Source organism: Hydractinia symbiolongicarpus, chromosome 15 (genome assembly GCF_029227915.1).
Source record: "Hydractinia symbiolongicarpus strain clone_291-10 chromosome 15, HSymV2.1, whole genome shotgun sequence".
NCBI lineage: Eukaryota > Metazoa > Cnidaria > Hydrozoa > Anthoathecata > Hydractiniidae > Hydractinia > Hydractinia symbiolongicarpus.
The window spans coordinates 8449013-8556411 of NC_079889.1; the positions used below are offsets into that span (position 1 = coordinate 8449013).

General features: G+C 33.4%; 8 protein-coding genes across 11 annotated transcripts; 4 read left to right on the forward strand and 4 right to left on the reverse strand.

Annotated features, from left to right (window-relative positions):
* The first annotated feature begins 1601 nt into the window (after positions 1–1601).
* On the forward strand, positions 1602–14434 carry LOC130629154 (uncharacterized). Of its 2 annotated transcripts, none has more exons than XM_057442271.1 (2): positions 1602–1880; positions 9995–14434. In XM_057442271.1, the coding sequence occupies exon 2, from the start codon at positions 10007–10009 to the stop codon at positions 12899–12901; it is 2895 nt and encodes a 964-aa protein (XP_057298254.1). In that variant the 5' UTR covers positions 1602–1880; positions 9995–10006; the 3' UTR covers positions 12902–14434. The 2 variants fall into 2 exon arrangements, with proteins under 2 accessions (XP_057298254.1, XP_057298255.1); XM_057442272.1 differs by lacking the exon at positions 1602–1880 and adding an exon at positions 9084–9333.
* On the forward strand, positions 2515–51268 carry LOC130629156 (phosphatidate cytidylyltransferase 2-like). Its single transcript, XM_057442275.1, has 17 exons — positions 2515–2518; positions 40488–40577; positions 40706–40788; positions 42136–42232; positions 42617–42714; positions 43154–43232; positions 43815–43875; positions 44097–44155; positions 44618–44700; positions 45055–45110; positions 45657–45688; positions 46248–46316; positions 46844–46891; positions 47215–47367; positions 48749–48895; positions 49265–49368; positions 49978–51268. Exons 2-17 carry the CDS (start codon positions 40506–40508, stop codon positions 50087–50089), a joined length of 1353 nt encoding a protein of 450 aa, XP_057298258.1. The 5' UTR covers positions 2515–2518; positions 40488–40505; the 3' UTR covers positions 50090–51268.
* LOC130629158 (uncharacterized) lies at positions 17229–19288 on the forward strand. Of its 2 annotated transcripts, none has more exons than XM_057442278.1 (2): positions 17229–17557; positions 18975–19288. In XM_057442278.1, the coding sequence occupies exons 1-2, from the start codon at positions 17509–17511 to the stop codon at positions 19175–19177; spliced, it is 252 nt and encodes an 83-aa protein (XP_057298261.1). In that variant the 5' UTR covers positions 17229–17508; the 3' UTR covers positions 19178–19288. The 2 variants fall into 2 exon arrangements, with proteins under 2 accessions (XP_057298261.1, XP_057298260.1); XM_057442277.1 differs by having other exon boundaries at positions 17314–17553.
* Positions 20679–32508, reverse strand: LOC130629152 (uncharacterized). The gene is made up of 11 exons (XM_057442268.1): positions 32294–32508; positions 30104–31738; positions 29334–29384; positions 28152–29030; positions 27595–27729; positions 27000–27163; positions 26034–26181; positions 22793–25734; positions 22469–22676; positions 21691–21846; positions 20679–21144 (listed from the first exon to the last, which is right to left on the reverse strand). Exons 1-11 carry the CDS (start codon positions 32349–32351, stop codon positions 21041–21043), a joined length of 6480 nt encoding a protein of 2159 aa, XP_057298251.1. The 5' UTR covers positions 32352–32508; the 3' UTR covers positions 20679–21040.
* Positions 51269–52141: 873 nt separating the features above from the next.
* On the reverse strand, positions 52142–53519 carry LOC130629157 (uncharacterized). Its single transcript, XM_057442276.1, has 2 exons — positions 53125–53519; positions 52142–52708 (listed from the first exon to the last, which is right to left on the reverse strand). The coding sequence occupies exons 1-2, from the start codon at positions 53282–53284 to the stop codon at positions 52386–52388; spliced, it is 483 nt and encodes a 160-aa protein (XP_057298259.1). The 5' UTR covers positions 53285–53519; the 3' UTR covers positions 52142–52385.
* Positions 53520–56602: 3083 nt separating this feature from the next.
* Positions 56603–64217, forward strand: LOC130628699 (uncharacterized). Its single transcript, XM_057441681.1, has 9 exons — positions 56603–56725; positions 56994–57089; positions 57595–57637; positions 57899–58016; positions 58086–58095; positions 58248–58274; positions 58636–58674; positions 58958–59834; positions 60236–64217. Exons 1-9 carry the CDS (start codon positions 56603–56605, stop codon positions 62527–62529), a joined length of 3627 nt encoding a protein of 1208 aa, XP_057297664.1. The 3' UTR covers positions 62530–64217.
* A 2103-nt stretch (positions 64218–66320) lies between these two features.
* LOC130629153 (uncharacterized) lies at positions 66321–84109 on the reverse strand. Its single transcript, XM_057442269.1, has 16 exons — positions 83823–84109; positions 81808–82707; positions 81436–81575; positions 80892–81020; positions 80242–80380; positions 79579–79746; positions 78869–79084; positions 77376–77912; positions 76716–77023; positions 71650–71872; positions 71091–71195; positions 70293–70448; positions 69595–69992; positions 69296–69452; positions 68594–68950; positions 66321–67456 (listed from the first exon to the last, which is right to left on the reverse strand). The coding sequence occupies exons 1-16, from the start codon at positions 83881–83883 to the stop codon at positions 67305–67307; spliced, it is 4146 nt and encodes a 1381-aa protein (XP_057298252.1). The 5' UTR covers positions 83884–84109; the 3' UTR covers positions 66321–67304.
* Positions 84110–85366: 1257 nt separating this feature from the next.
* Positions 85367–90106, reverse strand: LOC130629155 (uncharacterized). Of its 2 annotated transcripts, XM_057442273.1 has the most exons (3): positions 89907–90106; positions 87680–87802; positions 85367–87298 (listed from the first exon to the last, which is right to left on the reverse strand). In XM_057442273.1, the coding sequence occupies exons 1-3, from the start codon at positions 89983–89985 to the stop codon at positions 86049–86051; spliced, it is 1452 nt and encodes a 483-aa protein (XP_057298256.1). In that variant the 5' UTR covers positions 89986–90106; the 3' UTR covers positions 85367–86048. The 2 variants fall into 2 exon arrangements, with proteins under 2 accessions (XP_057298256.1, XP_057298257.1); XM_057442274.1 differs by lacking the exon at positions 87680–87802 and having other exon boundaries at positions 89907–90105.
* Positions 90107–107399: the final 17293 nt, after the last annotated feature.

Sequence of the window (107399 nt, forward strand, 5' to 3'; positions counted from 1 at the left end):
TTTTCATTACATAAAGTTTTGAATTAGGGACGAAATAAATATTTCATTTCGTCCTTTTGTTTAGTCTTTTTAAATGTTATATGGTTTCAGTAAAAATGAAACTCATTGTTGATTTTATTTCGCCTTGGAAATTTATCATGAACACAATTTACCCGAAGTAAAACTGCTTAAAAAACTATTGCGCATGTGCAATTAGTTACTGCGCATGTAAACTAAATTATTTTGAATGTGCACTGAACAACCCTGATATAAAAAAACGCGATGTAAACACAACGAAATTTCATTGTGGTTTAATAATCATATGACTTATGTATTTTGGTTTGACAACCAAAATACGTAAGTCATTGTGTAGAGCAATCATGAATTATCAAACAATGTTGCTTGTCTGTTAGGATTGCGTTTAAAGATGGCTTCAGATATATAGTTTCCCGCCAGGTTTGAGAGTGTCAAAAAAGTCAAAAGTTTTTAAAATATGGTCAAAATTTCTGTCATATCACTAATCCTTCTGATATGTACATAAAATGCAGAAAAATAAGAAGTTAATATGGAGTGGACACAATTGTAAGCAAAGTTTGCCCTATAAAACCGTGGTTAACATTCGAAGTTTCAACAAGACGTATGATATACGCAAACAACCTCGCGAATAAAGTTTACAAAAAGCTGTCCATCAAATTGGGATTTTTGTTACGAAGTTAGACACGACACATTTTACTATTCGGATACGCAATAATATTTGTTACACACTTATTTTTCAAAATTGATTTGTGAGACCTTCCTGAACGGAAAATTCCTCGAACTTTTAATTTTCGATGGGTCCGTCTTGGGTGAACCGACTGACAGGAAGAAGAAATACCACAAACCCCAAAATTTGCGAAATTCATTAATTCAGTTAATTCTGCCTACATTCACTTTTAAAAAGTTTGGTGGAAACACCTTTATTTACTAGTTAGTTAAACAAGTGTTTTAAACACTTGTCTTATCTTTTTAAAAAAGAAAAAAGAAAAAAAAAGTAAAAATAGTTACCAAGATGAGATTCGAACACAAGACGACTCCCGTGTCGGTGCTCAGAGAGGCAAAAATTTCCATTCTTGTAGGACACATTTGCGTTTTAATACAAGCTCACGAGCTTGTAATAATGTACAAGTGGTTTATTACTGGTCCAATTTTAAGACCGTAAAACCAAGATCAAACTGCGTATAAATTTTATTCTTGAGATCAAGGAGGTGTTAAAAACTGAGGACACGTGTGTTCAACATAATCTATTCTCAAAAATAATAATATTTACAGTTCTTCTTTCGTACTTGTTTTCGACATGCTCTCCATCGTATAGCGTATACTCCATTGTAGTGTGATTCGCTATAACAGGAGGTTAAACCTGCTTGTTGAGATTGGGGCAAGATTAAAAATTGCGGATATTGTAGCAAAGAACATTTAATATGACTATTATTTATTCGCTTAACTCTTATTTGTTCAAAATATAAACGAGAAAAGGAGAAAATAGGTTTAGAAGGAATTTTTTTAAATTGATAATAATACATTAGTGCGGGTTATTATATGTCCATTAACAATTACAAAGTGTGTTTTTGACATATTCTATTCCTTAACAAGCTTTCGACTGTATACTACAGCCATGATCACGTGTATCAGCTTTTAGTTTGACCTTATAAGGGTTTTTTTACATTATGACCGGCGATAAAAAGTTAGGGGACGAGGTTATCCTCAGTTTCATCGTAGGTGTCAAATTTTCACAAGGGTACCAACGATGGAGAGAAAATAATAAAGGGGTTTTCCCATCTCAGTGAAAAAAATACTTGAAAGAAACAGAAAGTTGTTTGTGTGTATTAAGTAAATTTGTGTGGTATAGCTAGCAGAGATGTAGAGTAAGAATTTTATTTTACTTTTTTTAGTTGTAATTTCATTTATTATTTAATTTGTTTTTATTAATTTCATTGCATGTATATATATTTGCCGTATTTTGCTAGAGAAGCATGGCCTAAAACTTTAGTCCTGTAAAATTTGCTAAAACAATTTTTTATCGACATCCTAGTCTTGTTCTAGTTCTTTAACACTGTTTGTAAGAAATCTTGTAACAAAAGTACACGTTTTATAAGATCCTAACTTTTTAGGTTCAGCCAAGATATTTCTTAACTTGATAAAGAGATTTACTAAAAATTTTATACCACAAACGTTTTGCGGTAGCATCTATATAGCATCTAGTAGCATTTCAGGTAAAGGACATATAAAACCCAACCTCATCCCCAGGGCTCTTTTTCTACTTCTTGACAATTGTATGGCATTAGGTTGATATAAAATCCAAATAAGCAACAGGGTCAATCAAATTAGGGAGGCCAGGATCCCCAGGTAACTTGTTTCACTAGATCGAATCACGCATATTTAGCACTGGGTTGTTACAGTAAAGTTAAAGGTCAACATATCACTGAGATTTCTCTTGTTATTGTGCGCCCAGAAAGTGTGGACACTTACCAATAAGAAATTTAGTTTCACAACTCTGAGTTTAAGAGTGTAACGTGACAATGACGATGGAGAGAACACCTACGATGGAGTGTTGTATATATACAAGGGTCATATGTTGAATAGTTAGTTGTTTTATGATACACAGATGTGTTGTTTATGAGTTTCTCCCCTACAATATAAAAGGCAAGTTCTTGAATTCTTATTTAGTTAGCTATAAACTTTGTTAAGAATTTTATCAGTACTTATTTTTTTTGTGTGAGATAATTGTATATTTTACATTAAATAAATACCTACAGGGAGACCATCAGATAGTATAAATACTAATGTAGGTGATGACCACCTATATAAGATCAAACGATTGCAATAAGCAGTATGACACTACAAAAAAAAAAAAAAAAAAAATAGTAAAATCTTTTATGCAGTGGAGAGATTAGTGTTATAGCAATCCGGAAGATAAGTTTTGCAGATTTTTTTAGTTGTTTTAGAGTGAGAGAGGCTAGGTCTTATTAGTGAAAGTGTTGTTGGATATTGCTTGATTGATGTCCAGAAAAACCATTGATGTCTACAAAAACAAAACTGATGTCCAGAAAAACCAAATTATTGATCTACAGATTAACCAAAATAAAATAGACCAATATGGTCGTCGTAATAATTTGGAGATCTCGGGATTCCTGATGAAATTTCTCAGGATAATCTTCAAGAATCTGTTGCGGGTATTCTCACCGATATTGGCATCAAGGTCACCAGTGACGAGATTGGTGTATGTCATGGGCTTCCCAAAGGTAAAAAATCAAAAGGCTCGAAAAAAACTATTATTCGTTTTAATTGAAGGAAATGTGAAGATTGTTTGGTTAATAGATCCAGTCTTGTCAAGATTGACAAAAAGTAACATAATCTTGGAAATGAACATATTTTACATTAACGAAAACTTATGTCCAGCATACAAATCAATATGGAGGTACTGCTGTAATCATCATCATCATTCTCGGCTTAACGTCCGTTTTCCATGCTAGCATGGGTTGGACGGGGTATATTAATGACCCTCTTCCAATCTGATCTGGACTGTGTTAGATCTAAACTCAACTTCCTCTGTATCAAGTCTGCCCTTATAACCTCCTGCCAAGTCTTTCTCGGTCTGCCTCTGGGCTTTGCCCCAGTAACTATCAAGTCTCTACACTTTCTTACCCAATTATCCTCCTCCATTCTTTCCAAGTGCCCCAGCCAGTTCAATCTGTGAACATTTCAGCCATTTCAGCCACTTGGGGGTAATAAAATAAACAAATACGAAAATGGTTTTTCTTCTATATAAAATCAACAAACACGTGTTTCTTCTTTTACACTTTTAACTCTACCATCTTTAGTCCTAATGCCGTTCTAGTTAAACGGCACCGAGAGTCTAGCAAACAAAAACAAATATGGCGGCAATCTAACACAATCTTCTTATCTGGATAACATCTTTAATTCTAGGGAGACTTAGCCTGCTTCTTAGCTCATTTGAACTCTTTCTGTCTCTCAGACTAGCGTTACACATCCACCTAACCATTCTCATATCATTCCTTTCTAAACGGTCAAGATCTTCCTGCTTTACTGCCCATGTCTCACCCGTACAACATAACACTTCTTACACAGGCGTCATACAACCTACCTTTTACCTCAATTGACAGGACTCTGCTAGTCAACAAAGGAAGTAACTCTCTGAACTTTTTCCAAGCAGAACCTATCCTGCAAGTAACACTTCTTCCAACACCCCATTCACTGCCCAACATATCACCTAAGTAACAGAAGTTCTCAACTATCTCTAACGAGCCACTGTTGTATATCATTGAAGCTGGAAATACTTCATTCTCTATAATCTCACCTTTGCAACGCTTGCATACAAACTGTATGTCAGCTCTTAACCTTTCACTAATACTACTGCACTTCTTATGTACCCAATGCTTGCAAGTCTGACAAAAAATTGAGTTACTACCAACCCCTTTCCTGCAAACTCCACAAGGCCACTTTCCAACTACAAGGTCACACTTGGCTGCAATGCTACTAATCATGACTTTAGACTTTGCTGTGTTTACCTTTAGCCCTTTCTCTTCTAGTCCTTTCTTCCACTTCTCAAACTTTTAACTAATTCTTCCATCGACTCTGCTATGATAACCAAATCATCTGCATACAATAACTCCCATGGACAACCTGTTCTGAACTCCATCGACAGCGCTTCTAAGACTAGAATAAACAACAAAGGACTAAGTACAGAACCCTGATGTACACCAACATTTACACTAAATTCATCACTAAGTGAATCGTTAATCCTGACACGACTTCTAAACTGTACAAAAATAAAAAAAATTCAAATTTGGACTTTTAATGGTATGATAAAAGTCTGTGTTAACAAATATGAAAATCCAATTACTTTATTTCATAAAAACAGGTTAAGATCTTTATTCAAAATCTTCGATTTCGATAAATATCTTTATGATGAAAATAATAAGTATTATGAGCTGATTTGGTTCATTTTTTGTTATGAGTTTTAAATATGGCTGGTGAGTGTTCCACGCTTGGTGTTTTGTTGGGAGCAAGAGAGGTATATATTCTCTCTTTTTTAAGGAAAAGAATTATAATGGCTAGCCCTTATAATTTTTGGTAAACTTTTGTGTTCTTTACTAGTTGCTCTGTTTTAAACCTATTCGGTCGGGGGGGGGGGGGGATGGATTCCGCCCCCGCCCTGACGTTTTTTTTTTAAATAACTCCTTATTGCTTTGTTATATGGCTATGATACTTACTCAGTTTCAATATTTATCTATTAGACACCTGCATGCTAAATTTTTAGGTCCCATACCTTTTAGAGTCTTTGATATTGGCCATTACTCGAAACTACCCCTAACAATCTCTATGAAATCCTTATAATGGGGAAAATATAATAACTCCTGTTAGGATTATCCTTAGAACTTGAAACTTCCAACACAACTTTGTTTCATCAAGAAGAATCATTGTGAATAATTTGGACACATGACTAATCCGATTTACCGATTTTGTCGGATTTTACCCACAAATCGAGAAAGAACGGATTTTCGGGCAATTTTTGGCAATTTTTTATCCGAGCCATGTAAAAACCGGAAGATATATATGTTAAATAACTTTTATTTAGCTTTCAGAAACTTCAAACAGAATGTAAAAATTCGCTCTAGAACAAAAGTAATTATATTTTAAGCAGATAGTGGCATTTTTAACAATTTTCAAGCTTTTGATGACGTCACAGAAAATGTACTGACGCAAGCAAAAAGTTATTGCCGCCATTTTGTTCATTTTATGACGTACTATACGTGTGTCAAGTTTGATTCAACTTGAACAATCCTATGAAAAGTTATTGAGGGGGGGGGGGAATCCGCCCCCCAGTCATAGTATGTTCGAAAAACCACGGACCGAATAGGGTTAAGTGTTTTTTTTGTGTAATGATTCGCTTTTTTCTCTCCTTTTATCAGACGTACTGAACTCCGATCCGTGACATTTTAGAGATCCATCACTCTTATACTAGATAACTAGCTAAAAATAATAGCTAGCTATCACCTTTCAACTAGGTAGCTCTTTTTATTTCTTATATTGTGTGTTGTTTGTTTTTTATAGCTGTGCTATCAAAATCTGTATACAGTTTTATGTGTAATATATGTTGTAATTGGTGGCTAACCACCATCGTTTCCTGTGTTGTGACATATGTGACCAGTGGGTACATATTAATGCAATCAAGCTTTCCCTACTGTATATGAGTCTCTTAAACATTCTTCTGATCCATGGTTTTTGTTATAAATGTACTGGTTCTATATTTCCTCATAACATAGATCAGACTCATTGACACTTCAGGACATCCAATTTCAAACTCTAGTATATAGTGAAGATATTGGCATCCCAGGTAATGCCCAATTCTTAAATTCTCTTTTTGCAAACTCCATAGTTCTCATGATTCTAACTCTCTCAATTGTAGGTATTATGATATAACTGACTTTAATTCAACCTCTTTTAATTTTACAAAATCTTCTTTTTCTTTCTTTCACCTACATAAATACAGCTTCATTACCATGTCATTTTGATGAGTTTAATGTTCTCCTTAATGACCTTGGGCATAATTTTGACATTATTGCACTGACTAAAACAAAAATTCCCTCTAGTATCATCTCTGGTGATTTTTGTCTTAAATCCTATAATTACTGCCACACTCCATTAGAATCTAGCTGTGGGGAGCCTCTTCTTTCTATTGTAGATAACATCCCTTTCGTTAAAAGGCTTGATGCAAATAAAATATGTTACCTTTAAGAAAACTTGAATCATGTTTTATCGAAATTCCAACAGTCAAAGGCAAAGCTCTTATCTTTTAAACCACTATAAGCAGTATCGTAACCTAATTACACTTCTCTGCAGACAAAGTAAAGACAGTTATTATAAATCTTATTTTTCCATTAATTTAAATAACTCTAAGCTTATTTGGAAAGGTATCAATAATATTCTGGGTGTTAATCAGTCATCAAAAAATTCAATTAAATTCCTTAACATTAATACTTCTTTTCATGCTAATCCACTTTTCTCCAAACTTAAAATCTTTAAAATTTCCTGATTATGTCCACCTTCATAATGTCCTATTTCTTAAAAAAAAATTACTTTAAACACACTTCCATTCTCTGTCATTAAAACTTGGTATTGATTTTTTCTGTTAACTACGTTACTTGTGGATATAGTAATGGTCTTATAAGTGTTGTTGATATGACAAAAGGGTCAATCTGAAAATCAGCATTTCGGGAAATAGCAAAACAAGTTTTTTTTAAAAGTTTTTTTTTAATTTCTTTTGTCTCGCAAATGCACCAGTTACCATTTAAATGAATTATGAGGGTGACAGTTTAAACTTTCTTTTGCCTATTGTCTAGTTGTATTCTTCATGATGGATATGGAGGAATGGGTCCTAGTTAAGAGATTGGCCCTTTTTTCATGTTTCACTATAGAAAATTCTTTGAGGTTTGCCTTTTTGCATAGAAGTATGTTTGCCTAAAAGTTGTCAAAATATATACTTAAAAAGGTCCAATAAAGGAACTATAAATCAAAAAGCAGTTCTTAATACTTTAAACGAGATAATTAACCAAAAAAACGAAAATTACAAGGTCTTTGATAAACTAAACTGGAAAAGTAAATGTCCTAATGAATGTCACTCGTTTTCTTCTTCTTCTTCTTCCTCTACCTCACTCTCAGAAGAGAAACTCTCCTCGACCTCTTGGTCTGGACTTAGCATATCTTTATAAAATTGATGGTGGGGGGTTGGGATGGTTAGGTCATTGCAAAGTTTCAAAAGATCTTCATGCTTGGCTTTAGATATTAGAAGTTTGCTAGTGTGAGCTTTTGATTAAGTGTAACCTGAGTCCTCTGAACCTACATTCTGGCGCATACTTCAAATAACCTTCATTTTTTTGAACGGTGTGGCTTGATCATATGTGACTTTGTATAGAATGGTGACTTCTTTAAATCTGAAAAAGATAGAACATCAATGTCAGGCCAATCTCAGCATTAGGGTTATAACCTGGTGACAAAGTAAAGAAAGCATTTTGACAAAAAGGCCAAAGTAGAGATTGGCCATTATGTGAAACATTAACAAATTTTGAAAAAAGGGCCAATGTTGGATTTGGCCTTTTTGTGATAATTCAACATTATGATTATTGAGATTGGACCACATCAACTACAGAAGACCAGTGAGATTAGCTCTTTAAGTCCCGATGCAGATGAAAGAGCTGGATCTTCTTGTTCAGATTTATTTATTTATTTGTTTGTTTGTTTGTTTGTTTGTTTGTTTTTTTGTTTGTTTATTTGTTTGTTTGTTTATTTGTTTATTTATTTATTTATTTATTTATTTATTTATTTATTTATTTATTTATTTATTTATTTATTTATTTATTTATTTATTTATTTATTTATTTATTTATTTATTTATTTATTTATTTATTTATTTATTCCTCGTTATTTAATTGATATATACCCCATTTCATATACCCCTAAATTGTCACTGATCATAGTTCTTTAATGAAAGGTGGCCTCACATTTTTCTAGCTTTGCTATAGTGTGGTCTCCTGGATATTTTTTATAGTTGTGTGAATTTCATTATTTTTATATTTATATTGTATTTTATTTTTGCTGTTATCCTTATAAATGAAGTCTTGTAAATTTCTTATTCCGAATAAATGACTACTTACTACTTATTGTTCCAAATAATAGATTGGTAATGTATAGATTTGAGACTAAATGAGGTAGTCCTAACAGAAAGTCTAGCTAGAAGTTTATTGTATTTACTTCTTGTTGAATGATTAGATGAATGGCAGACCAATTTAAAAATATCACAAATATTACCTGGAGAGTGCAGATTTATAAATTTAAAAGTTAAAATAATGTTGAGAAATTTTATAAGATACTACTCTTTTGTGCTTAATTGGAGGGGGGGGGGGGTCGAATCAGAAGGGGCTGGGTCGAATCAGAAGGGGCTGGGTCGAATAAGAAGGGGGTGGGTACTCCGGGGAAAAGTGGGGGGGGGCATAATATAATGACCTGAGGAGGTATTATGAAATTTTGCTGTAAAATAGGGGGAAGGTGGATAAAACGACTAACTATAAATAAAATAAGACTAGTGAAACAACTAAAAATAAAGATAACAATGATTTTGACATGTTTAAGGAATAAACTGTGCTGACATTTTGTTGATATTTGTTATTTTTAAACTGTAAATAGTATTTGTTCTTGAGATTTGTTCCAAAAGAGAGTTGTGTTTAGATTATAAGAAAAGATGCTGCTTTGTGATATCCAAAAAACTTATTATGGTGGGGGTGATAATAAAATGAGCAGGTGGGTCTTATTTTCAAATTTCGTTAAAATAGGGGGGGGGTCATTTTTTTAGGGGTGAAAAATTCGAAAAAGTGCAATATGACCCCCCCCCACAATTAAGCACAAAAGAATACTGATTGTCTAAAACTTTGTGTTGTCACGTTATCAAATCAAAATCACTTGCACTACTTCAGTTCTTCAAGCAGTCACCATATATAAAAAAGCAGGTACTAGGAACGAGGTCGATCTCCCATAGGAATTTGCCCATCTTAATGAAGTCGATAAAATTATATCGCATTTGCTATTTTATTTGGTTTGCAAACACAAATAAAGTAAAGTAAAGGAGAATTACTTGCACCCCTATAATTTCTTAATTAAATCAGTCCGGACTGAGTATCTCTCCGGCATCCGGCATATAAGTTATCCAGCCCGGGCGGAAAAGGGATTTCAAGTTTGTTTTTATCATTATTGAAATATCATTTCATAAATAATACATTTTTGTTTTATTAAAATTATTCGAGGCAAACTTTATTTTCAGTAATTTTTCGACACTACCTGTTTTATCGAGAATAGAACATCCTTGTTAGTGTTAACTAGGAATTTAAGTTTGTTGTAGGGAATTTCCATAAAGTCATATTCTTTTTTTCATTCTTTTTTATTCTTTTTATTTTTATTTTCATAGGAAATCACCTAAATGAGTAGCATCCCCACCGATGACGTTGTCTCAGAAGAACAAGAAAACTTTTTACGGTTTTTTCTTCTCCTCGATTTAAGCACAAAAACTTTGCACGACTATTTGGGGCGATATTTTAAAGTAAACAATCCAACTGAGTTTTACAAGGAACTTCAATCAGTTAAAAATGAACTCAAATTACATCCAGCCCAAAGACAAAAGCTTTTCCCAAAGAATAAGAAGACAGTAATCGATCAGATTGATATAACCTTGACTTCTCTTTTACTTCGAACTTCGAAGTGTACTCCAAATCCTTGCCAGGCTGATTTGGATGTCATTGATTGTGTTCGTATAAATCGAAATAAAAAAGCGCACGCAGGCATTTATTCAATTAGCACACCGGACTTCTGCCAGCAATGGGGAGACCTGACTAAAGCGTTGGTAAAACTAGGGGCTGATATCAATGTAATTCAAAGGCTTTACCGTCAAACATTAGATGCTTTTGCGCATAAACAATTAGCAAATTTGAAGGATAAACATAAAGGAGTTTGGCATGATATCCAGCCAACTCTTAAAGAGTTTCATGGCAGGGATCGTGAAATAAATGATATCCATGTTGCAATGGTAAATGATGCATCAAGAGGGTGTGTCATTGTAGGGCATGGTGGAGTTGGCAAAACACAATTGGTCATTAAGTATAGTAACCAGTTTGTCACTCACTATACTGGTAATGTTATTTGGATTAATAGTGATACACGTAGCAATCTTGAAAAGTCATTTAATTCTGTAGCCAACTTCTTAAATTTGACTAATTCAAAGGGTACAGAAGAAGAACTTGATGCTAAAAGTAAAGTCTTAAAAGTCTACAGATTTTTCGCTGGTACATCTTGCTTGTTTGTTTTTGACGATGCAAACGATATAAAACTGGTGACTGAATATTTGCCCAAACTGCCACCGGGCGTGCAGCAACCAAAGTTGTTGATAACCAGTCAAAGCATTGAGTGGGGTAGTCAGTTTGTTGTGATTCCTTTAGATGTGTTCACAGACAACGAAGCGAAAGGATTTGTTGAAAACTCCTTAGGTTTGGATGTATCAAGCAGAGATGAGGTTCAGCTTCTCTGCAAGGAACTTGGGAATCTACCATTAGCTTTACAGCAAGCTGTATCTTTCATTAAAAAACATGTTTCAGTTGAAGAGTATAACAAAATGTTGCAAACTTGCAAAGTTAAACTACTTAACAGAGAAATAAATTTGGAAAATTACTCAAAGAATTGCATCAGAACATTCGATCTTGCTAAAAACAAACTTTTTGAAAGTGGTGATGAAGACGCAATTGAACTTTTAAATCTCATGTCATACATGGATGGCAAAAATATTACAAGAAAGTTTCTGCAAAATTTCTTATCAGACGAATTTGCCTTCACTAGCGCATTGGATGTTTTAGCTGAATATTCGTTGATTCGTTTTCAAGGGAATGACATCTACGTCCACAGTTTAATTCAATGTGTAATAAGATATGAAATAACTTCTCGAGTTTTGAGCTGGCAAGAAAAGATATCACATGCGATTTTTCCGTCAAAAACTTATCCTGGAATTTTACTTGGTGTCATTAAAGGGTATGTGGATCGTGTTGACGTCAATACAGAGGACGATAAAGAAATTGATTCGTTATGGGTGACACATCTAGTTAGCCTGTTTAAACATTGTAAAGAAGAAAACTTTGTAGCGGATTATATACTAGATAAAAACCTAGTCACACCCATGTGCGATTATTACGAAGATATGTGCCAATATAACACTGGTTATAATGTCTTTCTGAACATGTTCGAAGAGTATAGCAAAAAATACGGACCCGAAAATCGAAAATTATTAAACCTTCAAAATTGCAGAGCGATGTTACTGGAAAAGTTTGGAAGAAAAAGAGATGCATTGGAGATCTTTTATACAGTGGAGAAGGGATACAAAAAAGCTATAGGGAAGAACCATGTGTTTACTTTAGGAGCGAAAATCAATAAGCTTTCTTGTTTACTTAATTGCGGACTATACAAGCATGCCGAAATCGAGGTTGCAACTATAAGAAAATTATTTAAAAAACTAGACCGGAAACTACAGATAATCTTTAACGATCTGCAAGGAAGTTTGTTGTTTATACAAGGTAATTTTACAGAAGCTTTAAAGCTAATAGAGAAATGCAAAGGGGATGTTTTATCTAGATGTCCCAGAGATAACTCTAGACGACTTTGCTCAAGTCAATACAGTATAGCTAATTGCTATTTTCGACTGGGAAAATACGAGGAAGCTAAAGAAATATTTGAAGAAGTAAAGCATCGTTATTTGAATTTTTACAACGACGAAAGTCATGAAAAAGTTTACATTGCAAAACGAAGTATTGCGAAGTGTTTGTTGTACCTAAACAAAACCGATGAAGCTTTGGAAATGCTAGATGATGTTTTGACGGGACTTCTCGAGCAATTTGATGAGTACAATGCAGAATATTTATCCGCCGAATATTTCAAAGTGATTGGTTTGATCGACAAAAAAGACATTGATGCTGCAAAGGCGCTTATCGTGAAGAATATTGACAAAAGAAGCGACCTGATTGGTGAAGTTCATGAATATGTTTTGCTATCCAAATTTCAATTTGCACGTTGCCTTATGGAAGAAATGCAAATCGAGAGAGCAAAAAACGAGTTATTAGTTATCGAGGCAAGTCAGAAGGCAGCACTAGACGAGCTACATCCGGACGTTTTGGAAACACAGTTCTATGTTGGACTTTGTTATTCCAAGTTAGGCGACGCAGAAAATGCCTTGATGACACTAAGTAATGTTTTTAAAGGACAAGAAAAGACTTTAGGGTCACATCACCCAAGTACGAAGAAGACCAGAGAATTTTTAAATTGGTTAGAGCAACAATAATTAGACAACAATACGATAATTGTTTTAACTTTAGGCTAAATGTTTTTTGATCTTAAAATGCACTACTTCGGCTTTGTTTTGTGTGTGATTTATAAGTAATTTTAGTCCACAACACTGTGAATATTTTGTCGAAGTATATTTATTGATAAAACCTTAGATTATTATTTATATTTTTATGTAAGAAAAATAAGCTTATAGTGTTATCTCGTTTAAACATCGCAACAAAATTTGTGCCAACACAAGTTGGAGGGAGCGTTTCCTTTATTTTCTTTATTTTGACGGAGTGAAGCAAATACGATTAGTACAAAGTTGGAAGTTTACTTCAAGTCAAGAAAATTTTGCGAAATTTTGAGCCTTGAAATCACGAATTTATTTCTCTGTTTTGTAAAAATTTTGTAGTAATTTTTTTTTACTGAAACGATGTTTTTGACTGATTTCTAATCTGTTATTTTACGGTGGAAATAGGAAACTTTATTTTCACATCAACGCGAAAATGATTTTTCTTGTTTTTCTGCATTTTTTTCACAAAAAAATTCTGATCTTATTAAAAAATAGGAAATAAAAAATAAAAAATGTAATTCTTAACTTCTTTGAAATATTTATATGCACATAAAGTATTAAACTTATGTGTTCAGTTTAGAGAACATTGTATTTATTATTGAAAATATTCGGTAGCTATCCGTTAGTTTGTACCGAGAAAAAACTGTATAAATTGGTTTAAAATAAAAAAAAATAAACGCCGAACACTATAGATATAAACAAATATAACTAAACGTTTTTTACAAGCGTCCGACGTTGAAATGCTCATACTGGTGTCCAGCAATGTAAGGGACTGCTTTAGACAATTAATAGTTAAAATTGGACATCAAACCTTCTGTAGTAATAGTAATAGTAGAAACAATGCAAACAAACACGTGTTATAAAAACATGCATAGCTACAGCTGGGATGACAGTGATGTAGCTGTGAGAGGTTTAAGCCTTTCATCGGGTGGTTGCTTGTAATATCCTTACCGTACTGCGCTTTAAATGTGATGTTGCAGCTCCTCTTAGTGCTGCAACGACTTGCTTCTATGACAGATCTGTTAGAGCGCTATTATATCTTTTTCTTGCATAGAATGTGATTTGCAGTCGAGGCAATGGAATGGAATCCTTTTTTTACTTTGTGCTCAGTTTGTTTTGTTTCGTGTATAGATATTTGGATGGTTAACGTTTTACCTAATATGGTAAAAAAATCCCGCAAAGAAAACTTTTAATTTGCTATTACTGTTGCTTCGAACCAAAGTTTATGTTTAAAACAAAAGTTGGAACAAGCTTCTTCCTAAACGCTTACTTTGAGTTTTGTGTGGACGTTAAAACTTCAACTGATTGTCGTTCATTTTTTCTTTAATTGGATACCTTGGAAAAAACACGCTGTAGTTGGACTGCACCAGTATTTACTGTTTTAAAGTGTTTTAAATTATGATGTGGGTGATATTTCAATTTAAGGCTAAGGAGAAGACATTTTCGCGGATAAAATCTAGGTTTATTTGCCGCGAAAATTTTTGCCAAAAACACCTGAGTTAGAAAATGATGTTACGAAAACACGAATATTAAATGCGATACATTTTTATCCACTTTGTTGCGGCGAGTTAATATAAAGGACGGGCGATCCCGTGGATTTTTCCACGGGCAACGACTAGTCTCTATAATAATAGCCGTATTCTCTGCACAGTCTCTGCGTAGTCTCTGCGCAAAGTGATACCTCAAGTAGCAGGCACACAAAATGCAGCACAAAAAAAACAAAAACGGCCGAATCCATGGATTAGCCACGGCCCACGGACTAGTATTACTATAATACTTAACATGGGTTGACTATAAGTCATGCAGGATACAATAGTATCGTTGAATGTCGTGACTAAAAAGATTGGTTAACATTGTATATTTTAAATATATTCATATGTCTAACATTTCCAGGCATTAAGATTTCCAGGCTATAAGAAAATTAAAAAGATAGCGCAACCATGTTTCAAGGTTTATTTTCTGTTGTTATTTTTTATTGATATTATTATGATATATAAATAGCAACTGTGTATGCTGCTTACCTTGCTAGATATACATCTGAGTGCGAACTAGAACACAACTTTTAAAAATAGAAGAAGTTTCCTAAAAAATCAATATTCCTTCTCGTTAAAAAATGACGTTATCGTTCACGACATCAATAAGAAATGGTTACCTCCGTAACATTATACTTACATTATTTATGTTGATAGTTATCATGATCTCCGCGTTTTTGTTTTGGCAGACGTTCTTTTGTTTTCATGTATTTTGAATTACGTGTGCTTGTAAAAAGATTTGTAGGTAAAATTTTTGGTGAAACGTTGTGTAGGTGAAAATTATTGGTGGAAAGATGGAAATTTAGCAGCTACATATATATGTTTGGTATAATATCATTTCATTGATAAGTTAAAGAAGTATTTTTTCTTTGCATACGGCGATGTTTCTAATGGTGTTATATTATTTGATTTAGCGTGCTTCCTAAGCCAGACGCAGCGCCTTAGAAGCAATTATGAGAAGGTGCGCAAAAGCGATAATTCCATATTTTTGTTATTCTTATTAACCGTTACCCTGTTCGGTCCGGGTGGGAACATATTATTCAATTACTTTGTAGAGCGATTTATACATTCTGTCTAAAGAAATCCGCCCCTCCCACCCTGGACTGAATAGGGTTAAAGGACAATTCCCGAAAATATCCGGGCAAAAAAAAAACCCCACCGCTGGACAGCTATAATTACGGGACTAGATTATCTTGAAATGACCAGGTTTTAGGAAGAGGGTGGATTAAACTACCTAACAGTACCAAGCATGAACCATCTAGGTGTTGTGTTAGGCCTCCAATCGCGGGTCAAATTTGGAGAAGTTGATTTTTTGTTAACTGAAAAAGGGGCCGTTTTAAAAATAGGGTTAATATTCGTGACAGTAAAACCTCTACTTTGGGTAGATAATTTTATTTTTGAAAAATAAATTTATCATCATTGTTTCGGACGCGTTTTATCTCTGTTGTCTTATCTTCGATACAACAAACTTACAAAATGGCGCCTGGTATATATTGATATTAGAAAATCACACCTACAGGAAGAGCAAAGCTCCCAATTGGAGACAATTATTAAAGATATTATCTAATATTTGTGTTTCTTTCAACGTCTATAACCTCTATCAAAATAAACTTAAAGAGATCGCGGATTAGATTAATGATGGGAACAAAAGAAAGCTTATAAAGAGATTGTGAGTAATGTAAAGAAGGAGAAGAAGACAAGAAGATGGTAAATATACATGCGTTAGATTTTATTTTTATTTAAGAAAAGACGTTATCCATCGCGTACTGGTTGTATATTTATTGTTATTTCGTATTTTCTTCAATTTGGGTGTAATATTGTTTTGTGCATCCTATATTGTAGTATATTATATATTCTTCTTCTTCTTCTTCTTCTTCTTCTTCTTCTTCTTCTTCTTCTTCTTCTTCTTCTTCTACTTCTTCTTCTTCTTCTTCTTCTTCTTCTTCTTCTTCTTCTTCTTCTTCTTCTTCTTCTTCTTCTTCTTCTTCTTCTTCTTCTTCTTCTTTTTTTAACTTGTCAAATATTAAGACAGATTTTTAAAATAATGGTGTAAGGCTTAAGAATTATCTTTGTTAAACTCAATGCTTTCCATATACAAGACGTATATATTATGGGTAGAGAATCTCTTCGCAGATTTTAAAACGAAAGCTCCCTTCGAGTTAAAATACTCTATCTCAGAGTGTAAGGTTTAGAAGTAGTTCATACTTCTGTCGCATGCTAGGGGCAATTGTTCTATGGATAGAGAAAAAAAAGAAAACAAGAACGATTTTACCAAGACTCCGAAATATTGAAAAAGGAGGAGAAAGTGGACACAATAACCAAGAATAGCCATTGATATAAGAGATAAAATTTCATACAGCAAAGGGTTTATATTAATATATTGTTTTATATATTGTTGGTCTACTCCTGAGTAAAAATAGGTGCTAAAATCTCGATTATGGATTCCACTACGGATTCCTTTGACGAAAGATGGAAGGATTTCTATTATTTAAAAGGCTTTGAAACTAACCCTTGATGATTTTTTATGTCATTCTAAAGGCTTCTTTAGAATTAAATTTATCCAATGTAGAAAAATAAGTTGTTTGTACTCATTTCTTGTCTAACTTAAAGAAGTAGTCGTTAGCCCGTGGAAAAATCCACGGGTTCGCCCGTTCTTTTTATACCGCATTCCGTGCGTGTCGCTACTTGCGCAGCTAAGCTACCATTTTGCGTGACGGACAGACGTATACGGGTATTTTAATATAGAAGTTGTATTTATAAGAAATATTAAACCGCTCAAAAATTTTGTAATTATTGTATTTGGCCATGGAACTTTCCGAAATTTTCTTCATTTTTTTAATTACTAATAATTATTTTTATCTTTTTTTCATTTTTTTTTCATCAAAGACACAAAAGAAATGTATAAAATACTTCTAGTCGCAATATCAATTTTCGTGCATGTGGGATTGACCAATCAACAGCGAGTGGTTAATGTATATAATTTATGCAAGCCTCGATCATTCATGTACATGTTAAATGATATATGTAAATATGTATCACCAAGATGGAAACGAGACAAGAGTGGGTAGCTATAAATTAATGCTTATTTTCTTATTTATTTATTTACTTTTGTTACAGAATCAATAACTTTATAAAGAACAATACAGCGTGGGAGTACACGTTTTTTATAAGTAATCCGCTTGCCAGGAATGTTGACTTCAAATTTCCCCCTAAAATTAAAAACTTTACATCCGTCCCCAAAACACATTTGCCTCACTCATCAACATATCTTTTCCAATTGGATTGTGTCAAATGTCTTTTCCGAAACAACATATAGCAGTGCGATGTTTTGGATCATTCTCGCCGATAAGCGATAGAACTATTGTATTGTATAACTATTGTATAAAAAACAAGAAACGACCTTTGCGTAAAAACATTACATCTCTCCAGAGGGTGTATACAGTCCTATAAGGTCGTACCTAACAGTCATTTTACATTGATGTTAACCAATTAAGACAGGAGACAAAGAAAGTAGCAATATGCCAAAATTTATATCGACCACGTTAAGGGCGGAAAGTTTCGCGAGGTCAAAAAATCACGAAATCTTGCCACATAAACTTTTACGAATTGTAATTTTAAAGGCGAATGTCGCGTAAAAAATCATTCACAAAAGTCAAAAATCAACGGAAAATCTTTCCTTTTGAGATTTCCTCGTTTTTTGATTTTTTGTGGTAAAAAAACTTTAGAAAATACATATGAATTTGACCGTGACATAATATTAGCCACCGAGCCCAATTTGTTGAATTTTATCGCCTTTTTTTCGATAAGGAATATGACTACCTACCACGAAAAACAACTAAATTGATGATGGTGATTTCGTTGTAGATGGACTTTTGTGCTGCAAGAAGAGAGCAAACTATAGCGATTTGTGTCTTTCTTTGATAAATATGCAAAAGTTTCTTTGTCTTCAAAGGCACTGGCCATTACCACTGTTATTGTTTTTGTCTACATTATAAAGTTTAATTCCAACTATTCCCGCCTTTTTGATGAAATTAACAACAAACCGTGTTGTGATAAAAACAACAGTAAATTTCGGTGTGTTTTTGCATAGGTCTGAAAATGAACTTTTAAATTCACGAAAATGAGCATCCTATACTAGACCGTTAAAACTGCTTATATTATTGGCTAATTGCTATCAGATTCTCTGGTTATAGATGAAGATTTTAAAAATTTAATGATCATTACCCTACATAATGTCCTTGAAAATGTGCTTAACTGTTGTCACGTGGTGTAGACTTTGAAATTCTGATCGTAGAAATTATATACAATTATGTGCTTTCAACGAATAGTTAAGGAGATATCCAGTTTTACTTTGTTTAACAGGGTTTTTTGATAACGTCATTAACACTTTGAGTTCAAAACATTTGATTTAGAAGGTTTTACTATATGTTTTAAAGCATTCTTTTTTTAATTTTTAATAAAATTTGTACTTTCTCTTTTAGTTCCACGAGACAAGCCCAATCATACACATTTTATCACTAAAAGATACGCCAACACATTCTTGAGGACGACAAAACATTCGCAAAAAAGAGATTTGAATATCATGGATGAATGCTGTGTCACGAAGGCTTGTACGTTACACGAACTAACAGAATATTGTCCTTATATACCAGTGTTTCCTTTCAATGACCCTGAGAAAGTTTAATATTGAAATATTAGATTGAATTGAACTTTTTTTGGTGTATCTTTATCTAATATATATTATTTTTTTATATTAACTTATTATCGAAAGATGCTGCCTGCTGTGACATTACAATAGGTGTGAATTTCTAGCATAAAAGATTTTCCTGTTGTTCTTTTAGTTATTGCAATGGGGATTGGGAAAACAATATTTAGAAAAAAATTACATACATACTTGAGAAACATACTTGAGCTGTTTGTACTACATTTTGCCAAATTTCCAGTGTCGAGAACGACAAGCCAGGATGCTGTATCAGCTCGCACTACGATTTCGTTCAATGCCATTGCTTAAAAATATGATATCGGCGCTTTTAATAAACATAAGCTTCATCTCATTTGGAAATGCAGCATCTATTGGTTGTTATTAATGAGGATCCTGCGATTGTGATCCTAGTGCATTTAACACTGTCGTTTAAACCACGAAAGTTCAACAAGCATATACGGCCGTCTAATATATCAATCATACTCGCTGTAAACGATAAGCAATACTTTTATAGTCTCTACCATGGCTTGATGTTACTAATACTTGCCGATACTACTAAGAATGAAATTTATAGTAGCGTCACTTCTCTGTGAAATTTCAATCCATATGTGCAAAAGCAGAGTCTGGACTTATTTTACTAAGGCCTTTTTGGGGGTCATCTATGTGCTACCGATATATTGACGCCATAAGGTCATGATGAGAAATGATTTTAACAACCTATTTCTCATCATTATTTTAACAATCATTGCGTTCTTGAGTTAAAATTCCAGTTTAAAAAACAGAACCTGCTGGATAATAATTAGTTGTCTTTATCAAACTTACCTTGACGTGCGGTAAAATGCTTCCTATAAAGTACTTCTTTTAAATTATCGCCATAAGGCAAGCAGATTGTTAGATCCGCCTATGTTTCCACATGATTTTGTTTGTTTCTTTTTGTTTCAAGAAATTGTAATTACGTCATCGTATTTCTGATTTGAGATAGATAAGCACCTTGTTAAAATTAGAGTTATTTATACATGTTCATGGAGAGCATAATTCAATATTATTTATTTTTTTAAAAAAAGCTTTATTTAGTCTGATCCTGTGTTGCTGAAAATACCTTAAAAATTCAAAGATAAGTTTATTAAAGTTTGCCCAGCAGAAAGTGAAGCAGTTTCAAATATTATCAAAATATTCGCCAAATATATTTCTTGTTGACCCAAATGTGTTTCATTCGATGTCAAACTTTACATAGTACCGACACCAAATATTTTATTTAGCTCAAATTTATGTAAAAAGACGCTGTTCCAGATATGAGTATGAACAGACAGAAGGTAAACAACTTACAAATCAAAGCCGCATCTCACAAAATAAATTGTTTATTTTGTTTTAATTAAGTTTCTTAATTTTTTTTGCAAGTTCTTGTACAGTTAATTATAAACTGGTTGCTTTAGAATTATATATTAAGATTACAAATGTTACAGGGACTCGACGAAAACAAAAGTTTAAGTGGCTGTTATATTAATACAACTGTAAACACGGTTTATTTATATACAAATTGAAATTAAAATAATTAAAAGTTAAATTAAAATATTAATATTTCTCTAAACCAAGAATACAGTTCTTTCTTCTAATTCTTTATTACTACCGGCTAGTAAATAGGCTTCTACCACTCGTTGCACACACCACTTTGAAATGTCATCACTTCGTCCTTATTTTGTCGTCACTTAGCGCGAAATGTCATCTGGCATTGACAGAACTATGCAGACTTCTTTCTCTGGAAGAAATGAACCGTTTTTTTTCATTATTTTACGATTCAAGTCTCGACTGGCACACCAACTAAATTTACTTCGACGTAATATTTTTCTACCATTGAAATGGAATTTCACTAAGTGCGGCGTCTAATTTCGTTTCTGATGTTCTTTTCGCTAGTTTGGTTCTTTTCGTCTTTTTGTCGTGTGGATATCTCACTAAAGCAAAGGAGATACTTAGTATTACTATCAATATTAAAGAAAAGGATTTTTATTATCGTTGTTTATGGAAACGAGTGAGAAACGTTTCGTGCAAAAAAGTTGGGAAAAATGACCAAATTTTAAAATATTTAGAGAAAATGTAAAATAGTGCTTGACTTCAACTCGTATGAGGTTTATTACAATCTTTTTTGTATTTGTCTTAAAGATTTTCATTATCCGTTTTAGAAATACATCATTCAGATCTATACGTTGAAATGTCTAACAGTATAGGAAAAAAATTTATTTCCAGATATTTTTGGTAAATACGTGTAGATGGCAACACTGTTTTAACTTGTTTTAACTTGTTTTAAGGCTAATGAATGTTTGCCATTCCAGGCTAATTTTTCTTGTTTTTGTGATTGCATAACAGGTTAACAAATTAGAGAGGGCAACAAAATATAAACTTTACTCCGACAAAGCATTCCACAATGTAAAGAAAATATCAAGATATCACATCTGTCATACCAAGACTAATTTCCATAGTTCAAAAATACAGTCACTTACATCTTCTGCTTCGTTTGTATAACGTTTTCTTTTTTCGTATCGATTTCGATCTATCTATAGCTTCTTCAGCGTTGATAATATCATTCGCTGTATTGTAAGCGTCGCTAACGTCCTTCTGTAGAATACTTTCAGCCGTGTTGACATAATCTCCTTGATCTAAACAAAAATAAAATAAGGAGTGATAATCTACCTCGATTGGCCTCTCTAACTGATGTTAGATTGTATGTTGCGACGCTGAAACATCTGCGCGTTAAAAGTATCTAAAAGTTTGCCGATGTGAATCAGGCCGGCATTGGTTTACGGCTAATGTAACTCAGGCCTGCATTTAATGTATCAATACACAAATGAAAGGAGTTTCATTATTTTTTGTGCCTTCCTTGGGTATACGTTTAACTCATCCGAAGAAAATGCTGCTGTGCCAAAAACAACTTTTTTACTAAATCAAACAACAGTCCATTACGTATCCCTATCGTAGCCTTCAGGTCTAGCTGTGAATAAAGTATTAGGCATATAACCTTAATCACAGGACCTGCTTTATTATTTCTCATCGGAACTCGCTTTCCGTTAAGCTAACGTGAAGAGGCCACGGAACAAGGATGACTCAAAAGTCATAATAAAATCACTAAGAATGATATAAAAATTATTTTTTAGTCGACCTGCGCATACAACTTCGTGTTCGAAGACTTTTATCTCTTCCAGCGCAGGATGTCAGATATAAAGAAAAGCCAACATACTCAGTGATCAAGGTTGCTGTACATTGTCTAAATAACGAGCTTACCGTATATATTACTGTTATCTGCGTAGACATTGTCTTTAAATGATGGCACGCTTGCTTTATCCTTATTGTCAAAGTAATATGAAACCTCGCGATTTGAAAGTCGTGTTTCGGCCCCTGGTAGCGTCGAATATCCAGGGTTCATTGATAGGGCTGTGACGGCCTCAGTAGTGTCTGGTAGGGGTTGTACTTTTGGTTTTTTAACTGTAGTCTAAATTTAAAAATCATACATATCTTGATATAATAATATTATATTTTTGGTAGTAAAAGCAAAAGCTAAAAAGCGCATTTGTAAAAATTTGCAGACCGTTGATACTTGTCACTCACCTTTTCTATGCATCCCTTCTTTACATTCAATTTTATCTTTTTCCCATTTTTCAACACTCGGTATCTTTTACAAGAATCTACACTACTTTTGTCTGTTCCAGCATGCTCGGCCGCTATTGGACTACTATTTCGGTTGGTCGTAGCAGTGTTACCAAGCATTTCCGACACATCGGATAAACCCTCCACTGATTTTAGATTACTTTTTTGTTTTGGCTTAGTTTCTGTTTTTTCTGTATCATCTGGGAATTCCTCCTGTGTGTCCACCATATAATTCTTGCGAGGCTCGCCATTATGTAGTCCTGGACCATTTTTGATACCACCATCACTATCTTTGACCAGATTTTTTTCTGGTCCTTTAAATTGCTTACTAGATTTTAGTTTATTGTTTGCATCCAACGTGGAGTTTCTTGATTTATCAATTTTTACAGGTTTGGGACGTTCTGAGTTTTCTTCCTCTTTTGGATAACTGTCAAATTTTCCATTATCAAATTTAGTTGAATCGGTTGACGATGTTGTTACGTTTGAGTCTTCTAATTCTTTTTCAGATTGCTTCTTTTTTTCTGAATTTTCCTCAGCACTTTCCTTCGATGAATCTTCATGCTCTTTTGAATTTGACTTTGCCATGTCCTTTGCATATTTAGAGATTTCAGCGGTTAGTTTTTTTAATTTAGCAGTTTTGGTTTTGTCTGATTTTTCCTTTTCTTCCTTCATTGTCGCATACTTGTCGGTCTCCACAGAGTCTTTAGACTCTTCAGAATCCTTTAATTTGTCAGAACTTTGTCCATGCTCCAGCTCTTTCTCCCCAGAACTTTCTGCTTTTTCTTCTTCTTCCTTGATTGTACCATATTCTCTAGATTCTTCAGGTTCCTTTTCTCTCTCAGATGATTTTCCGTTTTTATTAGCATATTTGGTAGCCTTCTTATTCTTCAACTCCTGAGTATCTGCAAAGTCGCCATCTTGACCTTGTACAAAATGTTCCATCTTTTCTAAAGCAACATTGTTATGTGAATCGTCTGAACTGCTTTCTCCCAATTGGTGGTTCTCTCTAGTTTCACCTATTGCTGTTTCAGAATCCTTGTTTTCTTCTTTAATCGTTATAAAGGAGTTTGTGGAACTTTTGGACGTATCTGAGTCTTTACGTTCTTGTTTAACAGTCGTTTCAGCTGCAGCATTATTTTCTAATTTTTCATTTGTCCCTTTTAATGCAGCGTCAGGAGAAATTTTAAGTTCTTTCAGTTTCTTTGACAGCTCTTCCGCGAGCAACTCTTTTAATTTAGCCTGTATATCAGGCGTTAGGGGAGCAGGTGTCTTTCTCTCGTTCTTTTCCTCGCTTTCTGTTTCATTATCAGGTTTCATTGGCTTCTCATGAGCTTCGTGATGATTTTCTTCGTGTGTTTCATGTTCTTCGTGTGGTGGGTGATGTATTTCTGGTTCTGGCATATGATGTTCAGGTTCATGTGCTAGTTCATGACCGTCCTCATGATGTGGTTCAATTGGTGTGTTTGACTGTATAACGTATGGGTGTGGAATGTTTAGGATTGGTATGTGGTGGTTGTCGTGATGATTTTCTTCGTTATGATTGTTCATATAGCCAGAGTGATGGCTTCCCCCCAGCCCATCATATCCATCTATATTATGAACAGATACGGGAGAGTCATGCATGTTGTTCACCATTGGGAGAGTTGTAACAGCAATGACGGAGCCGTGTTCGTTATTATTTACGGCAACCGGATGAACTTCCACGACATGGTCGTCAGAATGAACCTCTGATGTCATTGGGCGATGGTAGCTTACATGATCTTCTACAGGTGTGTGAATAGAGGGTCCAAGCATGTGGTCCATACCATTAGGTGGATGATGCGGTGCGATGCCAGGATGTGTTGGTAAATACAATTGTGCTCCGGAATGACCATCCAATTCCGGTGAATGTGGACGATATATTTGATTAGGCATCATCGGTCTCGGATTTATTTGACCGGTGTTTATGACACGACCAACAAAAGGCTGGTTAGGACTATGATGTTCCATTAAGTGTTCCGGTGGATGTTCCATTGAGTGTTCCGGTGGATGTTCCATTGAGTGTTCCGGTGGATGTTCCATTGAGTGTTCCGGAGCATGTTCCGGTGAATGTTCCGGTGATACTTCTGGATGATGATCTGTAGTATTATGTACAGATTCAGTATGATCTTCATGCTCTTTTACTTTTTCATCTTCTGTTGTATTCTTTGGCATTTTTATATTTACCTTTTGTCTGTCCTCCCCATTATAGCTTGCACCTTTGCTACCCTCTTCTTCACCATTTTGAAGTTTGACCCCATCTTGGTGCTTACCAAGTATTTTCACTTCTTTTGGCTCTTCTACTGTTTTATTTCCGGACCCTTCCGAGTCCGAATCAGACAAACCGGCTTCAAAAGATCGATCAGTTGGGGAACTATTGCTTTCAAGAATTTCATATGTTTGGACAGTTTCAGTTTTATTTTGATCTCCTTCGGCAGCAACAGGAATGGATACGATGCTTTCTGATGTTTTTGTGCTTGCAGATTCAGTCCCCATTGATTTTAACTCGATTGCAGGTGTAGCAAAGTTATGAATTTTTGCTGTTGGTTGTGTGCTACTGAGATCTGTCCCACTCTTCGAATAAACTTTGTTGTAGTTAGAGCTTTCGTGTTTGCTAAGCGAATCTTCAGTAGGGCTGGCTGGCTCATTTTCTGCCTCTGCTTCTAATGGAACCTTCACAAAATTATTAGAAATATCCGAATGGAATTTTGTTATTCCTTTGTTTTTAAGTGCTTGCTTTTCGGGCGCGTTTTGTTCGTTCAACTGCGTCTTATTTGAGTGTTGTCTTGCGTCAGCATTGATAGCTTCGTCGGATAGTATTTCTTTAACATGCGCTGTTAGCGTTTGACCTGATCCACCAAAAGTTATGTATTCATTGTCAGATCCTACAAAATATAATTATGAACGTATTTTAAACTCATACGCAGATTCCTATAGTTCGTAAACACTAATTTTAGGGTTTGCTCTGTCCGAATAGACCAATGAAAGTTTATTTTAGCAGAAATAAAATCCTCAATTGATAAGGGAAGAAAAGAAAACATAGTTTTAATCATTTTAAATTTAGCTAGAGACCTTAATGATACCATGTTTTAAATGAGCTACCCGAATTATCGACTTGTTTTGGTAAGCTAATAAACACAAAACAGAAAAAGAAAATTTAAGAAAATCATCAAGTTAGTCCTACCAAGAATTGCAAAGATTGCGCTCGTTCCATCTCCAGCAATTCGTTGATTAACTTGAGTCCATGGTAGAACATCGATACCTTTATATCCAACGAAAGCTAGAGAAGCACCGGCGGATTTTATGAAACTTCCTCGAGAGCCTAAATCAGCCTAAAATCAAAGAAAAAGACTTCACATTAACTGTCCTTAAATCATTCCCATGTTTTAATTATCCGAGATTATAACGTCTGCATGGAAAAATTTGATATTGTTGTGATGTATCTTATTAGTTTGGTGATAATTTTTAGCAGGATTGCCTAAGAGTTGCTTTAAATTGCCGTCTTTAAAAATCAAAGCCTATTAAGAAATCTGTAACTTAAGAACATTGTGGCAGTAGTATTATTTGGTAATAAGTGAGCAGCAATTTTTAGTAGTAACGATATATTTCGACTATTAAAGTCATCATCAGGTAAAAATCTTAAATAACAGTAAATTCAGTTAATACAGATTAAAATAAAATTATCTACAACATACCTTACGTATTTAAAAATCAATCTATTTTCTTGTAAGCTGCATATTTATTAATTTTCTTGCCCTATGTAATATTTCTTTTCATCGTTGCAAGAGACATTTTTTGCTATACTTTCGCGTTAAATAAGTAGTCCAGCTGCGTCAAAAATCCATACTTTCAAAAAAGTCTACCATCACTGGGAATATTTCTTATGAATTTTTTTGGGTTTTTTACCCACATTTTAAGGAGAAGGTTTACTATTTTGCTCCTAAACTTGCTATAAAACACTCGTAGTGTGGCTCCCAAGAGGGTAAACAATTTTCTTCATACCTGATTTCTCAAAAGAACTTAGGTTCCAATGTAGTGCATAGTACTACCTGTTTGGTATTATCAGGTATTAACGCAGAAGTATATGAGCATTATATCTATTTTAAGAAAAAAGGAGACGAATAAGCGAGTAACGTAAATATGGTCCTACCAGCATATTCCATGCTCCATCTGTCATGGCAGAAGTAGCATCTCCTTGCGCCACAATCAATATCACACATGGAGCTTTTAAACCTGATAAGAACTTTAACATCTTTGCAGCTTCCATAGGATCCTTTCCGGTTCCGTAGGTTTTGGAGAAAAGAAACTCGTAACCTAGATTAATAAAAAGAGTTCAGTCCGTTGAAAGAAATGACTCCCACCGAAATTTGTTGCATGGACCAAAACTTGGTAAGTATGTTTTGAAGAAAATAAAGAAAACAATTAGGAAAAACAAAGAGGACTAAGAAAAAGTGATTTTTTGTTTAAAATGTTGATATAAAGTTTTACTCTGGTTAAGGGAAAATTATAGCGAGTAAACAAAAATGGTAAAACTATGAACCGGTTCCAAAAGTTCAAAATAAAGTATTACTCTGATAAGGAAAATTAGACGTTGAAAGAGGCAGGCAAGGATAATTTGTTAACTAGAATTCGACTGTTCCATATCTTGACATAGCTTAAACCCTTACTTTAGCGAAGTAGTAGTGCATTAAAACAAAACGTTACCTCTCACATAGGAAGAAATCTATCAGAAACAAATTTCTTACCAGGGTATCCTAGAACGACAATATTCATTCCTTCCATACCACCACCTATTAGCATACCATCGAATTTGATTTTGCCAACAGCACGTGAGCAATCTTTTCCTTTACAACCAGTGGAATAGATTTCTACAGCGTGATCTAGCAGTAAGAAAGTTTCATTAGTTGTATTTCAATACTTGATATTTGTGCGTGCGTAAAAAACAATAATTTTTGCATTTTACAATGAGGTTACCTTAGAGCTAGTGAACAAGATGGAGGCTGAGAGGTGAGAGGTGTACTTAACATCTCAAGTTTCGTTAAAGCAGTACTAATGGTATCAATTAACAGTAATGAAAAATAGAATTTTATATTGCTGGATTAACATACAATTTCTACTCAAAAATGTATGAAATCCCTCTTGTTAAGGCATTGCATTGGTCGTCATTTTGGAATCACTAAATTTTAATTTTTTTTTCATATCGGCTCGTCATTGGATAGGCTAGAAATCAGCTCCTAGATATGCGAGCTGGCTGCTAGAATGTTAAAGTTTGAGACACTATGATAGGATGGAAGCCACTTACTTCCTCCTCTTAGGAACAACTTATCATATAAATCCATCAACTTATTCTTCATGTCTTTTAACAAGTTTCCTTCGCACGCATTATCTGTACAAGATTCAGCAGGAGGACGCCTAGATTGCATAACTGGGTTTTGATTTCCGATTCCATTTAATGAAAGCTTTAATTCCTGTACTTTTTGGTTGGTACTTTTGAGTGGCACAACTGAAGGAGTTCCTCCTTCTGACGGAAGGATTGGTGACGAGCTCGGTGAGATAGGGGTATTTGTTTCTGACGGAGCACCCACTGGTTTGGTGGTTGATGACATGGGAGTTTGAGGAGAGACAGGAAGAGAGGATATTGGTTTAACGATAGGTGCGTTCTCCGAGTGACCTGGGTAGTTGTTTTGTATATTTTCATTTGGATGGGGTACAACTTTTGCTTCAGGTGGAATAGGCTTCTCTGGAGTGTATGGTTTTACTTGATGCATCGGTGCACTTGCTGCGTTAGTGCTGGCGCTTCCAATAAATGGCCCTTTCGCTGGAGAAAGGGTAGTTTCTGCCGTTAAGGGTGCAGCAATATCAGAAGCTAATGGTTTCCTGATTCTTTCCTCTGCAGGTGTTTGCGGTTTTTGGGCGGAAGCGAATGGTTTAACTAAAGTTTGACCAGCTACAATGTTTCCTTGTCCTTCTGTTGTTATTTCGTGTTGAGAAAAATCCTTGTGTTGCTGTTGCATCGACTGAATTTGCGAAATTGACGGAGCGACTTGTTGCGTGAATGCTGGCTGTTTTTGTGCTTTAACAAAAGGCTTCTTGTGTGGCCTTTGTTTTTCAAAATTTGGTATGATTGGTTTCGTAGCAAGAACTGATTCTTCACTAGATGATGTGGGTTTTTCTGCCGATTCTAAATAATAGTATCAATACTTAAAATTTGAAATATAAAATAAATATTTTTTCAAGCCCTCGAATCCAGAGATTATCTATGGTCAAGCAAGGAAATATCTTATTGCATTTTAATAAACTATTAGCAAGACCATGGAGGTCCACGGCAATTCACACGTCAGGAAAGTTACGGGAATTCGCCCACCGCCACTCGCAGCTTCTATAACCCGTTCTATATATATCGCATTGCACCGCTATAAAATCGCGCCCAGACAGCCATCGTTTCCGTGGTACCATCTTGCGAAAAGACAAACAAGAGATATACCTTCTTGGCTTGGTTCCGTTGGTTTCATCTTCACATCGTCGGTAGATGGTTCTAAAATTTGCGAAATATCGTATAAAGTGGAAAACCATTCAACACCTTTAGAGTGCATTAAAACCATTTGATTTTTTGCGCTCCTTTTTGTAAATCGTCATAGTATTTCTGGAATAACTAGCTATAGTAAATTTTGAGCAGAATATTCCTCCCAATAAACACATCTGTTAAGTTATTACTCCTCAAATAGTTATTCCTTAAATAATTACCCCTCAAATAGTTCTAAACATCAACGCGTCGCGTAGTTAAACAAATAGTTAATATATTTCAAATTACTGTAATGCCAGTTCACATTGCATTGTTTTTCATATAAAAAACACAAATTTCGAAACCAAAACTTTCTACGTCTATGATATTTTCGCAGGACTAGTACGGAGTCATCCCGTCAGAATATCATGCAAGGCTGGTGACGAGGTTGTGTGACCACTCCTTTATAGAATTTAAATTTGCAACGTTCGAGTTGTAGAGAGGAAATACTCGAAGAGACTAAAAAACGTTCGAGCTAAGAAGAGATTCGAGGTATATGGGTTTAAGCAATAGAGAGTTTTTATGAGAGTTTATTAGGAAATTCCCAACCTGCCAGCGAAATTGCTCGAGTTAAGGAGAGAGATTCGAGTTATAGGGGATCAAGCACTAAAAGTTACAGAAAATAGTCCCTGTGAACAAGGATTGCCAATTTGGTAAAACCATTTTATGAAATAATAAAAAACGCTTTTTACCTGGAACTGCGTCTGTCGTGATTCCGCCTTTAACTTTAATCTTATACTGTTTTGGCTCTGACTCCATATTGCTTTTATACTTGCGAACTTTTTCTTCTAGTTCCAAAATATCACTTTTGGTCAACGTTTCATTCTCACGCGACACCTCGTGCTCGTTACGACCATGCAAATCTTCACCAATTTGAAGTTTAGGACGGCTATAAAGAAGCTGTTCGGCGTTAATACTCGCACCGTGTTTGGAACTTTCTTCCGCATCTAAATGACTCGTGGGAGATATTTTTTTAGAATAGTTTGAATTTTTAGAATTCTTCACATTCTGCGTATTAGACGTGGATTTATTTCGCATGCTGTTTGGTTTGGCGTTTGCAGCTAGGTGAGAGTTCTCCACATGATGTTCTTTGTATTTCTCGATCGCTTTATCACGTATAGCTTTTATACGTTTGTTCAGTAACTCCTTTTCAGCTCCTTGTTGTTGCATGTACTTCTTGATCAACTCTTCTCTTTCCCTCACGTAATTCGGAAACGGTTCGTTATTTTCCTTTGATTTTATGATGTTTCTTTCGGGAACCTTATCAGCAGCGTGGTGAAAATTTTCAGTGATTTCGTCGTTGCTCTCTCCTCCTTCGAGTAGTTTTTTGTACATGTTTGATGCGTAGTCCTTATTTGATTTCATGTACTCCATCGCGTTAAAGCGTTTATATGAAAGGGTATTTAAAAAGTTCGATGCTAGCTTTTCCAATTCAGGATTTGGCGAGGAAGGTAAGATTCGTTTAGTGCTATCAATCTTAGATGGCTTTTCTACTATCTCTTTTGTTCTGTCTGTCCTTTTAATAAAATCGCGTGTTGGCTTACTGATTGGCTTATTCGCATAAAAGTCAGCTATATCGCTCGAATGTTTTGCCTTATTTGGTATAATTGGTGGCGTGTTAACGAAAGTCTTGTAGATCTCATTGGTTGGTGAGTATTTGCTACTTTCTATCTTTCCCAACGCACTTTTTTCTGAGTACAAATTACTTTCCGTCGTTTCTTTACCATGTGCGGGAAAATGTACCGCGGATTTCAAGCTGACTACCGGTGCATGTTCCGGTACATTTTCTAGTGTATTTTCTGACGTACTTTCCGGTGAATTTTCCAGCGTATTTTCCGGTGCAGTTGGATAGAAAGCAACCATTTTTGCATTTTTTATCAAATCCGACGTTGGAATCGATTCAGGTTTATTTTCTACTATCATAAATTTTGGTCCCCAACGTTTATAAATGTTTTTTGGTGCCAACAATGGTTTACTAAGCGGCAGATGTGGATCCCATCTTTTATTAATTACTGCTTTCTGCATCCACGCTTTTCCAGGTGGTAGAACAGACTTCCAACGTTTATCTACTACCTTTGGTGCCACCCAAGGCCTCGGTAATTGAGGATGGGGCATCCAACGTTTTATGTTATTTGCTTTTAATTGCGCAAGATTGGGCTTTTTAGCAAGATTGGGCTTTTTAGCAATTGTTCTTTTAAGTTCTTTACTTGTACGTCTGTTCTGTGGCCATGTGCTTTTCACTGCATTTGGTGGTGGAAAAAAACCATACCAAGAAGGACTGGACCTGTAGAGTGTGTTCACATCACCTTTGTCTGGAATATATTGACCTAGAGTAAAGAAAGACAGTGTGTGATGATTAAGCTGACAAATCTATCTAGTCACAGCAACGTGGAAATTGACACTTCTAGTGTCAGTTATTGTTACTATCCCGCGAAGCACTTGAACGTAATTTGATGAAATGAATTTAGAGGATTTCACAGGAGTTCGAATTCATAATAAAATACTATAAACGTTTTCAATTTGGTAAGAACTATCTAACTTGAGATAGATGGCAGTCTGTATTCTTTAAAAGAATAGTAAAAAGTATAAAGAGGGATTCACAAAGAAAAGAATACACTTGTGTTGTGAAAAAGCATAGACCTAAAGTTATTCCCATAAATCCAGTGCTCTATATTTTTCATTACATATAACTCCTTGGTGCAATACTACGCTGCATATCATGGTAAGAAAAACAACGAAATGTAAGATAAAAGGTAAAACTTATGTCGTTGCAAAATGGCAAGATAAATATAATATCATTCTAGAGAGTTGTCAGCCTTCCAATGCAGTATATTTCTTTCTTGTGCCAATAATGTCTGATATGTGTAAACAGATAAACCTACCTATTGCAAAGCTCGCATAATATAATATGCATACCACATTGACAGCTGATAAAACCATGTTTTCACCTTAAATTGACATTATTTTAATGAAAAATCTTACTCATAAGTGATCATAGCCAAAGTCCATCTCTGCAAAGAAACAGATATGTGAATTTTTTTATAATATTTAGTTACTTGTATATTTTAAGTCTATATTTATTTCTATTTGTTTTGTTGTTTAAACTTTATATATATCTATAAACCATAACAACATTGTCGACAATGTTGTGCAGAAATCATACCGAAATTGATTGTACAGTGTATGCTGTGAAATATTCACTGGTTTTTCAACATCAACCTAGCTCTGCTCACAATTAAAACATTATCTGCATAATTAAACAGAAAGTTCGACCAAAACGAATTTTTTACGCATAACTTGGCGACTTTAAATGACTTTCAACACTTCAAGGCTATAAATAAATTAACATCCTCTCTGGCACCACAAGGCTGAGGATGGGCGTTTTTTGTAGCTTTTTCAGCTACAAATATTCTTATTTATTATTGCTTAGTTCCTTTCAAAATAACCAAATACATGGTCGGTAAAGACTAAGAACAGAACGAAATATTACACAGTGTTAAAGTTATTTTGTTGACAAAGCGTATATGTGTATTAATAATCAAACGGAGAAAACGTTGGTCAAAAATAATCGTTTTTTGATAATTCTAAGCCCATGTTGTTTTACGCATAATTTGGCGAATTTTGATGACTTTCGAACATTGTAAGAACATAATATCAGTTAAGGCTGAGGCTGGACGTTTTTTGGTATATTTTTTAACCTCTTGTTGGTGTTCTCATTTATGTTCCTATTTATGTTATGTTATGTAGAATGTTCTTATTTCTTATTACAGTGTTGCTTTAAGAATAACCAAATATATGGTCGATGAAGATTAAAAATTGAACGAAATATCGCATTATTTTTTAAGGCTGAGCACATTCTTAAAGTTTTTTTTGGCAATCTTACAGTTTTAACATTTTTATAAACTATGTTTTAACAATAAGCCCCAACATTGGATATATTATTATATCACGGAAGTACAATATCATGATATTGTGGTATTGTGGCAATGGAACACCTGCCTTGTGTCTGACTATGTATCATAATATCTGGTGCAAATAAATGCCGTCTATACAAGACAATGAAAATTACACCTTTTCTAGTATAGTATTATCATTTATGGCATCTGTTTTTGATGGCTTTTAATAATTCAAAATATTGTTAATACATCCTCTTTATCACTAAAAAAGTGTTATATAAGAATTATATATGAAGATACTAAAAAAAAATTTAAGTAAAATGTTATTATATCGATTCACTTACTACTCTAAAACAAACGCTAGTTGCATTTTGTGATTTTGTCAGCATCTTGTGCACGGCAAGTAAAAAAAGTTGTTACAAGCTCGTGAGCTTGTATTAAAACGCAAATGTGTCTCTGAGCACCGACACGGGAGTCGTCGTGTGTTCGAATCTCATCTTGGTAACTATTTTTACTTTTTTTTTCTTTTTACTATCTCGCCTGCGAGGATGTGTTTCCAACTCGTAACTAACTAACCAAATGGTCAATTGCAACGTCACAAATTTAAACTTCATATCTAAACTCTCTAAGTACTTAAAAGTCATCGGCCAAATTTGGTATTTATTTTCGACAAAATTTGGCACAGTTAACAAAAAAATTATGCTGAACATAATAGTGACATCATAATTTTGATTTTTGTCACCTAATTGTTATTTTAGGCCAAAATTGCACCAAAAATTAAAATTACTTTATTTTCGACAAAATTTGGCAAAGTTAACAAAAAAAGTATGCTGAACATGATAGTGACATCAAAATGTTAATTTTTTGTCAACTAAATGCCGTTTAAGACCATAAACGTTCCATCGCGCGACTTTCAACCATGAATGATAGGCTGTATTTTTTCTTTTTTCTAGTAATATGGTTTTTTAACTAAAGCTATTTCCTTTTTCGAACAATTAAGATCGTATATTATTTTTCTTTATTTTGCTTTTTCTCACTAAGTGACTTTCTTATACCCCGTTGTTTTTTTGTTGTTGTTGTTTTGTTTTTTTTTTGTTTTTTTTTTTTGGGGGGGGGGGGGGATTTCAAAAATTTTAGGTGGAGCTTGTGGTCTTTCTTCTTCCTGTCAGTCAGTTTACTCCAGACTGACCTAACGAAAATTGAAATTTCGAGGAATTTTCTATCAATATTATTGCCTATCCGAATAGCAAAAGATGTCGTGTCTAACTTCGTAACAGAAATCACAATTTCATAGACAGCTTTTTATAAACTTTGTTGGCGAGGTTGTTTGCGTATATCATACGTCTTGTTTAGCTTTGAAAGGTTTTCATGAAATCTGGTTGTTAAGGTCTTCGTGACGTTGCATTGTAAGAGTTTGGAAGTTTGTTAAGATTTATTTTGTAGTTTTAGGTTTTTGTTTAGAAGAAAAGCTTAAAAAGTTTAAAACAAAACAAAACAAAATTGCAGTTAAGATGGAATGAATAACGCGCATTGGATGCATTTAATGTTCAAAGCTTCCAATGTTAATCCTCTTTAAAAGTTTCGATTAAATTTTAACACAATAAATCAGTAGTCAGCTGATCGCGTGCAAAAGTTTGCCGTGTATTTCCAATCTCGCATGTAACCAGTCTTCCATATTTTCTTATCGTTTTGAAGCGTAGGCATATAAAGAATGTCGCTCAGGTGTCACTAAAAATCGCTGTTCCGGCCCTGGGCCTCCTTGTGACTCCCATAGCCTGAGCATACGCAAATCTCACTTTATTTGGGTTGGATTTTTTAATAATTTGTAACTCGTTGACAAAACACTCAAAAATTCTCTGTGAGAAAACTCCCCGAATATTGTGGCAATCTTCGGAGTCAGCAGATGTAGTCCTAAGCAAGATTAAAAACTTGTCAAGAAATGCAAATAAATACTCACTCCTATAAAAGAAGAAGCATATAAGGATTTTAAATTTAACTGTGATAAAATTATTTGCCCTGTCCGTCACCTTCATATTCTACAACCAAAATAATATGACCGAATTACTGACAAAATCTCCAATTAATACACCATATGCTACTACAACTGGGCTCCAAGTGTTATCGAGACTGCAAATATACAGGGCTCATTTTTAATCCATCCTGCGTTATATTTAAAAATGGTAATAATCCACTAATACTAGCTAGGTAATAAATTGCACTTCTAACGGTCTGGCGAGACAATTTTTCACTGCTGCCTTAATTGCATATCAATGTTAAATCAGTCAACTAATTACATTCACGTCCCCAGGTCGATGATGTATTAATTGTTCTTCTTTGGTTGTTGTGTGGTTATGTATCTGGGAAATGTACTTTTTTAAAAAACAAACTGTTACCTCAACTTAATACGTTCTGACTTCATATTGTTGGGTACTTAGTTGTAAAAACTTAGGGATAACCTCGTCCCCAAAACCTCTTGTTTCTTTTCTGGCATTGGCACAGCAATACGATGGGGACGAATTCGACTTAAAGTGTGTTCAAAAAAAACTTACCGACCATGTTTTCCCATGCCATGTTGTAACCGTGAAGTTAGATTGTTTGTAAAGGCTTGTCAAGAATTATGTAGGCGTCACCTTATTCTGCACCCCAGTTATAATCCAATCTTGTCCCCAAAGGTTTCCTTTTCGCTCTTTCATATAGTGGTTAACGTCGATTCCGGAAGCCACAAAAAGAGATGAGAATCAGTGAAATTTTCTTAAATTTTCGAAGCTCATGACCACAAGCAATTAAGAAAGCTGTTTTATGTAAGTAACACGCACTCCTAACTTGAAGTTATAAAAGCGGGAAAACTGATGTTAGTTATGCCTGCTACAAATGCTGTTAGCGAATGATGTATTTTAGCTTTGAAACGCGTAGAAACTTACTTTCGAGCTACAACCATTGATACAAGGATGAATAATCTGATGGTATTACATATTAACAAATCATACACTGATAATATGAAGTAGCAAACAAATTTATTAAAAAGAGAGAAAGTCGTTCCGGAATATTCGAATCCGTCCCATAGGTCATTATTATTATAAAAATCACTGAATGTTTTAAGGGGCTAGCAGCACATTTTAAAACGTTCAAATGCGATATAAATTCTCTAAAAAGTGCCAGCACCATTAAAATTTCTAGTGTTCTTATCACTTTTTATATTATTGAGGTCGCGTAATGTAAATATGTATTTTTTTCTACCTTTTGGTTTCTGAGGGACATTTTCATCTAAATTTTGATGCGGAATAAACTATGCAGCTTTTCTAAATTACTAAAATATCGAAACATTCATTGTAATTTTTAACATTGAACAATGAGATTGTTCACATTGAACCATGGGATTGTTGCAGGGCATTTTCCGTCAAGGGATGTAAAATTTAAAAAATTTCTCAATATATAAAGCGAAATTCATGTATGCAATTTTTCTATACAAGTCACCCATCTCCCTTACGTGGTTGGACTTACCCCGGGGCTATGGTAACCTTCACTTGTCCATATTGAATCGCCGTTTGAGGAATCAAACTCTGGTCCATGCCATATACTGGTCTTCCTCCTGTACACAAGTGCGAGAGTTAAAACCACTAAGCTACGGCGCAACAATAATCACTAAGCTACGGTGCTGTAAGAAATTTCGAGAAGTAGCCAAAACACGGCTGTTTCAAAATAATATGTGTGGAATTAAAGATTTAAAAAGAGTTTCGACAATTTTATTTTCCTGGGTGCGCGGCCCTGGGGTCTTTAGACAGGGGGCCGCAGAGCAGTTTTCCGCCTGTGATTTACCCACCTAATTAGCCTCGCAATAGAATTTGAAAGTACAGAGGCTAGCGCTTCCTCGCCTTATGTACAACTTTTTGTTTTGTTTTGTGGTCAGTGGTGGTGGTAGTTGCAGAAAATCGTAGCTGCCTTGCAAGGGTTTTCCTGTCTGGTTTAAAAGAAAAAGAAGTTGTGCCACAATCTGTTGTTTAAATATGAACTATGCTATAGCTGTTACTGAAAATACACCCTTTCTGCCTCTGTACTTAAAAAAAGCGATTGTGGGCAACTGTTTTATTTAGAAAGCAGCTGTTTTTATTTTTCCTTTTCTCTTTCTTCTTTTGCATTTTTAATTAGGGTCTCTACTGGCTAAAAGCCTGTACTTTCTACAGTGTATATAACAATTACCAACTCTGTAAAGGTATATATCTGTTCTTGTAATTGTGTTACAGCCTATTGGTAACTGGAGCATTTAATTAATTTTGCAGGGTTATTGGTTCAATGTCTGCGTAGGGTTGTCCAGTTGAGTCAGAATCCTAAAGGTTTCGGTAGCTGTAATAGAAGCATTACACTCTAGAGCCGGCTAGCTATGGTTCCTCCTCCTGCGCAAACAAGTGACAGGATGTAATATTCTCTCAAAATTAGGGAAGCTTAACACATATAATATAGATTGAATTCTTGTTGATTTAAAGGCTTTGAACAAGTCCTGCAAGCTGAGCTGAAACTATACAAAATTAATACTCAACTTACGTTCTTAAAAACTTTTTTTTCATGCTAAGAAAAAAAAAAAATAAGTTTTATTTTTATTTTCCATGTGCAAATACAAATAACTATTAAAGTGTTCACTAATATCGAATTAACTAGTGTACACAGTTATCAGGAATGCACTTTAATTCAGGGTGGAGCGTTTAAATTTCTGTTTGATTTCACCTTAGATCTCACTTTCGTGAGTTGTATATATCAGAATTTTAAGACTTTATTTCTTAAATGGAAAAAAGGAGACATAAACGTCCGGCATATTTTAAAATAACAAAAGCTCACTTAAAATAAACTTTTTCAGAAAATTATAATAGTGCACATACTAGATTAGATAAAAGTTAATGTTAAGGTTTTTTTATGAAAGAACCAAGCTAGTGGGTTTATCTGTTTATGATTTTAGCAACTTAATTCTAGATGGGACACCATATATTTACTTTGTAACTACATTGTGGGACAATCAAATATTTGAATGTAAAAATTACAGAATGTTAAACGGGCTTGAGTTTAACAGTTAACAATTGACAGTTTGAAATTTGTGAATATAATAAAACCAGTTATAGGAATGTGAGTAGGATCTTTGTTTTTAATTTTGAGTTTTTAATTGTACAGGACTGTCCTAAATTTTTTTGTGTTTTTATGCTTTTCACACATCGTAAGTTTTCATTGAAAATAACACTAATCCAATTTCCTTGGTTTGGAAAAATAATCCACAATCTCTGATATTCCTTTCTCTCTAGTAAAATGGGCTTGAAATGCTAATCTAGAGCAGGAATAATAAAGTAAATATTACCTCTATTTTTGTGCTTTTTAAAAATAAGAAGCTGTAGGCAGACATTTGTGAAGCTGTTATACATTTTGCAAGGCAACATCAAACTGTGCTGCTCTCAGTTCAGATAAACCCTACACGAGAGACTGTGCACTAGCAGTTTTTAACTTTTGACATTCCAGTGACCTAAACTAGACCAAAATTAATTTTTAATGTTTTTATCTCTGTTAGAAAATATAACTTGCCATAAAAAAAACTCTTTCTATAGTATATAGGTAGAAATGCTTTCGTTATGTTATATAACTCCTACAAATATTGACAAAGTCCAGACTTCATACGGCTTATCTGAAGTACACTAGATAATGTCAATTTATTTCAATTTAGGTTATGAAAAGTGACAGAGATATAGAAAATTTTACTTTTAATAAGAATCCAAAAAACATGTAAAAACAACAGCAGTTTTTGTACTCAAAAAATGAAATAGCAGAAACTGTGTATAAGTTAATTTTAGACCCAATGGGAAATCTGCTTTATGCAGACAAACATTCTGAGATGCATTGATTGATTATATATATATTTTTTAATTTTAAGTATATATATTACATAATACATAATAAATTCTATTTGTTGTAAGATATTGTTTTCTTTTATATTAACAACTTTGTGTTCGCACATGTTAAATTTTGTTCACACTTTTCAAAACTGAAATATAAGTTTAATAAAAGAGAGAAAAGAGAGGAATGAATCACAGGGAAAATATAGTATTGTAAAAACAATTTATTTTTTATTTTTATGAAACTTGTTTTACACATCAATTTGCAGAAAAGGTTTTGCTAAAAAAGAAGTGAAGCAAATGAGGCGAAGAGTAAATTAAAGAAAAAACAATGTGTATTTATTGTTTCTGTCTTCCTTAATCCACCTTTAATTTTATTTTCTTGTTAATCTTTATACATTTTATTATTACTTTTTTCCGTCATGGTTTTAAGATATTTCCAATTGTCGAAAATAGCATGTTGCTGTTCTTAATTTAGTGTGTTTGAGTTAACAAGCTATACAAATTGTGACATGCATGTCTCTTCTGTTTTCCTGCAGATCGAGTTTACCTATATAAGGCATAACATTTGCTTTCGGTGCATGTATACTTACGTAATACCTTGTTAATAAAACCAAATAAGTCAGGTATTTAAAACAAAAGAAAAAATATTTTTGCAATTTTGCTCTTGGCTCCTTTTTTCCACATCTGTTGTAATAAATATATACTTTGTTTAGAGGCATAAAAAACAACCTTAAAAAAAGCTGATTTAATAATTGTAATATTTGGGTTTCTTAAGTCAAGGGTTGATTGGATATCAGGATAATAAAAATTCCTGTCACAAATAAGGTACCAAACAGAATAAAAGTAATATCATTTGCTACAATGCATATTTTTTCTCTCCATATTTCATCATGATTTTTGACTTGTGCAGGGAAAGACAAAATACTGTATGTCCTGAATTAATGCCCTGTTATTATTTAAATATTGAAATTTTCTGAAGATGTTTATATTAAGATGGGCTGAACACCAATACTTAAATTTTGAATACTTATGTTTTTATACCTAAATTTTTTTCAAAAATAACACAACACAAAGAAATTTCCTGAAAGGGATATTTTTAGAGATTAGGTAGAATTTTTTATCAGAGCTGTCTTTGATAGAGAATGTGTGGTATGGCTAATGTTACAGATGAGGATAAAATTTTCATTAAAGTAGCAATTTTGTGACAAATGGACTAAGTAGATTATGTGATCTCTTCAAGTTTTATCTATATTTAAGTTTTAAGTTATAATGTCTATATAAAAACTCATTCTAATGTATAATTTTTTATCAGAATATATATAAATAAAATGGCTGATGAAAAAAGTGGCATCAAGCAACGATTACGATCAAGCACATCACATGATGAATCTGAAATAAAGGTAATAAGTTAAATATATTTAAAAGACATATTTTCCTTGTGTATATATTTTACTTGCATGATGAGCAAAAAATTAAGGTCCAACATGAAAAATTCTTTTTTACAGCCTGTATTGTTGTTACACTTTAGCCTGAAAATGAACCATCTACACCAAAATTAAAGAAGTCACAATCTGAAGATTTTGCCAAATTAATAGCAGACATGAATCCCAGGTATTGTTTGTTGTTGTAATCAAGAGTAGATTTCTAAGTGTCCTCTTGTCAACATTATGCAACTATATAATTTATCAAGCTGTTCTGTCACTACATAAATAGGACATTGTTTATTGATTGTAACTACTTAATAAACATCCCAGTTGCTAAGGGGCTTAAAATTTGGTTGAAATTTCAAATTATTTTTAAGAAAAGTTCAATAATATCTTAACTTTGTACCAGCGTATTTTGGTCATTTTAGAACAAAATACGCAGATGTAATTTTCTTTGAAAAGATAATCTAGATATTATCTGCCACATAAGTTGAATAATAACTGTGCAGCCATTGGCTAATGAATGCCACATGAAATTCTGAATTACATCCATGACATGTACAAACATTTTCAATTTGACACAAGCTTTGTGCAATCGCTTTTCCAAGTGTGTTTTTATTATTCTCAAATAAAATTTATATAACGATTTCTAAGCTTTGTATGGCTGTATTTTCAAATCATATACAATTTCAAATCATATACAGTAACTTCTTATCTGGGGATATATAATTTTTAAGCTTTGTGTTGTTGTTTTTTGTGATTTTTAAACAAAATACAATAATTTCTAAAGTGCATATAAGGCCTATTTTTGTCATTTCAAAAGAATTTTTAAAACAAAATACTGTTGCGATTTGAATTGAATTAACTTCATATTGCTTTGTGTTTGTCATTCTGAAACAATTTACAGCAACTTTTAAGATGTTATGGACAATAGAAACAAATCTGATAGATGTTATTTTTATTCATACAATTTTTGTCCCAAACAAGATGATTTTAACAAGTAGGATTGTCAATTTTTTGTTTTCAAAAACAAATTTAAAACAATTCAAGGCCAATTTAAGCTGTTTTGAGACAAAGGGTTTGAGAAGCCAAATTGGAAAGAAATTTTTAGGTGAGCCCTTAGCAACCGTTAGGCCTCCCATCACTCCCCTGGACACCCAACCTGTGTTTAGTAGCTTTTCTATTGGAATGTGACAAGTCTTCTCAGAAACACTCTTGTTAATTAACATGGGCACGCAGCATTTTCTAACACAAATGCCAGCATGTTAACAAAACAGGCAGGAAAGTAGCATTACAGTAGGTTTGAAATAAATTAGTGTGATTCACAGAATCTTTTTGTGTGTTTAGTTTACTACTGAACTCGATTCAAGGTAGGGTTTTTACAAGGTCAGTACTGTCAGTACTGGTAAAATAATTGGGAAACCAGATAAGGAATTTGGAGGGTCAAGACCCAAAATTTAGGGTTTGTTGCTTATAAATAATGTGTAGTCTTTATGTTCTAAAAATCTTTATAATTATTACATTTATTGCAAAGGTGGAAGAATTGGTGGATTCGTGGCATATTCACGTTTGTGTTACTAGCTGGCTTTGCTGTAGTTATTTATTTTGGACCAAAAGCCATGTTATTATTAGTAAGTTTTGTATTTTTTATTAATTTTTACTGTGAAAAGATTTGCCAATTAAAATAATCACCAAGTAATTTGGCCTATGTTCTTGAGTGTCTGTTATAAGAAGTTTCGTATCTGTCTTCAATTTTGTAGTATTTCATACCATAATTGAATTCCCTAAACCAAGTATTTTGAGTTTTAAATCAGTCTTTCCTAAAAGCAACCTATCTAGAGTATATTTTGATGTGTACAAGTAGGTTCAGCTCAAAGGGCATGTTTGTTGTTTGCTCTTTTTGTAACTGTTGAGTGGAGCATTGGAATTAAAGTTTTTAGTGAGTTTGCAATTAGATGAGAAAATTTCACTGCTTTTGCTAAAAACATCGTATAAACCTGTTTTTCTTACTTTAGATAGTTGCAATTCAAGTTAAATGTTACCATGAAATTATATCTGTGGGTCATCAAAACTACAAGAAGTACAACCTTCCAATGTTTCGCACACTTAGTTGGTGGGTGGAGTTCTAGATTTTTTTATATATAATGTGACAATTAATTTATATTTATTTCTCCTTCCAATAAGCCCCCAAACTTCCTTTCAATAATTCTCTCCCCTTCCTACTTTCCTGACAAGTATAAGCAACCTCCTTTAACCACCACCAGAACTGAGTGTAATGTTTGTTTTAAAGAGGAAAAACACATTCTATGGTAACATTCATCTACTTATGCATTAACTGTCCTTATTGAACTATTGCTGTAAATTACACATTTTAAAGAGAAGTTTATGGTTCAGCATATTTTTGTGTTGAATAAATTTGTTAATTCGGTGTAAGCATATATAGTATTTACAGTATATTTAGTCGGCAGCTCAACAGCATATTTCATGCCAATTTTCTGCACATCACAAAAAGATCCAAAAATAAAAAAGCTCTCAAACTTTTTTTCCTGTAGGTATTTTCTTGGCAGTACAAATTACTTCTTTTATGGTGAAATAACTGCTGAATACTTTGCAGAGTTTCTTCAGAGAGAGGTGAGTTTTGCGTTTGCACTATAGTGCTAGTGTATATTTTAGTGCTAAGGATGTTTCACGTAGGAAGTCTTTTACTATAATTAAAAGAAATTTACTAAAATTAAATAGGCAACAACACAATATTCAAACTATGGATGCTTTTATAAAGAAGTATTTTGCACCTTAACCAAAGCAAATGAACGATCTTTTCAAATGAAATGGAAAACCTGTGCTATATCAAAAAAAAGAAAAGAAATTCACAAATTTTGCATTTTTGTAAAAAAATAATGTCCAAACTCTTTTTTTCAAAAATTTTAAATAAAATTAATGAACTGCTGAAGAAGAACCTGGGTAAAGTTTAATGGTGACTTGCAAGAATAGATTGATTATCATTAGAGCTCTTTTTTCTTTCATTGATTTTGTAAACAAATATTTGTATATTGGCTGTAACCACATAAAAATTTTCGTGACAACTTATCTGGGTCAAAAAAATCCACAAGAATTCACCCACCTGCCCTCTTTGACTCACAGACATTTAGTTAAAATTGTAATATAGATTTTTTTTATTTTGGTTTCCAATATGTTGCTATATTTTATTTTTAGGAACTGTTTAAATTTTTGCTCAGAAATCACAGACTTATCTCCTTTGCATTATATACAATTGGTAAGAATGTCTTCTGTGTTATGTAAACATTTTAAAATTTGAAAAGAAAAAGAGTCGTAGAGCTTTTAAGGAGTAAAAGCAACGTCTGTTCCTTTTAGTCTAAGATTTTATAACACATAAAAACATCCTTGAGTTTCTGGAAGAATATTCATTTAGCACAATGTGTGCGTGCGTACGTTGTTTGTACCTAGTTAAAAACAGATGTTGTTTTCATGTTTCAGGTATAATGTTCTTTGTGTTAAGTTTGAAGAAAAATTATTATAAAGTTCAGTTTGCATTGGTAGGTACTTTTTTATATCGTGTTGAGATAATTTGGATTTTACACGAAAAAACATCATCCTATGAAGCTGCTTTTTTGTTGTTGTTTGTCTAATTAATTCCTTGATGAATAAGAACACCATTACGTGCAGCTTTCTTGTTTATCAAGATATTACAAGTTTAGAGTTAAAATGAGGAGAGCATTAAGGACATAAATATGTGACAAAGTCAAAAAATCATTAGGCTGGATTTTCATTAGTAGGCTCGTGTACGCAGTGTGGCCAGCATTCAAAGAATAAGGTAGTTCTGTAACTGCTACATATTTTTTTTTTCAAAAATAGTCGTGGAAACGTCCTAAGCAGTTGGAGAGTGTCATTGCAATTCTTTGGTGGCAAGCTTGTATTTTCAAAGACTCATTTTCTAACAACAGCAACATGTGTACATTTGACTTGTGTATTTTTTATTTTATTGTTTCTCTTTTAAGTTTGGCTGGTACCAACTTACCTTGCTTATTGTGCTGACACCTTCACATTTAATCATTCAAAATATGCTGACAGGATTGATCTGGTAAAGATATTTCTTTACTTACAAATAGAAAAGCTTTGCAGTGTTTGGAAAGCTGCTATCAATGTCCATATACATTGGTAATGCCTATCCGATTTCCCTCATGTTGTATAGGTTGACCTGTAGCTTTGTATCATGTTGTATAGGTTGACCTGTAGCACTTACTTAACGCTGTGGATGAAACACTAAATGTTGTGATTACAAAGTGAACTCCTTAACCACTCTAACCAATTTATTTTTTATTCGGGATAACCAGTTGTATCTAAGGACTAACTTTAGTTTTATTATATCCATGCATCCTTATCTTTCGTAAAGGATTTCTTCCAACTTTTAATATGTTTGACCATTTTTCCTTAGGTTTTTCTTGCCGGTTTCTATGGTAATCTGTAACGACATATTTGCGTACGTGTTTGGTAAGTTAACTTTTATACTTAAGGGAATTTAAGGTGAAAAAAGATGTTGAACATTCGTTGAAAATCTTAAAAAGTAGTTCCATAAGTTTTTATGAATTTTTGAAACATATAGCATTATTTATTTTACATACATTATGATGTTATATTTATATTTATAAGTTGCTGATATTTTTACCTGTAAAAGGATAAAAGATGCCAAACTTACTAAGATAAAACGGTTACAATAAAAAAACGAAAAACAATTATTGTTAGGCCTCCAAAAAATCTACTCGACGCGAATGGCTACTAGCAGCTACCATTTTGGCTTACAGACAGACTTTGTATGATCATTATGATACAGAAAAATAAAAATTAAAAATGGCAACTCATACCAGACCATTTATAGATTTTAAAAACAAAATGCTTTAAAACAATTCAGTGTCGTTTGTTATCAGTAGTATCAATTTTTAACTTCCAAGGAGTTTTTTCGGAAAAATTTAAGGTGTACAATCGAAATTCTTCCTCCTATTTAAGTTTGTTTGATATTTTTGATGTGTTTTTCTTCAGGTTTCTTCTTTGGGAAAACAAGGTTAATCAAGGTGAGTAACTTGATGCTCATGTTTTTCAGATAGTGTCCAGGCATAAGCATAGTGCAACCAAAATACAACTTGCTTCTCTGTCTATCAGATTTTTTTTCTTCTGTATCGGTAATAAAATTTGCTAAAATCCGACCACGTATCCACTCTGCCGCCTGCTCATTTTGTCGTCGATTTTTTGGTTTTTTTTAGTGCATTAAGAAACTCTAATGCCTTAATAATTCGAACTTCGAATCTTTTTAGTAATTAAAATTATTATATAAAAAGAAAAAATTGTAATAAATTCTTTTTTCATAATTTATGTTTTATACGCAGAACAAGTATAGCCAAAAATCAGTCGCCAAAAAGTAATTATGTTGGTAAATTTAGTTGCTAAAAAGATTCTTTTATGTCGACTTTTTTTACTGATAAAATAATATTTGATTGTTGTAGTAATTTAAAGTTTCAACTTTCTGTATATGATTTTTTATAAGCGAAATATAAAATAAAATAAATAATATAATTATAAAGCTTTAATAATTGGTATATATCAATGTTTCGCAAATCTTTTTGTTTTGTTTAGTTGTCACCTAAGAAAACATGGGAAGGATTTATGGGTGGTTTCTTTGCAACTGTCCTTTATGGTCAAATAGTAAGTATGAAATTATTTGTGTTTCATGATCCTGTATAGTCCTGAAAATTTACCACAATTTATGGTCCTGGGATAGTCTTGAAACTCCACCATGTTTCATGGTCCTGGAAATAATCCTGGAATTTCATAATTTATGGTCCTGCGTAATCCTACAAATTTATCACATTTCATGATGTTAATCCTGGAACTTTACCATGTTTCATGGTCCTGGGATAATCCTGGAGCTTTTTCATATTTTATTGTCCTGGGTAGTCCTGAAAATTTACCACATTTTATGATCCTGGTATACTCCTGGAACTTTGCCACATTTTATGGTCCTGGAATGGTCTTGGAATTTTACCGTGTTTCATGGTCCTGGGATAGTCCTGGAATTTTAATCATGTGTACCACTTCCTCTCAGTTTAGAAAATAGTGTTAATAGAATTCCTAAATTTACGATTTTAGTGGCCATCTTTATTTTCTTAATATAGCGATCACTAACGTCTCGGTTACGGGTGTAAAGAAATCCTCTCTTTTTTTTTGTTTAGGTTTGTGAGTTAATGTGTCAGCATCAATACTTTCACTGTCCCCCACAAGTGAGTAACTGAGAGATTAAGCAACTCTCCACGACTAATGATTAGCTCCGTGTGACTCTCTTACGCAGGTGTATAACTGTAAGAACGCAACCTTTTTGCCAGGCAAGACAGTTTTATACATGCACAGGTTTTAACATCTCTGCCATAGATATATTATATAGTCATTTACCTGACAATGTGAACGAAGCAGAACTTAGATTCTTATGCATTTTATGAATTTGTAAATATCTCATTATTTCTTGTCTGTTCATTTATAAGGCTACTTTGATAACAATATAAGCCTTTGGTACATATCTCCACCTCAGATAATGTCCCTGTTTTAGTTTAACGGTACATCACTGAAATTTGCGATGGAGTGCACCGCCTCACCTACCTATCAGCTTTCCCATCAATTCACTTTGAACCCTACTATCCAACATGTATTTGGTAGTCTACCTGGTGTGTTGAGTGAAGGCATTGCATCTGTGTTATCGATTGTAAGTTAAATTTTTCTCTCTTGCTGCGTTTTTGTTTCATTATCATATTTTGATGGTAGTTTTAATCTCATCCTGTATTGTGCATGTGTCTTGCCCCGAAATCTGATCACAATCGTGTTTAAAATTTTTTTGAAATAAATTCAAAGGTTGTACCCCAATTTTTTAGCTATGGCATTTCTATATTACCCCGCACTTTCAACACACTTGTCAATATTCACAACGGACTTAGAACTTTGGCTCGTAGGTTCTTTGGCTAAGTCCGAAATTTAAGCTGTGAAAATACTTGCTGATGTCAGCATGTCCTATTGTCTCGTTTTCCCCAACCTGTGCGGGCCTGCGCGTTAATTGTTTTATCGTAGAAACTGCAACTAGCGATCTTTGAATGTTCCTCACTCGCCCTACACATCTAGACCTTTCGCAGCCTTTCGGTGAGAAATGGCTAAAAAACTACTTTTTTTCGAAAAATTACTTATACCTCAAGAATTTATTTTTTGCTTTGTAAATTTTTTTTATCGTATTTTGCAACCTGTTTCTGCGAATAAGGAAAAAGGAAACTGATTGTCAAAAGAATTCTAAACAATTGTATAAACAAAAATGAATTGCGAAGGAAACGATACAATTCTTATCGACATGGAAAAGAAAATGTAGCACCACTAAAAGCAATTGTACAAAGCAAAACTACGAAAAAAAATTAAAAAAAAACAAGGACAAAACGAAGGTCTGAGCGAATAGATTGCGAACATGCATAAAAGAAATGTGAAAAGATTCAACTGGAAGTTTGTGTTTTATGTACACGTTATTTTATGGAATTAATTATATATGTGGCTTTGAAGATCCTAAACTGTAGAACATGTTAGAACTATTTAGGCTGCAATAGTATGAATTTAATACTTCTTTAAACTTCAAACATGGCAAAAGAAGAGAACAATGAAAAGACAAATTAAGATCATTTAAGTTGAGTAGGACCAAAACATTTAAAGACGCCCTTGGGTATTTGTGTATTCTTATAAGGAAACGTGTATACATTGTAAAAACTCTTTTTCTCTCAAAAATTGCTGGGAAGACGCGTTTTGAAAACAAAACAAAAAACACGAATCAACACATGCAAATTACCGGCGGGAATCTCTTTAATACGCGAAAATCGATTCCACAACAGTGGTGTTACGAGGCGTATTTTATTCTCCATTCGTCTTTTTCGTTTTTGTCGTATACGAATTGCTTCCTTTGACGAGCCAGCAAAATGTTTTTGACATTCGGATTTGTAATGTCTACATTTGGATTTTTTTATTTTCGTTTATTATTTTATCTTAATACATTATGTTTCGAGGCGTTTCTATTTAAGAGATGTCCTTTTTATCATTAAATCTTTTTTGATTCTTAGCTTGGTATTCATTTAACATCAAATTTTTCCGAAGTGTGGATGTATCCAATGATATGGCATGGAATTGTACTGGCCTGCTTCAGTTCACTGATTGCGCCGTTTGGTGGTTTCTTTGCCAGTGGATTCAAGAGGGCGTTTAAAATCAAGGTAAATCTTTTTTTAAGTTATTGAAGCTATGGAGATCTTTCCTGTAATTTGTACACATCTTTGTTGGGCATGCGCAGTTAATTTTACTTATTCTGGTCTTTATAATACACACCTACAAGAAAAGTATATGTGATTAATTTTATTTATTCTGCTCTGTATAATACACACTTACAAGAAGAGTATATGTAATTAATTTATTTATTCTTGTCCGTATAATACACACCTAAAAGAAATTTCATACTGTTAAAAACGTTTTGTCTAAAAACCTCACACTCTGGCATCGGTAAAAATTTGTTCCTCCGATCAAAAAGTCTCACCTCGCCCCATTCCTCCCTCTCTTTGACTAACAGGTGATTTGTTTTAACTCAGGATTTTGGGGACACCATTCCAGGCCACGGAGGTATCATGGATAGATTTGATTGCCAGTATTTGATGGCAACATTCGTCAACGTATACGTTGCTAGCGTCATCAGGTATGGTTGTTTCCCTCTCACAGTGCAGCAGTTTATGTTGGAGTAACGTAAAGTTATTTTCTTATTTTTTTCCACTATAGTGTTCGAAGTACTGCTATTAGAACAGCTCCTGCGTGCAGCATGTATACATCAGATTAACATAAAAATTACTGTTATTAAATTAGGTTCTGCGTGCTAACTTTACAATTAAAATTCGCATAAGAATTGCCTATCCATTTTTCCTCATATGACATGGGTTGACCTGTAGCTGTGACACTGCTAAACATGCGCTCACTATAGATTAAACCACTCATCTTGTGTTTACGAAAAAAATTTCGTAACCATTCTGCCACGTGCCCAATTTAGTTATTTTTTTTATGATTTTTGTTATGATTTCAAAATGTTTATACAGGACAGCCACTTCAATGTATAAAACACTGGTATCAATGTGGCTTTTCAATAACTTATATACTTCGGCTTTACGTACCTGGTTTCCCTCACTTGGCATGATTGGCCCGTAGCTGTGTACTGAGGCACTAATTTGGTTTTTACATAATCAACCAGTTACCGTTTCTGCCCAATATCCCAGTTAGTAGAAGTCTTTGTTATTTCCTTCTTTTTTGTTTTTAGAGCGTACAATCCTCATAAACTTCTTCAACAAGTCATGTTTATGGAGAAAGAAGATCAAATCCAGTTTTACAACAAACTTCAATACACCTTATCATCACAAGGCCTTATCTGATTGGTTGCTTATAATTGAAGAGTCTATTTGATTGGCTGATAATGCCATCAATGACGTGTTTGATTGGTTTACGCATTGGAAAACTATTTGTGCACTTCTATGTAAAGTTTGGCTTTAATATTACAGCGTTTGAAAACAATAGTGTCATGCAGATCATTCTATGTGTAGAAGAACAATATTGTCCGTTTTAGAAAATAGTATAACTTTAAAAATACACTTTTCATTTTTATTTCATATTTGTCACAAATGCCTTCCTAAACAGCTGTGTCATATTTCTATATTTTGACAGCATTTTGACCAATTTTCATGGAAGTTATACTTATTTGGATAACATCTAATGTAAACCTGTTAAAGAGATCAGATTAAAATTATCTTGAAAAACTTGTTAACATATTTAAGACTAGACCAGGGACCACTTTATGTAAAGTGCACCTTAACAAGTTTTGATTGAGAGTTAGATCTTAGAATTTTTTTTCTTATTCTATAAAACTAGTCGTTAGCCCGTGGAAAAATCCATCGTCCGTCGCAGCTAAGCTACCATTTTGCGTGACAGACAGGCAGACGGACGGACGGACGGACGGAAAGACGGAAAGACGGAAAGACGTATACGGGCATTATAATATAGATATATCAGAAGAAAATTATGTCATTTGGTTAAAGATATTTAATAATAATTATTAAGAAACAAACGCATCGGTTTTTCAACCTAGAAAATTAAACGCCTGTAAGTTACTATGGGGCGTCTATTTAAGGGCGTGTTGGTTGGAACTGCTGTATTTGTTCCTTCGAAAACTTGTGCTACATGTATATTGTATGTAAAATAAGTGTATAAAATTTTTGTGTATGGATATACGTGTGCAAACGTATTAGTTGTCAAGTTTGATTCACAATCGGAACATATTTTAGATTTTCATGTGATACTTTATTGTTATTTATTTGTAGTGTAATCGATGTTTTGGTTTGTCTTCAGATGTTTTTACTTTTTTTAAGTCTTATGAGAATTGCTTTAGGGAAAGTGTTTAAAAGAAGAGTACTGATGTGGTATATAGAATACAGTGAGAACTCTTTTATGGTGTGACCTCTGCGTAATTCGCTGGTGATTTTTTATTATGTATTTTATTCTTATTTTTTGTAACTATTTATCTCTAGTTCATTTTTATTTCAATAATAACCTGTTTATGCGTGTTGTCTTGATTTTTTACATTTTAACTTCCGCCCATAATGTTATTGCGGATGTTTTGTCCCGATTACTTTCATGTCCTCTTCTTACTCCCGCCCTAATAACGCCATGGCGGGTGTGTTGACTTGATTTTTCATAATCTCATTTCAAACCTACCCATTTTTCTTACTTCAAGATCGTCATGGCCTGACTAACAGCATTTTAATACTTTTTTGGATTATTCTTTTAAAAAAAACACGATAAAAAGAACATCTTCATTAAAGACGAAGGTCTACTTCGATCGCAAAGCACGACGTACTGTTTCCAGTGGTCGTGCATCCAAACGGCACAATGTTCACTGGAAACGAAGTGCGCCCACAAAATCAAATTAGCTCCGAATTAAGCACATTCATTGATTGAAAAAATAAAATTGCGTCATTATGCATTGCTTCGCTTTAGGTGGACGTAACTTAAGTTAATCAAAGAAATCACTATAGATACGGATCCATGTATGCATTGCTTTAAGGATTGTTTCAGGTTTCGTTTCCCAAAAACATTAAGGGCCCTTTACGTAGGAGCTAACTGACAAATCGAAAAGGTCATTCCCTAAAAGGAAGAATTTCACGAAGCGAATTGTATATGGCGGATTCGCAGGAATAAATTTCCGCGAGTTTTTGTCAATTTCGCTATAATTAGTTATTATTAAAAAAGCTCGAAGTTTGCGAAACTTAATTCGAAATTTGGATATTTTTTTTCTTGCATGAAGAACGATTTACACATATTTCTCTCCTTAAAAAAAACAGCAAAAACTTAAAACAAAATGTCATCAAATAAAAAACAAAAAAAAACAAGTGGCGATAATACTGTTTTTTAAGGCTAATATTATTTAAGCATTGCAGATTGCGTTCTAAATAGGTAAAAGTTTACAGCGAAATATTTCTCCGCTGAAAAGTTGGAACACTGTTTCTACTTTTTGACCAAACGAATTTTTGAACCAAATCAAAACAAACCAAACTGCACATGTTAAGATACAATTCAACTGCGAATTCGCTTCGCAAAAGCCCTCTTAAAGAAAGAACACGATATTTAATTCTACTTTTGTTTATATTTCTTCACAAGGTTTCATGGCGTTCAACCTTATATCAATTGTTTCAACGATTTCGTCTCTAAGTCAACTTCCATACCATAACATTGGTACTGGTGAACAGTCTTCTCGAATGCAGAACCGTCATTTTTCGGCTTGGATCCAACAAAATACCGACATTTCTTCTTATTTATTTTCAATTTAAATTCTCCAGTTTGCCCTTTACATTTATAGTACGATAACCTCATATATGGATCAGGAACTGTACCATAATCTTTTGCGCATCCTTCTGAAATAAGGGCTTCCCCGTACTTGATGAGACGATTGGGACCATATCCATCACTACCATATCCGAACTCTGGAACCATCTTTTCTTCTAACATAGGAGTGGAAAAAATTGGTTTAAACTTTGAAATTGATTATATTCATATTGACAGTACACCTTCCCGCCACGCCAAAAAAAAAAAAAGAAATTCTTACTCTTTCCTTAGGCTGGGGCTATAACGAATAAGTTTTTGATGTCCAAACGTTCGTGAAATGATTATCGATATAATACACAGGATCGATATAATATAGCTATACCCGTATCGACATCATTTTTCGCGCTGACGTTTTGTATGTTAGTGAGACAAATTTTATTTTCTTAAAATTTCCTTCTAATGAAAAAGTAACAGTCAATTTATAACATTCTTCGTTACTTTTCGAAGAATAAACCCTATCATTGAGGTTTGTAACGATAAGCAAGATCTTTCATATAACCATGCTACTAGAAATATCAATACTTGATTTTACCTTTTAGGAGACCGTCATGATCAAACAACTCGACTCTAGCTTGTTGGTATTCGTCCTTGCCACATCGTATCATACCTGTCACTTTAAAACATCCCCAACTGGCAGAAACTTTGTTAGCAAGAGCTAACAGAATGCAAGTTATTACCAACTTCATCATCATGTTGGTATACACAGTGAATTAAAAAGATACAGATTGAGAACATGGTTTTATTGTTGAAGAATATGTTTTGGAGTGTTTTCATAGTTGTGTGTATCTTTGCAAAGTTTACATGATATGTTTACATTAAAACTGAACCAGCTAAACAAATACAAGCTGAGAACAACAACAAACAATTTACTTTTCGCGCACAATCTGCTTGAAAATTTAATGCTATCCTATTTTAGGAATAAAAACATTTCTCTAGCACTTCTGTTCCGTAGTGTACTTGGAAATATGAGAGTTTTTTAATCAACCCCTCTTACCCTATCATAAAGTCCTAACCTGCAAAGAGATGTCATTTAGTACAGCGTCTGGAAGAAATATGATTTATTTAACATCTACCTAAACTATTTGATTACCACTGACTGCTGTACTCCATTATTTAATAACCTACAAACCTATAAACAGTAATGAATTTCGTCAGCACCTAATGATTCTGAATTTTGAAAATCGATAGAAGACATGTAGATAGAAGGACGGGAATTTGGGATATCCAGATAACACCCGAGTTTTTAAAAAGGTTACAAAAGTAAATCGTAAGTTCGTCACGCTGTTTAGTTTGTTAAAAAGACATTAAAGGTTCCATACTCCATTTGGGTACTTCGGTTTACCTTCGGCGTGATTTTATGTCCTGCACAATCAAAATTTTGTTTGTTTTTTTCAACATTCACCCATAGGTGATGAAACTTACTTTAGATTAATATTTAGATTAATAATAAACGTCTATTCCAAGTTTTCTAAGACGCTTTTTCAAGCTCTACAAAAGCAGTATTCTTTGTCTTTAACTTTGAGTGATTTTTTTTTTATTTTCTCCTACATTTGTCTGAAATTGCAACAGTGGTGCTGCGACCACACATGAACACAAATTGCATGCAGTCATTATCCACTTGCCGTCTAACAATTTGATAATACGTTTCAGTACTTTCGTGTTGTGCCCTATCAACATTAGCCCTCTGTAGTTTCCACGTGGTTCCATCACGCTTACCTATGTAGCAATTTATTCTTTCACTAATTCTTGTATTATTATTTACCTACAACTGTATATAAATCTGAATTTTATCTTGAACAGTATTTATTTAATGTCTCCTAAGCCCTTTAAAAACGGTGTATCTCGGAAAACGTATTGTCAACTCATAAAGGGGTTTCTAAGTAGTCCTCTTAATCCTTACAGGCAATAAAATTAAGATAAAGAAATGCTGCTGCATGGTGGTGAACCTGATCAGTTGTGACTAAAAATCTCAAACCCTTAGTTGCTGTAGACAGTGGTATGATTCGATGGATATGAGACCTGTTCTTAAAAGATCAAATTTCAGCGGCAGATATTGGGTTTCGTTTCGTACTGGATTCAATCAAATACATAACGCGTTAAAGTTAACAGCAGTTTCATGGACACTTGCTTTAAATGGATGATGATGAATGAATTTTTCTTTCATAAAGGTCAGACACTTTTTCCAAAACTCAATGAAGAAGTTGCAGAACCTGTAAAAAACATTTACTAATTATCTGCCAGGTTTTAATGACAAAAATGCATAAAATAATGTGCTAAATCGCCTAAGTTCTAAACAAGTACCTTGTGTGATTGAAATTTACATGAATTAAAACAGAAAGAAAACAAAAACAAAGAAGAGAAGCCATATTTGAACAAAGTTAATCATATTCAAAATCAACGGTGGTTTTATTCAGTTTCGGTTTCTGATAATGAACTTTTCGCTGACGGTTTTCTTGTCTCTCCACACTAATAGTTGAATTTAAATACCTTACGTGTGCTATCTATATGATGCCAAGCTATCGTCCAAAACAATGATATATAATTAATGTGAAAATAACTACAATCTCCGTAAAAAATTATATTAAGACAAGTTGGTAACTTTTGAAGTTCGTCCCCACAACAAGTTATATTGGCGATTTCTATAGGTACACGCACTTTAAACTTGGTGAAGTTTGTTTGTCAATGCTTACAGCGGACTATAGGTTATTTGGTAGGATTCCAATTCTCAAAATGTTGCAGTTTTTGCTGGCATCAGCGTGGTCATTTTTCCAAAAACTTCAAAGTCTTTGTGATCCCTGACACACATACCCATTATTTACCTAGCTACGCTTCTGAAGAAGTAGCACTTTCGAATATGCGAGTTCATTTTATTTGCCCACTTTGTAAAATGGCTAAAAAAGTCCTTCTGTCTCAATGTTTTTGTAAGGGATTATAGATTCGGCACAATGATTGTTTTTATTTTCGTCTTCTGTCTTTTCTTGATGGACTTATACACGAGTAGGCTTGTATGTAAATAGAAAAGGTATTTAGTGAAAGAGGTGTACTTTTAAGCGAGCGACCCTATCTTCGGGTAGGTTCGGGTTAAATACTATGTCTTCCTTGTCAGCAAAGACCATGAGTTTTGTTTGTGTACGTTTTTTAAATCACGTAATCAAATAAATTAAATCAACTAAATAAACCAAATCACGTGATCAAAACAAAATGTTTTTTGCTAAAAGTTTCAAGTTTGACCTGACGATCAAAATAAACGAAAAAAATGTTTTTCAAGTTCAGATGGACGAACGAAACGAAGAAGGCTGCTTGTTACAAATATCGGAAAAAACATAATTTATGTTACATCTCTTTTCCTTTTTTTGAGCAGAAAAAGAAGTTTTAACCAAAGTTTAAACCAAAACAGTACACATATAATCGACCAGCTAAGCCATTTTCTATTTTTACATGTTAATTAAGGTAGACATAAAAAGTTGTATTCCATGAACATCATAGTATATATCAAAGGTTTTGTATACAACCTTCCGTAAAGTTTATTTGGTTTGCATCCGCTTCCACAGCCTTATAATGAGCTGGGAACAACCAGAATTTTTTAATTTCAAGAGCCAGCATTCATACATGAAAAATCAGCTCTGAGTCTCCAGCGCACATTTCCAAGAACTGCACCTGGAATTGATAGTAAGGGCTGGGATCAGGTTTGGTCTTAGAGTGCTTCCTAAGCAGGCTTCATTTTTAACAAATTAAAAGGTGTTAGCGATTGGTAGAATTCCTAATTTCCTGCCTCACTGTCTGGAATGTTTCTAGATTTTTTACATTTTCAGCGGACAACTAAGGATTTTTCTAAGGCATAGCTATGCTCATAAAATTTCTGAAAAGTGTTTTTTCTAATGCAAACCCTCTTCACCCATTACAAATTGATTTTGATGTTGTTGGTTCCTAAAGGAGGGCTGAACTTGCTCAAAGGATTGAAAGCTCACCAAAAGTTGCTCGACAACATGGAAGAGGACGCTTAAATGGAGATGAACGTCTGCAGTGTTAAGCATGAGGCGATACGAGATCTTTTAGCGTTGTCGTTTAACGTTGCTACACGTGATATTGCTTTTGAATACTTATCTCCTACACTCAACCCTAATCATTCTGGGGTATAAGGGAACGAGTGTAGTTTGCCCGGGTGGGGGGACAAGAGGGTGCAAAACCTCCTCATTTCATAACTTTGCTATAGTTGGGTTGTAGTTGTAAAAATTGGTACGAATAATGCCTGTCACACGAAAAATAAAAATTACGTCTGAAAAGCTAATTTTCAGCAATAATTTTCTTGCATGCCAGTTTACGAAAATGCATATTTTTTTGGCAATATTATCTCAAATTGAGTATAATTTTGATACTTTAGTGGCATTTGAAGTATTTTAGCCACAATTCATTAACTTAATATTAATTGAAGAGAAGTTACTTTTTACAGTTTTGGATGGAAGAAAGATAATTTCACAGAGATCCAGCCAACAAAGAGTACGTCAAGAAAGACACAGAATGGCAGCAATAAAAATTAGGGATAGTTTTGAGTAATAGCCAATATCCCCGGATATGACAGATATGGGACCTAAAAATTTGAAAGCGTATTATAGATAAAAATTAAAACTCAAGAAGTATCATAACCATGCAGTCAAGCAAAAAAGATTTATAAAAAAAACCCGAGACTTAAAAGGGCTGTTATGAACGAAATTATGCCACGTTATCCCTCCCATCCCCCCTGGTTTAACTAGGGTTAATAATATTGCTTTAATCTAACGTCTAACGCCTTAGTACTTCATTTCCTAGTTATGTATTTTCTAACGAAGGTTAAATGCAAAATTTTATAGTTTGTCTGTGCACCTGGTTACGTGAATGTTAACTGTGTTCGCAAAATCTGTTTTTGAGCAATATCATAGATTCACCAAAAAATCCAGGAAAAATAATAAGAAAAAAATCCTCAATTAATAAATTCTGCAGATCATGTTTGAAGTTTTTCTCATAGTTAACATTAAAAACTAAGCCAGGTTTACAACATGTAACATCATGTAACAATGTCTTTGTATAACACCATCTTTTAATATACATTTTTCTTCTTTTTAGATAAAATTAAAAATGTAAACTAATTGGTGTCCAATATTTCATTTGAAACTACTGTCTATTTCAATGTCTATTTCACACGAGATAAGATGCACTTTTGTTTTTAGCAATAAATACAGCTAACACAGTTGTTGTGAATTCAAATCTTTGAATACTGGTGACTTAACTCGGTTTTGCAAGAGAGCTTAAATGTATCTTTATCTTCTCAGTTGTTGTGGAAGATTCCGCCCAATGCAGCGAGGGCGGAAATTTAATTATTAATTCAAATCAATTATACATGCTTTGCGAAATTTTATTTGAATTAGCAATACAAGAACTTAAATCGAGGTTATTAACAATTTATCTTCATTTTATAAAACTATACATGTTATTTATAATTTTCATAACTTTTTCAAGGATAAAATTTGTATGCTTGTAAGCTAAAAAAGAATTCGTGTTCGCTTTTCACATTTAATATTAACTTGCGACATTCTTCTAAAGCTTTCTAAATGCCTGTTATATTTTTTCTAAACCAACATTTTTTCTAATAACACTCCTTAAGTATATTTATTTTTTCAGTTTCCAGTCACTTTACAAGCCTATATTGTTAGTGCAGTTTAGAAGGACTGGTTTTTTTCTTTCTTCTTTAACAAAATGTTGATAAAACATTGTGTTTGTTGTCTCGCTACTTTGTTGCCTTCTGTGATAAAATGATAAAATACTTACCTAAATAAACATTGTCAATAAATACAAAATTTTTGTATGATGTTATTGTGGTTGTATTGAATATAATTTTGTTAAGTGTATAACAATGTCGTATATCGTCTTCCTGCAAAACTTTATTCCTTAGGAGATATTTAGACTAAAAAAGTTGTTTTTAAGCGGAGATGGTGTAGTGGTAGCGCATTCGGCTTGTACTTATAAGGTTTCATGTTCGAGTTTCAATTCCGGAGCACTTTAAATGTAGTGTTCTCATCCCTTTAATGCTACCTACGTACCTCTAGCGGTAATGTAACATAGTTACAGTCGGAGGAGAGGAAGAGCCAGCCGTCAGGATGGAATCCAAAAATACGTTAAAACTTTCCGTTACTTACTTACTTTTATTTGTTTCAGCTGTCACTATTATTAAATAGATCAATCAATAGATCAATTTCTTAATGCAGTTTCCAATACATATCACTCGGGTTCTGTTATCCATAAAATTAAATAATATTTTGTAAGGGTCATATAATTTTAAACCAGCTGTTTGATAATGTATTTATTTAATATTCTACATGTTATATTTTCAGATGGCTACATTACAAAGTATCATATTAAAATATGAAAAATGGTTTCGACTTGGCTTATTGCACCATGAAGTATTAAAAGACACCTTGTTACAAACATTTCATAAAAATTTCTCAACTGACTCAAAAAAATTATACAATGAGTTACATCACAAGTATGGAAATAAACTGAGACAATTATTACAAAACGGTGTGCTAAAGCAGGATCAGTATGATTTAATTTTTCCACCAGGATTGAATGAAACATATTCATCTAAGTTTGATATCACATTACTTGGTGTGTTAATAAAAAATTGTCCTAAAATAGACCCTCCTGTTAATGGCTGGACTGATAACAATCCACCATCTACAGATCTGACATTAGCTGCAAAGTTAATTCGTGTTTTAAGTTGGCGAAATTGGCATTGCCATGTGGATCCAGAGAATATCGATTTACTCTTATATGAATCAAAATGGAAAGAGGGAATAGATATTGCAAAAAGTCTTGGATACAATGGTGACGCTAATGTATTATCGACCACCTCGCTGGATGCCGGTAGAACATCAGTGTTAGAATCACTGGTTGAGAGAGTAAGACTTGATAATGATAACTTAAAAAAGAGGATGAGTGACATCGAGGGTAATAATACAGATTTATCCACTAAATGTTGTGAGCTCAGGAAAGTATGTGGTTCCCTTCATTCTCACATTGATTCTCTTTCCATCAGAGTTACAGATAATGATAACATAATTGAACAGTGGAAAAGGGAGTTAACAAATTTACAAAAGGAGTTACAGCAATACCTTACCAGACTGGAAAGAGTGGAAACAAGGGTAGACAATTGTGAGGAAGATATTCAGCATTTGCAAATTGCTATGAAGGAGAAATTAGTTGTTCAAGGTAAAAACTCAACTTTTATTAATACTTACTTACTTTTCTGTGTATTTCGTGTATATTAACATAATGCATTTAAATTGGATGAAAAAAAATTAAATTAACATTTAATAATTAAACCAATTCAAACAATTACTACTAAATTTTATGTAAATACGTTTCAATACAGACAAAAAGAGATGCATAATATCGCCAAGTTTCCATGTTTTTTGTAAGGTTGTTTAAGTTGTATGTAAATATGTTTGCAATGCAGCGTGTGCAACAGTAATGGGTAAAGGAAGGGGCATTATTCAAACAATAGTAAATGCATCAGATGTTCCTACAAAATTATTTCATAGAAATATTATTTTCGTTGTACACAAGTATGCTACATAAGCCATCCCAACTAATTTTGTATTTTATTTAAGACCGCGAGCATCTGTGGAATGTGCCTCTTAACGTATCAAACTTCACTGGACGAGAAGAAATCTTAGAAAATATTTACTCCAATTTGCATAAACAGGAAAAAAGCCATCCCTTTAATGCGGTATGTTTGACAGGCTTGGGTGGTGTAGGAAAGACGGAGCTTGCTGCCCGTTATGCCCGTTTAAACCGTAAACATTACCAGTATATCTTCTGGATACAAGCAGATAATTTACAAAGTTCTCTGCAAAGCATGTGTGAATATTTTGATGTTAAATCATATTACCAATCCATAGAAGCTATGGTTCTAAAATTGTCTGCCAAAATTGGAAGTTGTAAATGTTTGTTTGTTTTGGATAATGCTGAAAATTTTACTTCAATTGATCCACTTTTAAGAAATCTAACCTTGGACGTAAAGTATTGTGTTATAGTAACTTCCCAACATACCCAGTGGCAGAATTTGTGTTTGGAACAATTTGAAATAACTATTTTTACCGAAATTGAAGCATACAACTTTTTTAAAGAATTAGTACCAGATGAAAACAGTGCGAAGAAACTTGCGAAGGAATTAGAATATTTTCCATTAGCCATGCAGCTGTCTTTAAGTTATATAAAAAGACATTCCATGAATATAGAAGAGTACCTTGAAGCATTTCGTCAAGGAAAGAGTCAACTGTTTTATGAAAGAAACCATGATAACAAAACTCTTTTAACGGTTTGGAGGATGGCCATAGAAAAGTTGAAGTCACATGAACACAAGGTTGCTATCGACGTATTGAACATGATGGCATATATGGATAACACCTTTATAAACATGAACACATTTTTATTGTATGATAAAATACCAGATAAGGTAATGTTAAATAGTGTAATTGATATCCTGTGTGAATATTCCCTCATTTCAAAGAAGGAAACAAAAATCAAGGCAGGACAAGTTGTTACCATTCATAAACTCATTCAGAGAATATTGACAGAATTCGAAGAACTTACAGGAACCGCTTCAAACTCTCTTAATGTCTTGGTTGGTATCTTACAAGCGGCTTGCGCTGGAAAAACAACTAAATTTGACATTGATGATGAAAACATTTGGTTCTTGCATATTAAATATCTATTGTATATAAGAAAAGTATTGATAACATTTTTTGATGTGAGATTTCAGACAGTAGCTGTGCAAAGAGGTGACCAAGCTATAATACAATATATTAAATTTTTATATTTGACAACAAACTATGAAAATCTCGCTACCGATTTAAACTGTGCATTTAATTTTGCATCTTACATGATTGATTATGGTCTTGTAAATGAAGCATTGGAATTTTTAGATAACGTATCGGCACAATCTAAACTGGAAAAAAATTCTCTACAGTTTTTATTATTTCAGATAAGATGCATTCAATTCAAATGCGATTATCGTAGTAAAACAGAAGCAAGAAGACAGTATAATGAAATCAAAGATTTCTTGAATGTTGATGATGAAACGGACGTATGTCTGGAATTAATGGAGCTACATGCACAGGTTCTGGTGAATTTTTCTGATTTTAAACATGCATTACAGCTAATAGACAAAGCTATTCAGTTATGCTTGAAGAAAGGTGATGAAAAAGTCGAGGAAAGGATAAAACTTTTGATGAGAAAATGTGATACATTCTGTATTATGGAAAAATTGGACGATTGTATTTCTATATTAAACGAACTTGATGACTTGTTTAAAAAATATGACATTTCAGGAAACCAAGAGATCACAATTGCATTAAAGGTAACCAAATGCAGCTGCTATTTTGCACGAAATGAATTCGAAGAGACACGCAAGATATGTTTAGATCTACTAGATGCAAGTTTTGATTATAAGTCCGTAAATCTTGCGAAATTTTATTTAGCAAGAATTGATATACTGACCGAAAGGTATAAGGACGCAATAATAAAGTGTGATCTGCCAGTACCTCAAAGTATAATAGAGAAGGATTATCCCAATTGTTTCAGAAAGCACAAGATAGAATACCTTATCAGTTTGTTAAAAGTATTCTCATACTTTCATCTTAACGAGCTAGATATGGCCTTACAACTTCTTCAAGAACTTCGTTATGACGAACGACTAGTTGACGCAGGCGAGTTTCTTGAGGAATACATTGATGTTATCAACCAGTTAAAGGAATGTCAAGAAGAAGCGAGGCAACTTCACCAGTCTGGTAACACAAAAAAGTTTAAGGAAGTGATGAAAAATTGTCAAGACATCAAGCAGCAAACAAAACTTACAAAATATAACAAACTTAAAAATTATAACGTGGTGGTTTGTCTGTGATAAATAAAAACTAGCAGCATTTTTTAAATCTGTGTAGGTTAAACTTTGACCTCGTGCTTATCCTCTGTAATCATTTATCAAGTAAATAAAAAATACAAACAAGCTTTATCAACACAAAGAAAAAAGGGAATAAAAACAAAGAACACAGTTAAAAAAAACGCGTCTGTTATGAATACCTGTGCATGATTTATGCTTTGGAGAAGGTTTTTATGAGTTTAGATTGGATGAAAAAAGAATAAAAAAATTTCCAAAAAACTGGCCTTTCTTTGCAGAAGTTCAGGACTTGACAATTTTAAGATGTTACAGCACCATTAAAGATATTGAATGAAAATATATATAGACAAAACTTGACGACCTGCTTTAAATTAAGCAACACATATCACTCACAGTTTTCTTAAAATGCAAAACAGGTGCCAACTGATGGCGTTTTGTCGAAGCACATGTACCTTGTTTGTCCTACAAACTCCTATTTAAGCTAAACTCTGCATTTCAACCTTCTTTTAAAGAGAAACAGAACTTTATATAAGTTTTATAGTATGTTATATTATGTTTTCATGTCTTAATGTAGTATTGGAATTTGTTGTTAAATATTTAAAGTGATTAGAAAATGCTGGAAATTTTTCCAATTGAAGATTTCTTCAAAATTACCTGATATTCAAAATGTTACATACATGCTAAATGTAAAAGAAATGGACAATTATTAATTCGACGACGCCAAATTTAACACACGATACAAAAAAACATTTAATAATGTCTGCAAGTTGATTTTTACCTGTTTTTTTCTAGAATTCTTGCAATGTCGCTTGAAATCTTGGAAGTTTTAATGTGACTAGATTTTTTATTCAGAGATAAAAATTAATTTTGTCTGTTTTAATTATGTTGTTGGTCTTATTTTGCCTTTTTTATTGTTAAATAGCTCTTAATCCTAATGCTGTTTTCCTTAATTTTTGATTTGGTTATTACCATCAATTCTCAGAACAGTTTTCAAATAAAGTCTTTTTTTGCAGCACAGTGCTATTTAAGATGTAACCTTGTGTCAAAGGAACACTTAGAAAACACTAACTTCAAATTCATTTAGTTTGTTAAGACAGTAATTCATAAACGAACGAAATATAGTGGTCGGGAATTATATACAATCAATATTAATGGGTTCTTATTGCATTCTCTCATTGTCGCCAGTATAACAGGTCCCATCTGGCACGATAACGTTAATTAGTTAAAGAACTGATGGCAATATTTTACACGATGGCCAGCTACAAAGCATGCGCTATCACAATCATCAGTCCATTATATTTGGAAGAATTTTTTGTTGCAGCAGTAGCGAGGAAAAATGATCTCTAATATCTGCATGTATACCACTCGAATCGGTTTTTCAAATATCGCCTGATATCTCATCAGCAACTTAAGAAACACATTTTTTCGGAACTTATTGTTGCGATTTTAGACCCCATTCGCAAAAGTTATAATACTTAAAAATACTAACTTTTTCGGACCAAACAGTAGTACATTTTTTTTTTTTTTTTTTATCATAATATTTTTTTTATTTTCAATTTTACAACAATAACTAGAACATTATATGATTACAAGGGACTAATTTACTACATAACACAACATATTCCTAGCTAACGATTTAACAGTTCAACTTTGAAATTTCATGATCAACCACAATATCATCTCCTACATCGAACTTTTTATATAAACTTCTCGAACCTCTTAAACATATTAAACCAGATCTCAACAGAGCAAAACAAAGTTTTGTGCGTATATGTGTGACTGCAGTTGAAATGGGTATGTTCTTTTTATCCGCTATCATTTCCGAAAGCCGACTGTAAAAAGTGATGCATTCGCGACCCATGCTTCCGTGAATTGAGAATATAAGCGGCGTGAAACTGCCATTATCAACATTCAAAATTCTACGATTGTAATTTCTTTTCTTCTCGTTCTCGTTTGAAATGAAAGATTGCTGTAAAGTTTGGTTGTTGTACCTCGAGGCAGGGGGGTCAAAAACCCTTACGTCAAAAAATGCCTGTTGGCCGTTTATCCAGTCAGCGGTAGCAAATTCGGTTCTAACTGTACGTCATGACAAACATCTTTGAGTAACTTTGATGTGAGGTCACGAATGTCGTTGTGACGTAGTACATTTTTTTTACATTAATTAATTAATTAATTACATTAATTAATTAATTTACAGTAGTACATTTTGCGCCTATTCATTCTTGCGGATGAAAAATTCCCAGAAGCACACTTTTAATGGCAATATTTGATACTTTTTTATGCGTGGATAAAATTTGACCTATTTATATCCTGGGTATTCCAAAACATTTTTACATTTCGTAACTTTTTTTGCCGGTAATAATTTCAAAAGAGTCATTCATGCGGTAAGAGAACTGGCCAATAGGATTTCTAAAAGTTTTGATAAAAAAATATTTATACTTGTGAACCATAAACTCCCCCTATTAAAGTTGCAACATTACGGCGTAGAAAAGTTAAACTTACTTTGGTTCAAAGACTCAGAAAACAATGTATTCTTCACGGGAATCATACAACTAAACTCAAAAATGTCAAATGTGGAGTTCCAAAGGAGTCTATACTTGGACTACTCCTATTTTTAATTTTGTTCTTTTTGCTGATGATACTAACCTGTCCTACGCTCACAAAAATATCAAAACACTCTTTACTACGGTAAACAAAGACCTGGATAGTATTAATGAATGGTTTAGAGCCCACAAACTATCCCTAAATCTAAATCAAACAAAATATACGCTATTCTGTAAGAATTCTAAAGCAGACGACTTGCCATTATGATAAGATCAGCATAAAAAGGAAAAGTTCTCTAAACATTATAGGTGTTCTTATTGACGAAAACTTGTTAATTTTTTACAACTCTAGAGGAAATATACATGGTACATGGTTTCTTTACGTCAATTGTAGCCTGCTCTCTTTAACCCACCTCAACTACATGGGGCTGGATGATATGTCTTCTACTTTCTCCAGTCATTTTGTCATTGTAAAAACAAAAAATATATAAAAGTAATTATATTCTGACGAAAAAAATTAAATAGATATATCTCGAAAAAATTTTACTTAATTTTGCGAATTTATTCAAAATTTGCTTACAGTGCAAATTGCGTAAAAATTAACATCATATTAAGGAGATTTCTCCAAGGTGAGCACGCGCTGACGAAAAAGTGAGTTATTGCACTATGGTTGAAATTACAGTCAAATAAAAGCAGCTTTTGGCGAAATGATTTCAGTATTGTGATCAATGGTTGTACATGCTGACCAAGTATTAAACTATCAGAAGGTTGACAGTCTGAGTAAATGATGCATCAACCTCAAAAGTTAGAAAATAACTCCATAAAAATTGGGATTTTCCCTTTTTCTTACAGTAGTGATTGTCAAGCACATTTCAATTTAGAGAATTGTCATTTTTCTTAGCTAAGTTTTATAGCGTTTTTATAGCGTCTTTGCACAAAATGCTACCGCAGGAGGGAGAAACAGGCAATACAGGATTTAAAGGACCAATCCCCCGACCCTACGACCTTGTGTGCTTATTATTTATGCTAATAGACCTAAACTGATGCACAAAATATTTTCTTACTTTAAGAATTTTTTTAAGAAAGACAGTGAGACTTAATTGCGTTGTCGAAGCGATTCTTTATTGAAATAAATCTGTAAAATATGCTAAAAAAATAGGCGTGCTACGCTATTCTTAGCAAATAAGAGAAACTTAACAGAGTTAATTCCTCTAAGCATGATCGAGTTTGATAGTTAAGTAAAACATTCCTGTCTTCGTTATTTAATATTTTATTTTACGCAGCTATGTACAAATGTTTCATAAAAATTCAAATTATATATATACTATATATTATTTAAAATAATAACTATCTGGGCAATTTTTTTTGGATTGGGAATTTTTAAACAGTAAGCACATTCCGAATGAAATGTTCTTTCAAACTTTAGATTTATGAAATATTGCCATTTAGCGTGACAAAATTAGCACGCGTGCTAATTATCGACTTAATTCAACTTCAAGAAATGCTGGTTTGGTAGCGTTTAGTCACGGTCGAAGGCTTCCTAATTTTTGAATTTTCAAGTTGCTTTTCGATTTGAAGCTGAGGTCAAGTATAATCTGAAGAAATAATCTGTTACAGTAGCTTATTTATTTGCAACATGATTTTAAAAATTTTGGAAAAAGATGCGACACATAAAAGGAAATTTAAACGGTAAGTCTGTGCCACACTTTTTGAACTTCAAAGAGAGCTTTTCCCGTTACTTGAACCAAGTTTTTAAAAACAAAAAGCAAAAATTGTGCGGTCACTTTTTAAAAGAATTACTTGATATGTGCCCGTATGATGGTTTTCTTTGGAGAAACATTTTATTCACAAACCTTAAAATCAGACTAAACGAAAAAAAGTTTGACAAACTTTTTTAACTGACTTATTAAAATCTCAAAGCATATATTTTTTTCTGTCTTCCATTTTACAATTCTAGCATCTCAAACTAACATTCCAATTCACTAGCCACGATTTAGAAAAGGCGAACTATTGAATATAAAACTGTCTGTCCACCAGGAATGTTTTTTTTGTTGCTATAATCACATTTATTGTTTTGCGGTTAGCTGTGATTCTAAGGATGTTCTACGTTCTGAAAATTTAACAGCAAGGTTGCGCACAAATTCTAGGAGAAAATATGCTTCGTCATAAAATGGTTTCTTAACCACCAGTTTTTAATATAAAATCGATAATTGATCTGGAAACAACAATTTATTGATTTTAATGTTTTAATTGGTCCAGCATAGCTTTGACAATATCTTTCTTTGTACGTTTCGGTGCGGACCATTCAACTTTTTCTCCTTGGTCGATGGTGATTTGATTCTTACCATATTTGGAGCCGGCGATGGATAATTCTTTCAAATTGCATGTACCTGTAACAAAAGAAGAAACAGAACATAGAAAGGGAACTTAATTTTTAACCTCAGGGAAAAAAATGTGAATGTTGATAAAACGCACAGACAGAAACGCAGATACAAACCAAATAGTGCCTAAAGGAAAGAAATTTTGACAAAAAGAAAAATTGACGGATTTGGCGGTTTTGACGAATATTTGCTAAATTAGATTCCCGTAAAAAAATATTTTTTTTATCATTTGCTAAGCTTAATTCTCGCCTAAAATGAAATACTAATATTGGTGAACAGCAAATTAAATCCGCGTCAAAATTAATTATTTTTTGCTATCCGTCAATAGACCTTTCCCGAACTTCTTAATTATGCCAAACTCAATTAAAGGGGTCGATACTAAAGAAGATTTTTATCTCTAAGTTCCTTAGCAAACGGTAGAAAAAATAACTTAATTTCGTAAATATTTTTATTCGTTAAGTGCCTCAATTCCGAGCTGAAAGTTACGGTCAAACCCTTTATATAGCCGACCTTCCTAGAATAGCCTTGTTTTCAAATTAATTATTTTCTTTAAATCCAAATAAAATCCAACCAGAATATTATATTGCTCTAAAAACTTTATTTTTGTCATAAAAAATTAATATTCCATCTGAATATGTTTATTTAAAGAGCACAGAACCATTATAAAATTTTGGATGACGTCATAATTGTTATAATTTATGTAATTCAGGGAATGTGTATTATGATAAACTAAACCTAATTGATAATAATTGACAAATAATATTAAGGAAATAGAATTTTTATCATAACGTTTTTGATTTTAGTATTTGGAGACGACTGACCTTCTCTTCACCCGTTTCCGTTGTTGGTAGCTACTGTTAAATACTATTTTAATCCGTTTAAAAAGAAAAAATCAACTTCCATGTTTTTCTTTTCAGAACAAGCTTTTATCATTCGCCAAATTAAATTCCCTGTCAGAATTACTATTTTTCCTCTCCGCGAAATAAAATTCCCGCTAAACTAAATATTTTATTCATTCCGCGAAAATTAGTTTCCACCTAATTCTCTTCCAAAAAATTTTTTTCAATCAAATGAAGTCTGAAATAATTTCATTTAAAAGCAAATAGAAAAATTGTTCATAGTTTCCAAAAAAATGAAAGTAAATACCTGAAGAGACTTTTAACGCGTATAATACTTCTGTTGAATTCGTTTCTGTTGTAACTTCCTTAGCTTCTATGTTTCCCATACAAAATGGCGTATAAAACGGTAACCAATATGGCGTCTCGAATTTCGGCGCAAACGCTAAACTTCCATTTGGTGCGTAATAACGCTGACCAGATAAGGCTAACGGCAAATGCCACAGAACCAAATGGAAAGTATAGTGACTGGTTGCCCAGGGCAATCCATCTAACCCATAGTGTTCAGACGAGGTTAAGCCGTGGAAGTTCCATTGATCTCTCAACGTAGATCGGTAGTTATCAAGTGATTTTGCTGCTTGCTGAAGTGTGCTGTAAGGATTCTCGCCTACATTAACAAAGAGGAAAGTTTTTAATTGAAAACTGTTGGAAAATACTTAAGGCTGTACAAAGTGATAGAAATACTAATGATTTAACCATGTACAATCATTATAGTTGTCTAGATTTATTTTGTGTTTGTCACAAATGCACCTTACTCTGTATAAAGGTCTTCGTTATTTAATAATAAAGTGTTCAGCAAAATGTATTTTTGTGGATCGCTTCAGATCCGAAAATCACTTTAGAATTAATTGGTAATGTCTGTCTAAGCAGGATTATTTTTACTCTAACTTACAGTTTACTTTAAATCAAGCAAGCATATCTAGAATTGTAAAATTTTCTAATCACATCTTACCTAAGTGCAGTTGCAAAGTAGACCAATCAGAACTTGATGTCATCCAAATAGATTCGGTTTTGGTTATATTCTCTAACGATTTGCAGCTGTTGAGTTCATCACCTAATATCACTGATGTATCTTCTAAGGATACAACTGAGTCTGATTTGGACATGACCTAAATAAATAAGCAGGTTGTGTTAAAAATATTATATGTGACGAATAATTAGGGAAAAGGGCAATAATAAATTTAAATGTGTATATAAAAGGCATATTTGCAGGAACTTGCTCTCTTTGGCGCAGAATTCATAACAACCCACCTTTAATCCAAACGGAGAGTCGTTTCTCGTCCCTTCTTTCTTCAAATGTCTTCTCAGCTTCTGCTTATCAACTAAATCTCCAAGACCTAACGTGTAACTCCAAACTTGACCATAGAAGACATCACTCATCAACCATGACGGAGACCCCCATTCATCGTCAAACCATGCATGGTAAAATCCACGTTTTTCATCCCACATTTCGACGTCAAATTGTTTGTCAGCACGTTCTAGCGCCGATGTGACGTCGTTATATGTACTTTTGTCTTTCTGTAGCTTCGACATAATTTTCATTGTATGTAAAGCCAGTATGTATAATATACTATTGTATGCGCAGTGATCATATTTTTCCAATTCAAACAGATCGTACGTGTCAGGTTTGCGATATGGTAAACCAGTACCTAGAAAAATACAGATACTTTATGAGACTAATCTGTAGTCCGTGGATGAATCAACGGGTTCGTCTGTCCTTTAACTACCACATGTCGTATGTCTCGCTACTGGGATCATATTGCGTGACAGACAGACGTATATAGATGATACCATATGATATGACATGCCATGACGTTGCATAGCATGGTATGATATGATATTGTATGGCATGGTGTAGTATAGTATGTATTGAAATGGTATAGTAGGATAGGGTAGAGTAAGAAACGATACGACTTGATAACTGTTTAACATATGTAACGTTAACTCACCTTTTGTAGATTCTGTAATTAGCCATTCCATAGCACGTACAGTGAATGGATAAATTTCTTCAAAAAACGACGTGTCATTTGTCCAGCTGTAAATAAGATACGCTTGAACAATAAATCCCACGTTGACATCTGCCATCAACCTGCCACCAGCAACACCTATAAAGGAAAGACTTGCGTGTTTTTAATTTGCAGTGCTTTCAAACGATCTATGCTTATTTCACATTTAAAAGTTATGAGTAACTCTTACTCAAAATACTCATTGTTACAATAGACTAGTAAGTGGTCTGTCAAGAATGTTTTTCTTAAGTATTTGGTTACTTTTTCCATAAAAACATCAATCCACACGCTTATTGATTTTGAAAATAAAAAATATAACAAACGTGATTTTTGATATATTATCTTGTCATAGGTTTACAGAAATACATGTTTTACTAAAAGAGTGTTATAATACATTGTACAAAGTATTACGAAAAAAATTCAAAAAACGCATATCACCCCTAAAGCATAGAGTAAAGTTTAAAAACAACTAGTCATATTCCAACTTTACTGCGCTTATAAAAAGTGCAAATAATAGGGATTATCTACAGTGTTAAAACATGACCAAACTTTTAATAAAAGTTGCTATTAATAAAAAGAGAAAATGTGTTCAATTTTTGACAATACTTAACCTTCTGATATATTAGCTTTAGAGAGGAGGTGATATGTAATTTATTTTGTAACTTTTAATGCTGTCTATATTTCTTTTCCAATCACTTAAATATATTTTACTTCACTCTCAAGGCAGATATAGAATGGTACCTTCTTTTGACGTTTCTTCTAAACAGCCCATCGACAGCGATTCTTGAATCATACCATTTACCTGCTGGTGATCAGCCCAGGCTAGCATAACTTGTTTTGCAATTTCTATAAATTTAAAAAAGAATAATTCAACCTATGAAATTATAGCATCAAGCTGACTATTGTATTTACCAATGTCTATTATCAGCTATCTGTGATTGAAATAAAAGTTTAGAAAAGTAATAACTTTTAGTTAGTGATGGGACAAAAAATTTGTTAAAAAAGTTAATCTTAAATTCTTATTACAAATTAAAGTTGACGAATTAAAACCCTTAACCGTATTAATAAAGAAGAGATAGTCCTCCTACAAGAAAATGAATCAAGGGCGACAACTCTTATAAAAAAATGCTATCGTTTTTTAATGTATTTTCAATTTAAAATCTCGTACAGAAATATCAACCATATAGAATAATTTAGGCAGGGATTAAACCTACTACCCTATCCTTCTTCCGCACTTCAAACTCATTTCTTATCTCACTGTTCGATAACAACAGCAGGCAGTAACATTCTGAAGGCATACCTGGAAACATAATAACGTATGGTATAATCCTATGAAAATCCACATGCACAGGATCCATATTTGCACAATCGAATGCCTCCCACTGTCTCCATCTGCCATTCTCCATCCACATTCCAGAACGTAACGAACTCAAACTGTTCAATAGAATATCTTGCAAGCATTCTGGTAATGTGTTGATTCCACCAATTGTTGCATTGCATGTCAAATGTTTCGACTTGCTTTTCTAAATATTAAATATAGTATTTGTGCTTGGTAACGCTGTACCTTAACTTAAACCTAATATGCAAATACCCCATATACGTCAAATATATTAAGAGATATATTGAAATTTAAAATTTAATGATATTTTTTTATTAAATCCAGAATTAGAAATTATATCAGATGTTTTTTTTTATATTAAGAAAATACTATTTTTGGGTAGGCGCCATGTTGAGTTCGATCTTTGTGGTGCATACAACGTAGTTCTCATGGTCCCCTTTCGCTTTTTAAATATCGCCGTCCCTGCTATTAAAAAAGTAAAAAGTAGCTAATGAGATAAGGTTGGGGTTTATAAGCAGCAATGCGACATCGGTACCACCAAAACGTTTTTGGCCTCGTTTTTCGTTGTTGCCTTCTCTTCGCCGCTCCGTAATGTTAAAATCTCACAGAAGGAGTTTCTAATCAAGTTTTGCATGCCATTTAATTTTTAGTGTAATTTTCTACCACAGCTTCTATGAAACATTCACTAAAAACTATATTCTATATTTTATAAAACTGTTGTTTTGTTTACCATAATCAATGCTTTGCATTTTATAAAATTTATATTCACATTTTAAAGGTTGATTCCCACGGAACACCTTTTCTTGAATGAAAAAGAGTGTTAAGGCCTAACGCAGTGCGTTTAGCCTTCTAGTGCTTTACGTTCCCACTTTAATTGTGGGGTGTTACGACTTTAAGAGTTTCAGTTTCAACTTCACAAAATCCTGTTCAGTAGGAACCAAGCCTAATTGGTTGGAAAAACTACGTGATCAAATTAAGCGATTGGAAATTTTTTGTGACATGCTTTGTAAAAATGTTCTATATGTAAAAAAAACTTATTGTTGAAAAGAAATAATCGACACAAAACTGAATTTCTTAAAAAAATGTCACAGTAAATTAATTCTTATTGTTCATTTCTTTTGTCTATTTTATTCTTGTGTGGCTCGTTATTAACTATATAAGTTTACCACAGGGAAATCATTTGTTCTTTCTTTAATTTGATAGCAAAAAACTTATATTTCCTCATTGATATGATTCAATAAATGGAAAAACATTTGCTGAATTATACCATGTTGTTTTTAAACAAAATGTTAACTGGGGTGATTAAAGTTACGGACAATTAACACTGCGTTGTCTATTTCGTTTATAAAGATTTTTATTATTCGCGCCTTTTTTTTAAGAAATTAACACACAAAAATTTATAGTGAGAAGAACAATACTTTTCAAGAATTTTTTGTAAGTTATTTGTTTATAATTTATTTTTGCCTTTTAACCCAGGGGGGAGCAGATTCCGCCCCCCCCCCTGACGGGTTTTTTCAATAACTCCTTATTGCTATGTTATACGGCTATGAAACTTACTGATTTTTAATATTTATTTATTAGACACCTGCATGCCAAATTTTTAGGTCCCATACCTTTCAGAGGCTTTGTTATTGGTTATTTTTCGAAACTACCCCTACATATTTCTATGAAATCCTCATAATGGGGAAAATTTAATACCTCCTGTTAAGATTATCCTTAGAACTTGAAACTTGCAACGCAACTTTCTTTTATTAAGAATGTTTTGAACATAAACGATGAAGATCCGTCTCGGAGATAAAGACCCGTCACGTCACATTAATTTCAATTGGGTTTTTATAGTTTCTTCGCGCACTTTTCACATTGCTTCTAATCTCCGTACGAATAGGACAAGCGTGTGGTAAAAGTGAGAATCGAAACTATCGTAGTTCTTGATTGAAATCTTAACGTAAAAAGTTTCTTCAAGCAGCAAAAAGGAAGCAAGCGCAGTAAACGACGCAATAGTTAGTGTTTCATGTTTTATTTTGTACGTGTAATAGTATGTCTATCGACACAGGCTATATTTATACTTATTTATGTTGTGTTTATCTTTTTGTATCTTTGTATTTTTTCTGTTTGTATTTAAGCTCTGAAACGTCATCATCATACTGTACTATACAGACCGATGTATCGTATTTTATTCTACTGCCACCTGTGTTCGCATAGTTGCGTCTGCTTTCCTGTGTACCATCCGCGCACAAAACAAAGAAGAATCATTTTGCATAATTATGACACGTGAATAACCCGATTTCCCGATTTTGGATTTTACCCTCGGAAAAAATTAATTAATAATTAGAAAAAGATTATCTTTATAGTTACTAAATTCAGTATTTAATCTCGTGGGTTTTTTTTATCTTAAAATATTCTTTTTTGTAACCTAAACCTAGCTATGAAATGCGTTTTTATATTTCACATGTGCTTTAGGAGAAGACAAGGCAACACTAATTTGACTTTTCCGTTAGCACGTTGCGGAGTACGTTTCCTACGCGTTGAGTATACCAAGGAACTGAAAAAATTCTACCCCTCCTCTACCAAACCTCCGACGCCGATTATGAAAAAAAGCTTCCATTTGAGCTACAGAAACCTTTTAAATTTCTGTTTATTAAGCAACAACTGTAACGTGGGATTGAACCCATATGAATATGAAGTGAACGCTCTACTGACTGAACTACCAACCCTTAAGGAAGACAAACCTCAAAGTGAACAGAGTTGCATGACTTTATTGATTATATCAAGCATATTGTATCTAGTAAACATTTTTTGAGCACTCTCCCTAGAAATGATATACATCTGTAGTTTAGAAATTTAGCTCTAAATATCATCCGTCAAAGGCACTGGATTTTAATGTATTTAGGGACTTTCTAATATTATATGATATAATATAATATGATATAATATAATATAGAAAAATGTTTCCTGTTTATTTTTAGATTACGTACAGTGAGAACGAGAGATGTAAAAGAAAGTGAAACCTCACACCGCGTTGTTATTGTTTTTCTGTCAAAAATTTGAAGCTGTTTTATAAATCTGTTGTTATAAAGCTGTTTGATAAGCTTAATAAATCGTTTTCGTTTCTGTAGATTAATTGTTTTTGTTTATTGTTACCCGTGAGTTTTCGAAATTCATTGCAGCAGATTCATTGGCTTCAAGAAATCGATTTTCATAACTAGTGCCGTTATTTTTATGTGAAAAAAAAACCACAAGCTGCTTCGTTCGCCCTCTCATTTCAGAAATCGTTAACGCGAAAGTCTCTATTATTATCTGCGTTCCGAGTACTATATTCCGGTTCAAAGAGTGAACCATATGACGCGCATCCCGTTAATTCGTGACATTTCTGCACATTACGCGTTTTACAACTCAAAGTATTGCATATCTTTCAGAATAAGGGTTTCAACTTTATAAAAATATAACTTTGCATGAATTATTGGCGCTAAAACTTCATCAATGTTGAATTTACCTCGGCCACCACTGACAATATTGTGATTATTATCAATATTTAATTTTATAATTCTGTGAAAAGAGGTTTTACGAAATTTTTGAGCAATCGTTTTTGTTTAGTTTCGCGCGATCTAAATTTCATAAAAAAGAAAAGAAAAATTCCGCATATACATATTGTATTTTTGCGCAAAGAGTTGTTGTTGTTCCGCAGTAAGTTTATTTTACAACCTCGTCCCCAGGGTTTTCTACGTCTATGATATTTAGTTTTTCCCCAGATCTCAGCTGCAGTTGTTACTACCTCGACGTATTATATATTAAGAAGCAAAAATCACTAGGGACAACTATTGATTGGTTTTATTTTTGCTTGCAAATTGCGTGATGCTTTGCAACCTTTTTTTAATTTCTAGTTTTTATTATGCTGCATGGTTATGAAGCTTACTGAGTTTTCTTATTTCTATAATGAGCACTTCCGTGCCAAATGTCTAGGACCTATACCCCTCATAACCTTAGATATTGGCTATTACTCGAACCTACCCCTACAAATCTCCGTGAAACCCTTACAAAAAGGGAAATATAATAACTTTTGGTAGGATTATCCTTAGAACTTGAAACTTACAACATAATTTTATTTAATCAATGGGACTTATTCTATATATTTAGTACGCGATTTCCCGATTTTTTTCGTTCTTACCCAAAAATCAGGAAATTTTGGCGTTTTTTCATGCGAACTATCTAATACCTGGGAATTATGTTAAATAACTTTTATTTGACTGTCAGAAACTTAACACAGAGTTTATATAAAATTCACTCTAAAACTAGTGAACGAATAGCGTGATGTTGCAGCTATTCTTAAGGTATTCCTAATTTTTTGGTAAACAGTCAGCCTAAATGTTTTGATACACTAGGACTTAGTTTTAAATACCTCACTACCTATGACTGATTTTTTATGGATTATGTGACTAGTTTTTTTGTTCGAGTAGTGGAAATGATGTGATTTCTTAAGTTAATTAAAGATTACTATTTATCATTTCCATTGGATATTAGGAAATGTATGGCTCCTTTAGATGTATATTTAAGGGTGCATATTTGGTAAATATATAAATGTTGCGCATGTATAACATCCAACTTTTTTAAAACAACAGTCAAAAAAACTTTATTTTTATTACTATCATGTACCCAGGAAAGCACCTTCTACCCTAATAGTCCCTGAGCTTAGGGTGATCCTAGTGCATTTGAAGCTCCCATTAAGCTACGGAAGCCGTGAAAACACAACAGCCGCTCAACTAGAAACCGTCTAAAATATCATGCTGAGCGTTACGCAGAAAGGATCGATTCACTCCCTTATTTTCTCAAGCATGACTCATCCGGGGATGAACCCACGACTTTCCGCACGCTCTACAACAAAGGCTACCACTTAAATAAGTCACTTAAATAAGGATTCTGCTATAGCATTCTACTTTTAAGTCATGACAAAAAATGCTCGCTCCAATATTCACATCATTTTTGCGCATGCTTTAATTATGGCCTACATGAACACTGAGTAAAAAGCGTACCTTCTTCGCTTGTTTATTTTCTTTCTCGCTACTTTTCGAAATCGGTGGTACAATGCTGGACTGCCAGTTCACAACATCCAAAATAATTCCATTCATATCCAATTCAGAATGCTTTGCTACGTCGGTACTGGATTTGAATAAATTGTTATAGAAGTTTCCTACTCTTTCGTCAGCTATGCCTTTGTTTGGAAAATACCATGAAAACACAATACTCAATACTTTGCTTTCTTTCGGTTTCAATTTAGTGCTTGTAGAAACAGCTCCATTGAGACCAGTAACATTCACTCCAGTTGTATTGCTAACGTAACCTAGAATGGACGTGAAGATTACAAGAACACTATGCAAGTGTTTTTGAAGTACCAAATGCAACAATCTTAAAGGGGACAACGTTTTTGATATTTTCTTTTTTGCTTCAACTAAATATGACTGTAAAAAAATCCTCAATTAATTATAATGTGAATGAATTTTTCAAATGTACTGCAGTATCTGCAATTGTCTCCTATCCTACGAGCTAGTTATAGGCAGAGAAAAACAGGCTATTTGTTAAATAATTGATGCTTAGTTGTTGCATAACACTGACTGGAAATTTTAGAAAGACAAAGCACTTTGTCATTACATTTGAGTGAAACTTTAAATAATCAAGTGGAATGCTTCACTTGCCTGTTTTCTTGAAGATATCCCAAACAACTTCTGGATCATCTTCCACGGTAAATGATGTTACCTCTGATCCACTATCAACAGGACGTAGGGTAATATCACCACTCTGTGCGTAGAAACCAGGTCTCTTACAATTTAACCCCTTTTGTTTTACAGACCATTCTCCTTTCAGTCCTGATATTATACCATACTCGTATGCATGTAATGGCATGCCGTCTTTGAGCATACACGAAAATGGTCCATTAGTCGTCCATGCCATGCATTTTGATTTCTTCGCGCATGCGTTTTGACAATCTGCAGCAGTGACCAATCGTGTGAAAGCAATTTCAGCAAAGTTGTTTCCACGCCGAATCGTGTCATCATTGTAGCCAAATGGTAAATTCATCATGAAGGACACATCCATTTCTTCATTTGATGGATTTGTAACGTCCAAGGAGAAGATCACTGCAGGTGTGGCAGATTCTTTTGGACCACGTGGATGAAAAGCAGAGTAGGCGTATAAGTTTAAGTCCACTTCCTTGCGAAGAGATTTATGGAGGTCTAAAAAGAGAGAAAAGGTGACGTTGTTTAAAAGTATTAAATTTTAAAAATCTTAATTATATGTTTTTCTGCCGTTACAAACTGAACTTAAATTGAAAAAATGGCAGAAATTTGTCATCTTTTATTAATTCTAATAATTTTTCTATTTTTGGAAAAGTAACTATAGATACGGAGGAGTTTTTAATAATAGTCTATAAATTCAAATAATGTTATTATTCAATCTTTTGCTAAAAAATTCGATCTGGGTCATTATATACTATTAGTCGTCAACCAGTAAAAAAATAAACGGGGTCGCCCGTCCTTTTTATATCGCATTTCTTGTTCCCTTAACAGACAGACAGACGACGACTATTATTATAGAGATGTTCTTATAATATTCATAAAGTGAAAAGTTTAGAAAAGTAACTTTTGTTACAGATTCCGTCAAAAAAATAATTTGGGTGAAAATATAGTCAATATCAAACAGTTTTGTTGCGTTGTTTTGTTTCTAATATAGTTTTAGGTCTGTTAATAAATGTTTTTGTGTTACCAAAGATACATACCACAAGGTGTATATAAGGCGGACCGAAAATTTTAATTATCAGGACCAGAAATTTTTATTTTGCAGAAAAATTTATGACGTCATTATTGATCCCTCTGACGTCATAAAATGATTTTTTACCTGGAATGAGTTTGTACTAAGACCTATAACAGTGGAAAGTTTCGTAACTAAAGCACAAATGGTTTAGCATTTATGACCAGCGGGCACTTTGTGCCCTCCTCAAGGGTTACAAGTGCAAAAAAAGGTCGGGTATAATAGGGTTAACATAATAGTATATTAAACATGAAGGAGAACAAAATGTAGAAGATGATGGCCAACAACAAATCGGTTTTCTGACTAAATAATTGTCATTAATGAGTGCTTTCTTCAAATGTTGTGTAAAAATAAATTTAACTATAATAATTTCCAAACTTACCAACTTTAAGCTTCGATATTGGAAAGGAACCAGAATAGGTCATACTTTCGACATTCTCAAACCCGCGAGGTGCATGAGTTCTCAACACAGCTGCCCGTGGTTTTGATGAACCCTTTTTTACTCTAACTCCAAGCAGCATCATTTCTAAGGACGTTTTACTTAGCTTAGCTGAACCTCCAGGGGATTGATTTTCAATGGTCCACTCGTGGAATGTACCTGTAACAAAAGGTATATGGGGTATAAGCGTTAATGATATGGAAAGAGGAAATTATAAATCTCATATGACACAGGGAGTTAAAGTGCTAGAATTACTCTAAGGTTTCCAATTTTCGCAAAGTTGGCTAATATTTTGCTAATAGCGAGTTAGCCAATATATCTCTCTCGAAGTTGACAAAATTTCGCGAAATTAGCGGAAAATTAATTCCTGCGAAATTTCAAACCATTAGGATAAATTAAATGCTACACTGTTTTCACTTAAAAAATACCATAAAAAAACTAATATTCCTCTAAACAAGGCTTAAATGCCTCTTAATGCTGTTTTACAGAATGCTGTTTCACTAAATGCTTTGTTGTGAGATGTAATTTACATTGTTGATATTTTGTTATGCTTTATATCTAATTATGTGTCAATGGCTTTTGTTTTTTATTCTATTTTTATTTTACTGGGACCTAAATCAAAAGTACCAGCGTTGACATTGTTATTCACTTACCGTCAGCGCGCATTTCAAATGAGCCGGTACCGAGAGCACCAAGCGGTACAGCAGATCTCATTCCCGCAGGTGGATGTTTGTAATGATCACGGTGTACAATTCCAGAAACACATTCATCATGGGGCTCAGGCTTCGGAATATCAGTTTTCAACCAACAGCAATAACTATCTGAAGATATAAAGTCATAAGTAAAGGGGAGTTTCCACAGCTACAGTAAGAAGGATAATTGTTTAGGGCTGTACAATATGTCGCACAAAAATATACATTTACAAACTACAAGTGTACAATTAATTATATACATTATATTTTATTATATTGTAGCATAAAAACAACAAAATAATACAATATTTGATGCATCATTTACAAGAGATGTTACTTTGGTTGAGCATATGACATTTCAAATGTTATTTTCGTTATTTCAGAAAATTTAATAATTTTTGTTGAATGGACATAGAATACAAAGGAGAGCAATTAAACAAGTCATTTTTGTTGCATACGTGTAGTACCTAATGTTATGTTCGGTTACTTAAATTTTTGCAACAGATAACATAAATAACTCTGTTGCCCCGACCTAACTTTTAATAAATGTTCTTGCCAGGCGATATGCTAAGAAGAAGTAGTCATCAGGACTACTTCAGAATAGCAAAAGAAACTAACACTTACTTTGAGGACAGTTAGAGGTACCTTCACTTTGCAGTCGAAGCACCCATGCAGCGCAACGTGGCTCTTTGCAGCAATACTTCTCACATATTTTTGCATTGTTTTCCATTGTGCTACCATGCAGAGATTTTACTTCAAAACTCTAAATGTTTAAGAACTTAAGGTTATATGTTTCTATCTAAATCATTGTTGTTATATAAGGGAATGGGTGACATTCCAAGTCAGTAGTAATTTTTAAATTAAAAAATATTAAGCCCTAAAGGTGTAGCACTTAGTCAAGTTTTCAGGACACGCAGATTATAGGGATAACTCTATTACCTTCATATGGACTAGGACCAAATAATAATATTACAGTTATATTTATGCTATTCAATATTGAAGACCATATTTCACTAAAATTGTAAAACAACGTAAAACGAGCCAAGAAAAAGTCGTGCAATAAAACACAAAAACCTAACACAAAAATATTCATCAAGAAACTCGGCATACAACTGCAGCGTTTTAAAAAAGTGTTAAAAAATCTCTCCCTAGAAACTATAAATTTAGTGTTTTATATTTCTAGAACCATATTGGTGCTAGGGAATGATTCATGTACTTTCTTTACCACAACATAATCATGTGAATCTTCATTAAAATCAACGATCTACACTTACCAGGAAAACACTGCCTCTCATGTCAGTACCATTCATCCACGCCGATGGTTTGCATTTCTCATATTTTTTTGGCTTCTCGTACAGATAAAAATATGGTGAATATGTTTTTGTCACCCATGAATGTTCCACCTAAAACATACAATTAATAGAAGCTTATAAAAAAAATATGTGTTGACGTAACAAATGACATACGGAAATATAAGTCGTAAGTAAGTCAGTTCCCATACTGTATCAACCTGCTTGAACTTGCCAGATTTTGTTGGTAGGGTGTTTTTTAGTTTTTGCAACTTCTTTTAACTTCGTGTTTTTTAACGAAGAAAATCTGCAGAGATGATTCTGAATTTGCAGAGAGGGTGTTAAATGGCCTTTCCTTCACCACACATTACAATAACTACAATATATCTATTACAAGCTGTCTGTAAAGGATAAAGGCTTTTAGCGGGGCGTTGACTTAAGGCTTATACAGTAAAGGAGCACATTTATGATTCATTAAGGTAAAAGTCGAAGAGCTTCAAAATCATGAGAAAAATATATACTAACTTACAAAGGAAACATTCTGAGGTTCAGTGTACAATCCACATTGTGATATGTAAGCAAATTCCTGGCCAGATTTTACTTTACCAGATGCACCGTTATTGAATTTCAGCTTCGTGAGTAAACTATTTAAGGTTTTTGCATCATCGTCTAAAAAGAAAGAGAGGTAAACAATGTAAGAGATAAAAAAACGAAAGGAAAAAGGAAAGTTATTTTTAAAGTGCTAACTTTTGAGTTTTTGCGCTATAGCGAAAAATAAAATAAAATGGAAAAAAGATCCTTAAACGCCCAAGCTGTGTTACAAAATATTTCAATTAGAAAGTACATTGACAATTTACATTCTTCCCTTTTATCATTTGCATGGAATTAATATCTAACTTACTCTGCTCTTTTGTTTTCTTGACGCGATCTTCTTCACTCTCTACGAACTTGCTTCCCGCTTTTATGTTTTTATTTCCTGCTGTTAGATTCTGTGCGTCCACAATCCCTAAGGATGAAATCCCTTTCGACTCCTTCGTGTTGTTGTTCTGTCGTTCCTTCGGTTTATCAGATAGGATAGTGTTATTTGTCATCTGAGTAGGAGAACGCTCTTCTACGCTCTTTTTGTTACTACTTGCAGTATCTATAGCAGTAGAATTGCTGTTTTCAAGTTTTCTACTGGAGTTACTGCCAACTACTGTGTAATGGTTACTTGTTTTATGTTGCTGTTTCGTGTTTTTACGATTATTACCAGACGCTTTACTGTTTTTCTTTAGTTTATGTTTATACTTTACAATTCCTGGTTTACTCTTACCATCATTAAATTTTTGATATGTTACATTAGTAACTTGTAAATTTGACGAATTTGTTTTTAGTATGTTCGTCGTCGGATAAGGTGATAGATGGTAAGCTGTTTGAACAGCTTTTGTATAGTCTGGGAAATTGTAGAGGTATTTTCCCTCTTTCATATAGTTCAATGCGTTTGCTAGATTCTTTTCTGTAGAAGCTTTTAAATTATTACTGGAATTTACTGTATCATCATTAAGTTGATTTCTTGAACTAACGTTTGCAGCAATGGGACTAATTTTTTTTGTACTTTGCATCAAATTTTCGGCTTCATCCGGCATGACCAAGAATGTACCATTCACATTGTACTCACTTGAATCGGAGTCCTCGTCTCCACTACCGGAACCAGACTCACTTTCTTCATTTTCTGACTCTAATAACGTCGAAAATCTTAAAAAGGCTTCAATTTTTTCTTTGTCGTCATTTATTCGACTAGATTTCTGTGTAACACTGCCTCCTAAAAAATAAGAATGTTAGCTAGGTATATTCAAAACAATATTCAGTAGGGATATTTTGCTACCTAGCTGGATAGCACTGAAGACATAACTCAAGAAAAAATGGACATGGTTAATATCACTTCAGATATCGCAGGGATCAAGGTCTAACGGCTTTTTTATCTATATACGTAATCATACAAATAGGAACCGACGAGGGTATTTTTAAGAGTATTTTATGAGTAAAAAAATGTATTTTGTTGGTACTGAATATTTCTTCTGTACCCTAGCTAACTGCTGTACGACCCCTTGGAAATTTTATGCATTTTGAAGACATTGTGGAAACTGAAGCTACAATGCGCACTGCCGCAGTGAAAATAATCGGCGAACTTTGTAACCGACAAATTGCGAATAAACCGCTCGTTTGATTTAATTATGCAGCATTTTACGGCCTATTTATTTTGTCACGTGATAAGCAAGGAGTCAAAGCTCTAGCTGTTGAGGCACTGTCCCAATAAGAAAAGCCTAACAAGCTATGCACACGAGTTTAAGGGCTTTTTAAATATTTGTAACATGTGCATATGGTCAGTTGTAAAACACGAAATGTCAAATATTTTGTACAATCCTCATGCGTGCATTGCGTTTGCTTGTCTTTCATTACTTGTGGTTTGTTTTTCCTTGCTTTTTCAGATTTCTTAGAGTTTCAAATGATATTTCGTGAAAGGACACGACTTTCAGTGTTTATACTCACGAAAAGTTTAACTTGGTAACAATTTGTTGGATATGAACTAGCAAGGAAGCATTCAAAAATGTTAATGTCGATCAGTGGAAGACTTTTTTGTAGCGTCTCGTGCAACAACATTAGAATCAGAATTTTAAGCGTGCAGCTTTCCAACAAGGCGCCATTTTTTCGTTCTTTCTTTATTTTTTTGTATGATATAGATCTATATAATAGGAGTGCAGCTATACGGATACCACTGCAAATATACCGGCTAATTTAACAAAGCAATGCCTTTCATTTTTGTTAAAATTAAAAAATACATCGTTTTATACATCGCGTTAATATAAGCTATCACGGAGGAACCTTCTCCCACCGACAGACTGGAGAAAATACTAACTTTTGAGTAAATAAACTTACCTAGAGATGTGAAATACAATGCTAATAATATTATGATGGAAAACTTATAAATAGAAGCCATTTTATATATTGATAATTAAACGACATCAACAAAGTCTTGTGTGGGCTACACAAATGAAAACTTGTTCCACATGATCAGCAATGCGTGGAATCATAACAGCATTAAAATCATTTTAAAATCAAGCCATCTCATTGGTGCATTGGCATAGTTCCCATTCTTCTATATAATGTTGTTTTTTCTTTTTTGATTAAATACTGGCGAAGTAATGTTATTCCGTTTTTTAAAGCAGCTCTCTAATAGGATTTAACTTTTCAAAGGGTATTTCTACCTAGAGTCTACTTGATGAATTATTTATGAGATGTCGACCAAAAGATCGCTGTTAGCCTCATTTGCAATTAACATACAGCCTCGTGTACATCTATGAATATCTATTTGTGCAATCAACTTCTCGAAATATTTCAACAAAAAAATTTTACTTTCCTTTTCTATATACAACACCGTATTACCGTATATGTACGACTTAGTAAAAAGATTATCAATTTCCTCGGAAAATCGGGAACAAAAAAATGTATGCTATGCTCAAAGAATTAAACTTATTTTCTTCTGCATGTTTTTTCTATCTTTTTTTCTATTTTGGGAACTCATTTTGTGTTTGTTCTTTCCTTTTTTCTGCTGTGCTTCAAAAACTTCACACGCAAGAAAGTTGTTAAATTTCTATCTTAATAACGGCAGTATTCTGCCTGTCTGTCTGTCTGTAAGAATAACCTCACGCTACAGAAACCTGTGGATTTATACAGTGTCTGAATACAGTGTCTCAATATCTGAAATCATCAATATAGTGCCTGGTCCGAATAAGCATCCACACTTTGATCAAAGGTTTTAAATAAGCACCCCGCCGATTGAGCTGGCCACATTTTTGGGCCTTCCATATCCCCAGGGCATCTTGTATCTCCTCCGGCATGTGAACCGCGTACTATTACTGACATTATTAATCTTTGTAATTTGTTTTTATTATTATTAAAGTTACGTTATAAGTGTTATTGTTAACTTGTTATAATTTTTTTCTAGTTTCAAATGTGCCAAAGTACAACCCAGTTTCAATAAGCACATACTAGTGTATCTAAGCTAGAATTATTTATTATTAATCTAGTATTATTGACAACTTGGCTAAAAAACGGTTCGTCAAGAAGATGTTTGGTATGTTTACTCGTCAAAGCGGTAATTGTAACCCTGCAGGTATTGTAAGTTGATTAGTGTTTATTCTAGTTAAGTGTTGGTCCCTCAAAGCTTGTTCGAGCACTGTGATCCGTAGAAAATTGACATCCTGACCCCTCAGGGCTATAGGACTTTCTCTACTCAAATAAGACACCGGTGTATACTTTCTTTTTTTTGGTGGTAGGTAAGGAGGTACAAAAAGATTTTACTAAATTTTTTTTTGGGTGTGTTTCTCGATTGCACACCTTTTTATGTAGAATTTCTTTGTCTTTATATAGAATGATATTTTTTTGTACGAGCTCTGTGTTTCGTAGAAAATGACATCATATACTTTAAGAAAATATTCAATAAAATAACTCTTACTACAAAAAATTTTGAAAATCACCTGTGGAAAAATTCCTATTCTTATTAATGCTACCATGGTCACAAATCCAAAAATCTCTGACAAATCCGAAAAACCAAGGAAAAACAGACCGCAAGTAATAAAAGAAAAATTGATAATGAAGCAGGACTCTTGTTTTAAAGTAGGTTTTTGTTTAAAAGTAAGTCACCAACAGTTCCTTCTAAAACATTCAAAACAAAACAAACGATACACAAGCCCACAAATGAAGAAACAAACAAACAAACAAAAAATAAAAAATAATAACAAAATCCATTATACAGTCTCTGTGCTTAAGAAGAAGAAAACGCGGCAGATGTTCATAACTTTTATGACGCTATTGTTAAGCATGTTAATTTTATCAATGGGAATTTGTGTTATAGCCAGGTATCTACACTTTTGTTCGACAATGTACAAAAATGTTTCATTATCATTATTACTGAATGATTAGTTTCACATCTTCTGTCTTGAATATCAGCTACCATGGTTTGTGTGGTTACTATAAGCAGGACAAACTCAATATTATTGTTAACCTTCCCAACTTTGGCCATGTTCTGCAATTTATCAGCAATCAAAAGGGCAAACGCATTATTTTTGTTCAAGTTTTGCGACCTTGGCCACGTTTTTCAGTTTAGCAGCAGTTAAAAGGACATGATGGGAGACATTCTCGTTTGCAACCTTCGGAGCATGTTGTTGTGGTGGAATTTGTTGTGCTCCCTTTCAAAACATTTGATTTAGTTCTTAATAAACCTATTAGGTTATCTAGTTGGTTCTTAGTGTGCAACAAAGATTCAGTGTCTGGCATGTTAAGTAGTTTGGCTAATTTATCCAGCTTTGGGCCAGAATATTTAAGGTTCGGGCTGTTTGTTATATTTTTGTAGCTGTCAGATACAGACGTTAATGGGGCTGTCCATGGTGAATCCTTAATCCCACTATTTTGGGAAGTACTAAATGTTCGAGTACAGCATTCAAAATTGCATGAAGGGTAACAGAATTGTTTACAAGAAGTCGCGCAGTAGCCTTTCCCATGATGCTTTGAGTGATGTTTTTGAAGGTTGTGATTCGATGAGTCCGACGCCTCTACTTTTTCGTCTACCTTTTGGTTAAGGGCGTCGAGATTTTCAGAAAGCTCCATTTTATCGGCAGACAATGCTGTTGATTCATGTGACTTGGTTAATTTTTTCTCCTTTTTTAAAAGCGAATCTTTCACGTGTGGGTCATCTTCGATTTCAACTTTAAGTTTGGGTTTTGAGGATAATAGCTTTTGGTATGGAGAATCAGCTTCCCTCTCTAACTCTGCTTTGCTTTTAGATTTAACAACTTTCTCGGTTTCATCTGAATCGTTTTGAGATTTTTCGAACGCCTCAGATGAGGAGGCAGAAGACGAGGAAAAAGAAGAATCTTTTTGAAATTTTAATGATTTATGTTTTTGCGTATTCTTTCCTTTATTTGGTATTTCATCTTGCAATTTAACTAATTTTTCCAAAATCTGAATGTTCTGCAAACGGTCGTCATTTTTCTCTTTCATGATATGTTTCTTTTCCTTCTTTTGGTTCTTTTTTGTTTGAACTCTATTTGGCTTGTCATCAATAAATTGAAAACCTTCAACAGCGTGCTTTTTCTCTGACGGCCGAGTGTTCACCTTTTCAATGAATTTTTCAAGTTTTTTATACTCGCGTTGCGTCGTTTCCATCGATTTCAACAGCTTCTTTAAATCGAAATTCTCTGGCAAGGTTAATGCGTTGCTTTTCGGCTTCATCTTGTTTCGTTTTGTTTTTCTCGCGCGACAGCATTCAAATTTACAAGATGGTAGACACCTGTGCTTACAGGAATCGTGACAGACAAACCCAACTTCAAGATCTTTGTCTTTTAAGATTTGTTCTAAGAAATAAACAAAAAAAACACAAAATTAGCGCGAAATGGATCACACAAATCACATAACTTAAAATTCAAGGAAATTTATATTAGAATATACATAACTTTAGGTAGATAACAAAAGTGCCGAAATGATTGTTAAAGGTCCCAGAACAAAAATGTAACAAAGGCCTTCAGTGGAATTCAGTTTTAAGTAAATATCTTACGAAATAAGCATTCTTCGCTGACTAATTAAAAACTTACAATGATATAGTGTGTGTTCGAGGGGCTATAACTAGTCCGTAGGGGACAAAAAATGTTGCAGATACCATTTGCGTATGAGTATGTTTTTTCAAAATTATAGCCCCCTCGCTTTTTTACTGTTGTGATTTTTATATGAGAGATTACCTAATCGTTCCAGTTTTGATTGTAGACGTCTATTGGTCTCAAGAGATTTCGAAGCATCGTCCTTAGGATTGCAACATGCGCATGACGGCAAACACGTGACCAAACAGTGTGGGTGACAAAAATCTAAGTAAGAACAACTACTATAAGACAATGGCCAAACACACTACAGATCACTAAGTAGGTAAACACGTGTGTAATTTATGTTCACCTTTTAGAGGATGGTAACAATAAAAGTCAACAGTTAGCGTTGAGGGTAATAATAAATAAAATAAGACTTCGTGCCCCTTTAAACCAGAAAAATGAGGAATTTTAGGCCAAATGATAATTGATTTCGAATTCTCCTTTGTCTAGATACGTATACACGTGCTCTTTTATTCGAAAGATGCAAGATTTTTCCAAGGTGGGGCAGGTGAGCTTTGATGTTTTTGCTAAAGAAGAATTTTTGTACTAATTTTAGTGAGTACGCGAAAAGTTTTATTATTGCGCAAAATATAGTTTGCAGCAATTACGCTCACAGAAGCTCACGCGAAACTTAATATACGCTACAATTTTTGATACACACTCATTTTCATATATTTTTAATTACCTTATTATTTATTCAATTGTTGGCGGGGCGTTTCTTTGGTGTAGGGGCGTTTCTTCAGGGTAAGGGTCATCCTTTAGTGTAGGAAAAAGGGTGTTTACTTCAGCATGTACTTTCATTTCAAAAGGGGAGTTTACTTCCAGCCTTATACAAACGATTCTTGACTCTAAAATTCTATGAGCAGTTGGCAGTAAAGAAAACAATACGACAGATCAAAACATAGTTGTTTTACGAAGAAATAATTCCATGGAATGTTTACCGACATCAGCAGCGTTATATTGATTGTTGCTATGTTTGCTTTTCAGAAAAGTTTTACATCCCTACAATCTTTCGGCTGATGGAACACGTTACGGAACTGCTGGTTTTTTGAATTTGCAGAAAGCGAATTTTGGTGCAAAAGAGAGTGAAAGCTGAAACTTTCCAGCTTTTCTTAAGTTGACGTTATAAAAAATAAAATATAGCACACGATTGAATTTCAAAAAAAATATTGTAATAATTTTTTTTCTCAGCAAAGGCAAAATCACTCAAATTTTTAAATTTTTATTTACATTTTTATACTGCTTAGTAGTAGCTAGCTATCTTGCTTGATGCTTACCTATCTTTGCGCAACATCTAATGTCTAACATCTAATGGTCACGTCTCTGCCTTTTGCGCATGCGCAGATAATTATACTGAGATATGCTTTACAATCAAATCACAATTGGTTGGCTTTGATTAAGTCCTATTTAATTTTTTATCTCACAAATTGTCACACACAATTTCTGAAGCCACTTCATCCCTATTTCCAGTGTTGTGTAAGAGGAAAAAGGGCTTTGAATGAGCAAGGTGGATTTTGTTCATGATTTTAACTTCCCTTGTTTTTATCGGAGGAAGTTTTTAAAGGGCAAAATCAACCAAAATAAATGCCACTTAGTCGATTTAAAATACTTTTTTTTCTGCCCATGTGTTCAGGGTATTTCCTCCGAGATGAACTTATGACATTATATGGAAAGTTTGGAAGTTTAATGATAATCTTCATAACACCTAGCCATGTAATCTCCTCGTTTTTAAGTGTCATTTATGATCCTTGGAGGACCTTTCCTCCAAGTATGATCTCAAACTTCCCGAATTTTAGGTATCTAAAGTTTTAATTGCCGTGAGAACCTTGAAGGAAGAAAGACAGTGAGAACTAAAATAACGTTTTAGAAATACTTGTTACGCAACTATTTATTCTCTAAAGCATGTAAAAATAATAATCATTTTTCATGTTAGGTTCCTTTAAAGTCATCAAAATCTTCTTCTCGAGTTTAGTTAGTTCTGATGCAGGATGTCTACTCATTTTATAAAAACGAAGAGATTCGCCGAAACCAGAAATTTGGATCAGAAACGCTTACCACAGATTGTCGACCCAAAAAACGGACTGAAACTGAAAAGTTTTTTCCATTAGTTTCTCTTATTATGGTACCTTTTAAGGTGTTTTTTCTAAGAGTATAGCTCATTTTTGGGAGTTTCAAGGAGTTTCCAAGAGTACTGGCCATCATATTTTTATATAACTCATTCAGAATCTGTTTTATATTATATGTTCAAGTTAACGTTACCTAGATCACAATGAAGTGTGTATAAAAATAATATTTGTATGAAGCAATGGAGAAGAAAAGTGTTTACCTTCGTCTGATATTGTTTGCGTTATCTCCACCTCTCCCAAGTAAACAATAAGAAAAAGATAGAAAATAAAATATCTCATTCTCAAAAATTATGTTTTGTTCGCTAAACATCAAAATTTATTTGCCATGAATTACATTTAACGTTTTATTTCGAACGTTGAGTTTGAAATCTATCTTTGTGTTTTGTAATCACAATCGGTATAATTTGAAGCAGCAGAAGTATCATTCAAAATAGGCGACCTGCTGTGTTTTTTTTAAGAGAATTATTCAGCACGAGTATGAATATTATGCCGAATCGGCGGCATAGTGTGAGCATGTCAGTAAACTGAAGTTTGGTAATATAGCTTCCGTCTTTAATATCACATAAGATTCTTAATTATCGGGCGTGAATTTAATTACAAGTCCATCATTTATTACAACTTCTTCGCGTGGTGTTATTTAAAGCCCCTAGTGCGCCATCACATCAGCTATTGACTTGCAGAAAGAGAAAATCGAACATTTTACCTCCAGGATTATTCCATGTTTAGTACAAGTTGATAATTTCACTTGTCTGTAGCAACGCCCTATGGAACACAGAAAAAGCACCATAAAAGTGTATATCTGCCTGGTCTCCCTGATTATACGTTGCAACATTAAGTGCAAGTTCAAATGTTTGTTTACTTACCAGTTATATCAAGCTACCTTTAGCCATAGTCACAAGAGAAAGATAGTAGCCATTTCGGGCCGCTACGGCAAAAGTACCTGACCTAGAGCGGGTGGTCCGAAAGTAAGGGGACTGAATTTTGTAAAATGGCTGCGGCAATGTAAGTTTTCCTTTATGGCGAAGAACTTGATGCTATATTGGAGGCTATAGATGAAGATATTTAACAAAGTAATTCAGACTTTGACGTGGAACTAACACAGTTATGAAGGAAATACCCGAGGAGGACACAAAAGTCACCTTTAGCTGTAGTTTGTGTCTTAAAGTTTGTGTTTCTCGAAAAGGATTAACACGCCACACTATTGCGAAACATAGCCACCACAACAAAGGTAATTCTGCAGGATCATGTGATAGAGATGTCAAGGAAACAGAGCAGATTTTGAACCCGCTATATTTTAATAATATATATGAAAGAAGCTGTTTTAAAATTAGCTGGTGATAAATGTTACCCATCAGAAATGACAAATGAATTCAAAATGTTCAAAGTTAGTGGCCTTGACAATGTTATACCGTTTTATGCTCTCGTGGAAGACCTTATAAAATCGTTTAATGCGGATGCTGAAAAGTTTTATCAGTTGTTTTAAAAAATATTTTGGATATAGAGCATCCTTTTGGTTCAAGCAACTGCAGCGTACTGTTTGGATTTGAATTAGCAAACCTTGTTTTGTGTCACTTGACGGCTATTTTATAGCTAGCTACACATTTATAAAAAAACATTCATGCTTGCATAGCTGGTGAGCTAGCTGTAGTTTCCTATCTTGATTTCTGATGTTTTCAAAGAAAAATTTAATGTATATCTATAACTAGCAATATAGAAAGGCTTGCGGAGCGTGGGACAGAGTTCCTCAAGTTCCCAGGCAAAAACTTTTAGTGGGCCTTATTTTGAAAGGTGTCTTGAGAAATGGCATGACAAACAATTTTAACTGCCTTTTCCAAGCATGGCATTTTTGTAATATGATATGTAAATTTAAGTGGTTGTTGCGGGTTCAAGATAATTATGTTTTTCATGCCCTCTCCAGGATTTGAAACTGAATCTCTCATTTGCATAAGTGTCATAACTATTAGACCAACAGGGCTTGAATGTATATACAAAACTTTACAGTGAAATAAACCTTTTTTTAAGAAACGCTTGGTCAAGCTACAAGTGACTGTGTTATTTAGCGTTAAACCTCTAGTAAAATGATTTATAAGATCTGTAAACTGTCTACACATTCATGTTGAGCGCTTAAGTACAGGTATGCAGTGTGTCGTAAATCGAGCGTAGCTGCATTAACGTGTTTCGGGGTGAATATATTTTTTTAAAATATAACTTTCCTGTAACTTTAGCTAAAATAAAAATACAGTTCACATGTTCTGCTTCTGTCATAGATAACAGTCAGAAAAACTCTTTTTAATTTTCAAAAAATTTTCCTGGTGAAACTTCAAAAATGAATTTTAATCCAGGGTGAGCGTTTAGTACAGATAAACAATGCCGTACAGCCATATAAGTTCAATAGCCTTCGTCATAATGCCCTTCCTTAAAAAACTATCATACTTTTTTAAGTACCTGGTGCATTTATAAGGAAACGTTAAACAAAAGAAAAAGCAAGAATGGTATCCGGCATCGGGTCCAGTAAGGAAGAGGGAAATTATTTCTTCATAAGAAAATTGCTATATATATTATATATATCGGGAAATGATTTCCTGATGCAGAGCTTATGACATTTCCTGACCAGCAATATTTTTTGATTTTCTGAAAGTTGTAAGTTCTAATGAAACTCAAAAAGTTAATGCGATAAATATATAACATAATGATTTTCAGTATATACGTGTTGACGATTGCACAAGAACTGCTCGTCAGAATTTAAAACGCCTTGATTAAAAATATAGATGTCAATATAGAAATAATTTCCATTTTTCACTTAATCAACACTGGTGTATGCTCACCAGCAGGGTTAAAAAAGTTGATTTCCTGAACTACAACGTGGCAATACACCCGCCTCTTTTGTGCTGTTTCCACATTATACATAGCTACAATAGTCCACAAAAACATTGCTTCCACCCACTCTATGACATTCAATGTTAAAAAGTACGCATGGGTCCGAGCGGTTAGTGCAAACGATAACACATGACCAACTCAACCTCTATAAAACTTTGATCTTGTGTGACTAGAACAAGCGATCTAATGGGGCATTCCTAATTGAATTAGAATTATTTCACTTACTGTGTCATAGTATATGTGTATGTAGCTACCTAAAAAATTATATATGATTATCACAGCGACTAGCTTGTATCTCTCCATGATGCGCTGTATACTCGTCATTTGCTTGAGTAATTTTGAAAATAGAAATTCCACTTGTTCTACGGGAGCTAGAGCAACCAAAAGACTAAACAATTAGCTCCAACCATAGTTGATAATACCAAAGAATCCAGGCAAACTTCAGCAAAGTACCTAGCATACAAAGCTTCCCGCCTGTTTTTGATTTTTTGGTCCCCCCAAAAGTAGACTGACACTAGGAAATTTCTGGACGCGAGTCAGATACCGGAGCGGAGCTCAATCATGGCGGTGCCCAGACTATATCTCTCTTGTGATTATGCTTTAGCTTGTTGTTATTTTTTTTTTCTAGTATTAATCTACATGTTTGATCATTTTTCACCATAAAATGAATAACACAGCAAATAAAATTGAATTTTGTAAGTAAGGATAAAAATAAAAAAATAAAAAATATTCATAGACGTCACAAAAAAACTCTTAAATTGATAACTCCAAATCACTCTAAATTCCTGTTCTGTGATAGGATGTCGGCGCCTTTTGTAAAGAAACGTAATTCAATTAGCAAGTATTATTAGTTTGTACACGTTCCGATTTTTAGCGACGTTAAAAAAAGTCGCACTTGCCTTGGACTGTCGTTATTGTTGACAACTTTTTCGTGTTGATCTGCGGATCAGTTGGACGTTTGTTGCCGTAAGGGCGTACAGGAAAAAATACTTATACATCTTTGTGTAGCTAGTAGATTGGTCACATCAAGAAAAATATATGAGGCACCCAAAACATAATGGTGGCATGGGCATCGATGTCAAAAAATTAGGTCGAGAATTTCATGCAATTAGATTTTTTTTTTTGTTCACTAATTTTCACTCCATTGAATTGGTGCAGTCATTCATTTTTTGTGTTCTTAATATTCTCAAAAAGTAGGTTTGTCTGCTAAAAAAAGGTAATCTTAAAAGGAAATGTTCACATGGTGACGTTAAACCTTCGGTTACTTTACTTACTTAAATTATTGCTTTAGTGAACTACAGTAAATGTTCCCAGTTAGAAATTCTACGTGTAGTGTAACTTAAAAAACTAGTCGTTAGCCCGTGGAAAAATCCACTGGTTCGCCCATCCTTTTTATAGCGCATTGCGTGCTTCTCGCTATTTGCGCAGCGGACATACGCGCGTGACAGACGGACAGACGTATACGGGTATTATAATATAGATGTCTAGTTGTAACTGTCATCTGTTTTTTTCCATATTCAATACAAAAAACATTTCACAAATAATCGCAGAAATATACAAGAGTTATTTTCTGCCGCGAAAATATTGAAGATTACAAATGTGACAAGGTGGGATTGCAAAGTACAACAGATAGAGAAATTACAAAGTGCGATATGAAAAGATTATAAACTGCGATAGGTTTGGAATTACACAGTGCGACAAATTGGGTTACAAAGTGCGACAGGATTACAAAGTGATACACACATGTTGCTAATAATTGGAGAAGGTCTCCTTTTTATCTTTCTATATTCTTTTTATTTTCAAATATTTGTTTTCTTATATATTTCTTATATATAGATCGCAAGGAGCAGTTTTTTAGCAAGCTGTTTGTGCTGCTACTTTACCAAAGATTTTTATTTAATTTAGCAAAGGGTTTTTATCCTTTATTTATTATTGCATTACATGTTTTATATTCTGTAATTTATTTCTTACTGAGGTGCAGCTTGGGTTATATGTGTCTAGCTACTGGAGTCCCATATACAGCTGACTGCACAAATCGTTTTATGTTGGATGTAACAGATGACTTGCCAATGTTTACAAAATTTATTTATTCACACATGCGCAAGCATTTCTGTAGGTAGAAAATATATACAACAGACCACAGTAATCAAAGAAATCCATCCAAAAAAAGAAATATCGCTCAAAATTAATGAATTCTTTTAGGAAGAATTAGAAGAAATAAGTAAAAATTTAATTTCAATTCCTCTTGGATCTTAAGCTATCCAAAAAAAATCCTTAATCTTCGTTATTAACCATTTTACCCTGTGCGAGTCCTGCTTTTTCACAGTCATATGCTTTTTTTACAGAGCAGTTATTCGGTATAGCATGCAACAGTAGTACTTTTACAGCAGGTAAAATTTTGCTCCCAATCAATTTTAAACTAACTCTAAACTTAAAATGAAAATGATAGGTGACTGTGCTAGCAAAATTGGGTAACAACATATCAAAGCTTGTGTTTTTTATTTAAGCGAAATTACGTCTTTAAAACTTTCTCAACAACTATTCTGCAAAATAGGGTGAATTTTGTATTTTTATTTGAGTCAATGTTGTAGAAAAACTCTTTCTTGAAGAAAAAATTAAATTATGTTGCATGCAAAGCACATCTATGCCAAGCGCATCTCTGGATGTGCGGTACTGATTGCACTTTAACGCTCAACCTGGTGTTCAACACCGATTTCCTTGTCCATCTGTCTGCCTGCAGCAACAAAATAAGTGTAACAGACATCAAAATAAAAAATGGGACATTTTTTTACCGATTTTGTGGTGAATTTTAGGGAGACAAAAATGATGGCTTGCGGAAGTGATGGGCAAATTTGTTTTTCACTTTGTATTCTAAATGAAAGCCAAGTCGCTACGTTGTGCTAAAGATAGCCAGCATGTCTGGGATGTGTAAAAGATGTGCAAATGAATGACCAGAATATGCACGACAGACGTTTAAGTTTTAATTTTTCCACGATAGAAAAACTAGTCCCTGTGATAATAGCTGTCGTCTGTTCGTCTATTTCTGTGCAGGACTCTCAAAATATTGAAGCACGGATTAGCAAGTGCGACATATTTTTTTACGATTCGGTTGCAACATCAGCAAAAAGCCAGTTTACTAATTTATATTGAGATTCAATCCCCTTAACTGATTTTTTAGGTACACATTTTTTATAAGAATATCCATAATTATAACCAGGCTTGTCTTTAATCTTATTTTTTTATTGACTTATGAAGTATATTCTTATATGGACGTAATGCTATATCTCCACAGTTGTTTCCAAGGCCATTGTCCTAAAAATGCGAAAAATATATCTGTCAGTTGAAGCACATGTTTAGTCTTACATTCAGCGTACTACGAAGTATTTTAATCGAGTTCATTTTTTCTTGTGCATTTTACGTATTTTCTGCCTGCCTGTCTTTCTGCGTCTGTTTGATTTCGTAATCGTCCTACAAGGGCCTTTAATAACAAATACGATATGCTTTTATCCACTTTGCTGCAACAAACAAACTCCCGGGAATTTATTCGCGGTCTAAGGACTACCTTTAGTTTTTGTTTTTTTTTATTTAGAAAGGCTTCCACATGCCTTATTCGTGTCAAAATTTCTCACAGACTAACCACTAGTGTCATTTTAATAGCTGTATTCTGCTCGAACTGGCTGTGAAATCAATATTAATGGTAAAGATGCATATAACATTTACGACAGGCAAAAAATCACGAGTTAAAAATCCAAAAATAATATTGAAATTTATACCACTTTTTAACAGGTACTTTGAGGAGTGATTCTAGATGCCACAATTAAAACGGTTTGTGTAATAAAAAAAAAGAAATCAGAATAAAAACTCGAGATTTTTCTACTGAAATACCAATGAATGTACATCTTACAATAACTTCTGCGGCATCAGCTATGACGAAGCTGTTTTACATTTCCGCATTCAATAAGTTAACATATATGACGTAATAACACGCAAAAGACATTGTCTTAAAAAAGCCAGAAAGAAAGCATCCATAATAACCCCGCCCAAATATATTTTATTCACATGATGTTTCAACACAAAAATCACCAATATAATCGAGTAAATGTTTTTCGAAATAATGCCTTGACTTGGGTTTAGTTAAATTCACCTTCAACGTATGACGTCACTAAGGTTATTATATCTGTACCGAGAGTTTTTGTCAGTTTTACAAAAAACTGGTATACAGTAGAGGGTGACTTCGGCATTCGCTTAGTTGTACGGGTACCCTGATGAAGCCAAAATTTCTTGTGATTTTCATTTCTCTTGGGAGTTTGGTACAAAAAAGTAGATACAGCTAAGTAGCTCTGCTCTATTCCCTAAATTAGCGAAAATTAAATTTCGTAAACATTTGTTTTTTTCTTCTTCTTTAAAAAAGTCCTTAAAATATGAGAAAAATTGTAAGAAAAAACACCTCCGAATTCGTTATTCTCGAAATCCCTAAAATTTGATTGTCTCAAAATATAAGGACTTGCTAAGTTTGCAAAATTTAGTTCTTGCAAAAATTAAAATTATCGTCTGCTACCGTAAAAAAGTAAACTGAAAATTTACAACAGCATTTTTTCTTAATTGCGCTACGAAACGATTCAATAAACTCAATCCGCGCACATTCCGTAGAATGGCGTGTAATAAACAGACCACTGAAAAAAGGTCAAGGTTCAAGACATTACACACACTTTACAACCACATAGACGTCTAAGCAATTTACATTTTCTTAATGAATTTGCTACTTTTTTTCCTTTTTCGAAATAAGAAATTCAGTATTTTTTGGCAGTAAAATAAGCTACGATCTGTAGAATATATTAAATATCAGTAAATTGAAAGTTTGTTTTCACGAGCGAACAGAGACAACATTAGGAGCTGTATTTGTTAAAAATGCTATGTTAAAAAGGTAATTAAAATCTCTAGAAAGATTTGTTGTTGCTTTGACTGGCTTTATGTGCAGTAAACGTCTTTGTCTCTATGTACAATGTTGATGGATAAAGGTAGCTAACTAGTTTAAATTAAGTTTATTTTTCAGAAAAGTTATGGAAGTGGGGATAGATTTTTACATTCTGTTTATAGTTTCCGACCAAATAAAAATTACTTAACACATTTTCCTGCTTTTACATAATTTGTATGAAAAAAGATAACATTGCCCGGAAATCCGAATGATTCCCCATGATGAAATAAAGTTGTATTGTGAGTTTCAATTCTAAAGATAATTCTAACGAAAGTCATTATATTTCACAGATTAAAAGGACTTTATAGAATTTTTTAGGAGTAGTTTCGAGTAATAGCCACTATCTAAGGGTATGAGAATTATGGGACCTAATAATTTTGCGCGCAAGTGCCTGATAGATTAATATGACACTCAATAAGTATCATAACCATGCAACATAGAAAATAAGAGTTAGTTAAAAAAACTGGCGGTGAGCGGGGGGAGGGTGGGAAGAAATCCCCTCTGACTGAATACGGTTAAATAATAGTTAAATTCCCGACAACTTTTATAAACTTTTATAAAAGTATACACAAATGAATTTATTACAAATTCTCCTTTTAAATAACTACTCCAACTAATAGAGTTGAAAATACCCAAAATATTAATCCTTATTTCTAAAGCATTTGGGATTTAGGGTAGGTTAAAGCTTGGAGGAAAGAATACGGAAGGAGAAACAACTCTTTTAATTCTATTGAAACACTGCGTGAGGTTCTAGCAGGTGTCTGTATAAAAACTTAATTTGAAATTTTGGCGGTTGTGTAACTAAATTATTCGTGAATAACAATTCGCAACTATGATTGGTTATAAAAACAATCAGTTAATTTGATGATGAATTTGATAATATTATCAAAACAAGAAGCCATATTGAAATCGGTAAAATTTCTTTTGTTTTTATGTTAACATAATTAGCGAATAAGCACATGCTCGACACTTTTGTAAACAAAAAGAAAAAGTTTATATCTCGTTTTAAAACGACGTTCTGTTATAAGAAGTTATTTCTTTAGTTAGAATAAACATTAATCCAGCACACATTTTGTCGGCACACGTCCGGCGCATATCTATCTATATTGTTTTCATGATCAAAGTGGTATACTCAAGCCTGCAAAAATAGGTTAATATCATGGTTAAACGCTTATTTCCAAACGTAATGTTGAAGTTTTTAACAGCAATGTTTACCGACTTATATTAGGCACACTTTCCATACAATAATCTTGTGCCTGCAGCGTGTTACAGTCAGATTTCAATAGAAAAAAGTTAGCCTCTATTAAAGGAGAATATGGAATTTGATCATTTTTTTGCGAAAAAGACTCGGTCGAGCACCTCACGCACTGATTCTTTTGAAATTAAAAACAATAGAAAATTCAATACATTTAAAGCGTACAGAAATGAAGTTGTTTCTCCTTCCGTATTCTTTCCTCCAAGGTTAAAGCAGGACCATATAGATTTTTCACAAACCCGATTTTCCCAGTATATTCTTCTCTTATTAAATAAATTCTTCCCAATTGTAGCTTTAGCTAACATTTCTAAGCTAACATTTCTTTTGTGGTGAATTTCGTGAATTACTGTCGTCTGTGGTTTACATTCTTCCTCCACAAAAATGCACTCGCCAGACAATTATTTTCAACGAATTATTATTATTATTCCGAATATTTTAACAGGATATAGCCACTTCTGTGTTGGAAACACTATTATCAACGTGAATCCTGTGTTCTGAATACATTAAGTATGCACCAGCAATACCTACCCAACTTCCCTCACATGGCATGGGTTGACCCGTAGCAGTGGTAAAGAGACTCGCTAAACATGCCCGAGCTGTGCACCGAACCACGGACCTTTTGCTTACGAAGCAAACTCCATAACCACAAGACCACGCGCCACCATCAATGTGAAACTGAGTTGCGGTGGGAAAGATATTATGACTTACCAAGTCATCAAGTCGTGCAAGTGCTCTAAGAAAAGGTGTCGCGAATTGTAGTGGTGCAGAAACAATCTTTCTAAGTAAAATTTAGCATGTAGGAATAAAATATACCAATATGTGAGTGTATGTGCGTGTGTGTATGTGTTAGTGAGCTTTTATAACTTTAAAAGCAACGAGAATAAGGAGTAACAACGAAAAAAAGATGAAATTTATTTGATTAATACTATACATTGTTGCTTCATATTCTTGTAATCCAATGCTATTCACGCATTTTATAACCACCGACGTACTAAATCTGTTTGACGTTGAAACTGATGCACAAAAATAGCATGGGGTCGTACACACATACGTACAAAAAAATTGATTGAATCTATAGCTCTTCATGCATAAATACTTTTATTTCGAGTACGTTCACGTATGATATGTTTTTTTGAATGGTCAATAATATGGCAAATCATCACATATTTTTGGATCTTTTAAAACCAATGACTGCAATGAAAAAAGATGAAAAAAAATGATGGAAGAATGAAGAGAAAAAATAATGAAAAGAATCATAAAAAAATGTTGAAAATAATAAAAGTGATGTTGAAAAATGATTAATAGAGATGAGAATGATGTGAGAATGATGAAAAATTACGAAAAATGATAAAAAATGATGAAAAATAATATTCTACCATGGACAAACAGTATCATAAAATGTACACTTGAAACAGTTTATTTGCATGGTTCGTTATCTACAAACGTACAACAAGTAAACCATAAGAGATAATTTTCGCACTTATTTAGAACTAGTGTAATGTTAGAATTAAAGTAAACATTTTAAATCAATATTGTGTGTTATTTAGTTCCTTAAGGAAAGGAAAATCAGTTGAAGGCAAATATGTAATCCGTTATATTCTATATTTACTTCTTAACTTACCACATTTCCATAAATGTACACCTTGGCCATTATTATTTCTTCCCAATAAGAAATAGCGCTTGTTTGACAGAAATCGCTTAGAAGGGACGGTAACTTAAAATGTTTAGTCCAAGATTCCATTGCAAGAATATGGATCACAAACCAACCGAAGCAAAACAAAATATTTTTAGCTGACTAAACCGAAACAAAACAATGAAATAATATCTAATCAAAACAAAACTAAACAAAAACAATTCAATTTTAATTTATTTTCTGTTACGGGTGGCTTATGATTATTATCCAAACAATAATAATCGACCTGGGCACTTACTTAAGGTTGGGCACCTTTAAAAGTCGCTGAATATAGGAAATCGGTTCTTAGCTGCTAGCGTAACTTTTTGGTTTAAATTGTTGAAACGAATAATCAAATACAACTCACAGTTGCTTCAAAAGTGTTAAAGTTGTTTATTGCGTATCTTATTTTTAATTTTATTATTATTATTTAAACTTTAAAATAGTTACGCTGCATCTTGTACTTTAATTACATTTCGGTAAGTGTTATCAGAATCAAAACTTTATTTTTGGTTCTAATAAGTGTTGCAACGCATCAATGAGCAAAGAAACAAAGCCAAATCCACTATTCATGAACAAAAAGAAAGTTACAATGTAAGTACGAATATTTCAAGCCTTCATCCATAGCTTTTTGATTCGTTTGTTTCTTGAGCCATTTGTTTACCATGGATACTGCTTGTACTGACATGCTAAATCGACACTTTAGTAGCGTGGGTTTATTAAATCGATGTGAGTGTTTGAATTCTTTGCTCTAGTTAGATCTATCAAGGATCGATCAAGTAAATAACTATGTGGTTTCTTTCACTATGTTGTGTTGTGTTTAAATTCGCCCCACGTTCTCTTTACGAGAAGGATTGATCAAAAAGGTCTATTCAAGCAGTTTTCATTAACTTCTGACTCGTATGTTTTGTTCCGCATGTTTGGTTTTGTTTTATACAATTTGGAACACCCTTTTGACGTAAGACTGCTGTATTGCGTTTCGTTGGTTTGTTTTATTGTTTGATAGTTATGACTGAAGTTATGTCTTCTGTAGATGGGAAATTGAATGTGATCAACATAATTGAACAATATTACCTCGTATCAATCTGGATAGTATTTTTATACAAGTTGAAAATGATCAACTTGTTGTTTCGTTGTTGCAGACAGTTCTTGACAAATTGACCACACAAGAAACTTAATAAGCTGTAGAAGAAGAAAAGTTCAAGATATTTTTACCCAAAATCTACAGGTAGGAAAACTTACTAAGCTTTCGCATTGCAAAATAATGATTTAGTTATAAAGGTAAATGAATAGACAGACCATTGGCTGTATTTTTTCTTAATCTGTATCATTGCAGTAATTACTGTAGCATTTCAAGACGCATATAGAGTGCCAAAGCGTTTTGAGCAGGCCTGCGCGAAAAGTAATTGATGTTATAAAATCATCAATAATTCTGGATATATTTTGATATGTCTAGCAAATCTTAGTAGGTACAATAAGTACAGCGCTAATGTTTTGTTACCAACAACATATTAGCTAAATAATACTTTTTTTTCTAGAAGAATTATTTATACTAACTTTCTTTCAACTACAATTTCTGTCTCTTTTCAATTCAATCTCTTTAATAATAGCCGTCGTCTGTCTGTCTGTGTGTCCGCGAAAGCGGCGTCCCGTAACGGAAACACGAAAGTTTTAAAATGCGCACGAATATCAAATGCGATATATTTTTATCCACTTTGTTGCGAAGGGTAAATTTAAGGGACGAGCGAACGCAACGGGCGACCCCGTGGATTTTTCCACGGGTTAACGACTATTAGAACAATAATGCCTTAAAGATCATAGAAATTAGAAACGTCATACAAACGCCAATTGAATGGTGCTGAATATGATTTTAATATCACAATTAAAATATTAAAGAAAAATGTCATTTGGGAAACGTGTATTGCATTGCGCCAGCCCTTAGTATCCGCTAGTTACAAAAATAAAAGTATTTTTTACGCGCGTTGCTATGTAAAAACATATAAATGCTCCAAAGAGGAAACAAATAAAGCTTTAAAAAAATTAAGCAAAAGAAAAATAATATTTCCGAAGTGTAAGTTCATAAAACTCGGAGAACTAGATCAAGAGGAAAACATTATTTTTGACCGTACCAAATGTTTTTCAGCTTCCAAGAACGTTGTAATCCACGACATTGGACGCTTGCAATTTTTTTAGATATATATACTGTGATATATTCCATTTTGCTCCGGGCAAGACACCTGGAAACGGAAGTACTCGCTGCTGTAAATTTGGATTTTAAGTATATAAGACGAGATATATCCGCTGTAAAAAGTAAGCAAAAGCGATTGACTTGCACCCGTTACAGCGGTAAGTACGCCATTTAATCTGTCAAAACCGAATCAAAGGAAAAATTTTGTAGGTAGACTATGATACAGTTGCTTGGTAATTTTTTATGAATATTTTATTTTTTGGCACCAGGACAAGTATATAACTTACATTAAGTTTCAGTTCTTTCCAAGCCTGAAGTTTTTGAGTTTAAAGTCTCAAAAAATCGTTAAGAACGATAGAGAGACTTGAACTACGTTTATACTAAGTAAGTAATTTCTGTACCTAAATTCTAAGTTCCGTGGTCTTAACTCGTAGACCTCTACCCTCGTAGTAGGCAGAGAAATTCACAGAAACATGTTCACGTGGTTTTGCAGTCATGGTATAAATCTGACAGGTTGGTCATAAAATTTCGGTAGCTGTAAAAATAGTAGGTGTTTTTGTACTACTTCTCGTGTGCGTTTTTCGTGCGCCATTTTATAGTAAAACGTTACGCAAATAATCGTGACGCATTTAAGTTAAAAATGTTATTTTGACCTTCTTTGTGTCCAGAGACAATGAAAACCTGATTAGCTTAGACCAATTTCTTAATGTGTAACAAGGGTATGTGTATAGACATCTGGATTTCCTGATTAGACTTTATTTCAACTTTTTAAAACACGAGCGTATTCGCATCATATGTAAGTCCTAAATTCATGGACAAACAAGATGTTACAAATGTTTACCATAAAATCTTATTGTCCTTCTATTTCTTTTTTTCAGGACTTGAAACAGAACGTCCCTCTGGTATGCCAAAGGTAGACATTTATGAAGACCATAGTAATTCAAGCATTTTAGAATGCTATTATAGATCTCACTCAGAACCTACACTACTATAATGACATTACTATTGTTGTGCATGTTTTATATTATGTATTGTATTCTGCTTAGTTTTTATAGATATAAACTGACAAGATGAGCACCAACCTCGCATTGTTTATCTCTTAACAAGGATCGTGATGAATTTCATTTACTTAGGTTCTTGTGCTCTTCAAACAGATTATTCACTAATGATGTTTCACAAACTTCGAGAATGCTTTGTGTATTTTTCCTCGGCAGTCTGTAAGTCGTAAAGAACTATAGGAGTTCTTCAAGAAGCCCTCTGTCTGTTAAAGACGTAGGTCATTGGTAAATGAATGTTCATCATACTTTTACAGACAATATTGTATTGGATAAGAAAAGTCATTACATTAGAATAAGCAAAAGTTTTTTGAATTTTATTTCATCCCCATCTCTACTATGCACATATTAAAAAGATTGAATAAAGTTTGAAAATATGAATGAGACACACGTACTTTTGCGTTGTGCCATGAAATTGGGTCTTGAAAAGTTTTTTATCTGTAAAAATTTACTGTATCTGTAAAAAAAGTCGGAAAGAAGTAGAAAGTTTGTGCTCAATTTTTTACTTGTAAAATATTTCAAATTTTTCATCTATTTCTTTTGCATCAAAAGCTTAAATGTAGAAATAAGGATAAATATTTTCAACTTTATTAGTTGGAGCTTGAGGTTGGAGTTGTTATTTAGCTAAAAAGAGAATTTGTAATAAATTACTTTGTATACACTTTTATGAGATATGTAAAACCTCACGGCAAGAAATGACTAATTTTTGCGCGAATGACTAATTTTCTCTTAATTAACATTTTTTTACCGACAATTTTTATGTGACGGTAACAGTTTCTTATGTTTTGAGAATTCTACGTATTTTGTAACCGGTTTCTTTATAAAATCGTGTTCCCACAATCTCCCAAGCTTTTTTTTTCAACGCTATCTAACTTGATGCTATTATTAAGGTCAAAGGAAAAGGCAAAAAAATTATAAGCCACTAACACCCCTCATCTTTTCGTCATGCAACTGAGAGAAATAGAGCTCTTTTAATAATATTTAATATTTTTTATTCAGAATAATATTATTATTACAAGCTCGTGAGCTTGTATTAAAACGCAAATGTGTCCTACAAGAATGGAAATTTTTGCCTCTCTGAGCACCGACACGGGAGTAGTCGTGTGTTCGAATCTCATCTTGGTAACTATTTTTACTTTTTTTTCTTTTTACTAACTCGTAACTATGTCCGAAATAATCAATTGCAACGTCATAGATTTAAAATTCGTACCTAAACTCTCTAAGCACTTAGAAGTCATCTAAATGACGTTTCAGGCCAAAATTGGTATTTCTTTTCGACAAAATTTGGCACAGTTAACAAAAAAAGTATGCTGAACATGATAGTGACATCAAAATTTTAATTTTTTGTTACCTAAATGCTGTTTAGGCTCATAAACGTTTTAATTGCGCCTCTTTCAACAATGAATGATACGCTGTATTTTTTGTTAGCAGAAATTGTAGAATTGGGTTGCATTGTGGATGTTTCATAGTTGTGCATTTTTAATAGCGAGATTTATGCAGCGCCTGCATATTGTTTATTTTTTAAAAAGATAAGATTAGTATTCACAAGCTTTATTAAACTAACTGGTAAAGTAAAGGTGTTTCCACCAAAGTTTTCAAAAGTGAATATAGGCAGAATTAAGGTCTCCCCAAATGCCTGAAAAGTAGTCTGCGAAAAATAAAATTTTTCACAACAATACGTAAGAGAGAAACGAAGACGCTCCGCCATATATAAATAATTACGAGAACGAAATTCTTTTCGCTACGAAAAGAATTTCGTTATCGCTTTCTTCTTTCTGTCAGTCAGTTTACCCCAGACTGACCCAACGAAAATTGAAATTTCGAGGAATTTTCTGTTTAAGAAGATCTCACAAATCAATTTCGAAAAATAACTGGGTAGTCCACAACAAATATTATTGCATATTTGAATAGCAAAATATGTCGTGTCTAACTTCGTAACATAAATCACAATTTAATAGACAGCTTTTTGTAAACTTTATTCGCGAGGTTGTTTTCGTGTATCATACGTCTTGTTATTATTAGAATATACATAAACAAAAATACAGATGAAGGATTGCACAGATTTTACATGTTGCAAAATATCTGTTAGTGTTACTTCTAAGAAAGTAAGGGATTTAAAAAAAAAAAACATAAAGCTATACTGGGGCAGTGTAAAAAACACTGGTGCGACCGCTTATCGAACGCCACTTTTTAGGAAGTTAGTACAAAAGTTCATACGGTGAATAGAACACCTTGGTAATGCCTTGCCAATGATAGGTGGGTTAAAGACGACAGAACTGGATCCTCCTCTAACTGTTATATGTCAGTCTTGTATCACATTTGTCGAGAATTCAGTTTACAACAAAATGTATTTGTTAAACGTGGCATACACATGGAAAATCACAATATTTAAAAGGAAAATAATAAAATTATTATTAGTTGAAATTCTAAGAGATACTGTGTATATACAATTCAGTTATTTTACAAAATTTACTGCTATCAATGTGTTCTCTTTAAGTGTGTAGACGTGCATGAAAACACAAATTAGACACAAAGACAAAAGTTGAAAAAGTTGCAGAAAAACTAAAAAGAACTAAATGGACAGCACAGAAAATTGAAACTATAAAACTGAAAATGTGAAATAACCTTGATAGGAACATCATTATAAAATTTTGCGTTTATATATAAAACGTTTGTCCAAAGTCAAGATTATTCCATGTATTCATTGTGTGACTCCTGGAAATAACTGTTCTATTTGCAAAGTAACTTAACGTCCAAGCGGAGCAGATTTGTAAGGCTGAAGAGGACGCGTCTCACAACAACCCTGTTTGAACAAATGTCACTGTATAAGCACTTTTGTACAAAAATGATTGTTTTCGGTGGATGGTTTTGTTTGATAATCTGCTCTATATACACATTGTTCCAATGATCTCATTTTGGACAACTGTGTTCTTTTGAGATGCAGCTTTACAGTGTTTGTATACGTCAATATTGGAAGGATTGAAAATACGTAAATTTCGAATACTTGCAACCTGAGGGAAATAAGATCGAAGTTTTACCATTATATAAATGCGATTTGTATATACCTTTTTTGTATGATGCATCAAATTCATTATTTAGAGTCTAAGTTTTGTCGAGCATGTGTCCAATGTAGCAGGCGTGTCCATGTAAAATATGCTCATCTATCTAAGTGTTATTAACCACTTGAATTCTGTAGCTACCATTCTCTGGGGAGAACATGCGGATAAGCTGCAATTCTCTATGAAGTTACAGAACGCATCACCTCTGTTTTCAACTTAACGTGATCTATCCCAGTTAACGGAGTTAATTGGGATAGATCAAAAGAGAATTCTGGATGGTCAAATAAAATCTTTACATTTCCGTTGTTTTCCTTCCCACTGCATCACACTTCCAAACAAGCTCTCATCTGCTTCAAACTCCCCCTGTTCCAAGTTTAATACAGCAGCAGATTAACATTAATTATTTTAGCTGATCATTTACAAAGGAAGCTTAGAGGTGATGGCCAAAACAATATTCTCTTTATTTTTAAAACTGAAAAGAGATCAGCAAGTAAAGTAATTTTCCAAATACATAGGCAAAACTGCCTTTAACAAAGCGACAAAATAAGTGATTTGCGTTGTTTTCAGGCAATATTCAAAAACATATACTTGCTTTAAAACAACAATATGTTC

Coding starts and splice junctions, on each gene's coding strand:
- LOC130629154 (XM_057442271.1), top strand. CDS start 10,007: ATGAGTAGCATCCCCACCGATGACGTTGTCTCAGAAGAACAAGAAAAC.
- LOC130629158 (XM_057442277.1), top strand. CDS start 17,391: ATGTATAAAATACTTCTAGTCGCAATATCAATTTTCGTGCATGTGGGA. Junction 17,554..18,974: donor AAGATGGAAACGAGACAAGA/GTGGGTAGCTAT, acceptor TTTCTCTTTTAG/TTCCACGAGACAAGCCCAAT.
- LOC130629152 (XM_057442268.1), bottom strand. CDS start 32,351: ATGGTTTTATCAGCTGTCAATGTGGTATGCATATTATATTATGCGAGC. Junction 29,385..30,103: donor CACGACAGACGCAGTTCCAG/GTAAAAAGCGTT, acceptor CGCAAATTTTAG/AACCATCTACCGACGATGTG. Junction 27,164..27,594: donor TGTCGTTCTAGGATACCCTG/GTAAGAAATTTG, acceptor TTATTAATCTAG/GTTACGAGTTTCTTTTCTCC.
- LOC130629156 (XM_057442275.1), top strand. CDS start 40,506: ATGGCTGATGAAAAAAGTGGCATCAAGCAACGATTACGATCAAGCACA. Junction 42,715..43,153: donor ATGTTTCGCACACTTAGTTG/GTGGGTGGAGTT, acceptor TTTTTCCTGTAG/GTATTTTCTTGGCAGTACAA. Junction 45,111..45,656: donor CATATTTGCGTACGTGTTTG/GTAAGTTAACTT, acceptor GTTTTTCTTCAG/GTTTCTTCTTTGGGAAAACA.
- LOC130629157 (XM_057442276.1), bottom strand. CDS start 53,284: ATGATGATGAAGTTGGTAATAACTTGCATTCTGTTAGCTCTTGCTAAC. Junction 52,709..53,124: donor TCATGACGGTCTCCTAAAAG/GTAAAATCAAGT, acceptor CTCCTATGTTAG/AAGAAAAGATGGTTCCAGAG.
- LOC130628699 (XM_057441681.1), top strand. CDS start 56,603: ATGAACGTCTGCAGTGTTAAGCATGAGGCGATACGAGATCTTTTAGCG. Junction 57,090..57,594: donor AGAGATCCAGCCAACAAAGA/GTACGTCAAGAA, acceptor TTTTTCTCATAG/TTAACATTAAAAACTAAGCC. Junction 58,275..58,635: donor TCACTTTACAAGCCTATATT/GTTAGTGCAGTT, acceptor CTTTAAATGTAG/TGTTCTCATCCCTTTAATGC.
- LOC130629153 (XM_057442269.1), bottom strand. CDS start 83,883: ATGGCTTCTATTTATAAGTTTTCCATCATAATATTATTAGCATTGTAT. Junction 81,576..81,807: donor CAAGAAAACAAAAGAGCAGA/GTAAGTTAGATA, acceptor CTTTCTTTTTAG/ACGATGATGCAAAAACCTTA. Junction 68,951..69,295: donor TACTTTGCAACTGCACTTAG/GTAAGATGTGAT, acceptor TTGTTAATGTAG/GCGAGAATCCTTACAGCACA.
- LOC130629155 (XM_057442273.1), bottom strand. CDS start 89,985: ATGAGATATTTTATTTTCTATCTTTTTCTTATTGTTTACTTGGGAGAG. Junction 87,803..89,906: donor GCAAACAATATCAGACGAAG/GTAAACACTTTT, acceptor GTTCTTACTTAG/ATTTTTGTCACCCACACTGT. Junction 87,299..87,679: donor ATCAAAACTGGAACGATTAG/GTAATCTCTCAT, acceptor TTTATTTCTTAG/AACAAATCTTAAAAGACAAA.